General features: G+C 45.6%; 5 protein-coding genes and 4 long non-coding RNA genes across 22 annotated transcripts; 4 read left to right on the top strand and 5 right to left on the bottom strand.

Moving 5' to 3' along the window:
• Positions 1–2,536: 2,536 nt before the first annotated feature.
• On the bottom strand, positions 2,537–9,995 carry LOC140578867 (uncharacterized). Its single transcript, XR_011983152.1, has 3 exons — positions 9,635–9,995; positions 9,348–9,524; positions 2,537–3,425 (listed from the first exon to the last, which is right to left on the bottom strand). It is a non-coding gene; the product is annotated as an uncharacterized lncRNA (long non-coding RNA).
• A 27,182-nt stretch (positions 9,996–37,177) lies between these two features.
• hnrnpa3 (heterogeneous nuclear ribonucleoprotein A3) lies at positions 37,178–43,636 on the top strand. 7 transcript variants are annotated; one of them, XM_023801717.2, is made up of 11 exons: positions 37,178–37,258; positions 38,288–38,410; positions 38,840–38,986; positions 39,067–39,277; positions 39,449–39,538; positions 40,072–40,155; positions 40,233–40,295; positions 40,505–40,612; positions 40,717–40,821; positions 40,937–41,006; positions 42,483–43,636. In XM_023801717.2, the coding sequence occupies exons 1-10, from the start codon at positions 37,253–37,255 to the stop codon at positions 40,990–40,992; spliced, it is 993 nt and encodes a 330-aa protein (XP_023657485.1). In that variant the 5' UTR covers positions 37,178–37,252; the 3' UTR covers positions 40,993–41,006; positions 42,483–43,636. The 7 variants fall into 7 exon arrangements, with proteins under 7 accessions (XP_023657485.1, XP_023657484.1, XP_023657483.1 ...); XM_023801716.2 differs by having other exon boundaries at positions 41,100–43,636; XM_023801715.2 differs by having other exon boundaries at positions 40,717–40,836.
• A 1,140-nt stretch (positions 43,637–44,776) lies between these two features.
• nfe2l2a (nfe2 like bZIP transcription factor 2a) lies at positions 44,777–57,092 on the bottom strand. 7 transcript variants are annotated; one of them, XM_072700709.1, is made up of 5 exons: positions 57,069–57,092; positions 47,560–47,820; positions 47,213–47,308; positions 46,947–47,114; positions 44,777–46,483 (listed from the first exon to the last, which is right to left on the bottom strand). In XM_072700709.1, exons 2-5 carry the CDS (start codon positions 47,815–47,817, stop codon positions 45,239–45,241), a joined length of 1,767 nt encoding a protein of 588 aa, XP_072556810.1. In that variant the 5' UTR covers positions 47,818–47,820; positions 57,069–57,092; the 3' UTR covers positions 44,777–45,238. The 7 variants fall into 7 exon arrangements, with proteins under 7 accessions (XP_072556810.1, XP_023657481.1, XP_023657475.1 ...); XM_023801713.2 differs by lacking the exon at positions 57,069–57,092 and adding an exon at positions 56,412–56,701; XM_023801707.2 differs by lacking the exon at positions 57,069–57,092 and adding an exon at positions 56,428–56,701 and having other exon boundaries at positions 44,777–46,480.
• On the top strand, positions 49,821–58,284 carry LOC140578799 (uncharacterized). The gene is made up of 3 exons (XR_011983072.1): positions 49,821–49,935; positions 50,105–50,173; positions 58,201–58,284. It is a non-coding gene; the product is annotated as an uncharacterized lncRNA (long non-coding RNA).
• Positions 58,285–58,889: 605 nt separating this feature from the next.
• LOC140578632 (uncharacterized) lies at positions 58,890–63,814 on the bottom strand. The gene is made up of 3 exons (XR_011982900.1): positions 63,658–63,814; positions 60,904–60,976; positions 58,890–59,041 (listed from the first exon to the last, which is right to left on the bottom strand). It is a non-coding gene; the product is annotated as an uncharacterized lncRNA (long non-coding RNA).
• Positions 58,992–60,702, top strand: LOC111838584 (uncharacterized). Its single transcript, XR_002836905.2, has 2 exons — positions 58,992–59,277; positions 60,234–60,702. It is a non-coding gene; the product is annotated as an uncharacterized lncRNA (long non-coding RNA).
• On the top strand, positions 62,431–96,239 carry LOC111838581 (alkyldihydroxyacetonephosphate synthase, peroxisomal-like). Its single transcript, XM_072700245.1, has 20 exons — positions 62,431–62,696; positions 72,397–72,486; positions 74,062–74,152; positions 74,231–74,351; positions 74,964–75,038; positions 75,873–75,944; positions 76,945–77,024; positions 78,123–78,203; positions 78,680–78,805; positions 79,080–79,188; positions 82,261–82,388; positions 83,933–83,984; positions 85,096–85,172; positions 85,252–85,364; positions 86,689–86,758; positions 87,046–87,107; positions 88,100–88,189; positions 89,387–89,486; positions 89,861–89,918; positions 94,555–96,239. The coding sequence occupies exons 1-20, from the start codon at positions 62,539–62,541 to the stop codon at positions 94,674–94,676; spliced, it is 1,875 nt and encodes a 624-aa protein (XP_072556346.1). The 5' UTR covers positions 62,431–62,538; the 3' UTR covers positions 94,677–96,239.
• A 3,350-nt stretch (positions 96,240–99,589) lies between these two features.
• pde11a (phosphodiesterase 11a) lies at positions 99,590–137,307 on the bottom strand. 2 transcript variants are annotated; one of them, XM_023801700.2, is made up of 20 exons: positions 136,132–137,307; positions 134,697–134,855; positions 123,701–123,790; positions 122,969–123,109; positions 122,535–122,599; positions 119,584–119,716; positions 119,142–119,217; positions 117,200–117,267; positions 116,692–116,784; positions 114,717–114,767; positions 110,395–110,541; positions 109,961–110,068; positions 109,021–109,130; positions 107,822–107,912; positions 105,139–105,239; positions 104,502–104,579; positions 103,949–104,012; positions 103,688–103,762; positions 102,858–102,941; positions 99,590–100,330 (listed from the first exon to the last, which is right to left on the bottom strand). In XM_023801700.2, the coding sequence occupies exons 1-20, from the start codon at positions 136,897–136,899 to the stop codon at positions 100,139–100,141; spliced, it is 2,694 nt and encodes an 897-aa protein (XP_023657468.1). In that variant the 5' UTR covers positions 136,900–137,307; the 3' UTR covers positions 99,590–100,138. The 2 variants fall into 2 exon arrangements, with proteins under 2 accessions (XP_023657468.1, XP_072556730.1); XM_072700629.1 differs by lacking the exon at positions 99,590–100,330 and adding an exon at positions 102,324–102,628.
• A 1,938-nt stretch (positions 137,308–139,245) lies between these two features.
• On the bottom strand, positions 139,246–140,836 carry LOC111838568 (cytochrome c-like). Its single transcript, XM_023801673.2, has 3 exons — positions 140,678–140,836; positions 139,877–140,050; positions 139,246–139,792 (listed from the first exon to the last, which is right to left on the bottom strand). Exons 2-3 carry the CDS (start codon positions 140,043–140,045, stop codon positions 139,647–139,649), a joined length of 315 nt encoding a protein of 104 aa, XP_023657441.2. The 5' UTR covers positions 140,046–140,050; positions 140,678–140,836; the 3' UTR covers positions 139,246–139,646.
• Positions 140,837–142,755: the final 1,919 nt, after the last annotated feature.

The following is a 142,755-nucleotide window of genomic DNA, read 5'->3' as shown; positions in this document are numbered from 1 at the left end:
CATTCGAGATAGATTCTGTGTATGAATAAGGTTAGTTATTGCTAATTAACAAAGTGTTCCATTTATCACTAGGTGGCTGTAAACCATTAAAACTGGAGCGTATACATCAGGGATGGTATTCCTGAGAAAATGTGACAGTCTCCACCAGCGCCCAGGCTGCTGAAATGTGGGGCAAGGAATAGCATGTTTTCCGTCAGATTTTGTGGGGGTAAAAGCCAGATTAATATAGTGAAAAGTACATTACTTAAATTTTTAGAGGAAATTTAACTTCGACTCGTAAAAGTCTGCCGGGGTCTGGAGCAGCTCCAGGCTGCAGGGAAAGGCGCTTTTTCTGGATGGAGAATTACTGCAAGGTCCTAACGGGTTTCCTCTGCGTTCATATTTCCTGCAGTGTTGTCTGATCAATGCCGCAGAAAACCATTTCTTATAATTCTCCTGGCTACTTAGAGGCACGTCTGAATTACGGGAGAGCGATCCCACACACATCCATCCTGCCGCTTGACAGCTTTACGGTGTTCATTATCCGCTTTTGTGGCCGTGCCCCTGAATGGAGACTTGTGGGTTTTATGTGTGCCCCAACAGCTACTCCGTAGATGGCTTTTAATGTCCTTTCAAAATGAGGAGAGCACCAAGGCATTCAGGACCTGCAGAAAATAAATGAACTAAAAAAAAAAAAAACACACCCACTGCGTAGAAGTTATTCAGGAGTTTGAAACAGCGGTCAACAGTTTACTTTCCTCTAGTAAGGCCAGTGTCAGTAAAATAGCTGTAAAGGAGAGCAGGGTACGATTCTGGGCCTTACCCTGAGCCTCCAGCCTGGGACCCTGACTGGCAGAAACGAATACGGAGCCAGAGACGTCACACTTCCCAACCCCCCCCTCCCCCTCACTGTGCAGCTTGGAGGGCGAGACGAGGGGGAAACGCATGGGTGTTTCCCCAAGAAAAAAGCGGGCGATCGAAAATAATATCCTACTGTGACACATTCAGAATTATGCCCTTAAATTACAGACAGATGCAGATCCAAAATGGCTTACAGATTGTTGTACTTAAGTTCCATTCACCAGAATATTTTTCATCAAAGTAATTCAGCCTAAAGACAGTATTTTGTGCAAGAGAGCAACATAAGTCTCTCATTCAACTTGCATAAGTCCCAGTCTTGGTCTCTCATGCCTGAAATAATCAGTAGAGTGGGGGGCAGTTTGAAATTTCACTGTTGCTCTGCACCGGCGTGTCTCATTCTACTTTTTGTAGCCAGGTTGGAGCAAAAAAAAAGACATAGCAGATGAATTCTTCAAATGCAGCCGTAAATTAATAAAATTAGTCCTCCCAACAAACAGATTTATCAAAGTGTCAAGAACGCTGCTGAGCAGCTCATCAGATGGACCAAGTCTAGAGAAGATGAGGTGATTTTAAAGGGGATATAAAATCCTCCTGATTTTCGGGGTCTGGGCTGGAGATGCATCCACTCATGTGTGGTTAGTAGCATTTAATAAGTAAATAGCGTTTAATAGGAATATAAATTATTACCTTAAGACAGAAAAATTAGCTTTGTGGTGTCTTGACACACAGTAGGTTAACTTTTACTTTTCTCTGGATAATATATTTACTTGATTTTCTTCATTTATGCACAAACTTCAGCACATTTTTACAGGTTATATGTTTTTCTTTTAAACAATGTGTTAATTGCTATTCCGTATTAACATTCTAAGCCAAGCACCTCATTAGAGGATTTAAACTCCTGTTCAGATACTGGATACCATAGGTCCTTTAAGAAAAGGGCTTCATTCCACGGTTTCCACTGGGATGTGCTGTGATGTAGTACAATGCCAGTCCGCAGCCCCAGAGGATTCTGGGATAGCATTGGGCCAGCCCTTCCCGTGAAAGCACAGCCAGGGCCCAGCTGGTAATGAGCCCTCCTTGGCTGTGTTGACCACTGGTGCTGGTGGACGTTAGCTAAATGGCTTTATTCACCATGAAGCTTGAACTATGAACATCTCCTTGGGGCGACAATGCAGGGCTGGAACCCCAAAGGCAGCGGCCCTCCTTTCATGTTTTTATGAGGTTGGCCTTCCCCCGCTATTGAGGCAAACGAAGGCCATCAAACACCGCGATTTATGGCCACGGCTAAATTTGACCTTGGGCCAGCTGAAACGCCAGACAATCGCTTTCAGGAAAAAGAAAAACAGAGAAATCCTGGCAAACAAGAGCTTTGCATGGCAAAAGAAATTGTCTTTTTCCATTCTTCACCCTTTTTGAATGGGGCTAATTAAGAGAAAAGGTTTTTTTAGACATGGTCTCTGAAAAAAAAATGAAATTTTAAAAGAAAATTTTCAAATTATCAATCAGATAACTACTGAGCTATATTTAGCTATACGCTATACTGATACACTCCTGTCCTTAAAGAGGATTAAATAGTGTATTAAATGGTGCATTTCAAAAATAGAAGTAGAAAAAAACACTATTAAAAATACTATAAAATTGTCTTTTTATTATTATTTTTTTGTGAAATTTTGGTTGAAATTGCCAAGGCCCAGCAGAAGAACAGGAAGAACATTGTGACCATTCAATGACATGGCAGGGAGAAGTATCAGCTGTTGGTGAGAGCGCCACCTTGTGGACTGGGTGTAGCACTGCCCTTCTCGCACATACTGGGATACACTTTTAGGAAAGTCTCCACATCTGTGAACAGTTTAAAGTTCCCAAAAAAAATCTTCGAAATGCCACAACGGTGAAGGAGTTAAAATTAAATAATTTCCAATTAATTGTTAAAGAAGTTCAAAATAGTAAAGTGACAAGGAAACAGTACACCTTTTTTTTCATACGAATCTGTCCTTTTCACAAAGGCCTGCGAACTATTATTATTCTTTCCAGAAGTGTAAAAGTGCCAGTGTTAACATTGGCTAAAACAGACATAATTCTGCATCACATGGCAGCCAATTTAAATGACTTTTGCCAAGACGGGCCGGTATTATAAAGCATGAGCTGTCATGCCGACGGTGTGCTAAGTGATACGAATGGTGTCATGGCCTCAGGAATCTTAAAGGGGAGAATCTGCAGACGGGAAACGGATAGGAGCCGGACGGGACGGGGGAAATCGCTCCTCCAGCTCCAAAGTTACGCTCCTTTGGTTTCCAAGTACCTCAGAGGCTCTGCTCCGGGCGGGGAGGGTAAGATTTTACTACCATTTTCGGAGACAAAACGGCATGACCTAGGTCACGCCTGTCTCTCGAGTCTCGGGGAATGATCTGCCGACGGGCCCATGGCCTCTGCACTGCAGGCCTCTGGGTCAGGCTTGTTTTTGTTGGACCCATGCAGGGGGAAGACCACATCGTGGATTCTGTATGCTTCCTCCACGCTGGGCATTTCCCAGCATGCTTTATCAACGCCGTCTACCGCCTGCTGCCATGGACAGGAAGGCCAAAGGCCTGCAGGTGGAGAAACACACCAGACCCCAAGTCTCAGTTACGTGAAATATGGTGGGAGATGGAGACACAAGCAAAGCCTCATTGACATCGACTGCATGGGACCGAACTTACGCAGAAAAGAGTAACAATACATTGACAAAAGCTCAGATTTTGAAAAGTACATATTTGATAAAGATGCAGTATGGTTTTGATCAGGCAGTCGGCAGGTTAAGAATGTCCAACTTATGGACACTTTGCACTTACAAACGGACTGTCATAATGTGCAATGGCTTGTAATAACAAATGTAGGCACTGCTGCTTGACACTCATGAAAGCATTGTGAAGCTACAGCAGTTTGTCAGCTTGAGGTACAGCAGTGTACTGTATACTGTATGTAGTTACTTTTATTAGCACTGAATAATCATTATTGTTATTATGTCCTGTATTATTATTGTTATTATGTCCTGTATTATTATTGTTATTTTGTACTGTATTATTATTGTTATTATGTCCTGTATTATTATTGTTATTATGTCCTGTATTACTATTGTTATTATGTACTGTATTATTATTGTTATTATGTACTGTATTATTATTGTTATTATGTCCTGTATTATTATTGTTATTTTGTACTGTATTATTATTGTTATTATGTCCTGTATTACTATTGTTATTATGTACTGTATTATTATTGTTATTATGTACTGTATTATTATTGTTATTATGTCCTGTATTATTATTGTTATTTTGTACTGTATTATTATTGTTATTATGTCCTGTATTACTATTGTTATTATGTACTGTATTATTATTGTTATTATGTACTGTATTATTATTGTTATTATGTCCTGTATTATTATTGTTATTTTGTACTGTATTATTATTGTTATTATGTCCTGTATTACTATTGTTATTATGTCCTGTATTACTATTGTTATTATGTACTGTATTATTATTGTTATTATGTACTGTATTATTATTTTTCCAACTTCCGACCTACAAATTCGACTTAAGGACAGACTTAGGGAACAAATGTTGTTCATATACCTGGGGACTGCCTGTAATTAGTACTGCATAGTTAGTATGTGGTTGAATACTTGGATTGTTAAATTTGATACTTATTTTGATATTTGGTTTGATGGTGGTTTGGGACATTTCATACTTGTTATTCCCTCTTAGTTTGATACTTGGCTTGAGGCATTTAGCGTGTGATTTGATACATGATTTGATACAAATACTTCTTTTGATACTTGGTTTGATAGTGATTTAGGACATTTTATACCTGTTTTTCACTCTTTGTTTGATATTTGCCTTGAAACATTTAGGCCGTGGTTAGATACTTGGTACTTTGAGTACTTCTTCTGATGCTTGGTTTAATAGTGGTTTAGGACATCTGATACTTGTTTTTGCTCTTGGTTTGATACTTGGCTTGATGTTTAGCATATTGTTCAATACTTTGTAGATTTAATACTTCTTTTCACACTTGGATTGATAGGGGTTTAGGACATCTCATACTTTTGCTCTTGGTTCGATATTTGTTTTGGTACATTTGAATACCTGGTTCGGTGCTTACTCTGACACATCGAAGAACAAAAACAAACACCGTGCTTAGCACAGCCCCCCCCCCCCATTCCCTCCGATCTGCTATGGTAATGTGAATTTCTGATCATAGATTCTCATTCTCCTCCCTGGGAAAGAAGCGCTGTAATCTGTGTCCTTTAGTGAGTGAGCCCCGTGGAGAAGCATTAACGAGATAAATTGATATCATCCCCACCCTGACAGACTCCTCATCTGTCTCTGCTTAGGCCGATTGATCACAATTTATTCTATTGGTGTTGCCGCATTGTTAGGCAGAGGCACATTGGCCTGCATTAATAAAGCCTCTGTTATGGAGTTAAACAGCCACACTACACGTCTCCACGGGCAACCTGTGTCACCGGCAACTCGTCACTCAGGACCTGTGCCTATGCTGGAGACCCAGCGTTCGGGTCCAAAGCCACCACTTCTGCCTACTGGGACAGCGGTGGCCTAATGCTTAGAGAAGTGTGCTTGTGATTGAAAGGTTGCTGATTTGAATCCCTAACTAGCAAGGGCATTGCTCCCTAAATGCTAAATAATAGCTGCCCACTGCTATGTCACATATGGGTTAAATGCTCGGGGAATATTTCATTGTTGTGCTACTGTATGTTGTGTCAACAATTACAGTTAATCACTGTCATTTTACTTAATGATTTAAGAATATCTGTTACATGAATAACTGATACAATGTATCTGGCAGCTGATATGATGTCTCCATGTGCCAGAGTTTTGACTTAATTTGGATTCTATACAATGACTGTAGACGTCACCCAAGCAAATCTTACATTTTATGGATCAGAACTGGAAATGGACTTTGGTGTTAACACACAGCTCTGAAGCATGGCTTGGGGGTAAGATCACGCCTCTGCACTAAAGATCAGATTCCAGGAGTTACCTCTGCAGGGCAGTTTACCTTAGTAACTGTTGCCTAACTGACTAGACATCAAACTCATTATGGAAGACAGGGTACACCGTTAATGACATAGTTTTATATGTCCCACTAAAAACTTAAATGCTGTTTTACTATTTGTTACAATTTGCATTAATGAGCCATCCTAATTAAACTATTGCATATTCAGGTAAAATAAATCATATATAGTATAATATAAAATCAGGTCAGTGGTTATCTTCCAGGTAGTAACGCACCTACTGTACACTGACATCATTATTTGAGGCAAATAATAAACTATACTGGATGGTAATGAAACAGCTTGAAAGAAGCTCGTAGCCTTTAAACAGAAGCCTTTCATTGGTAACTACAGACTGTGAATCTGTGCTAATCTGTGTGAACATCATCCATCCATTCATCACCGTAACCGCTGAAACCCAACTGGGGTCGCGGGGGGGGACCGGAACCTATCCTGGGAACAATGGCCGAAGGCAGGAACCAACCCTGGGCAGTTGGCAACACACCGCAGGGTGCACACACTCACAGACACACTCCATGAACATCATGTAGACTGTAAATCTGTGTTAGTCTGTGTGAACATCGTTTGACCTGTAGACTGAGTCTGTGTTATTTTGTGTGAACATCATTTGACCTGTAGACTGTGATTCTGTGTTAATCTGTGTGAACATTGTTTGACTTGTAGACTGTGAGTCTGTGTTAGTCTGTTTGAGCATTGTTTGACCTGTAGTCTTTGATAATCTGTATGAACATCATTTGACCTGTAGACTGTGATAATCTGTGTGAACATCATTTGACCTGTAGACTGTGAGTCGGTGTTAATCTGTGTGAACATCATTTGACCTGTAGACTGTGAGTCGGTGTTAATCTGTGTGAACATTGTTTGACTTGTAGACTGTGAGTCTGTGTTAGTCTGTTTGAGCATTGTTTGACCTGTAGTCTTTGATAATCTGTATGAACATCATTTGACCTGTAGACTGTGATAATCTGTGTGAACATCATTTGACCTGTAGACTGTGAGTCGGTGTTAATCTGTGTGAACATTGTTTGATCTGTAGACTGTGAGTCTGTGTTAGTCTGTTTGAGCATTGTTTGACCTGTAGTCTTTGATAATCTGTATGAACATCATTTGACCTGTAGACTGTGATAATCTGTGTGAACATCATTTGACCTGTAGACTGTGAGTCGGTGTTAATCTGTGTGAACATCGTTTGACCTGTAGACTATGAGTCTGTATTAGTCTATGTAAGTGTATCTGAACATCATTTAACATGTTGGCTGTATGTCCTGAACGTCCTCTCAGTGCCCCTGTCTCTGAGGTCCTTACTGTCGTTACATGAGACCAGCTGCTGGTTGAGCCATACACTCGATTAGCTCCCATCCTGGGTCCTGCAGCTAAACCCCCGGGCCCCCGCTGCCTCTCCAGCAGAGTTACACTGAGGCCTGTAACCACACGAGAGTCCCGCTGATTTACTCACCCAGAGGAGCTTTTTGTCCTTGGCAGTTTTGCAAATTAACCGCAGAAGATTTACACGTCGGCCAAACTCTCCACAATATTAATTGCCGACTATTGATTAACAGTATTACATTTATTGTGGCTCCAACACGTGGAAACTCACGGCTTTGGCCGAGAATGGACAGGAAACTTTGCCGCGGCCAGGAGGAGCGGCGATTCATTTCACCGCGGATCAAAATTCAGCGTCACCGTTATGAAAACAGGCCGGCAGTAAATCCTTCAATATATCCATCATGGCTAAAATTCCCCGTGTTCTGCAGCTATGGAGCGCTGTAGTATTACAGAGTGCTATAACATTAAATATGTGCACAGAGTTCACCGGATCCTGAATTAGAAAGCCATCACACCGTGTGTCCGGCATCGCGCCTTATGTAACAGCTTATCCGTTATGGGGCCCTTAAGCGTCCGTTTATTGCTTTTTAACACCCCCCCCCCCCTCCCACCGCCTTTTCAATGGCAGCTGAAACGTGCAAGGCCAGATTTGTGTCCACTTTGCTCCCTGGCCAAAGAAAGAAAGCTGCTTACTATCAATATTTTAATTAATCAGCCATGCAACCATTCATCAATCCATCCACCCATCCATCTACCCATACCAGTTTAATGTAGACTTAAATATTTTTACACTGTATTGTAAGGTATACTAATCCTTAAACATGCAGACTGTATACCTTCTGTATTTTCTATATTTATGCACAATCTTCAGCACAACCAGGTGTACATGTTGTAGTTGTATAACTATATGTATGTGACAAACAAAGGAATCTTGAATCTTAATGGATTAAAATAAATGCAAGCAGCTATCAAGGTAAATCCAATTTAAGTCAATCTGGACTTACACAAACAATATCTAAGATACATAAAGTTTATGGAAGTGCCAATGCAAAAATATGACACATGAATCTTTTAATTTATTTAATATGTTCTCTTTAGTACATATTACTAGTATAGGGTTAATGATTTTTTTGTGCTATAATGTGTCTTGAATGATATGGGAAGGTAAATCCAATTTACATAAAATTTGACTTTTGTGTTTGTGGAATGGATTACTTGCATCAGATGACTAAAAATAAGTAATTCATACAACATTTGCAAGCGGAAATACAAGATGGTATCATGTTAGACAAGCTCGTTTGTAGCATGGACGCCACCCCACATGGTATATCATCAATGCTCAGTTCAAGCCACTTCGTATAACACCCGTCCTAAAACATTTGCCCCAAGTCACTTAACGAAGATTTAGCAACTGCGCTGCCACTCGATTTAAGCTAATTATGAAGAGCGGCGTCGACAGACATAACAGCACGACGGGATGGCTTGTGTCTGGCTGATCGTGTCTCCTGGGGATTTAATAGCTTGCGGTATGAAATATGATACTACTTCTTAAACTAAACAAAATTTTAGGTTTCCTTTGCATAATCTCTGACACTTCCCCCTTGTCGCCGGGATACGGCACATTATATTAAGCGAGTATTTGCTCGCTTTCTCCGGATGACGTCCGGGGAATATTATTCACGGACCCTGAATGTCTTTCATTTAATTCCCGATATGTATTTGATATCCGGGCCCTGGCATGCTAATATAAGGCAGCCCATCCCATTTTTCAAGCCAACGTTGAATATTCAAAAGATGCACTTCTTTTTTATAAAAAAAAAGAAGAAGAAGAGGAAAGAACGAAAGAAAAGAAAAAGAAAAGGGGGGAGTTAACATTAATTAATATTCATAGCGGCGAAAGTGAAACGCGGAGACCGAGGCTAATTTTATGGGACAATTAATCACAAGGTCCACTAATTACACAGGGGAGTTTACAAATGATTTTTCTAAGGTACATGTAGCAGAGTAGGGGAGAGAGGATAATCCCCTCCCCATCAAAATCATTGGCATCCCACCAATATCTGCGGCGAGTGCAATTACAGCGAGCAGCAGAGGGGCAGTAATTGCGTACCAGGAGAGGAGATCGGCGGAATCTTAATTGCGCCGAACAAAGAGGATTCGCCCGGGCACCTGACTGGACGGCGGGGGAACGAATACGGCCGCCTTCCAGCTGCCAGCCAGGAAGCCGTCTCCTCCCCGCCCTGGTTGCCCGGAAGTCTGCAGTGTCATCACTCGGGTGCCTGCAGTCCTGGAAAAGTGATGCAGTAAAGGGGAAAAAATGGGCAGTGTTTAATTTCTCTGGAGCTGCAAAAAAAATGAAATGATGTAGAGGTTGGGTGGCATCGTGCCGCTAATTACCGGCACATCCGGAGGCGATATAAACAACTTTGCTGACCCCGAACTTGCATCGTTTCTCTCTCTGTTTGTTTGTTTTTTCGGCAGTAAACTACGTCAAAAGTCTTCCTAATATAAACCGGAAAGAGATAGTGGTCATTTTCAGAGGCTGGATTTTTCCGTTAGTTCATGCAAAACATACGATGAATTTAGATCTTGGCTTCCACGGCACCGACGGGCCTGTGGCGGTCCCGGGCAGGGGGCGGCCTTGGCATGTGTCTATGGTACCACCGTGATGGCGTGATGTGCCGAGAGTCGCACCCCGGCTTCTGAAAATAATGCCTCTGAGGAAACGCAGATCTCGGCACCTTTGCGGGGCGGCCTGCCGACGGGGGAGTGCGAGCGACTTATTTTAGCAGCTCAGCAGCCGCTGAAAAATGTGTTTGCACGCGTGCAGACGCAGATGGCGCGCCTGTTAGTGTTTCGGGCGGCAGACTTTCTTCTGTGCATCCATTGTTCTGCCATTCTTGAGTCAATTTAACTCAAATAGATTTCAAAGTTTCAGTTATAAATAAAAATCTTCACACACTTTGTATTTATCTCCAGTGCCCCCACCGCCTCCACAAATAACTGTGCTCATGAATTATAATAAAATAAGAGAAGTTTATTTTTTTTATCATATGTATAACTGGTTTTAGGGTTAGAATACAAATGGAGCTGGAAATAGAAAATAGAGACTGAAGTAGAGGTAGACATAGTAATTGAAATAGAAATATAAGTAAGAATAGAATTGCAGTTTCCTAAGAAGTGGTATGTGATTGAAACCATGTCCAATGCATATTTCATGAATGTTGCTGAGAATGGAGTTGTTGGACTCTGCTTGATCTTCCTGGTGTTAGGTTCTCACCATGGCCCAGCAGCTCACATCTGCTTGTAGGGGGTTATTGCCCATGTACTTCCTGAAGGGCTGGCGCTAGGATGCAGGTGTTTGAGTCTGGCACCGGGGGGGGAGGGTTACACTGTGGTCCTGTCTCTCACCGCCACCCCCCCCCCCCCCACACACACACACACACACACCACACTCACTTTGGTCCCTCTGGTTTACAGAGCAGTGCTGTTGACGAGTCCCTCTGAAGGTGGGTTATTGCGAACACAGCAAGTTGGGTGATTGTGAGGGAGGTGGGGGGGTGGGGTGGCAAGACCCCCCCCCCCTTTCTAAAAGGTGATCTGCTGCGAGTCTGGATAGTTTCATGGCATCCTCTCTGTTAAACAATGTGAGCTACAAAGACTGGCTGCGGCTGTCTGCCTTTGATGTCGGCCCCGTGTGAAAGACGTTTAATGCTCCTTCTGAGGCATCCACTGCATGTTCAAACAACCCGACAGTCAAATTGCCTCTGCCACCCAGCTCAAAGGGGCGGCAGCAGAAAGCAGCGAGGGGTTTTAATCACGCCCTCGGCGGCGTTTTATTGCCTCTCTCCTTGGAGGTAATTGAAATTAACGTGCGAGCCAATCGGGCCGAGGGCCCCCTGGCTGTTCCATCAGTGTCCCCGTTCAGCTTTCTCCCCTGACGTCCTCCAATCAGGGGTCACTGTCCCCAATGCCCCCCCAACCGCCCACCCTCCCCGCCCTGTCGTCCACACAAACATACAGACGACCTTCAGTTTCGCTCCGCTCAATACGAATCCTGATAAAGCACCCCCCCCCCCACCCGGATCAATTGGCAGATCAAACTAATGTCTTCACCTCACAACCTCCATGAACGACAGAATAAAAAAAAATAAAAATACAACAGCAATGAAGTGGGGGCCCGATGTTACGGGGCCCCCAGGAGGACACACTGCCTGGCGCGTCCCTGGCCATACATCAGTGTCAGGGGAGTCTCCGGTGAGGGGGGGCAGAGGGCCGCGGATTGAATCAGGGGCCCGAGGTGGGGCTGGAAGCGTTCATATTTACCCTCTCCGATTTACCTCACCGACAGGAGAGAGCTTTGCTGCGGCCAAAAGTGTTTACCCCGTCGACCTGGGGCATGGATTTCCATCCTTGCTTTGCTGGCCTTCCAACCCTCAGCCCCCACCCCCCTGGGGGTGATGCCCCCCAAAAGCCCCATAACTGCTTTAGCCAGAATCAGATTATTATGTTTTTTCCCTTCTCCAGCATTTGATGGAGTAACATCAGGTCTCGCCCCCAGAATTGTCGGGAAGCCCCCCGATATCTGCGGCATTAGGGAGGCAAACATCCCACAGAGTCGACTCAGGGACGTCCTGGTGAGTGAATCTTTAAACCAGATCATGAGGGAAAAAACCACGACAGTACATCATGCCGGCACCCTGTGGATGTCATCTGCATAGCCCGTGTGCAAATGAAGCCATGCGTCCCGTCGCTCTTTCAAATGAAAAAGAGACTAAATTTTCCCAGGCATAGCCAATACGATAAACTCATAACTTATGATCCGAGGCTCCATTTTCCTTTTCCCAACATCGCTTTGCGTTTTCCAAAATCCCCGGTGGCCCTAGTCCCGCACTGGAAAACCCCGTTTGCTGCGTGAAGGATAAATGGTCAGCAGATTTTATTCATAACAGTATAATTGCTTAAAAGATGATAATAGCGGCAGCAGGATTTTTCACGCCACGCTATTAAATTTGTCATTTTTAATAAAGAAAATCAATACGAACGTATGGTGAAGGAGATTAAAAGCTTTGCTTATCGTGAAAGTAATACCCGGAACGTTAATATCATTGGAAGCGATGATGATAGACGGCAGTAACGCTGTTAGATTTGAATGTATCCTTTATCTGCTGGAACGCGAATACCAATGAGCGTGACTCATTTACATTTTAACGTTTCCCTGCAAACAAAAAGAAAAGACGGAAAAAAACAACAGCGCAGAAGAATCAAAATCAGCACCACGGCAGGTCACGATGACGAATTTTAAAGGTCGCGTAGAATTACCCCCCTCCAACCCCCCCTGGACAGAAGCCGGGCAAAATGAATATTTATTCGCATCTTATTTGTCCAGCACAGTGAGGAAAAACATCCAATTTCCCCGCCGGCTGTCTTGGGACGAGGCGGTATCTCGTCATGGTGTCTATGGGGGGGGGGTGTACCCTTCACCCGCCTTGTCACCCCTTAGATAAAGAAAAATCGTTGGGCGAAATACTTCTGAAACCCAGGGGAGTTATCTGCAGGGGGAGAGGAGGCCGCCTGTGTAAACGAGTATTATTATTTGGCCATTAAGCGAATTCAGCTGGGTGGTCGCCGTTTTTTTCCATGCCGAACGCGGTAGGAATCTTGACGCATCAGGCAGTCAGACCCCCTGTTTGTTTGAACGGTGCTATCGGCTTCTACTCTTATGAATTATAGTCCTTTGTCATGTGGGGGGGGGGGTAACGAGTGATCCGTCGTCTTGGAAAAAACGCACATTCCGTGTGACGGCCACAGAAAGACGGAAGGCCTCGTGTGACTCGCACTGTCTGTGTGTTTGAAGGAGGATAAACATGAAGCTTCGCTGGGCGTGCTCGGATGTTTCCTCGGAGCGCAGTAAATTATTTATTCAAGTTAATTAAGTTAAATTGCACCTCGTGCAGCCGTGTCGTTTTCCGACGCCGAGCGAATTCTCACTGGTGCTTAGACCTGCTCTCATTTTATCATCCTGCTTTGTTTACATGTGAATGTAAATACACGCGTCCGAAAATGCAATACGTTATTAAAACCTCTCTCCGGGCGTCTCTTACGCGTTTAATTAACCCACTCCCGCCATCGCGTGAAGCATCGCTCGCTCTCCTCGCTAAAGCTAATGATTCCGCAGGAGATGGGAGTATGCTGAAGTCACCCACCCTCTCTCCCCCCAGCAGTCGTCCAGAGCACCCGTGGCTGCCATGGCAACACCCTCCCCACTCTCAGTAAGGTCAGCAGTCACAGAGTGCCACCCCCCCCCCCGGGAACTGGCATAACTAATGCTATGTATTTGGAGGCTTGATGTGGACCGTCTCAGGTGAGGGCCCAGCACGCAAACACTCAATTACAGTTGGTTAAAGGAAATGATTTGTCGCCGCGCCTGGCGGTCAACCTATGTGGTACTCGGTTGCCATGGTGATGGCGGCTTATTGGATGGGCTCGGAATTAAGTATTGATCAGTGGAGAGTGCAGAGGTGGAGCTGGGGGGTTGGGGGGTTGGGGCTCTCCAATGGGAAGCATGGAGCGTTCCGCCGAGGCGGTCACCTTTGGGGATTCTTGCGGCGGCACCATATCCACGAAGCCCCCTAGAGCGCGTTTTACACGCCATCCCTGTGAAATGTCGGCCGCAGTCAATACCAGCAGTGCGAGGGCCGGCGCTGGCCTCCCGGTGACCGCTCCCGTTAGAGCTCTGAAGAAGGATGGATTTCCGATGGAGCCCGGAGTCTCTGACTTTGCTTCATTGTTGCTTCGCATGAATAGATGTCATGGAACAGCAGCGCAGAAACAACGGGGCTGACCCAAGCCGGTTAGGCAAAAAAAAAAAAAACACACAGACGCAATCCGCATCATCACACAAATATGCTAGCAGATTCCAAACGAAAATTATTAATTACTGGCAGTAAAGACGAACACACCAAACGGGTGTTTTTTATGTCTTATCTTAGGAGAGATGCATACTGTGTATAGAATAAATATATTATGCATGGTAAATGGCTTAGAGAAATGGAAATTCGTCTGTTTTGCTCCGACCATCAGCAGAGAGCTGCAGAGTCACATGGGACTTAATTACCGGCGTCGCTTGTCGTCTCCATCTGCTGGTGGGCTTCAGAACTGCATGCACCGCGCAATCGCTCACTAGCTCCACTAGTGGCATTGTCACACACACACCCCCCAGAAACACACACCCCACCATTCCTTAGCATTGGTGCTGCTAGTGTTCGTGACGGGAGATGGCAGGAGGGGAGGGGAGCACAGGAATCAGGGACTAAATGTAGTGGAAATATGCTTGGAACCCCCCCAAAAAGTTTTAATGTGCCCTGGTTCACTGTTGATATGCCAGAGTATATGTGCCCTCCAGACTATGGCTGTGGATCCCAGCAGCTCAGTCTGGAGGTGGACAGGCCACCGTGATTCTCCCGACAGGGGCGGACGAGGGAACGACGTGAGCTAATGTCACCCGGCGCAGACATTACGACTAAATTATGGCACCATCATCAGCAGCAGCATTACCAAGTATGGCAATGACAGCTTCATAAACTTTGATTTAATCAGACGGCTGAAATGGAACCGTAATGTGGGATAATCTACAACTGAGCCATGATATATTGGCGGCAGGGTGCGAGCAGGGCTCTGATGAGAATCCATCCCACTGCTTTTCATGTCTGGGTGCCAAGGTTCAAAATCACCAAAGAAGACTTGGTTCCTCATCTGATTTTCTGCTGCTATTCCATGGCAGAGATCCCGCGTTGCTGTGGGGGGGGGGGGGGGGGGGTTATACAAGCGGAGATCTGCACGTTCCCCCATCAAAGCGCGACGCCACGTGTTCCCGACTCGTAACGTGGCCGGCGTGCTCCTGTCTCCCGAAAGTCAAGTGCGATACATCTGTGGTCGCTCCGAGCCGCTCTGTCAAATCTCGGCGCCGAGCCCATATTTCTCAGAGTCACGTTACGTTACGTCTCACTTCGCTCGCTGGATATACGGGCCGTCTCCTGAAATATGCATGAGCCTCCCCTTGCCTGGACTAAAAATAAAGTCAAATTGGGAATACATTGACAAGCTGATGTTATTGAGTTCTCCTTCAGGTTCCGTCACCATGGCAGCCAGAGAACTTGGGCCGGAATGCAAGGATTGGATCGCACCCTGGAAGATCGGTGTGCTGTATGGTCAGAATTCCCATCTGTGTTTACTGTTTACTTCATCACAGAGAATCCACTTGCTCTACACACACATTTACATGCGCACTCTGATGTCTACATGGGTCAAACAAGGACATACGTGTCATTAATGTTCATTGTGATGGTGTCTTGAAAGATACATGCACACCAAAAACTACACACGCAGATACACTGTGCTATTACATTTTAATTCTGAGGGATGTGATACATAAGTACACATAATTTCATTATATAGTTTCCATTATTCATGTTGTCGTGAATTAAACGGAACCTGAAGGGCAATGACTGCAATTTTAATTAAAGAATTTAACAGTAGCTGAAGGCCACCTTTGTGCAATTTTGGCATTAGATCTCATCAGATTGTGAGCATTACTGTAACACAGTACAATTACTGATAGACCATCTCCGCAGTAGTGTATTATCGCTCCCTTCCATCTTTTAACCCAAAAAGTCCACAGCACTAGGACATCACAATCTGCCTAATTTGTTTTCCTGCTCCCCCTGGTGGGATGTTTAGGAACTGCATGTATCAGGAAGGGTCTATGCAGCCCTAGCGCCATTCTTCTGGTTAGTAATCATGTTTTTTTTTTTTTTTTGGAGCCAGTTTCTGCTGTGGTCATTATGCTGTTTGCTGCATAATCAGCAACCACAAGTTAATAGTCTCACATGTTTCTATTTGTTTGCTTGTTTATTTTTTTTTTACTGAGGCAGTTTCCAGGTCATTGTCCCTCATCCATGGTGGAGTCCTAAGAAAAATCAAACGGGCAAGTTCAGCAATGCCTGTTCATGAGAGCAAATTTCCGGGCCAGATTAAATAAGAAAAGCCATTACTATAGCCAGGCGATAAATCATTATTTTGAAAAAGCATTGTAGTTAAAATAAAAATTAATAGATAAAAATTAAAATGCCCTGAAATTGTATTGGGTCATAATCCAGTAATGAATTGTATTTACCTAAAGGTCCATTTCTGCCAAGGACACTAACATCTCCAAAGATCACTTGCCCGTGGATTCACCAGGAACAAGGAGTGAGCGTCCAGTCCATGAATCCTTTTTTTCTGCAATAATTCTGCATCCTCTCTTCCTCCAGACGTCATTAAATTCTCCACACTCAGAAAGCTGCCTAACGACATCATTTGCCATCACTCCTGGCTGTGTTGTAGATGTCATTGATAGTACAACTCTCTTGCAGTCGAGCAATTTCAAATTTCCTACAAATCTAACTTGGTTTATTGTTGTTAATAAGCTTAAGATAAATATATTCTTATCTGAGAAAATCTGCAGAATATTAAAGATTTAGATTAACTGTTTTTCTTTGACGTATAAAAGCTTTCCCCACATCTACCCTAACTACCAACAGTGAAATGGAGCAGGTCCCACATAATACTCCCAGCATGCCGTGGGGGTGTGTGTCAATGCCAATAGAAAAGCTATGTCTTTTGCCGTCAATAAAAATCTTCCATGTTTTGAAAGCCGTCTTAATGGGTGCACAATTATAACATGAAGTCAACACAGCAGGCAAACCCTGCTCACTGGGGCAGTGTGTGGCTCAGTAGGTGCCTGGCATCAGATGGTTGCTGGTTCAAATCCCAGGGCCGGCCTAGTGGTTTTGCTGCTGGCCCCTTGCTAAAGCAGCACGGCCACCAGTGTGGCTACACAGGCACACACCGAGACGCCGCCAAACCAGTAACAGCCCGGTAATTGGGCACGTTCGGGGGAAGCACTGTGAATTATGTCCCTGTGACTTTAATAAGTTCCAGAGTCCAAACCTCTGCTGCTCTTCTGGGCCACTATTCCCCTGCGTGCCTCCGCTTCAGCTAACATTTATCACATAAACATCTAACACCTCTCTGCCTAAATGAGACAAATGCCTTCCTGTTTGGAAAACTTTTCTGCGCCCATCAGATTCACGGCAACAAATCCAGCATTAAGAGTTATCTATCGAGCCGCTCGTGCACAATAAACACCCACATTCATTTCCTCGCTCCCGCCCGGGAAAGGGTAAGTGGATCAATTAGGGAAGAGTACAAGTTCAGCATCTTTACACGCAGCATCAATTGTTAAGTTAAGCTGCAAAGGGTCCCTACATTATCTCCAATCTGTTTCCTACTCGGCTGGGCTCGAGCCGGCCTCATTACAGGGCCTCCTCGAAAATATGTGACCTAGGCATGCTTCCTCACCCAAGACTAATGGCCCCGGATTGATTTTTAATTAGTCACACTTTTGGACAATAGCCAGGTGTATTTGTGCCAATGTAAATAACTAATTGCTTGGTTAGTTTATAGGGTACAAAACTTTTAGGGGGATAGGGATGGAGTGAGGAGTACACGCCGCTGGGTTGCCAATACGGGATGTTTAAACGTGGCCTTGATAGGCCGCTGGGTAGTGATAGCATGTACCATACTGGGAAACGGTTTGCTCAGCCCTTGCCTGAAACCCTGCCCATTTACACACAGTTTTATGTGGTATGTGTACCGTGTTTATGACAGTAAGCCTGCGGGACAATCCCTGGTAGAGAGATAAAATCGCGCTGCACACCTCCCGGCCAGAGGCGCCCTCATAACTCCAGGTGCTCATGCAAAAGCCCGGCTGTATAAACCGGTGAAATCGTCAGCAGCTAGCAACAAAATAATACAAATAACGCAGGTTTTCGAGTAACTGTGACATTCCATAAATGAGTAAAATGTAAATATAAAATATGTATGAGGTGCGCAGGGCTGGGGTGTGGGGGTGCGATGTACTATCGGGGAAATTTTCCACTTGTACGAAGCCGCCTGAGTACACCTGAGAAGCAGAGCTGAGGGAGAAGCACGGCAAGTCGGGGGTTTTTTTTTTCTTTTCAGCAGAACATGGGACAAATTGTCCCACTGCGAGAAAAGAAAAATTATTACATGTATTACATTACCCCCGGATGCCATTTTCACCATGGTCCCCATGGGGATAAGCCCATCAAAGGAAGGGATTGTTCACATACCCCCCCCACCCCCCAAGTTTTCCGAGTTGGCCGGGGACGGAAAAAAAAGAGCATGAAAATTCCACAGGCCGTAAATAATGATAATACCAGTTATTCAACCGTGTTGTCATATACGGCACTGGCATGAATGAGCACTAAGCAAACAGTCAGAACGGCAGACACGGGTAATTACATTTAAATAAGTAATTGGAATGGAACAGCATGACACGAATACAATTGTGGTAGTAATGGCTGAGCACGGCACTGAATTTTGCACAGAGACCTAGTAAAGGTTTGTGTTCCGCAGGGTGTTAGAATGTACTGGAATGCCGGTGAGGAACAGCAGTCAGTGGAGAGGCCTGATTTCTTCCTGAGCCTGGGTATAAGAGCCCCCAGGAGGCAACGGTACGCAGGTCTCAGAGCGGAGGGAAGCGACCGGCCGCAACTCCCTCTCTCAACAAATCTGTCATTGCGTGCCAGATAACACACGCCCCAGACCTGCTGGTCAGCTGAGAGCCAGCGGGGAATATGGGAATGTGTGAAACTGGCCCAGCCCCCCCACCCAACCCCCCCAGGTATTTCCTCAAAGCCACAAACAATGAGGCCAGTCCGGACTACGTCGTTCCTAGCGACACTCAGACATTTTGTGGGCACTGTGTGTGTGTGTGTGTCTGTGCCCTTTCTTGAGCACATATGGCTCCACGCCGCATTTGCATGTGCGTTGTGCGTGTGGAGCCAACCGAACAATCCGCTCGCCGGTAATTTACGGTGGCGATCCGTCATTACCGTGTTTTATTACGGTTACCGTCGGCAACATAATTCAAAGACCCCGGGCGGTACTCCGTTCAGGTGACAGCACGAGGAGCGGTGTCCTTTACTGCCGTCCTCTGCCAGCTGGCTTTGAGGGTACCGCACTAGCCCCGGCTCCCAGGGACAGGATGGAGAAATGGTGAGCGGGGGGAAGGGGGGGTAACTGTACGGAGCGACACTGGACCAGCAGGGTCCCTGTAGTGAGGGCGAGGAGGAGCAGCGCCCTGCTGCTCCAATCAGGCGACACCCCAGTCACATGACCACCTTTGTGCTCAGCAGCAATAAGTCACAGCCCTGCACGTCTAGACTGATCCCAGGTCCAGTTCCCCTGGTGGGGCGCCAGCGCTCAGTGGACTTTGACCCGCAGACTAATGCGGCAAGGGATCCCCCTGCCGTCGCTTGCAGCCTAAATCCCGCATCCCGAATTCTGCACCCGGGAAAGGTTGGGTCCCGTGTTTGCCCAGGTAATGAATTGCTGTAATTAATGTGGCGATTGATTCCTCCGCAGTGTCTCCTGCAAAGGCCACGACGATTTCTAATTTAGAGCGATCCTAAATGGGGGGGGCAGGGGAAAACCCAATAGATGTAAAACAGTTGCGTGGGTGGGGAGGTAAAGGCAGTAATATAATTGTTCAATGAATCACATTTGAACAGATTCATAAAGTCTCATGAGTGCAGTGATACTCTCTCTCTCTCTTTCTGTTTCTCCCTATCCCCCTCTCTCTCTCTCTCTCTCTCTCTTTCTGTCTCTCCATCCCTTTCTCTCCATCGCCGCCCCCCCGCTGCTAATAAAAATGCTAATGGCAGGAGGGCAGCCGGAGAGCCACGCGGACGTTTGGCTGTGTCACCGTAATAACCGTCGTTCCTGCTTCCCCTGACAAAACAGTCGAGTGAATTAGCATATAATCTCCGGGAATTATGGGAGCATTAACCAGCAATGCCTCGGCTTTTAATCAGCACGCGAGGGGCGCCACGCAAATGCAAGCCTCTTCACCAAAATGCCAATTAAACAATCGCATAACGAACGGAGGAATAAGCAAGGTGTTGGTTTTATTCCCGGAGAGATGCCGGGTTCGTAACAGGGAGCCAAGTCGGATTTCAACGTAGTCGGAAAACAAAGCATCTGCTATCCAGGGTCACCCCCCCGCCCAGCCCAACCGCACAGCCCATGGGGAAGTGTGAGAACACCTGGCTGTGGTTATGGGGGGGCAGGAACAATGCGCACCTCCACCCGACACATCCATTATCATTTGTTGACTCCCCCTCCATGAAACTGCTGTGCCGACCATTGGGAGTAATTAAGGCAAAATAAGCTTTTAACCCCAGATGAATATTAGAAAATCTGCACTTATTCCTGCTCATTGATTTTACTCAATTTAGGACTTGGTATCTAACTCGATTACCGAATGAATGGTCTTACTGAGTAGTTTCATCTTAATAACGCTACATGCATGTCTGGTGCCCCCCCTCCCCATCCCCGTACCCCACGGTGAAGAAGCCTCTGGCTTCAGCCTTCAAACCAGCAATTATGGGCCAGAGCGTTTCCACTTTACTTCTGTCCTTGTTAATTAATTTTTTCTAGGAATAAAAAACCAGTATAAATGGTGCTTCTGGCATACAAATGTATAAAATCAACAGTTAATCAGAGAGACGGGAAATTAAATCACTTGGGAAAGGACTGGGTGAAATGGCAACGACAGTAACAAAGCCAGATACATGTTTTAAACTTCAAAGGGATGAAAAAAGACCCTTCTTCTGCATTTATGCTAAGATCAACATAGAAAGTTCATTGTAACCTCCTACTTGCTGCATGAATTTGCTTTTTCTTATCGGGATCCGTCTGCTGCCCATCAAAGAGGCCGCTGTAAAGGCCGTCAACGAGCCGCCCGGCCGGAAAACCAGCCGTTTGCTGTGAATCCTGGGAACATTTGATTCAGGATTGCAGACTCAAGATGAACGTGGAACATGGCAGCACTTTAAAGGGACAGCGTCACATTGGTGGAGCGCAGAAAGAATAAACTATTATGTCAATTAATTAGGTGCGGTAGACTTGCTGTTGCTTGACGTTGTCAGGGAAACGGTCGCTAGGAACCATGTGCATGAGGCCAGCCCTCTGTGGAGAGTGACGCGTGTGTTTTTGCATGCAGCTCGACGTGCTTGCGTGTGCCTGCGTCAGTATGCACTCGCGTATGCACACGCATGCCCACGTGGCGGCCGCGGCCTCCTGTCGCCATGGCGATCTGCGGCCCGGGTCTCCCCTCCCAGCCCTGGTGGAGGGTGAAGCCCACAAAAAAGCTGCCGGAGGGGCTGATTAACCTGGCGGTGACTCCCCCCCCCCCCCCCGGCATGACGCCACCGGCAGGCTCTCTCTCGGCCAGATAGCCGCAAGAGAAGTCGTCAGGCTTCGCCTCGGGCAATGGGATAAATCGACAATAAAAATCTGACAGTGCGGTAATTACCTGGCCCTTCGACGCGGGCCGGGCCCCGAACACGGGCACGGCGTGGGCGGCTCCTGCCCGACTCCGCCGCTCCCCTGCCCCTCTCTGACTTTGTTTTCCTGATGCAGATTAGATCTGCCACCCCATTACAGATTCATTTTCCTAATTTTTCATGTCTGCACCGTGCCCCATCTGCACGGGTCTGATAATTGTGGGGCCCGGCCCTGGTGATTAACATCAGCAGAATTAATTACGCCTGCCATTAACGCTCCAGGTTGCGCGCGGTGATCAAGAAGAATTAACTTTCTCCAGGGCCCCTAAATCATCTCACCTTCAAGAGGAGTGATAGCAGCGGGACAGACCAGACGCGGGCCTGTGTTTGCCCACGCGCCCGTGTAAACAAACGCCACCTTTTGTTTGGGGCAGGCGTTTTTTTTTTTCTAGGGTTTGTGGGTCATTCCGCCCCACGGGCCCGGCCTAGTGAGAGATAGCCCCAGGAAACACAGTGTAAATCTATCCGGGGGGGGCGTGCATGATCAGCTGGTGTCAAACAGGCCCCCCGGATGCCAAAAAGCTATGCGAATGTAAACATCCATGCCATGGTGGGAGAGCGCTATTTTAGTCTGAAAAGCGGGAAAACATCAGCCACATTTAAAAGGAAAGCAGCAATAGCTGAGGAGGCAGGGATACAATCTGCGAGTCAGGTGCAGCCCTGAGACCCAAAGTCAGAGGCCACAGGGCCCCAAACCCCTATAGCATCAATGCACGGATGTGTCGCGGTTATGTGGAGGACAGGAGAGCTGGCTCACAGGAACAGGAGACTCCCTCCCAGGGGATTCTGGGAAAACGGCTGGCACACAGATGCCAGGGCCTGGTGTCAGGCAGCCCCCCTCCTCCCACTAGGCTTTTTTTGCAGAGATTCCCTCTTTTTCTCTGTTTTGCGTAATCAGATCCACCTGTACACAAGATAATATGCTTCTCACTTCTATGGATTCTCCCTTAAAGTATCATATGCGCCTGGATGCAAAAAACAACCGGGGTGCCGCTAAATATCTCTTTTAGCATCCCGGATGAAAAGCGACAGTAAGGAAGGCTTTCTGAGTAACGCTTCCAGGAGTGGAGGGAGAGAAGAGAACAGCTGTAATCGCATGTGGCTGCACTTAAGGGTGGGGGGACAGGCGAAGTGAGCTGTGCCGCTCTCCATTTCGCCGGGTCTCGCATTCCTGAGAATCCGCAGTCGCACACGCAGAATCGGCACGCAGTAAAGGAATGCGGGAGAAACCGCGACGGCGATCCCGGAACCGTCTGTGGCGTGGCCGCTGATATCAGCGTGGATGTGGAGGTTTGTCTTGTGTTAAGTGAATAAAACATGTTTCGTTTTGAAGGGGTGGGCCGTGGTGATGGATGACTGTGTGCATATGTTCGATCTGCACTACGAGTCGCGCATCAAAGCACCGGTGCCCTCAGTCTCACAGCAGCCTGCGGTGTGGGGTGGGGGGGGGGAAGGGCCGGCCTTTCCCTCCTTCTTCTCCGGAGGAACGGGCCGCCAACCAAAAGCCACCTCCGCAAGTCAGCTGCAGTGGCAACGTTTTAAAGGCTAAATGACCGTTTGGCGATTACCACCTCTGCAGTACAGGATGGAGGCCGAGAAAGAGCGAGACCGGGGCAGGGAAACTGGCATCTTTTGGACCCCGGGGACACGGGCATTTGTCGGGGCCGACTGCATAAAGAAGCCCCCGAAGCCACAGGCCTCATGCAGCTTAGCCTGCCTGACTCTGAGATCTTCCAGAAAGTGCCATCCGAAGAGAAGTATTGCATGTGACAGCAGGAACACAGGTGAGCAGGAGCCAGAATCTACAAAGTAATCCCCTTTAAGTCTGGCACTTCACAAATCAGTGCTCCAGGAATGAGCTGGGGGCCAAGGGTGGCTGGGATGGGGGGAAACACACCAGTTTGGGAGTCTGGGATTTGTCTGGGGGGCTTCTGAGTATGAAGCGTGCGGAGATGCTGACTTTAGGAGGAGCGGTCCTCACCGTATACAAGCAGAGCCTAACTGGTCTGCTATTTTCCATTTTTTTTAAATACATGGTTGTGTGTAAGCCTGTATGTATTCTGGGCTTGGTGGAGGGGGGGGGGCGGGCAGTGGGGCAATGCTAAATGCTGCCCACGACCTTGGCTCAGAGGAGCACATCAGAAACAGCCTTTCAGCCAAAAATTAGCCACTGCGCTTAAAGTGATTAAGTAATGCTTCCCGTACATGTTGCCGGTGCCATGACGACGGGCTGATTTACAGTGCCATGCGGGGGGGGGGGGGATGTGAACCCTGCTCATTAAGGTGCAGATGTCACCGCTCAGCACCCGTGGCGCGTCCCGCGTATCCGCAGTAAGCCGGCTTCTGTCTGCCGCCGTCCGCGGCAAGCCCTAAATCTGTCAACGCAGCCGGAGCTGGGGAATGGCACACCGTCCCTCTCCCCGCGTCAGGATGGGCCAAAGGAAATGTGGGAGGGGCCCCGCGCATCTTAATGGGGAGCGGCCCGAGCACATGGGCCGAGGTGAGGCCACCGGCCTCATTATTGGACTGACACTGTACACTGAACAGATAAAAGCCTCAGACCAAACACAAGAGATTCTTTCCGGAACGTTCTGTTCTCTCTTTTTTCCTGGATCCCAAAGCCATAAGGAAAAACCCCACAGTTGATGTGTGAACTGCTTACGTAAACTGGTGTTTCTGTATGAATGTTATAGGGATTTTTTTCTTTGGGAAGAGCAAAGAAATTACAGCACCAAAAATATAGATTTCTTTTACACCAGGCATGAAGAAGCATCAGTTAACAGATTAGGTGTTGTGTTTTAAATAATTACTGTTTGGAAAGAACATATATATCACGAGAGGAACATTAATATCATTATCTATTTCACTAATTAATACAGCTGCGGATTTTTATATGCTGGATGTATCATGCTGCTTGTCTTGTGTAGTTCTTGCGTGACACGTCTGAAGCCAGCGCAGAGCAGGCAGACTGGAGCGGGTCCATATAATTACCCATCTCCCCACATGCGGTGAATGTGTGGAGCTTCAGAATTAGGGGAAATCAATTCCAATGCTAATGAGCGGGGGCTCTAATTTATTAGGTGCTGAGGAATGCGTGTTATGTTAATTTTGACTGTAAACAATTATTTTGCTGCAATATTTATTGATGTGTTTCCTAACAGCAGTAACGTGAGCACCCCTCCCTCTCCCCCCCACACCGACTTCGGAAAGCATTTATTCCAGTCGGTGGTGTTGTTGGATATAGGTGTACATGCATTTACCAATGAGTGTGCAGAATGGAGGGGTGGGGGGCAAAAACCTATACAAAACCTGATTTCCTCTTGCATTTTTCATGTGCAGGAAAGAACTTTTTTTTCTGTGAATATAAGCTACGGGGATTGTTTTTTTTTGCAACATCGCTACTGCCAGTTCAGGTAGCATTAGCATAGCAGCACGCTAACGACTGGCAATCAAGCCGCTGTGCTAATTAGTATGCATAATGCATTCCCTGGCATTGGATGTCCCCAGGTAACTTCTAGAGAGTGGGCTGGCAATTCATTTATTTTAGTACAATGCAGTCCTGCCTTCGTTCAGCGCAGAAACGTTTGCCGCTCACCAGCAGAGCGACATACAACAGCTCTCCATGGTAACAATCTGTGACTGAGCTAAGACAGCAGTATTGTTCAACTGGAGATAAATCGTCTGCATCATCGTTAATCCCTTGTGTTATCGTCAATAAATACCTAGCCTTGGCCGATGGGCAGAAGGAGCCATAAGGATTTTTTCTCCATTCTATGTGAATTCTATTTAGATTAACATGTTGCTGAAAGTTTAATTGCAGTCATTTCACATTTGCACAATTCAGCAACCCCCCCCCCCCCTCCCCATGATCTTTGACTTGACTGGCTCTGGAAGACATTGACTACAAATGGTTCGAATCATTAAAGTTAACAGTCTCCAGCACTCATTATAGAATATCTATTTCCTCCTGAAATCTCCAATCTAAAGTCCAAGTCATTGCAGAGGTGAAAGGTTAATAGTCGTGGGTGTCCATTAGACTGTACGCGGACCAGCATGTACTGGGACACGGCGCCCATAAAGTCTGTGGGTTTTGGCCGTCGGGAATGTTTTCTCACCGTGGACATTATACTACAAGTCATCCTTTAGTTAAAAAAAAACATCCAGAGAATCCTGCGAAAACACTGAACGGCTAACAGCTCATCTTATGCTGCCGTCTCGGTCACAGATGTCCAGCAGGGGAGTCGTATTTTGAGAGAATAAAGCAGGCTATTTATTACACCACAGAGTGAAATTCTTTTTCTGCGGCGTGATCTTTCTGGTAATATCCATAATATCACAACCCTTTATAAATGGAGTTGAGAAGGTTCAGCAATAAATAATGACCTGAGTATATTTTACATCAATCTAACCCTTATTTGATAAGCATTGAATATGTAATTAACTACATATTTGCATTAAGCAGATTTTTTTTTTAATAAATGTCTTAAATATGCTTTGTTGTGAGTTTTGATTTTGTGTCACTGGCTTTCATGATGAATTAGCATCGAACCGACAGCTGAGAGACGCAGAGGACCTACGTAATTACGGGAGGCCTGGAATCTGAGTACGGAAACAGGATAAGGGTGAGGCCCCCGCTGAGGAACACGCGAAGATCTGCAGAAGAATCTCTGGATGAACATGCTGGGCGGATCCAAAGAGAAACCTTACCTTCCTCCTCTAGTGCCCCCTGCCCCTCCCACCCACGTCCCCATTAGGGAGACTGGAGTCAGATATGTCTAACTGGGGAGAGTGGCTCCTTTCCCAAAGAGTGTGGCAGGGGCAATCAGGACCTGCACACCCACTGTCTTATGGACAATGGCCTACAGTATTAAGCAGAGTGTGTGTGGGACTCCTTAATTCAACTAGTGAGGCTTAACAACCCCCCCCCCCCCCCCCCCCCCATATGACAGCTCTTTGTTAATTTTACGGCAGCAGTACATGCAAGTTTACACTGGCTGGCCTCCATTGTTTGCTGTGAGTTCTAGTCCCCAATAAGTGAAGAAGCAGGTGGCTTCCTGGGGGGGGGGATCCATTTAAGTTTCTGCTCCAGAGAGAGCAGTCTGCCAGGTTCATCAAATGCCACAGAAAACATACTGAAATTTATAAATGCAAATTCTGCCACTATTATGGCAGTTTTTGGGAAAAACTGGTGGGCATTTGACTCCCCATTTGTTTATTGTGAAAACAACAAATTATTATTTATCCAAAACAACTTACAGTAGAAATCCAGGTTAAGCGAATTTCCCTAGACGAGTCCACTAGACAACAGCGGGGACTCTCCTGAGACTCCAGAGTCATAGTAATGCCTACAAGCGCATTGTGGAAAGCACTGCATGTCACATCTGTGGTTCAGGTCAGGGCGTTCTGCGAAAACACGTCAAGTATCAGCACCACATGGCTGTCAAGTCACTGGATGAATTAAAAACATACAGCCACCTCCCTTTAATTGAGTATATTTAGAATATATTTAATACAGTATAAAGATCTCAGGGTTGTAAATCATTATAATGGTTGCTTGGCTTTACAAATACGAAGCCATCCATTGAGCAGTTTCATGGGCAGTCACGACGCATCTTTATGAGACGTTTTTGCAACGAAAATAAAATGCGAATAGAGTCCCGCAGGTCTGTGGCTTATTGTCCTGCAGCGGCGTCCCCACGCTAACTGCTCTCGCTGCTATCGTTTTCCTCGATGTTGAGGAGCAGGAAGCTTCGGCCCTTCCTGGGACAGGGCCGAAGATGGATGCTCGTTATTGTTTGGGCGATGACAGTGGGCCTCAATCAGGTCCTCCTCCGCTCTCTTCCCAGGTAGGGTCGGCTGAAGAGCTGAGTCAGTCTCCCTGCTCTGTTCATCTATCACGGCCCCCCGCCCCGCCTGCCACCAGCAGGTGTAGTCCCTCCCCCCACATACGGCCCTGCCCCCCACCACTAGCGCTCGCCGCACACCCGCTCCCCAGAGATGCAGGAAGCACCTGCCCCCCCCCTACCAGGGATTTCTCCCGGCTCCATCCCTTTGTCTGCACCGCAGTGCAGAAACTGTGGGAACAGCAGTTCTGCAGTCATTTGTTGTCCATGTGCAGCACTAGAGAAAAGAGAGCTCATCCTTGCCCTTCCTCTTCCTTTAGAGGGGGCTCAGTGGAACCCCCCCAAGGCGATCAGGAGCCGATGGGAGGGGGGCTGGCACACAGGGTGTCAATCACCACAATGCACCACCCTGCAACCGACAGTTGTGAGCATGCATTAACCCCCCCCAAGTTTTAGCACGAATGCTAAATTCGTCTTCATGGGGGGGGGGGGATGAGTGATTCGGCCAAGGCTCTGCCCACCAGTGTGTGGCCCACAGTCAGTACAGCTCCTTTTCACTGCACCAGGCCGGGCGAGAGCAGGGGTGGGTGACCCTGCCCAAAGTAGGCCGTCAATTAGTGAATAGGGCGACTGCACAGCTTCCTTTTGTTTCCTATCACAGAGGTGTTGTAAATAAGGATTTTATTGCAGCTTGCTATCTGTTCCTCCTCTCCGGATCAATACCACAATCCACTTCAATGTTTCCTAATGTAATCCTTTTTTGACCCTCGATTTTTCACCAAAGGGGAGTTAAAGGTCATTGTCGCCTCCTTTAAAAAAATACGCTACTTTGATTATGATTTAGAAATGAACTACGTGTAACTCCTTACACGTTGTTTTTCATGCCGGCTCAAGTCGCTCCCCTTCATTCCTTGAGGCGTTGATTCGTGTGTCGCCGGTGGTTCGTACACGCCCCCTTTCTGCCAGAGAGCGGGTTTGAGTATGACGACTCCAATCCGCCTGCTTGTAGAAAATAAGGACGGAAATGTGAAACAGAGATGATATTGCGTTTGGTTTTTAAAACATTTGGTGTGATCTAAACCAGATCCTACGACTCCATCGACGGATGTTTGGGAAGGTGCGCGCTGTGTACAGTACACTTATCAATCAATGTTCGTTGTAAAACACTACTGGAAACGTTACGTAAAATACGCTATTTTATGTTTGCTTTTCCCCTTCAGTCTATGAATGGACCACGTCTTTTCAGGTGTCAGTTTGTATAAGTTCATGTTTATTATAATTAATTAATAACACAGTTGCACCTTAACTTAAAAGGCCTTGAGTTGAAAATAATTAAATCCTGGGTGTCTAGATTAGACTACTTCTTCAATTGTGTATAGTTTCACTGATACTAACTTTTGCGTGCCCTTAAACCAAAAATGAACGCAAAAATGAATTCGGGAGAATGTTTCATCGCGATAGCGAGACTCTGGTGTGCTGTATTTTATTTATTAATACGAAAATCACCCCAGTAAGAGCACCGTTGCCACAAGACTGGGGCAAATGCTTCCGTTTGCTGCTGAAAAAAAAGAGAGCGGCGAGGGGGGTGCATTGCGTATTGGATTAATGATGTTTTTCACGGAGCGTAGGAGCGGTGCCCCGCGTGCAGGGAAGCTGAGCTATTAGCCAGAGGGACCTGAGCCCCGGGCTGATCACTGTATGCAGCCCAATCAACATGACGGCGATGGCGGGGAGCTGGACGGCTCCGGAATAATAACAGGAGCATGTCACACCCGGCACTGCAGTGTGCCCACGCTGAGCTGTTTACGAGACACTCGCACGAAGCCCATACAGTGATGTGACCTGATGCCTGATGCCTGTTCCCATAAACACCAATAAATGCCTTCCGCTTAGTTATTCCGGCAGATCCTGGCGCATTTATTCTGAAAGCAAATCTAAATCCACATTGGTAGACCCGATCGCCGCACGGTGTTTATAGTAGTTCTTAGGCTTGTCTCCTATAAGCGGTGGCAGCGTCTTATTTATAAGAAGCGAACTTGGTTGACTGCAGATAATGCACAAATTAAGGTAGTACGGGTGGACTAAGCGTGTGTGGAGTGTTGCGTGTGGGTTGTCATAAATTCAAGTTCTTAAAAGTAGGTAATAGCTTGTCCACACTCGCGGCGTTTATTTTATTTATACTACCAACCACCATACAAACTTTTACTGGTTTCCAACTAGGCCTACATAAACGTATAAAACCAGAAACGCGTCATGTAACGTTTATTAAGTGTCAAATGGTCTCCTTGCTGTTTCCCCTTCTTCCTCTTTGTTTCATACGTATAGGTGTGTGAACAAAGGCACATTAAATACCGAAAGCTCATGACTGCTTTGGGATTGAAGTCCCGATTCTATTTTTATTTGGTGTGATTTACAGCCAATATCCTCTATGTTATTGTGCAGGAAACAGATGCTGGGAATTGTTCTCGGCCCAAACTCCTGGAGGGAGGTTCTGGTGAGCACTGATGTGCGGGCAGCTCTTTGTACTCGCATGCAAAAGGGGTGGAAGACAGCAAGCGCCGCCGGTCGTCTGGCTTCCCGACTCCCCGATCTCCATTTCCGCCAAGTTTCCACTTGCGTATGTCCGTCCGCAAAGGGGCCGATCTTTATGACAGGCTTTCCTTTTTTTGCCGGGACAAGGTCACCGCTCACCTTCTGCTGCAGGTGATGCCGCACCGCCGCGCGGCTGATGAAGGGCCCCGCTGGACGCGTTACTTTACGGCCGCCACAAAAGGGACGTGCCGAGCGCGCAGTCAAATGACAAATGATAGCAAGTGATAAATAACGACACATATTTTGTGCTCCCGCGTTGAGATTTAGGACAACGACTCGTCGCAATAACTACATAATTGACGGCACATAACCCACTCCAGTTCCCCTCACTTTCCATTGTTTTAGAAGCCATTATAATTATATAGTTAATAATTCTATTTAGACTCAAACTAAAATACAATAAGGAAATAAATAACTTGTTTCATTGATAGTTATCTAATAAATCAGGCAGTTTGTAACAGCTACGATGACACAAAGTAAAATTATCGGCAGATCGTTGAGTAACCTTAACTTTTAAAATACACGAGCTACTGATCCCACTGGAACAACAACAGGCTATATATCACATTTATGTGAACCTTTCTTGGCAAACGCTAGCTGTGATTATTAGAGAAACGTGTTAGATATGAAATAATATGAAGGTACTGTCCAGCGGTTATATCCTGGCCGTTTGCGAAGTGTTGTAGCACTTAAAATGTTTAACAAATTGCTCAACTTTCCATGGATAATAGCCCCATCTTCTGGAGAAAGTGAAATATGGGTCTTAACTTAAAAATTGTAATGGTAATGATAATGACTTGCATTTATAGAAGGTCTCTCATCCATGGTCCCTTGACTCTTTCGACCATGCCGATATTCAACGAGCGCTTGGATGTTGTAATATAATCCACGCAGCACCAGGCAAGCCGTGACGTTAAGGGGCCGAGAATTAATTCGACAATTACAGCAAATGATGTGTAGATGGCCGGTGTTAAACTTCGGGTCAAGTGTTCATGTCTTTCAATATAGCTGCACGTGCATTCCTGGTACCATTTTAGGTGATATGCATTATGCAAAGATGAACACTATTATGGTTGTATGATGATGATGATAATAATTATTGTTGTTGTTAATAAGAATAATTATAATAATCACAGCAAGAACAATATATTGTACAGTTTTTATATGTGAAAATTGGTGTTTATGTCACATGCGATATTTTATATGGGGAAGGTTACCACATAGCCTATGTGTTCAGGGATAAATCAAAACTGTTCGTAAGATTGAAATAGAGTCTAAAGCCAGAGTCACGCACAGTGGGTCGCTGCTCAGTTTTAACCTTTATCAAAAGAGTTGTTTCTAATAAAGTAAAATCAATGAAACGACACATAGGCTTTTTAAAATAAATAAATAAATAAATAAATCATTATATATATATATATATATATATATATATATATATATATATATATATATCTCCCCACAGTATTACTGACACAAAGTTTTCATTGTTCTGTTCCCTGAAGTACAGGAAAGGCCGCTTATGTACTTCCGGACCCTGCGGCTGACTGCGGTATAGCCTGCAGCACTGTTTCAATTAGAAAAAAACCTAACAAATGCGATAGGAATTATACTAATAAATGAATTACACGGCCGTTTTCTTACAATAAAACTGTTTTAGACACATGAAGTCATGGGTTGCAATCATATGTATATTGTATTTCAAATAATTTACGGACATCGAATAATTTCCTTCAAGGTATTATCTTCACTGCCTTCAGTTATTCAACATATTGGCGGCCTAAATTGCATCCAGTGAAAAGTACGAGACTTCTTGCCCATGCGTTACACTATGTAACGAAGCGGCATTTGAGTCACATGATCAGTGATAAGTTACTGCCTCCAAAGCCACAACAGCGAGATTTATTTGCAAATGGATAAATGGCGCCATCTATTGGCGTTTGTGTGCTATAGAAACGTGAAATACGTAATCTCTCGGACATCATTTATAATAAATCAAGGTGTGATATATATCTCTAAATGCTTATACAGCGCTCCCCAGAGCCATTTAATTGTGAGATACAGAAGGAATAAATGGATAGCTAAAGATTTTGATTAATCTCAGTTCAAGAACCTGGCATCGTTAGACCTGTGCAGCTTTCAATATAATTCATGCGCTTTCCCTGTAACTAATGTAACTTACAGATTTTGCTGTAAAAATCAGCCCCGCATGAGTAAAATGGCATCAGATGATACATGATAACCATAGTTAACCACAATGAGAAGCTGTGGTTAGTTCCTGAACTAGACCTTCTGTGACCAATAGCTTCTCTTCCCCTTGTCAGCTTCTCTTTGTGCTGACAAGGGCCTGTGTCACAGATAAATGGCAAAACATAATTTGAGCTTTGATATGGGTATAAAACTCATATTAATTATTGTCTTAAGTGCTGGCTTTAAAGCCTAAAGAAGATATCACTCTCCTCTATTTCAGGAGCTGATTACCTCATGCGTTCGTCTGCCAAAAATGTGATGTATGGTGGATTCTGTCGGACAGAGCTACCTTGCGATAAATCAGGGTTAGCGAGTCATTAATGTCACCAGTAACAGTGTTTATTCAGCCAAAGCTCTTTGGAAAGTGCACTTGCAGTTCTGCTGGTTCCTAGAACAGATACACAATTGTTGCATTCAGGAAAAAAATATCTTTTTTTTATGAGGCAGTGGATAAACGCTATGGCCTCACACTTCCATACACACGCATGATGTGTCTGGATTATCCATTGTGTGTGAGAGTCTAGAAGACTCGCTTCCCCTATTGGACTCCATTTTCCTATTTATTGTTGTTGCTGTTTAATTTATTGTTGTTTCCTACCTTTAATTCTTATTCTCAATTTGTACTGCGCTGTCTCACCAGGTCAAATTCCTATGTACTATGTGCATTTGGCGAGTAAACTGATTCTGATTCTGATTCTGATTCTGGTTCTGGTTCTGGGTGCCCTCTGCCCTCATTACCCTGAGATGTGCTCCCGGCTGACCATAATCCTTCATCAGTTGTGTTAAATGAATAGCCTTCATTATTATTTAATTCATAAACCATGTGAAAATGAAGAAAAAACAATTATCCACAGGCATAAGTTTGGTTTCAACACTGGTAGGGACCAAGTCAGCTCCGACCAGCCCCTCCCCCACCCCCCCGCCCCCTTAAACATGCACAGTACTCCCACAATATGTATACGGACATGCCCCTACCAGCCATACCAAAATCTACATCATTGCAGTTATCATTCTTATATATCAGAGCACACCGCAAAAACATTATCTGTAAAACTGCTTATTCCCAAAAGTGCATTTTTATTAAATTACCTGGTACTGAATGAAAATGAGAAGGGCAAGGTCTGACCGATTTGAAGTTCGGTCAAGGCCAAGAAAGAGCTCATGCTTCCAAAATCTCACCTGTAGACCCAAACCTGCACAAGTTGGTGACTGGCAGCCTCCAGAAAAGGGAACACAGGCCATCAATCCCACTGCATCTGCAGGGGCCTGATATGGCAGTTAAGAGGCCTGAGCAATCCGTTAAAGTCCATCCAGCTTCGTTTCCTCTTTACCTTAAATCCCTTGCAACACTGAACCCTAGTAGTGAAGCTCATATACTTACGTGCTATTGAGCAAGGCAATACCTCATGAGTGTGTTAAGCTAGCAAGGTCTCAGTCGAGCACCACTGGCCAGAGGCAGCAGAGGGACGTAGCCTTCCTGGGCGCCTGCCACTGGCAGCTTACCCCTGCTGCACAGCTAATGCTTTTATATAAAGCAACTTGTAATTTGTACACTGGAGCAAATCAGGATAAGTACAGGCAGGAAGGAGCTACGGCGGAGTTCTTCCTGCCACTTGAATCAGCTGTTTTCAGGTTAATAGCCCCATCCTGAATCCTTGCACTATGTGGCGCTTTTGCGGTTTATGGGCCTCAGTCCATGTTATCACAGGTGAAAGTCAAGAGGAAAATTGCTGCTGGTTTAGTAATATTGTCCTCTGGAATCATTTCCGTAATTATAGAAATGCATGGACAAGAATATCGGCACACAACAATATCACCTTTGATATGAACACATGTTAAAGATTATTTTTAAAATCATTCATACTTTGAAAATGTTTCGCTATTATGCTTTATTTTATAATAGCTTTACACCAGCAATAAAAACATACAGTATGTTGCACTTTCGGTCAAGGAGATGAATAAATAACAGAAGCGTTGTTTCGGGTTCTCTAGACTAGGCATATTCTGGAAGCAACAAGACCATGGGTGGATTCTGGGGACATTTGCCCGAAAATGTGAAGGCGACATAAGGAGCAGATTTCATGCAAAGATTTTGCTACCTCGCTGTTCCAAAACTAGGTAAAATGAAATGATGCCACATTTGCACTTTGCACAAGTACAGGAACGTCGGAGTGCTTCTTTCTGCATGTCCCATCTGGCTCTCGAGACGTACATGTGCAAATATATATACAGTAGTAAGCTAAGCTTGGCCTGGTATACAGGGTCGACCTTTTATCTGGCAGCCCAGGGCCAATTCGGAGGGGGGGGGCAATGCTCAAGGTCCCAATGGACATGTGACTGTTCTGCTGAGGACATGATTCAAACTGGTGAACTTGGTGACTGGAGGCCGATTCCACTGAACCGCCCCATAGTTTAATCATTAATGTACTGCCTTTCAATATATTCTTCTCCATGGGCCTTTGAATGTGCAAGGAATGGCTATTGTAGGTTCCCTTCACTGACCAGCTCAATGAAAAACGAGGCCTTTTGATCAAGGTAAAGGATGCTTCCCCCCCCCCCCTCCTTCCTCTAAACATCACTGCCTGGCCCATTTAAACAGCTCTGTTTCATCACCCCATCCTACCCACTATATCGTCATACAAAGACTTACCCACCCCCCCACCCCCCGCAGTAATATAATTTAATCAGTGTTCGAGGCGGTGTGGTAGCTAGCCATGAAATGATATCGAGGCTCTGAATACGATCTGTTTAAAATCAAATGAGAAGTCATCACACTTAAGTTTGATGTCGTATTTTATTGAGAAGACAGAAAGGATTGTTTAATACAGGGAGTCAATAAAATGCTCATCGATGACTCAGGGCGCTCCGGGAGGGGTCTGTCATACGTGAACACCGACCACAGCCTGATGAGTATCTTAATTATGGGAGACTTGCGAAGCGTGAATAATATTACACAGCCTCAAGCTCATTATCAGTTTAATTTAGAAAGAAATGTAGCATAACACAGTAGGTGGGACAAGGAATATCCAGAGAAATTGGGGAAATTGTTTTTGAGTGTATATGCATGTGGATTGAGACTAATATGATTTACATTTATCACTAAATAAAAATTCAGTGATTTACACGGTAATATGAAATTGTGATTAAGTAATTTACAGGTTGCACAGAAAAAAATTACGTTTCTTTTCTAAAGTCACCTTTAAATATCTTATTAGATATTCAGTAGAAAAGTGGTCCTCATGACTCCATTTTCCATTTTCCATTTCTTTATTTTGAAACTCACAGACAGACTGCCTCAATACTCTGACTGCAAACCGGCAGTAAATAAAAGTCATCTTTAACGATAGTGAAATATAGTTATTTTTATCAAGGCGATATTTTTCCTGGCACACTGTAATGGTAATAACAGACATTATTCCACCCCATAAAACAGTCATAAATTCGCAGATACTTCTAAGTCGGTTATTATTCTCAAAGGGAGCCTTAACCTGGACTTGTAGGGGTGATGCCTGTGATGGCAGGCATGAGAAGTGTCAACATATTCATGTAAAATTGTTTCAAAGTCAGTTCCAGCACAAGTTCTTGAATTGAATATAGTCACTTCAGTGAGCCCAGTCACATTTCAAAGGTAAAATAATTTGTTCTACTAACTTTTTTTCTATACTTGGCTTACCAAATTTAAATCACATTAATATATCATCTAAGCACTTTATAAATTATCACTAAAACATATATTTCTTTGTTTTATTTAAATACATGAATACCCTGCAGAATTTCTTAAGCGTTGCAATAGATTAGCAAGACTGATGCTGAGTATAATTGCTGCGTTAGTTTTTATATGAATGGAGTTCACACATGACCAGTAGGTGGCAATCGTAGTATTTTTACTGAGAAACATTGGTTCTTAAGTGAGGTTCTTGTCGTTGGCATAGATTGTTTTCTTTGATATATAGGATGGTTCAGTGGTTAAAATTCATTAGTGTTCTGTAATGTCTTAGTTTGGGTGTGTCTGTGCAGGCCAATTGTTACAATGGGTTATGAGACTCACAGGTTGAATTTCAGTAACACCCGCGCATATTATCCATCCATCTTTCATAACGACTTATTCAATACAGGGTCACGATAAGCCTGTAGCCAATGCCACAAAACAGGTTGTATTTGGCACGGAACAGCATGGGATGCCAGTAAAAATCAAATAGAGCGTTGAAAATCTATCATAAAATCAAATAATATCAAAAAATGTCTATATTAATTGTTTTTCATCATAACATAAAACACACTTACACACTTTACACACTTGCCAAAGTTAATTAATACACAAAGTTCAAATCTAAGTTTAAATTTTTTCTTAGATTTAGTTGGCCCCAGCAGTCAAGTTAAACGGCTATTAATCACCTTCCTATCAATATAATGACAATTGCTTCTATGAATATAATTTTAACGTTATTTAAATCGTATTTGAGTGACGCCATTAGCAAACATGCTCTTTCAACGCAGATTACACCTCTGAAAATGAAGTAGAACGCACCTTACAGTTATTTACTGTAGTTTATTGTAGGTTTCATAACTGAGCTCAGTTGACTTTTGACTAACTTATCCATCATGTCAATGTTACACATACATCCAGCAGTATACTCCCTAAGATAAGCATTCTAAGTCATATTAAAACAAGCTGAGAATGAAATAAATGATGAAGTGTACACCCCTCTGCGTATTCAGTATCTCACGCAAAGCTGTATACTTCGAGGTGTGTTTCTGAGCCCCGCCCCTCGAGTGCCGCAGCCGTGGGAGCGAGCGAGTGTTCAACTTCCGCTTCCGGTTGCGCTTTGGACCGAGGACTGGCTATACGCTGCGAAATGGAGGTGATAACATTAACAATACCCATGAAAATCAGACTTGCGTACTCTTTGGTTCTGTTCGTAAATGGACGTAGAGAAAAATTTAAAATGAAGATGACATATTTTACAATAAAATATTGAGGCTGACTAACATGTCACGCTTGAATTTCTCGCAGCGCGAGGTACTAAGGGTAGTTGGGTATATTTCGCGGTATAATTCTGACAGCTCGTCGCGGCAAAACACTCAAAATACTCTGTCGACGTTGACAGTAGTCTTACCCACGAAGTGTTTCACTCTCTTAAGTCTGTGTTACCGTGTTCATGGTTTGCAAGTTCATGTGGGGGGAAATGGGTGTAAAAAGTTGCATTTTACGGGAAATACAAATTCTTACGGTGTCATGCGATTTAAAATGTTTGTGACTTATTTAGATAGGGAAACTGAAATTTAAGTGTGAAAGAAGTCATTGCAAGTGCTGTATACGTATTTGCAATATGGAGGTAAGGGTAGGAGGCGATCTAAAATGGCGTATGAAGGATTCTTCCCAGTGGAAAATTCTGGATATTGACAGGGAGTTTATTTTTTATAACCTGAAAAAAGCAAGAATTGTCCAGACTGATGGAATGGGTCAGCCAGGCTGTGTCTCTGAAACAGAAGCGACCGCCCATCTACAAGGTGATAAGACCCAGAGATTTGAGGCAGCAATGCGTCGGACTGTAATGTCCAGCACAGCCGCGGGGGAAGATTGCGCATGCGCGAACTAGCCGAGACGTTACCTAATCTATCAAAAGCGTACACACCTGCACGTGTATGCTTGACAGTTGTCAGTAGAACTTACCTGCCGTTTAATCATCATAAGGAATTTAACCGGAATTTTAGGATAGGAATTTTACTAGTCTGGAAGGCGTTACTCCTAGGAAAAAAAACTTTAAATGGGTACATTTTATGGAAAATATTTGAATTGCTTTTATGCAAAACATTTTAAATGCTTTTTCATTTTATTTGCCACTTTTAACGTTATGTTGTTAATCGGTTTTCTTTCCGTGTCTTCAAAGGATCATGAAACCAAGGAGCCAGAGCAGCTCAGAAAATTGTTCATTGGGGGTCTCAGTTTTGAAACTACAGATGAGAGCCTGAGGGCTCACTTCCAGCAATGGGGAAGGCTCACTGATTGTGTGGTTTGTATTCCAAGTAACATACTGGGTATAATTCTTAACTATTTTATCACTAGTTGATAAAATAATATCAAACAGACGCCTTTGTCCGAAGCAGCATACCAGCTAGGCTGAGCTTCCAGTGAAAGCTCAGGTACAAATGTAAGCAGTACTGGAGCAGGAGATGCACAACATATTCTAAACAAAGCAAGAACCTCCTAAGGCTATTCAGGGAATGTTAAGATGCATCAGGCTAGTAGAGGTATTCAATGAACTGATGGGTCTTGAGGCATTTCTTGAAGGTGGAGAATGAATCTGATGACCGAATGTGGTTCGGCAGCTCATTCCACCACTGGGGAACCACACAAGAGAACCGCGAGTGAGATCTTCACTTCACTTCAGCCTGAAGTTGACCTCTTTGTTTTCTCTTCGTTACTTTGCCGTGCTGTTAAGGTGATGCGAGACCCAGCAAACAAGCGTTCCCGCGGATTTGGCTTCGTGACGTACTCGTGCGTGGAGGAGGTGGATGCCGCCATGTCAGCTCGTCCCCACAAAGTGGACGGGCGCGTCGTGGAACCCAAGAGGGCCGTATCCAGAGAGGTAAGGGTTAGAAGGCCGCTCCTTCCAGATGCGATTACCGCGGTTACGGAAACTGATTGGCCTATATCCTCTGTCCCTAGGATTCGGCTAAGCCAGGTGCTCACCTGACAGTGAAGAAGATCTTTGTGGGCGGGATTAAGGAAGACACAGAGGAGAACCACCTCAGAGAGTACTTTCAGACTTACGGGAAGATCGAGAGCATCGAAGTGATGGAGGAACGCCAGACTGGCAAGAAGCGAGGGTTTTGTTTTATCACCTTTGATGACCACGACACAGTGGATAAAATTGTTGGTGGGTTCATCACACGACCTAGTGTTAGTTATTTCTCTGCCATCAAACCTGTGCCTTTACTTCCTTCATAACTGTGGATAAAAATGCAATGAATATTTCCAAGACTTTACAGGTGGTGTTACCTGCTGTCACCTGCCAGCTTGGCATTCACATGCACGTCCTGTTTTGCAGCTCAGAAATATCACACGATAAACTCCCATAACTGCGAAGTGAGGAAGGCCCTCTCAAAACAGGAAATGCAGGCCGCGTCCAGTCAGAGAAGTAAGTGAAGCGATGGGTCCTCACCTTCAGGTGTCCGCAGTGATGCCCGTTGGTCACCATGTGTTTGACAAATTCATAATAAGTATGATAAATATACCATTCCTTTCTGCTAGCAGGTAATTTTGGTCATTTAAAGAAAAAAAAACATATATAAACAGACTAATCCATCCACAAAAAGTAGTGTTTTTTATTTAGTGTTTTATTTCAGTACCACTTTACAATAAGGCTCCCTTTTGCCACTTGTAAATGGTAGTAACTCATTAATAAAAAGAAAATTGTGTTATAACTTGTTTACAATTGTATATGAATGATTTACAAAGTGTTACAACCTATTTAATAACCAGGTTATAAACCATTCATAAACCCTTTATATGGGTAGCCTTATTAGAGTGGCACCCTCATTTTGTTAAATTTGTAGTGTAGGTCAAAATATATTAGGATAGCTTACGTAAAATATGTATCTTATACATGCGGCCAAAGCTTAAGGTTACTGCCTCACACTGCATTAAGGTGAATACTGGTTTCCGTTCCAGATAGAGGTGGTGGGTCAGGAAACTACATGGGCAGAGGAGGAAATTTTGGTGGTGGCAGCTTTGGCCGAGGTGGTAATTTCTCAGGTAGGAATTGGCCTTGTGAGAAGCGGCAGCTCTTGGCTTGGGGCTCCGGAATCACTTTGCCCAAACTTGTTTTGCAGGAGGGTACAGTGGAGGCAGAGGAGGCTATGGATATGGGGGTGGATATAATGGTTTTGAAGGTGGTATGTATTGGCGCTCGTCACTCACATTTAAGGCTTTGATTTATTTCTATTGTATTCTAATCTGTCTAGATATGATTTTAATGTGAGATTCCTCATGTTATATGTCATGAAAGCAGAGAATGAAAATTACCCATAATGTGTGGTGCCTGGAAGAATGTGGGTTTCCTTGGCATTTACTCAGTTAGGATCCTCGATGTTTACCTTTTCAGGGGGAAATTATGGCGGGGGACCAGGCTATGGGGGAGGGCGCGGGGGATACGGAGGTAGTGGTCCTGGGTACGGAAACCAGGGAGGATACGATAACTACAACGACGGAGGTAACTTTGGAGTAACCTCTTCAACCATATGGAGCTCTTAAAACCGAAATGGAGTTAGTCATCGGAATTTTCCGTGGGTGTGTCTTGCTGTTATTACCTTGCAGGGAACTTCAGTAGAGGTGGAAACTACAATGACTTTGGGAATTATGGTGGGCAGCAGTCTAACTACGGCCCAATGAGGGGAAGTGGCTTTGGGGGAAGGAATTCAGGTGGGCCTTACAGCGGTAGGTATTCTTCTTGTCCTCCAAGCTTCCGTTAATGCAGTGCCATGCCCTTGAACGTCTTAATGGCAATGCTGATGTGGCCAGCACGTGTCTGTTCCAGGTGGTTATGGTTCCGGGAGCGGCAGCGGAGGCGGTTACGGTCCGCGGCGATACTGAGTCCTGCGGAGGCGGTGAGTCTACGCCCCTCATTCCTGCATTGCTTAGAGTGACCTCTTGTGATGCTAGATTAACAGTTTTTGTTTTATCCTGTATCCATTCAACAGGCTACGGTTCTTAGCAGGAGAGGAGATGAGCAGAGGAGTGGTCAGGAAAGCTGCAGGGTACTGTGAGGCAGTCGTCCAGGAGCGTTAGAGGAACACACACAAGGATCCCTAGTCAGAAACGTTACCGCAGCTTAAACAGCACTGATAAGGACTGCATCCGCTAGCTACTGTGCGCAAGAGTGTAGCTATCGATGAAAAAGAAGGTGTCTGTTAGATGTACATTCCTGGGGTCTTATTTTGATGCTTAATTTTGTTCTTGTTTTTTTCCTTTTTGTTTTGGCCTGCTATCTTATTTCCCCTTCTGCATCTCTCGGACATAGTTATGTGTATGTGGTAGTAATATCAGGAATAAAAACAAGGAAGATTTTTTTATCAATGAACATGTGTAGTCAGTTTCTGAATGTAGTCTCGTTCTTTTTAAGCTTTCTGTGTTAGAGGCTCTTTCAGATTTGTTTTTAAAAAAGTTCAGTAAAAGCACGAAACAGAGGGCCACATAGTGAGCTCTAAGTTTTTGTTTTTTATTTTAAATTATTTAGTAACTGTTTTGAGTATAGTGTAAATCTTATTTGTATTATGTGTACTCACGTTTTGATAACACTCAGTTGTCCACAGAAGCAGTCTACAATATCTCAGACTATATGTATGGGCAAACAAATCATGTACGAATATAACGCTAGATTGCTATTCTGAGATGTGAAAATTAGATGTAATAAAGGATTCTAGAAAATGGAAACTAATGGAAGCCTTCATTCAGGAGAAGTTAAGTTGTTATTTTGTCACGTTTTCTTCTGGAATCTTTTGCCAAGTTTAGCTGTGTCACTGGAATACATATTTTTATTTTTGTTTCTCTCGGCGTGACGAGAGCTCTTGTTAGGCCTAGGGAGTACATCATGAACCTGCCCGAGCTGGCATTCCACGTGTAGGACTGTTAAAACCCCACGAAACTGCAGTTTGACTTCAGTTGGCCAGTACGGATGAACGTTTTTGACCATAAGACAGGACCTCATCGTTCCCCAGCGCAGACGACCAGGCAGCTCATTGCTTTGGGACAAAATTAAACGGAGGCAGCATCTTGAGCCACACCCCAGGAGGAAGTCGCAGAGTTCGCTGGTAGTGAGCATCCAGTGGCTAATTTTTGTCCTCCAAGAGAGCAGATGCTAGCGAAGAGAGGCTAGCCGGATGTTCCCGGATTTTTGTGGTCTTGTTGGCTCAGAGATATGGCAGTTTGACAGAACCTTTTCGTGCTAGGTCCAGTTTCAGACCTGAAAGTGGAAGGGGAATGAGTACAAGGCATGGACATTTAATACTGTGTGATAAATCAAAGCAGAAGATGGAAGAGTGACTTAGAACCAGGTAAGAGTAACCACTTTGCTTGATTTACAGATTCGAAAAGACGCTGTCACCTTAACGGCTGAAAATCTAGTATGACACGTACACTTGGAAGGTTCTGGATGGGTAAGGCTAAGTATTTTTCTCCCCGGTATGTATATAACGTACTCATTGTAAGGATTAGGATTTACTGAACTTTTTGTACTGGGCTTATGACGTCTATAGGTTTCTATGCGTACTTAATGAACATGTGGGACACATCTTACGGGGGATGGGGGGTGTTGTTAAGGCATTAATCCACTGGGAATTTGTAGGATATTTTGTGTGTTGCTATGACAGCTCTTATTTGTTTCACTTATGTTACACTAGAAAGTTTTCTTAATGCCTTCAACTGACCCTGTCTGTCTCAGCTGGACTTTCTGTAGTTTGGTTTCTATTACACTTAGTCACATTCTGGAGGTTTTCCCAGCCTCCTCTCCCCCCCCCCGAACTCAGAAATCATAAGTCCCAATTACTCTCGCGACGCTCCTTCCACGAGCTGACGGAAAGGTAAGGTAAAATCGGCTGCGTGTATCTCCGCTCTCTCCTGAAGCATTTCCATTTCTTTTGCACTTTATCTTTGATATCTAGTATGTCCCTTCACACGCAGAACTGACCTCGGGCCTGGGATTTGGATAATTTTATACAGCAGGTTAAAAATGGAACTAGCACTTACGACCAAGCATCTGGATAATGATATATGAGCGGCTTGACACGTACTCAACACGTATTTTAAAATGGTCATCCTAGGTTTTATGTGGCGAGGGTCTGGGAAGTTATTATTCAGTTCAGTTTATTTTTATATAGCGCTTTTCACCACAGATTTGCCCCAAGGCACTCAACATGGGTGTTATACCCATTGATGTGAAATGTTCCATCTTCAGCCTGTCGTCAGCATCCCAGTGATGTCATAGGTTCTCTGAGATGTTTACATGTTTGGATAGTGACGAAGACAGTCTGTATCCCACATTGAAGGGCTCCAGTGGTGCTAACTTTGTCACAATGTTAGCATGTTACGCGCACTTTCTTGTTACATTGTCCTTTCAAAATGTATATGTAAATTGTTTTCAATTCTACCTAGAGATAAAATTGCACTTTGTCAGTCTTCTTAAGAATGCTTACAATGGCAGCTTCATGTTTGTCTTCAATAAAAACATTTCTCCCAGTAAGACTGTTTCTGTCCCCTTTTCTCCGTAAGACGACATTCAGGGTCATTCCTCTGTATTTTGAAACGCAGAATCCAGGTAAATGGTTAAAAGTGAAGGCGACGGCTGCTGGAGAGCTGGACACACACCAGGAATCCGTAAGAGCTCGCGATCAGGCTCCAGATTAGCTTTGTGTGGCATTATGCAGACACCAAAAGCTACAGATGAAAGCCACTCTCATTGGCATAACACTCCTCCTGTTTGGTTTATCCGGATTAGGCAGAGGTGGAAAGTTCAAGTTCAGAAAGTACAAATCCAGAGCAAGATTTTGTTTCAACCAACCAGTTGAGTATAAAGATTCACAGTTGGAGAGTACTCAGCTGATTGGTTAAAATAAAATCTTGCTTTGGATTTGTACTTTCTGAACTTGAACTTTCCACCTCGGCATCGGCAGTCACTTTAGTGTGTATACCTGTGCGCTTCTGCGCTTTTGTTTTGATGCATGGTTTCCAAGATATGAATCTTTGGAGCAGCCGAGGCAGATAAAAGCAAGCAGAGGGAGAGCATAAGGGTTGTGAAAGAAGTGAGCACGCACGGACACCTGTCGCAGAACAGGAGAGATTGTGATGCAGGGAAGAAATACAGGAAATAAACACCTGCTTCTGACTGAATTGCTGATTTACTGATTTCACGCATTTCGAAGTTGTCATAATCTTGGGTTCTGGTGGGTTTCGCACAAATGAATTTGCAGTGAATTCGGCTTCAGGAAATATCAATGATTCATTATTTTTATGCGATGTGATTGGCTCCTGCAAGGCCCATTTGCAGTATATAGCCGGATGTTTTATTGGAGCAATTTAGCCACAATGTTCAAGGCCGCAGCAGCGATTGCCCCAGGCCACCATATTCCTTGCTGCCCTAAATAAAAATAATAAAATGGGTAATTTTACATGTGAATGTCTTGGGAGCCACAGGCAGAATTAACAGCAGTGCCTTTCTGGCCTTTATAGAGGTCATATATGAAAATAGAGCTGAAAGCAGAGTAAATCTCCCATTTTAATGTAAGGGAGATTAGCAATACCCACTGCTCACCCCCCAAATGATTATTATCCTGTGTTTTTACATGTGCAAAGAATCCATTTCAGACCAAAAAATATCAGAAGATGGGGATTAAATGAATATTTTATTTTTTTTTATAAAGTACAAGAGAAAAGTCAAGAAATAAAACAATTGAACAGTGAATCAAAGCATAAATCATTTATAAAACCGACTCTGGAAATTAAGAGAGATTTGCAAAAAAAAAAAAAGATTAGAATACTAAAATATATATACAGTACATTTTCATACTTCAAAGGCAAATAAGATAAACATTTATTTACAAACCATATTGAGAAAAAAAGGTTTCCTTGGGGGAAAGAAATATACATTATAGCCGTACAAGCAAAAGTCTAAATATAAAAAATATTAAGATGTCAAACCGCTATGGTTGGATACGCAAAAACTATATAATAGTTCTGCTGCTGGACTAATGCTGAAGCGATCTTGAGACTACAAATTTTTTATTTTTTTTTGCATAGACTTTTTGTTATGGTAGTGCAGTACAAAAATACGGTAAGCAGAGAAATGCTAGTTGCCGCGGGTCTTGCCCGTCGTCTTTTTGACGCGCGGCACCAGGTACACATTGCCGTCGGACGTCTGCTGTAGGGAGTACTCACTGGGCGAGTAGGGCTTCCCTTCCTCATCCCGGAGCATGCTGAACACCTCCTTGTAGAGGCTGCTGAGCTCCTGCTTGGCCTGCCGAAGGTTGGTGTCGTTCTCGGATCGCTCTTGCAACAGCCTCTCCTTCTCCTCACGCAGCGAGTCCAGCTCGCACTCCAGGCCCGCGATGCTCTCCATCTTGCGTTTGCGGCAGTTCTGGGCAGCCACCTTGTTCTTGCCACGCCGGCGGATGTCTCGGACCAGGGCCAGCTGGGCCTCGTTCAGTTGGTGCTTGGACATCAACTCGTTGAAGTCGTCTACAGGGAGGTTGATGATGAGGTCTACGGCAAGGGGGATCTGGAGGGCTTTGGCCCTCTGCTCGTCTCGTGACAGGCGAGCCTCCATGCGTCTCCGGTGCTTGTCTTTGGTGAAGGGCGGTTTGTCATGCCCGGCGTCCTCTGCCAGTTCTGTCTTGGGATGCCCGGCGTTCTGGTCCTGTGAGGATCCAGGCTGGCTGTGGGCGCCAGAATTCCCTTGGATACTTTCTGCAACGAAGGACAGTGGGAACGTCTCGGTGTAGTCAGACTTAGTACTGCCAGGGTTGCTGTCCATCTCCTCCATATCAGAGTCACTGTATCCAAAGGAGCTGTCGTCAACTGTCGATTTCTCCGGTGACCCATTGTTGGGGCTAGCGTCCAGCGACAGGCCTGAGTCAGAGTCCGGAAATTCGACTTCGGCCTCCTTGCTGGCAAATCCTTCCCCCAACGTGAACTCAGAGATATCCATGGGCTTAACCGGTGTCTCCTCCGGCAGTTCGGCCAGCGCGGTACCCTCACTCCCACCCTCACCCAGTAAGCCGCCATGGCTTATTGTTGTATCTGTAAGGTCCGGGTAAAACATGTCGCAGAAGCTCTCTACACTAAAGGCGCCATTCAGGTCCGGGGCTTCCAGAGTCGCCTGACCGGGGCTGTCCGCTGGGACAGCGCCGGCAAAAGCCCCTTCGAAGGAGCTCTGATACCCCGAGGAGCAGACTGACTCCGCCGGGACTGTAATCACATCTGTCATCTTGGGCAGGTAGAAGGGGTAGTTTGGCTCCTGCACCACCGGGGAGGTGCTCGTGGCACTGTAGCCCTGTGGTTCAACCACGTCCCCCATTTGCATGTTCAGGCACTGCTGGAGAAGAAGCAGAACAACAGTGAATGACACAAGCCACAGTCCTGTTGCATCTTTAGCGGCTAATAGCTAGGTTATAGATTATCGTCAGAATATCAAACTAAATGGAACTAAATTGCAGTTCTTTTTCATTCTGTTGATCAACTATTATGTTTCAAGTTACAATGAAACTCAGTTCATACAGAGTGGCACATACGATCTCAGAGTTGTTTTTTTATTTTTATTCCATCCTTATCTCGGCTGATAGGTGGGTGGACACACTGTGTCCCACCCTAAACGTCTCTTCCGAGTCTAGTGGGGGGCTTCGCTGAATACGCCCGCAGCCCGTGCCAACTCTGCAAATCTGCACAACAAAGGGGCACTTGTCTTCCTCGCCCTGGGGCGGGAGTAGCCGGGCATTCTTCGGGTGTCCGTTGCGATCCCAGCCGCCTCTGTCGCAGGCGAATGAATTTGCTTATTGTACCTGCAGCTCAGGGATGGAGAGCAGCTCCATCCAGGCCTGCTCCAGGTCCGGCAGGGGCTTCTGGGGGGGTGGCGTTGCTGACAGCAGGGGCTGTGGTTGAGGACCCATCATGACTGGGCTGCCGTGGGCGGCAGGCAAAACGGAGGGGTCGAGAGTAGGAGCAGAAGTCTGGAAAACAGCAGAGAGTGAGAGGAGAGTTCAGGGACACATCTAAGAAAATGAGCGTCAGCATCGTAAGTCAGGTGAGGACAAAGACCCTCCCTCACCTCGATGGCCTCCACTAGCGGGAAGGTTTCTTCCAGGAGCTGCATGCATTCGTCAAATGACAGGGTGCCCACATCCTCTTCTGTGAACACGGCAGGCTGAAAAACGAAATGAGCTCCACTCAGCTGGACCGGCGGCTTTTCGCATTCGACTGGCTTCAGAAATATATGGCCAGGGTTTTTACACGGGGCCAGCAACACTCAGATAATGCGCTTCACCAAACGATGACAAAAAAAAATTAAGTACTACTATTGCTAAGGAACTGCACCTGTGCTCTCTCATTATAGTAGCAGGGGTGGTTACCTAGTTGCCGAGCAACGGCCCTCGTGCCCCCCACACCGCACCGTACCTGCACCTTCTCAGGAGGCGTGGTGGTCTGCTGGGAGCTGGGTGGGGCCCGCGGCACAAACTCGCCCGTCTCCTCGTCCAGCTGCAGTTGAGCCAGCAGCGCCTTCTTCTCCTCCTGCAGCCGCTGCAGCCGCTCCTCTTCCTCACGCTGGCGCTGGCGCTGCAGCTCGTGCTCCTTCTGCCGGTGGCTGTAGTCGAAGACTTCCCGGCCGGCGCCCAGGTCGATGTCCTGCCTCCACAGGATGTCAATCAGCTCCATTTCCTGGCCAGAGAGGGAGAACAGAGTAGCGGCGTGAGGGTGAGGCTAGGCCTGGGTGTGACGGAGACCCCCACTAGTGCTTCTGATCCGTCCGGCACAAACAGATGGTAGAGAGCGGGTGGGGGCTCGCGGACAACACCACTAAGCTGCCGCCCCTTGGTGCCCCCCTCCCTCCCAGAGGACGAGTGTCCCGTGACTTCACAGCAACCCCGGTGTTATTATGAGCGTAATGGAGAAGACACAGCTGCGTGAATAATACATGCCCGTCTCCTGTTTCATCCTCCCCTGTTGCTGGAATACGTGATCCCCACCCACGCAATGCCAGCACCGGTCGAGCCTGTCTGGCTCGGTGTGAATGGCGAACGCGGTGCGCCGAAGGCGTGCCATAAACCTGCCAAAGGAAAGCACGTCTCCACCCGCGGAGGTATCCGGAAAGACCGCTCTGGTGTCACGCGAAACCCACACATGTCCCTGTTAATGTGTGCTGCCGTGCCACAGCCGGGATCTAGATGGTACTTACACGGCGGGCATTTCGCAAAAAGCTTCAAGGGCTTCCTTCCTCCTCCAGCGGAGAGGCCCGGTGTGGGACGAGGGCTGCCAGCACGCTGGAGGTTGTCCTGCCTTCTGAGAGTGCCAAGCCTCCCAGAGGTAGGTGGTAATTATTCACGAGGCTTAAATTTCACTCCAATCGGAGAAGTGCATGGGACTGGCGTGAGGAAGTCGGCCCAAGAGAGAGGGCTGCTCAGGTGACAGGGCAGGCGGGGCCCTGCTCCATCGAGCCCATCATTGTGCGCTAGCAAAACCCTCACTGAAAGCCGTCTTATTAAACCCCAAGGCTGACTCAGAGGTTGTGGGACACCCGGGGCCCCCCGGGAACACCCGTGGCGGGGTTTCTGCCCATCGCTCAGCTACCCGTATCTCCACCATGGCATCGGTGACATCACAGGTGCTGGCAGCAACTCCACTAACAAGCAACCACCACGAAAGCAGAGACGAATCAAACTAGTAAAACACCAGTGGGGACGATTTAAAGACCTTTAGACCCAGTATGAAACCCCTCGATGCACAAAAATTTATACTTAAATGATGCCAATCAAATTGCTTAAAAACACACACACACACACACACACACACACACACACACACACACACACACACACATATATATATTTATGTAGATTTCTTGGAAAAAAAGTATGTTACACACCAAATTATTAAACTGAAGTGTAGAACAAAATATATTTTATTTATATGTAAAACAATAAAATAACACGTAAATTGAAATTCAGAAGAGAATAATAATTTGTAGCGATAATATTTCCAGTAACAATTCATTCACAGTTTGGAGTAGCAAAATAGGACATTAAATTTAATTTACAAAATAAATGAAGTTAGCTTAAAAAGCGTTGCAGCTGCAGAACTGAATAAGCACAAGCAAACGGTGAAGGAGCTCTTAAAGGGCACTGTGTTGTGTCAAGAGCAGGCAAAGGACACCGTGTGCAGTAATCTCGCCGCGCGCTTTGAGCGTGTGAGGAGCAGATAATGCAGTGCAGATAATGCAGTCTGCAGCAGGTTCCCATAGCACGGTTCCTGGTGTACATGCGGGCCCTTGGCAGAGGGCGGGCCCCCGCGCCTGCGCACAGCTGCCACCCGGATGCCGGCTTTATCTGCCTGCAGTGCCTTAACACCCTTGTGTGTGCCTCGGCCTTCACAGATGTATGCGTAGGCTGAGCGTTTCATAACAGTCCGGAGAGATTGCACAGGAAGAAAAAAAAAATCCAGTGACTGTGTCACAAGGAAAAGCGCTCACCGCGTGACCTTTGTTTATGAAGAGAATGCCGCATTATTACATCTAAGACATCTTACACTTCCTCTAGCTGAGGCATTAGGTAACTTGGCTGGGTGAGACAGAGGAGACTGGGTGAACTAGGGAAGCGGGGGCGGGCGGGGGGGGGGGGGGACAGCACAAAACGGAAGCGGCCACTACCAAAGAGAAGTATCTGGAAGCTAAGTGTCAGGAATGTACACGCTGCAGGCTTGTGATGTCTGCTTACAGAAGAACAACAAAGCTACTGTTCCTTTCATTTATATTAATGAGGAATCTTATATACTGAATATGTACGTAAAACGCCAAGCATGTTAGAAGCGATGCTGTTATATAGTAAAACAAGTTTTACAGGGATATCACCTGGCTCACGGTACTTCAGATGTTTGTTGTTGATAATGCCAGTTGGACTGGGCCATGGGTCACAGATTCATCCATCCTTCACCTACTTATCTGTTCCAGTACAAAGGAGGAGGAAACTGGTACAACAAGGGAAAAACATCGAAACTGCACACACCTGCCCCAGTGGAGGTAGGATTTAAACCGACAGCCCTGGAGATGTGGAGCAGCAGCACTGTGCACTGAGCCACCATGCCAGCCAGTCACACAGATCATTTTTTTAAAACTAATAAATTTGTGTAGATATAAATTTTTAGATTGAATAAGGTGTAACTGCCATCAGATAAAAGCATCTAAAAAGCCAGTTTTGTTAGTCACCAAACGATACACATGATGTCCTAAGAAAGCAGCATTTTTTGCTCCATGATCTTTCACCGTTTGGTGACAATCACCAAGAGACAAATCACATTCCATCTGAAACGGCATTCTGCAGTCAATGAAAATGATGTTTAAATGATCTTCATGCTGGTAAAATTCTATGATATTGTGTATGTCAAAATGTGTCAGCTTAGCTATTCCAAAACCTCTCCTAAAGCCACCCCAGGATTTACACCCATGTGTTTTTTTGACTAGACCAGGAGTAGGCAACCCTGATCCTGGAATGCCGGTACCCAGCAGGTTTTCCATCCTACCGGGTCTCAGATGAACCACACATGATCTCAGGCAGATAGTAATTCATCAGGTGGGATAGAAAACCTGCTGGATACTGACACTGCAGGATCAGGGCTGCCTGCCCCAGGACTAGACCACTAGCACACCTCGTACAGCTAATCAATATGTCATTGACTTTTCAAACTAATTTAAATGTATTCATTAAAGTGAGCTGGTGATGAAATTTAACAAATACATAGCTGAGGTATCCCTGAGGAGGTTTGGGAACTGAAGCGGCGTTCATCTAGCCATCCAGCTAGATATCAGTAACGTTTTGGAGGTTTATATACCTGAGTATGAAAGAAAGTTTCCAAAAAAAATTTTGTTTTATTTTTCAATATAGTCCACTGATAACTTCATACACTTCATCCACTTTTCCTGCAATGACCTTAACCCCTTTGAAAAATAATCTTCTGTTTGACCTTCAAACCACGACGTCACAGCTCCCTTGACGCTTCATTGCTTGAAAACCATTGTCCACGGAGAGATTTCTTCAAAACTAGGAATAGGAAATATTCTGAGGGAGCCAGGTTAGGACTGTAGGGTGAATTGTTCAGCTATTGGACCCACATTTTTTGATGGCAGCCTGTGATTGACGTGGCATGTGAACTGGCGCATTGTCGTGAAGAAGCAGCACGCCTGCCGTGAGTTTTCCTCGTCTTTTTGCCTTGACTCCAAAAAAGCATTCATTGTGTTGCCATAACTCTCCCCAGTTATGGTTGTCTTATGTGGCATGAACTCCAGAAGCAAAAGTCCTTCAATATCCCAGAAAACAGTTGCCATGACTTTGCCTGCAGATGTTTCTGCCTTGAACTTTTTTGTGGTGGGGATGACTTGTGCTTCCACTGCATTGACTCAATTTTGGACTCTGTGATAGACTCAAGTCTCATCTCCAGTCTCCAAACGATGAAAACAATTCACTTGGTCTTCACGGGACATCTCCAAGTTCTCCAGACAGCACTGGAGGCTTGTGGCCTTCAGACATGGCGTCAGCATTCTTGGAGCCCATCTTGCACTGACCTTTGACATGCCCAACTTTTCATGAATTATTTTCCAAACTGTACCTGCTGAGATGCCCATTTTGTCAGCTACTCAGGAAACTTGAAGTCGTCTGCCTAACAAAATTAAATCTTCAACTTTCATGCACATTTCTGTGGAAGTTGCTTCCACTGGCCGTCCAGTGTGAGGGTCATCTTCAATGAACTCTCTACCCCATTGAAACTGCTTGCTCCAAAATTTTACTTTGTAGGATGAAGGGGCAGACTCACCATAAACTGCAGTCATGCGTTCATGGATCTCCTTTGGCTTTTCCCCTTCTTTTGTGAGAAACTTTATCACTGATCATTGCTCCAAATCTAGCATTTTCTTACTTGATTTGTATGAGGACTCTCTGGACATCCGGTCTCTTGGAGTGTTACCCCTGTTTTACACTGGGTGCGTTTCCGACGCGGCAGCCGCAGGTAATAGTTTACACCAGATCCGCTGCGTTGCGTCTCCGCTACGTCTCTGTTCCGTTACACGTCCGGCAGTCCGTCGAGATGCATATCAAGTCTATTTTTGACGGATACGGATCAAGAACGTAACACAGAGCGCATGCGCCAACTCCCCTTCACAACATGGATGACGAAAAAGTTCATTTTAGAGGTGGAGAAACACAGAATTGTGTACGACCCCAGACATCCTTTTTACAAGGACAATAGTAGAATTAACTATGTAAATACTTGATTTTTAATGAAAGTAACCTGTACTGTGAAGTACTTGTAAACTCCTAATAAAGTGTTCAGTAACCTACATGGGAGTGACACATTATTTTATCCACAGAAACATAGATAAATGTTATGTTAAATGTTATTCTCCCGTGATCATGTGATCTCGCAAACCATTGGGGCGCCGGATCAGATACGGAACACAAACGCGTCCAGTGCGAATTGGCGGACAACCTCGGACAGAATGGGAATGCAGCGCAGTCGCACCGCAGCGGACACGCATCCAGTGTAAAACAGGGGTTAGACTGCCACTGAGCCACAGCTGTGCATGAGTAACCTTAAGACATATCACAACATGCCCAGACTTGTTTCAACATGCTTGATCCTTTCTTTCATACTCAGGTAGATAAATTATTGAACGCCCCTCGTATTCTTAATCGACATATGTTCCAATGCTAAATTGTGTTTTTTGTTCTGAGGAAACATATACTTAATACCCAGTAAATACCTTTAAATATTTCCTTTGCCTATGACTTTCGCAGAGTGTTATACATACTGTATGCATATACTGTATGTAATATATATACAGACAAGGAATTATGCAGTGACCAAAAAAATAAAGGATTCAGAAGGTTGGCAGTTCAAATCCCATGGGCCCTTGAGCAAGGCCCTTAACCCCAATTGCACCAGGGACTGGTTGACCCTACTGTCTCCTCTACGCCAGAATCATGACATGGTCTCCTGAAATGCTTCTCCAGCTGTCCCAAAGGAGGTTCCCCATAAATGCTAAGCACTCTTTGACTGTATTTCCCTTCAGTCTCTGGCCAAACTCCTCCAAAACTATTTCTAATGTGTTAAGATCAGGTGGCCAGGTCATATGATGTGACACTGTATCAGTCTCCTTTATAGGCAGCTTGGTGTGTCCAAACATTTGACTGGTACTGAATATGTGTGTCTCATTTGTGTATAAGGTTAAAGGGAGACTGCCCCTTCTTCCCTTTTCCAGTTTCTGATCCTCAGCTTCCCATAAATTAAATGCTCTGAAAATGTAAAGAGGAGTGTGGATGAGAACTGTAGCAACCTGCCGAGGGCTGTCAGAAACTCACAAGACCAAAGCACATCTGAAACAAACAAATTTTCACTTAAGAAAAATGGAAAAAAAACCTAAAAGAAACTAAATTCTGTTGTTGGTGGGTAAACAGATTTCTATTTAAACATTGCTTTTCATACTTTGTATTGTCAAAGTATTGTGTGAATTATTTAAACCAATATTATTAACTGACAAGATTATACAGTTAATTCCAAACTTCTACCTTGTCAGTTACTTGAAAATATCGAGATGTGGTTTTAAGTAAATTTCTACTTTTAAATAGTCTTGTTTACTGTATTCTCTAAAAAGTTATTTAGTCATGAAGTCCATTTTTTTCTACAATGGTGCATGTGGGAATATTTCTGCAATAAACGAAAACAACCAGGTTACCACACTAAACTACAAAGAGCACATTATTTTTATGTTGAGCGCTGGAAGGGAAAGTCCTGACATTACAGAGGTAGTCTCCTCACAAACACAAACATGGCAGCACACTAAGTTCTGTGAAAAAAATATATTCCTTTGCATGTACAAAAAAATGTCTTCATAGTACTATTAAACCTCTTTTTTTGCTGTTACATTTCAGATAATTATACTTATTTTAGTTTTCAGGCTACAATCGACTAAAAATAACTTAGAGACATACAATACTACAAAAAAAATAAAATCTGTAAAAGTGCCATTTAGATTGAAATATGCCTTAAGGAGCCTTGTAACATAGTCATATAAGATGCATATAATTGTTATTAAATTTAATATTTGAATAGTCTCAAATGCTTCCATTACATTTCCTCTTTCATAATCTTGAAAGTCAAATTGTGCTTTTACTGGCAGGAAATTCTCAAAATATATCAGCGTTCGTACAGCACACTGAACCCCCCCAAAGCCCCCCTATCTTGCACTATTTAAGAAATTATTACAGCAGAGATGATGTAACAGGCCATCGGCTAATATAAACTTCCTTGATTTTACATGACTTCCAGTCACTTGTAGGAAAAAAAAAACTTAAAAAAAAATCTCCTCCCATTATTTAATAAATAGCAGCATCCAAAACTAAACTATTGTTTTTTTTAACGTTAACTTTCACGTGTCTCTCAAACCTGGTTATTAATTTCATATTAAACAAATATGAATATTCACGTAGTGTTTTTGATATCTCCAAATGATATGTCAGCAGAGTGCCCAGCTTGGAAACATGTTCCTGGCGCTACATGTGTCGCCCATGTCCAGCTGCTTTGTTATAGCAGGAACAGAAACGTCACAGCGGCTAGTAATTAGCGCTCCTGATCGGCAGCAAGGAACCAGCCCCGTGAAAAATAAGACTTCTCCAGGTCAGACTCCTCACATGCAGGGTGAAGTGGAAACAGTGGACTTCTTGTTCACACAAAAGGGAACCTTTTTCTGCATGATGAAACCTAAACTTTACCTCAGCAACTGAGAGAACTGCAAGAGCATAAGAGAATGTCCAAAGTGCACGAATAATAGATAGATCATCCAGTGAGTGAAATCGCAACGCCACACCAAGCACATGCTACACCACACAGATATGCGCAAAACTGAAATCATATGGCAGAAGTCTGTCACATTACAATCACTAACACTAAAGAAATACACAAATTAACCAAAACACTAAATACGAAATGTACAAGAGCAGGCCCGTGACAAACCCATCGGGCCCCAAGGGGCCCCGAGTCCGGACTGTCTTGTAGAGACATTTCAATTCAAGCCAGCTCTTCTGGTTTGACTATTTATGTCAAGCTACGCAAACTTTCACCTTTTCACCTGCTAGAAAAAGCAAGAAAGGGTGCGCTCTCTGAAACCAGTCTACCGTGTCTAACAGGCCATATTTTTGTATTTAAAATAATTAAAATGGTCACAAAAAAGGCTCAATGACCCTGCTTGCTGGCAAACAGCGTGTACTTCACTTTTCTATTATATCCATAGTAATCATTTTAAGATTAACAGACACCTCCTTAAACATATACATATGCACATACATTTTTCGTCTATTATGCAATCATAATACATTTAGATGTGGCTCTGATTGCATAATCAGTTTCCACACTTTAACCGTTTCACAAACGCCCCTACAATTATTTACTCAGCAAGGACCAATGTCTTTACGCTGCGGATTACCACTTGCGTCAGGGTATAGAATAAGGCAAACATGAGCATTCCTGACTGAGGCGACCCGCGATTGTGCAATCAGCTGAGCAACGCAAAGGTAGCCGCTGATGCCATCTTTACAAGGGATCACATGCTATGGGGGGAACCTCGCAGTAGCAAGGAGGCTCGCGAAGGCCAACACAACTGCACGTATCCGATATATGAGGAAAGACCAATGAAGAAAAAAGTTTAGGTTCCTGTTTAAGTTTTCCCTTTCTCATTTCGATTGTCGTTATAAGTACAATTTCGCACATGTCTTTAAACGTTTTATGTACATAAAGGATTTTCACACGTGGATTTACACCCACCAAAGTTCAATGACGGTGCAAATTTTTCTATGAATGTATGAATGGCGCAGAATCGGAAATTGTGGCGTTCAGAACGCCTACCCGATTGTACAGACGATTCGCATGTTATTAGTAAGTAGTTATTCAGACTAACAAGGTCAAGAATAAACTAACACCCGATTTAACATATAATGTTTTAAATATAACAGAGTTTTAATAGTAACAATCCGCCGACAAACGGTAGTTACATCAATTTGGCTTCAATATCCCGGGTTCCACCAAACGTATAGACAGAACATTACATATAAGTATAAAATATATTCACTGTAGTTAAATAATAATGGACTGACGAAAATGATCGCAGCACCGTTGTGTATTTTAAGTTCTATATTAACCATGTAGAAAAACATGGTCAATATGAAATTGAAACGTGAGTTTACTGTAGCATAAAATGCCGTGACAATATATACCTAGCTCGCCCTTTACCTGTTGACTCTGGTGCATTTTTGGCAACTCGATCTCCATCATTGTGATGAGTTACAATCCCAGTCCGTATTCCAAGTAGGCTATCGGTTTATATTCCCAAACGACGCTCTGAAACGGAATCGCAGACCACACGCAACAGCAGCCCGGTGGAAAAGCGTGCTGCCTTGGAAATAATGCACTACTTCTGGTCTTGTGAAAATATACGGAAAATCCCAGCAGCCGAGATGTCCTGCCCACGAACTGCCGCAGCCAGTCAAGGGCGTTCAGTGTACTGCGGAGGGATCGTCCCCCTCTGCTAAATCTCCAGCCTCACGTTGGCTGACTTTACGTCGTGACATGAAAGCCTACAGCAGCCTGGGTTATAAAGCAGGTTACAGTTCAACAAGGAGAAATACACAACATGTATTACATGTAAAAATTATTCTACATTTCCTCTCTGTATAGAAGAGTAAGGTCATATATATAGTAAGTAAATAAAATAACATAGAACAGCGATCGACCGACAACTTTGCCTTAGTTCCACATGAGCATATTCTATTATATCCTACAAAAGGGGTTATCATTTTTTTAAATCATACTTTTAAGATACATTATTTTAATTTGTATGTGGTTGATTTTTCATGACGTTGGATAAGCCCTACCTGGACAAGCAGACGATGGTATGGACAGTTGCTGTGATTTGTATGATCACAAAAACGTCTAATGATTTAAACAAATTAATGCTCACTGAGAGGTAACTGATCTTCTAGTCAGCCGAGGTTCAGCCTCGGGAGTTTGTTGTCACTCTGGTGCTGCAGAGACTAGTACTTAGGTGATTCATCATGAAGGAAAGCTTGATGGAGGAAACAAGTAACCATCAGAAGAAAACAACAGCTGATGATGTCACAAGGATATCGTCTCTCTGGGAGACCAAGGCTGAAACATGGATAAAGACACTTGCTGAAATCAATATATTTGCCACACAGTGGAATACCGTATTATACTTAAATGAAATCTAGTTACTCAGCATCGTTCCCTAGAATGTGACAAAGGAGATAAAATATGAGTTGAGTGCAGCATTATTATGGCCTGACCACAATGTGAAGTCAAGAGAAACATGCTGACAAGTCTCAAAAAAGTGGGTATGTGGCATTACCGCATCCAAGGCAGGGACCTCTCTTTGTGCTGGCATCGTGAGGCAAAACAACGCATGGGACTTGGAGGTCCTCACCTACCGTGACAACGGTCACCTGAGACGTGTCACACCCAATCCCAGTTGGAGAGAGGCAGCATGGGGTAGACAATATCACTTCTGTGATAAGGTCTGCACTGCTACCCTTGCTTTTGATATGGGTATTATGTAGCTATCTTCCCAGGGTACTGGTATTTTCATCTTAGGCGTGAATTTTAAGCCCATTCCTAAAATATGTTTACACGACCGTATGCACAATTGGCTGGTAGTCGTCTTGGGAGACCAAGTTCCACATGATAGCGACCCTTAGTGGTTTGCATGGGAACAACAACAATCCTAACGCGGTACTGTACACTCACATTAGTAAGTACTGTACTATAAACAGGACATCAAAAACCTGAGTGAATTACGTTTACAACAACTTAAAAATAATATTTTAAAGTATTACAGAGTAAATTAACATTTAAAAGAATGAGGTAATTTTCATCCACTGTAGGGCTATCATTCCGTCATCGTATAGTGGTATATAGGCCTATAGTGCGTTATATTTTATATTTGTCCTTTAATTATGCATATGTGATTTCTATGTGTCTATTCACAAGGCTAAACGACGTTGAGAGGTCTCCATCCATCCCGCGGGGCTCCGGAGCCTATCCTGGAAGCTACGGACGCAAGGCAGGGCGCCCTTTTTCTATGGTTTATTAATGTGAATATCCGGGTGACGACAACAAATAATAATAAATTCTTTGAGCAGCCTTCAATGACCTTTCAATGTTTCATTGAAACACATTATGCATTTTGATAATGCCTGTCCGCACCATGACCAGAAAACAAACTGGACATACTATGATGAAGGAATATTCAATAAAAACATCGAACATCATTCTGACAGCTCTTGTGTATCGTTCCGGTTATACTAGGCCTAGACCTGGGATTTGTGACCAAAATATACATAATCGGGCGATGAAAATGGTTAATTTTTAAGCGAAGTCACCTCGGATTAAAGTCCACTAAGCAAATAAATTACAGTCTGCCCCACTTGTACTATTCCCAACACTTTTTTAAGCTAAGCATTATATGCTATATTATCCCTGCCAGACCTATGCTGATTCAAATTAATTAATTAGAAACACAGACAAAAAGCCAAAAAGAAACATTTATCAGTATCCAGAATAAGAGTCTGTCATCTGAGTTTTAGTGGACAGCTGGAACTGCGCTGCAATCAGGCATCGTTTGAAAGCGCCCCACTACTTACATCGGCTATTAATGCGCGTCCTGACACGTACCTGTTAAGCAGCTCGCTCCACCTCTGCCACCGCCTCCACCTACGGCGCAGCCCGCTGCTCGAGTTCGCGGCGAGAGCGCTTTCTCGCAGAGCGCGTCCACGAATGCGCGTCCACGGTTGGCAGCTCCACGTCGACATTCTTCCAGCTGCAGGCTGCTCTGCACGGAGGAGTAGTAATATGCGAAGGTAGGCTCCAGTGGCGGAAAAGCACCTCATGATCACTTCGCGGCGGGACACAGCAAGGCCGACGGCCGCAAAATGATGTGACAAAGTGCGCATTTCGGCAATCAGCGCTGCAGTGTTTTCAGACCATATTTTTCCATTTTATGATCGCTTTCATCTCGAGCTGGACTGCAGCTGGCTTCATAGCTAACTGCTCCCCTACTTGTACCAGGTATGTTGGCTATAGCTAGCTAATGAAGTATATGTTAAATGCTTGTAATAATAACACTTAGGAACATGTCATTTATCACATGCATACTTTGTGGTATTGTCTTTAATTGTGTGCATTGATTTACATTTATTGATTGTACATTTTATGCAAAGGGAAAATAAGTGAACTTTTATAAGTGTAACAACTGCAAGTTATAATCACAGAAAAGTGACATTTGTATATATGTTAATGCTTATTAAAGTATGGCAATGCACGTGACAATGTACAAAGTCCAATCTTGCCGTTTTTAAAATTTAAAATCTAACCTACATAAAATCGTTGAGTGCTTAGCTTTGTGTCGAAGTATCAGAAGTTAAATAACGATTGCAGGTACCTTCTTAAATGCTAGTTTGATTCAAACGGACATTATAAATGAGCGTTTTGTCATGATCATGCACGCTTGACTATAAAAATTTAGATTCGCAGATTTTCCACGTATCGACCACCAACAACTGATACACTTACAAACGCTGTAGAGAAGATTTAACAATAGCAGAGATACTGGGTTTAATTTTATGTTGTACCACTGTATGTTTTGGTTATATACATTTTTACTGTCCTTATTTTGAATATATGGATTTCACTGTAGGCCCCTTTTAAAGGTCAAGATTTTTTTGATATACGCCCCTAGCGTCATTACACTGTTAACGGTATACACTGCACATATTTTATAGTAAAAAAAAAAAAAATATATATATATATATATAAATAAAATAACAAGAAAAACACAATTTGGTAGTGGCACTGTTTGGGAATTTGCCATACCTGCTGTGTTGTTAATGTCACAGATTTCCTACAGGTAGTTTAAAACCAGGCCTGTGTTTCGCCTTTAGAGATCCGGGCCTGGTTGATGTGTGCCATTAGTGGGTGTGCTCAGAAGGTGCCGAAGGCATTCACCCTTGTGGTTTGTTTTAAAGGCTGCTCTCTGGTGTGATGGTGAAAGAGGCCTCAGTGGAGGAATTCCTGCTTGCACTGCGGCTTTCCGAGTAAAGTTCTGTAATACACTTAGACTCTTAACTGCTCGCAGTCAGTGCATTACAGAACTTTGTTTTGGGAGTTAATCCTCTGACTGGACGGACCCAAACCTTTCCCACAGCTGGACGGTGGGTGGGATGATGTCAAAATGCACCGCTGTCACGTTTCCCTCAAGCAGAACTTTGCCCAGCTCTCACACAATTCCAAGCATTCAGTGAGACTTCTTATTTGCCGTAATATTTTGTTAAATTCACCCAATATTCTCGCAGTATGGGAATCGCATGACTGTAGCCAGGTGGCATTATTCGGGAAAAGACATGTTCATTTTATACTGATCTCCTGTACGGATTTTACTTTAACTTGCATTTTGTATGAGCCATGTTTTATTCAAATAAAAAACATTCACTTGTGTTTTGGATGGTTTGTTGTACTGCATTAGAGGGTTAAACCATTGTCTAATTATCCAGGGAGCCTTCACTCACTTGAGAACTGAACATGTGGTGCAGGTTTATCTCATTGCCACATGGTACAGTACAGGTAGGACCATACCATCAGCTGGCCCTAACGGGGATGACTATTTCATTAGATATGTTTTGAATGAAATGTACCTACTTCCATTGACATTCTGTGCCTGGTGTTCCTTCCCTTGTGGTTTCCTGGGACAAACTCCAGGCCCCCTGTGACACTGTTAACAAAGGATGGGTATTTTAGGCAGAATTACTAGTCAAAGTTCACCTGTCATTATTCGAATAATGTCTGATTAACCCCATCCTGGCCCCACCGCACACGCTGACAATCTTGTATGGATCAAAATATTTATGTCTTTCCATACAAAAGTAGATATTACTTGTTGCTGCCAAACTATGACATGAAACATTATAAAGTAGCTTGAATAAATTAAGTGCAAGTTAAACTAGACTGAAGAAGCTCAATTGTGGTAGCATACAATAATGTTTAATATTCTTGGGCAGTTATGGAGAATGGCTGTTTATTTTAATATCACAATCTTAACAATACTACTCTGGCATATAGACTGCTCTGTTAACTTATGTCTATATTAAGTGAGACATCAGTTGTTGCTGCAAAAGGATGAGATTATAAGTAGCCTAGTAATGTAAAGACGGTTATTATTAGTTTTACTTGTGCAAGAATTTTCAAGACAGGACTGCATTTTTCAGCTCAAGACATTTAAAATTGACTAAACTAAACCTTTCAATTAACACTAGTAACAGCATGAAGTTGAGTTGACTTTTTTCTTCCCACAAGACTGAGTAAAAACATAATTTCAGCCATAGTGATACTGTATTATAAGTATACATGTAGTTCTGTAATATCTTAAGTTATTAATTGCTACTTCGGACAAAAATCAAAGCAATTCAATGTAATCATATTTTACTGTTGATCAAGAGCAGATTAATTTATCTGGGGGGTCTTCAGCTGACATCAGCATGGACACATGGGTGTTTGCAGTTTAGCTAACCGATCCATTTTTCCCGAGACGAGGTGGGGTGAGGCCCAGTTCTCACGTCTGCTGAGGACTAGAACATCCTAAGCACTAATCCACCCCTGGTTTTTGTATTTGGGTACAAATATACAGAGCTTTTAACTTCTGTTTAAAGGATATTATATGCTAATTGTTTTCAATAATAAACACGTTTTCTATTCCAAACACTAAACACAAACAGATTGCACAAATAAATTAACATTGCTGATTAATTTTGCTGATTAATTTTTTCCTATAACCTATAACATTTGCCTGTAGAAGCATTTACGTGCCTGTTTCCGTAAATACAAAATAATACAATCTAATTTTTTCCATAATACTAACAGGCTTTGAGTTCTTTAACAAAAAATACATGTGCATCAAAATAAGTGAAACTTCGCAACGAGTTTAAATTGCAAATGGGTTGCATGCTGGTAGGCCACTAGTTCAACATTGAAAGTTCCTAAAAACACAACATTTTGGTATCATTTATAATTTATTGGCGTATTGAACGTACGCGAGCAAACCCATGATAAGCTCAGTGAAAGTGTGAGGTATAGCTACGCGGTGTGTCCTGATTTTGAACTGTTCGGCCCCCACCGCCCCCGCATCGTACCTTCAGTGGAGAAGCGCGAGGGGGGAGGCGCTAAGGTGCGCGGCGCGCAGTGCATGCTGGGAGTAGTCTCCCTGACGCCTAGCGTCTTACCGTCGGCCGCCTGACCTCTGACAGCTCAGCCTTTCCCCCTGCGCGGCGCGGAAGCGGCATGGCGTCTAGTGGCCACGGTTCCGGGCGGCAGGAAGCTGCGGACCGAAGACTCCGGCTCATCGCCGGCCATTTGCATCCGCGGATCGCTGCTAGCGAATGCAAGGCCGAGGCGGCCGAGTCGGACCCCGTGAGGGCGAAAACGGTGCCAAAAAGGAGGTGGGTTTGCCGATGGAGAGCTTCGGCTAGCCGCTTTATGGTGCGATGCTACGGCACCTCTATGTCAAGTAGCAGCGAGGCTAGCGGATGTTGACAGTTGATCAGCATACCTCGCATTCCTGATCTGTAAATGTCACTCAGCAATAAATCTTTTTAAAATATGGTCTGACGCCTGAACGGTTTTATCGCGACGGAGAAGTCAGCCCGACAGCACGAAATCGGGCTGCTGCTAAAACAATATGTCCATTCATTTCTTGCATGGGTGCGGCAGCTCTGGCTTTCCCTAGATATGACGGGCGAAAGGTGCGGTTTGAGTGAATTTTGTCTGTCTGATGATTGATCTAGTTAAGTTGCGGTTAGTTACCTACCAAACTGCAGTTAAATAGTGTAGCTAGTCGACCGTGTAGACGTAACAGAACATGTCATTATAGGTTGTATTGCCTAGTTTTTAAAGGGGCGCACCGGCCTTGCACGGAAATATATTTTTTTTCAGGGAGTCCATAGTCATGTATAGTGGTTCGTATATTTCCTTTTAACCTTAAAATAAAACAATGACTCGTTTTAGTTATTTTTAGCCAAGTGTAAAATGTGCTGGTCTCTAAGCCCTGAATTGCCCGAAGCTGGCGCCTTTAAAGTCAAACATTGTTTTCGATAAAGTTGTGAAAAGTTAGTTGGCGTAGAAATACTATTGACCATTATGATTTTCTCGCATTTAAACAAAGTGTTTGGTTTCAGTTAGTTTGGAACACTTTTTATTGCAACCCTGTTGTCATCAGGATTAAAGCATTTACTTTGTCTCGCACACACAAGCAAATGTTTTTTTTTAATGCTTAATCTGAGATATATCTATAATATATATTTAATAGGCCTAGTATATTATGTGTACTTGGCCACGGACGATCCAGTACAACATCCGATACAGAACAAAAACTGGCGTCAAGTATATGTTAGCTTTACTTACTTTCCGTTAATTAAATGGGATTAGGAGACGTTATACACTTTTATGTTAAAAACGCCGATTTTTAAACCGTAATCTTGTTTTAATTTATGCGGGGAAAACTTTCCGTTAAAAGCGCGCCTGTGATTGGTGGGAGCGGCTGTGGTGCGACTTTCCTTCCTTGGTGGCGACAGCGCGTGCTTGTTCGGAGCCACAGCGACACATGGTGTTAGAAAAGTACACAGCGGCGCTCTCTTCAGCGTGTGGGAAGTGCAGAGCGTTTACTGCTGCCAGTAGCGTGATGAGTTGTCCTCTTATGACACTCAAGTCAGAGACTTGCTGCTTTGAAACGCACAACCCGAATCGCATTTTGTGTCATTTTCAGAATCCCAATTGTAACGTGTCATAATCAAGGTTTTTATACGTAATAGCTTTGCATAAACTTGCCCTGAGTGGTGCCATATAAAAATCAGGTAGGATGAACTTTATTAATCCCATGACTGTAAATTTCAGCCTTACAGCAGCAGTTATAAGAGGAATCCTACGGCTGATTTGAAATAAGTTTACAGTCGAATTGGAAGTTAATTAATAAAAAATTATATATATATATATATATATATATGTGTGTGTGTGTGTGTGTGTGTGTGTGTAACTGTAACATGTCACAAAAGAGCAGTTAATACTTGATGTAATATTTTATTTATATCATTTAATAAAGGAGACTGTAGAATCTTAAACTGCTGCATAGCTTGGCAGGGAACTTGACAAAAGTATGTGGTATCTATGATGCAATCAGTAGTGCAGTGTGACAGTGATGTGCAACATTTAGCACAGCACTGGAATGCCAGAAACTCTTATGGTCAGTGTCTTCTCAACCATCCACATGCAGCACCCTGGGCTGCTGCACAGAGCCAGGTGTTTAATGTGAGGTGTTTAATGCCAGCGTGGACATGCACCCTTGCATAACGGATGTGCTGCCATAAGTGTGCACTGTGAAAAATAGTTGCTGGTTATTTTAAATGTACAGCTTTGGATAAGGTCAGAGGATTATTATTTACTTGCAAAAGAGTTGCATTGAAGGTAGAACCTGGAAATAAAGTGCCAGTCTCTTAATTGGAGCAGGATGTTGTTTTACAATTATCCTTTGCCTGCGTGAGAAATTTTGTGGTCTCAGGTACTTAAGGTTTTGCACCTAAGGCTGTGTAGGGTAAATGTATATATGTCCCAGACTACCTTACGATGTGTGCTTGTAATTCTCTGTGGTCACAATGCCCAAGGATTTTACCAGACTTCACAAAGCTATTGAGAAGCACTGGAGCCACTGCAATATAAAGGCCATGTAATGTTACGTGTCCCTTGTGTGGGGGTTCTTTATCTGGCCTTATGACCTGAAAATGAGGCCAGTGGAGCATTACCCAGGGGAGCCGTTGTTTACGGTTGTTGTCAGATTGGGTTCCCCAAGATGGTCCATGTCAGCAAAAGAAACACACTTTCCTTTTCGGGGTGATGCGGGGCCATTGATGATAAACATTTTGGCAAGGCAACAGCATTTCAAGCAACATCCCATAAACTTACAAAAGGCAAATAAAAGGTCCACACGTTGTAGGTCCTGAGGCTTGCCAGAATCATTCATCCGAACTAGCAAAGCAAAATTGTTCGCCTAAAGGTGCAATTAGCGTTTAGTGGGATGTTTCACTAATTTAATAAAGCAGGCGACTTGATCTTGCACAGTTGTTCGGGTCCTTCGTGGGGGGGGGGGGGGGGAGAGACATAGAGTCATTATATGTATGTAAATATAATGTGTACCGATCTATACAATGCGGACACTTTGGAATAAAATCACCGCTTAACTGTGCGTTACACTAAATGGTTTGGCACAGTGCTAAGGGCAATGAATACTGAGATGCCCTAAGGGTAAACCGACAAACTCTTATTTTTTGTTTACTACAGCAGAAATCGACACCTAGCGTCCTGTAGCGCAACTTGCTTTGGGTGTGTCACCGCCGTATGGGAGCGAACTAAGCAAACTCGGGATCAGGTTTGGCGCCTCCTCAAAGCGTGAAATGAAATCTAGGAAAGCGGGTCCGTGCCAATATCCCGGGCCGGACTGGGCTATAGTATTACTTTAATTTCCTCCCTCGTAAACTGCGAGTATGCGGTCGTCACGCGCTTTATGAAGCAGGCCTGCGTGCGCTCGTGCCGCGGCGCGCGAGCCGAGCACACGCCCCGCCCGCTCGCGTGACCTGGGCCACAGTCTGTCGGTGAGTCGTGTTCTCCCCACAATAATACCGCTGTTATGTAGACCCCGTGCGTTAAAATCCACACGCTCTGTATAATGTTACAGAGAAGGGTGTTTTTTTCAACATCTTTTTGTTCCTTGGGTTTCTTCGGGAGAAGAAAATCAAGAATTATATTGCCTCCTGCCAAATGGCTTAAACTGCTATAGGTTTTTTTTTTCAGGTCAGTTGAAGTTTGTTTCTGACCTTTCCTCTACAACCTCACTAGTTAATGTGTTAATAGGCAAGTAAACTTTTTCCTTTGCTATTCTGGGGATTTTGCCAGCAAACGCTGATAGTCTGAACTTAGGAGGGCAAACGGGTGCTCTGGACACGGTTCACGCCCTACATTTGTCAATGTTTGTAAAAGCTGGACCTGTGAATTTTGTTTGAAAGTATGAAGCTCGATACCAAAAGAATCTGTTAGGGAACGGCTTTGATGTAATCCCCTTATCCCGCACTGACTGATCTGGGATCAGAGCTGTTCCGGTAAACTCGCGCGAGGATATGCACTGGAACGCGGATACATGGGCTGGTGTCACGCTGGGTTACTTTTTTATGGGTTTATTAAACTCCCTCAAACCGTTAGGCAAATGTCAGCAGTCTGAAATTCGCGAGCAGCGTAAATGTTAATTCCAAACCGCCTGCAGGTCATCTAGCAGCCGAACCGGTTATATGCTTCTAGTCAGTTCACTTTCGCCCATCTTTGTCAATATGGGCATGCTAGCTGTCAGGAAACACAAGGACACCACACACAAACTTGTTAAAAACAAATTTGCTTGTATGATGCATCGGTTTTGTTTCTCTTCATCTCAGTGACATTCCTTACAAAATAATGTATTGACAGTGTCTTAGCACTGATGTTTTGTTTTCCCTGAGCCACTTTGAGTTGTGCTGCTTACACTGTATTATCAGTGGTACATTAATATTGAGTGCCTGAATATTTCAGTCATTTTAGAATTGTGTCAAAATGATACTAAAGATTAAATTTTTTTAACTCAGAATTACCAAGAGTACTGTGTTTTGGAAGGAACTGTTTATCTCTGCTACTAGCCATTGATTTTGATTCGGAAGGCTCCAGAAATGTGTAACGCCTGCAGTTAAGGCTGAAAAATGAGCGTGAAGAATATATTAACATGTAAATCTAAATGTAGCCGCCAGTGTGTGTAAACCTGTCCATTTAGAAATCTTGGTGGACTGCAGGCCCCCTGTGTTCATTTAGCTGAGTGTGTATTACCATGTAGGGGCTGCCCTGACCCATACAGGGTTAATGCTAATGGAAGGACACTGCTGACTTACACATCAAATAGACTATGTATGTGTATATGTAAAACACTATATATATATATATATATATATATATATATATATATATATATATATATATATATATATATATATATATATATATATATATATATATATATATATATATATATATATATATATACACACACACACACACATACACTCACCTAAAGGATTATTAGGAACACCTGTTCAATTTCTCATTAATGCAATTATCTAATCAACCAGTCACATGGCAGTTGCTTCAATGCATTTAGGGGTGTGGTCCTGGTCAAGACAATCTCCTGAACTCCAAACTGAATGTCAGAATGGGAAAGAAAGGTGATTTAAGCAATTTTGAGCGTGGCATGGTTGTTGGTGCCAGACGGGCTGGTCTGAGTATTTCACAATCTGCTCAGTTACTGGGATTTTCACATTCAAATGGTAGAGTCAGAATTTGGCGTAAACAGAATGAGAACATGGATCCATCATGCCTTGTTACCACTGTGCAGGCTGCTGCTGGTGGTGTAATGGTGTGGGGGATGTTTTCTTGGCACACTTTAGGCCCCTTAGTGCCAATTGGGCATCGTTTAAATGCCAAGACTTTCACCTGACAAAAAATCAAAACCGAAATACAAGGAATATGGACTTTATTTTACGTTAAGCATTTTCCCCTCCATTGACGGCCATTATAAGGAAAACGCTTAATGTAAAATAAAGTCCATATTCCTTGTATTTCGGTTTAGATTTTTTTTTGTTTTAGAATGTCCCTCTCAAAGGTACTATGAAACACCAGGAAAGTATTAGCTTACCTTATATATATATATATATATATATATATAGTAATTAGAACATTATTTCCGAAATGCGTACTATACATCATGTCTTCAGCACGCAAATTTTTACACAGTATTCACGATTCTCCCAACCTTATCAAGTAGACTCGTGACTCGCCCATGCCGTTAGTTGACCAATCACAGTGTGATTGTCAGAAGAGATGTATATTCAGTGAGTTTAATGATTAATTTATTAAGAAGCGGCGAGAGTGTGACTAAAAAAAACGGATGCTGAAAAAAAGTGAAGAATTTGATTAGTAGAAACAAAAATACAAAGAAAAGTGAAGAATTGAAATCAAACTCCAGGCGGAACCCTGCTTTGCTGTTAATGAAATTAACAACAGGTGCACTAGAGGGGCAACAATCAGACGACCCCCAAAACAGGAATGGTTTAACAGGTGGGGGCCACTGACATTTTTCCGTCCTAATCTTTTCTGACTCTTTTTTCACTAGTTTTGCATTTGGCTACAGTCAGTGTCACTACTGGTAGCATGAGGCGATACCTGGACCCTACAGAGGTTGCACAGGCAGTCCGACTCCTCCAGGATGGCGCATATTATTGTGTCATTGCCAGAAGTTTTGCTGTGTCTCCCAGCATAGTCTCAAGGGCATGGAGGAGATTCCATAAGACAGGCAGTTACTCTAGGAGAGATGGACAGGGCCATAGAAGGTCCTTAACCCATCAGCAGGACCGGTATCTGTTCCTTTGTGCAAGGAGGAACAGGATGAGCACTGCCAGAGCCCTACAAAATGACCTCCAGCAGGCCACTGGTGTGAATGTCTCTGACCATACAATCAGAAACAGACTTCATGAGGGTGGCCTGAGAGCCCGACATCCTCTAGTGGGCCCTGTGCTCACTGCCCGGCACTGTGGAGCTCGACTGGCTTTTGCCATAGAATACCAGAATAGGCAGGTCCACCACTAGCACCCTGTGCTTTTCACAGATGGGAGCAGGTTCACCCTGAGCACATGTGACAGACATGAAAGGGTCTGGAGAAGCTGCGGAGAATATTATGCTGCCTGTAACATTGTTCAGCATGACCGGTTTGGTGGGGGGGTCAGTGATGGTCTGGGGAGGCATATCCATGGAGGGACGCACAGACCTCTACATGCTAGACAGCGGCACCTTGACTGCCATTAGGTATAAGGATGGAATCCTTGGACCCATTGCCAGACCCTACACTGGTGCAGTGGGTCCTGGGTTCGTCCTGGTGCACGACAATGCCCAGCTTCATGTGGCGAGAGTATGCAGGCAGTTCTTGGAGGATGAAGGAATTGATATCATTGACTGGCCCCCATGCTCGCCTGACCTAAATCCAACAGAACACCTCTGGGACATTATCATTCGGTCCATCTGATGCCGCCAGGTTGCACCTCAGATTGTCCAGGAGCTCAGTGATGCCCTGGTCTAGATCTGGATGGAGATCCCCCAGGACACCATCTGTTGTCTCATTAGGAGAATGCCCTGACAATGTCAGGTATGCATACAAGCATGTGGGGACCACACAAACTATTGAGTACGATTTTGAGTTGCCTGCTGCATCATTTTTTCACTTTGATTTTTGGGGTGTCTTTGAATTCAGTCCTCTGTAGGTTGATAATTTTCATTTCCATCAAACAATGTGGCATCCTTTCATTCCTAACACATTACCCAGTCCATATCAGCATAGATATCCAATATGATTTTTTCCTCCATTGAGATCTGATGTGTTTCCAAAGTGTTCCTTTAATTTTTTTTAGCTGTGTGTGTGTGTGTGTGTGTGTGTGTGTGTGTGTGTGTGTGTGTGTGTGTGTGTGTGTGTGTGTGTGTGTGTGGTACCTCAAAACTCGAACTTAATCTGTTCAGAACTCTGGATCGAATCCTGAGGGAGGCGTAAAAAGAATTTCCCCATGAGGGACAATAAAGGATTGATTAATAAAGGATTGATTAAAAAGTTTGAGTTCTGATCGAATTTTCCCCAAAAGAAATAATGGAAAACCAATTAATTGGTTCCCGGCCCCAAAAAATTACACCTACATATGTTTTTTTCTAGCATTTAAACACAAAATGAACCGGATAAAACAAGAAAAGCATATACTGTACTAAACACATCTAAGCACATTTATCAAAACAGTAATTTTTAAACTAAAAAAACAATGTGTCATGCCCCGATCGTCTGCTCCTTCTGTGTGCCACGCCCCCTCGTTAACCCCGTGTGGAATCCCCGTGTGATCAGCTGTTTCTGGTTGTTGTCATTAGTCCTATGTATTTAGTTCGCGTTTCAGTTTGTATCCCCAGTCCGGTCATTGTATTGTCCGTTCCCGTTTTGCCTGCCTTACCTGTAATTAAACCCCGTATTCCCCGATACTCTGACGCCTGCACCTTTGTCTCAGTTCCGTCCCCGCTGGGAATGACGATATTATTATAATTAAATGTATTAATGGTTTATTATTAATATTAAAATAATTAATAAGAAATCAATTTTAAATGTATTTTATTATATAATAATAATTACTGTTATTGTCTATCATTGTCTAAATGTATTTTTACTGTCTAAATATATGTATTCAGCTAGTGTAAACATGCAGGATGCTATCACAGCGAATGCAAGGCTGAGACTGAAGCGTTATCCTTTGTTTCCGCTGAGACACATGCTGTGTGACTCATTTCCCTGTGCGTACAAGTTATCTTAGGTCGGCGTTCACAGTTCGACTTATGAGATTCAGATCGAGTTCCAGGTCTTTTTTTTTTTCGAACTGGTTGGTTCGACTTTTAATTAATTTGAGTTCTAATGAGTTTGAGAACTGAGGTACCACTGTGTGTGTGTATATATATATATATATATATATATATATATATATATATATATATATATATATATATATATATATATATATATATATATATATATATATATATATATATATATACACACACACACACACACACACACACACACACACACACACACACACACACACACACACACACACACACAGGACTGTACAAAAGTCACACTGCCAAAGAAATTGATGTTTAAATGTGTTGTGCTTTTCTGCCTGTCAAAATGTATTAGCTTAGCCATCTCAAACCGTCCGCTAAAATCTTCCCAGTATTTGTAGCAACCATACAACGCACCCATGTATTTTTTTTTAACTCAACCACCAGCACACCTCGTATAGCTGATCAATATGTCATCAACTTTTTTAACTAATTAAATTCGTTAATTACGTGAGCTGGCGGTGAAGTTGATAAATACATGGAATGGCTGAGGTGCCCCTGAGGAGGTTTGGGAACAGAAGCGGCGTTCGTCTAGCCGTCTAACAAGATATCAGTATCTTTTTGGAGAGCAGAAGGAAATTTAATTCGGTTTTATTGTGTTGCTCTTAATCTGCATATGTTCTAATGCTAAAGTGTTTTTTTGCTATGTGCAAAAGTGCACTTATTACATAGATAGACAGCCTTAAACCTTTCTTTAGACTGCATAAGTGTGTGTGTGTGTGTGTGTGTGTGTGTGTGTACTGAATTCCATCCCTCACTGATCAGTAGGTTTAAACCTGTTTAAATAAAACCTTAATTATTCTTCCTAAATGGAGATTGGTCCAAACATGTTTTTAAGTACATTCCTGAAGGGTCATCATTTGCAATGGGGCCTGTCACTTCTGTGCTGAAATGTTCGGCCTGAGACTCCCACGTTTATCCAGACAGCACTTGAGCTTCCTACCAGAGGGGCTGCAGAGCTTCCCCTTTATGATAACTGTGTTGTCGCTAAAGTAAGGAATCAAACGGCAGGTGGGCTGTGACAGGAACATTGTATACTCTGAGGATGTCTGCTTGTGGTGGGGAAAAAACAATATTAATATGCTTTTAATGTGCTCTGTTTCTGTTTAGTTTAAATGTTTTAAATCCAAGTACTACTCCTCTTGTATGGATGCATCATTTCTTTGAATGCATTGAGATTGAGATTTTAAAAGCACTGTATTACAATATCCCTGTATTCTCCCAGTGTGACATTATGTAATGAACTGCACAGCAGGGTGTCTTTTGCAGTTTTCTGCTCGTCTTGAACCCATCACCGACCTGCATTTTGCATTTGAAGCGAATCTGCTTCACAGATGTCAGTCCTTTATTACCTTACAGTTTGGCCCCCATGGCTCTGCTCTTAATTACTGCAAAATGGCCCAAAAGCAATTATACACTAGTGTCTTCGAAGGAACTTGTAGGTACAAGAATGCAGGTGATGAACTAGTAAGTGAGGCAGGGCTCAGTAGGTTGGGGGTGAAAACCAGCTCCCCCTTACCCTGTTTAGGTGAGGCTGCCTTGGGCCTGGCATGGTTCCCTCTGCATGCTATGATCAGCTGCCTCTCTGCCCTGTTTTTCTAGGCAGGAGGTTATGAAATGGAATGGCTGGGGGTACAGCGACTCCAGATTTCTGTTCAACAAGAAAGGTCAAGCGGAATTTACCGGCAGGAGGTACGGTAGGCTGCCACGCTCCCTTCCCTTCCTGCCTTTTTATTACGCTTTTCTTGCTTCCAGCCTAAGGCAGATTCCACTGAAGTTTTCTTTTTTTTTGTTGTTCCTTTTTTAACTTGCACCAAAAATTGTGTATGATTAATACTGGATCTGATGATAAATGCTCCTTCAGGTTAAACCAGCTTTAATGTTCTTTTATAAGCTGTCGTCCCAGTGCCTATTAGGAGCAGCACACATTCCAGGCTGTTATCCTAAGTGCATATTGGCTGCGTTTCAGTAAGGGGGCTGCTTCGGGCCTCGCTAATGCGATGTTCAGATTGGGTTCATTGATACTCATGATCCGATAGGCTCTATGGAGTGGTGGAGCGCCAATTGTGCAAGGAGACTATGGCGATTGGCTGTCTGGTGTCAAAAAGCAGTTACAGCCCTGCTTAGATTTTTTTTTTTAATGATTTGTTTTTAAGATATAGAGATGGAACATTAAGATCTTATTATTATAATGATTAATAATAACAGTAATAACACCACTAATAATGATATGATTATTATTAGTGTTGTTGTTATTATTATTATCATTTATTATTATTATTATTATTATGATTAATAAAAAAATAAAACTAGTAATAATAATAGTACAATTTACAAAGTGCATTCCAGATTGTAGAGCCCAGCTATTTGTAGGTTTTAAGCTTAGTGTTGCGCTACTGCCATCTAGTGGCTGTTAGAGTGCAGCACGGTCAAAGCTGCTTAAAGACTCCTCTGTAAAAACGCAGGTTTTCCTTTGCAACGCATTCTTCTGTAGAACTTGGAATTACAAATGGTTTGTGTTCGTCAGCCAGCGATTTGTATAATATATTGAAGGACTGTAGCCTATCAAAGTGGTTTAATGAGCAATTTAATATCTTGATACCCTCAATAACATTCAGAAAGTTGGCTCCTGCCTAATCTTTTCCATGTGTTGAATGGTACTGCCTGTTCTATAAACGCAACATTGACGTTGAATGATGTTTTTTTTTTTTCCCCCTTGGACACTATCGCGTTTGTCTCTCTGTTGTTCATGGTAGCTGGCAGGTGTGATAGGGTTTTTCAGAAATGTACAGAATTCTTACCAAGAATGCAGCTAAAGGATCTGATTGTTTATCTTAAAAAAAAAAAAAAAAAAAAATGCAGGAAAATAGATTTCTTAAGAGTGTTACTGTTGTAGTTTGTAAGCAAAGTTTCTGGGGCACTCAGTTTGTAGAGCTTAAGAATAAATATCCCTGTATTCGAATTCTCAGGTCTACCACAAAAGCAGTGTGTTTTCTTTTCTTTTCTTCTTTTTTTTTTTTTAACTCCCTCTCACCCTGTTGTCCTTGAAGGAGTGATTCAGTGCTTCTCCCGGTCTTCTGACATCAGTCAGCCTGACTGACTCTGGCCATGTTATTAGACTGTGTTGCCTTGCAGGAATGGTAAAGTTATGGCAGATGTGAAGGAATGGCACTGACATGAATCGAAGCAGTATTGAAAATTACTATTAAACTGAGAAACTAAACTTTCGAACTTGCTTATCTGTATATTAAATACTTTGAATTGCAGGTACAGGTTAGGTGGGTTGATTTTTCCCAGTTTGAAGGACTGGTTCGAAAGCACCTTTGGCGCGAACCTCCAGCACAAAAGCCCGCCTACAGTAAGTCTCCCCTTCACCTACCCTCTCCTGCTGCTTGGCCCAGCTCTTTGTTGACTGAACCTTACTCTGCTCTTCCAGGCGGCGTTAAACAGCAGTGCGATCACACCACCCAACCTGAATGAGCCTTTTCTCCAGGACCTGAAATCCATGGGGATCCCCCACTCCCTGGAGGCCGAGGACCGGGTCTTCCGAGCCCACGGTGAGCCCCACGACCCAGGGCATGAGCACACGGAGTGGGTGACCGGACGCCAGTCTGATCTGGCAAAGGCCAGTGCCACGAGTTTCGAGGCCTTTTCAGAAATCAAACAAGTCTCAATTTTAAATGCCAACCAAATAAATGCAAATACAAATGAACACTTCTCAGTTTTTAAAAATTTGTTGCACTGAAAGTCATTGACAGTCTTTTTTTAACACTTTAATTATACTGTACTGTATGATTGATTAAAAATTGTAAACATATCTTTTATAATTGTGAAATCATCCAGTGTTCCTCGTCTACCCAATGGTTATTTGTAATATACAACACACTGTTTGCCTGTTCTCTCATGTTATTTAATCACATACGAGACTGAAAGATGTCACTACCTTTGAAGCTTTTCTTCTTGACTCTTCTAATTTCTTTTCTTTTTTTTTTCTGTTTACCTGTTTCAGTGACGTTTTTGTTTCCTTTGCTGCTGCGGGGGACACACATAATTTCCACAATTTCTCCTAATTGTGCATCTCTGTTGGATTCCTTCTGTAACGCCATCTTCAATTTTGCCAGTTTAAGTGTATACATTATGTATAAATTCTTTTTCTTCAATTTATACAGGTCACTGCTTGCATGAGATCTTTGCCCTTCGTGAGGGGAGGTTTGGACGTCTTCCTGATATGGTTGTTTGGCCAAGTGAGTGTCCCCTGAAGCGTGCTTGCTGGCTGCCCCATGCTGTTTGCTAATGCATTGCCCCTCTTCGCTCTGGAGCCCAGGCTTCCAAAGGGTTAACCTGTACAGAGAGGCCACCCTCCCATCGGCTCGGTGGCTCGCATTTGTATGAGCAGATGCGTCATAAAACCACCATATTCAGTATGAGATACTCTGGTTTCGGCTGGTTATGGCAGCATGAATTACTTTCCCAAGATTGGTCTGATGGCAGTTATGGCTTCCATTGCTTTAGCATGCAGATAAGTGACTGTATGGCTCCGCCTTCCAAAGCAGACTTTCTTGGTAGGCAGCCAATCACGGGGCTTACTTTACAGCACCTGAGTTACAGGCATGCTCGCCTCAGCCTATCAGACACAGCTGCTCGAGCAAACAGCATATGGTTTCTCCTCCTCCTCTGTTTCCCTGACACCTGGCTGGCTTAAAGGGCCGTTGTTCTGTTGATGAAGGATGGATGCTTCTAGGAGTGATCTCAAGGGTGTATAAGCAGTCAAATGCCTCTTGGTAATGATGCAGCATCAAAAATATTTTTTTCAGGATATATAAATTAACCATAAAGCATATTGCATTTTTTCTTGATGAAGAAAAGTAGAGTCCTCCTTTCAAAGCTGAGACTAGTGGGTATGTTCAGCGGTGTTTGCATGCGAGCCCAGTAGCACTGCTGATTTTGGCCAGCCTCACTCACCTGCATTGACCCCGTCACCCTAACTAAACCCTTGGCTCCAGTGCTCTGCCGCCCTCTAGGGGCATCCCAAGGTAGGACAGGCCACCTCTGATGAGCGATGCTGTGGCCTCTTGCAGACTGCCACGACGATGTGGTGAAAATCGTGGAGCTGGCGTGCCAACATAACGCTTGTTTGATTCCCTATGGAGGTGAGTATTTCGCACCCAAAGCAAACAAGTGATTAGTAGGACTTAGGATGGAGAGCTTAGACTTTGATTACTGGACCTTCTTACCCTCCACTGTGCATTTACTTTAAATGATCCCAGTGTTAATGAGGCAGAGAATTCAGGGAAACAAACAGTAATTCAGTCGCTTTGCAGTAGATCCTGCAAGTTAGTCTTTAACTCTGTATAAATAACCTGTATTAGTATAAATGGAAAAAAACAAATTTTTTGCTCTTTGGGGACTAGGTGATGTAAAGTTTAGTTTTCTGGGTCTAAGTTTATAGTTTTATAACTTAGCAAATTAGACTGTGTAAGTTTATTGTAAAAACTGATTAAAGTAAAATGGCAGGTTTTTGCCATAAATCAGTGTGACGCATCCACTGATCTGTGCATTGTGTTCCTACCCGCCAAAATTTAATTATCCAAAGTCAGCATCTCGGAAAACTTAATTAAGAAGTCGGCACTCACAACATGTGTGCAGGCTATTAATCTGGTATTTTTTTCACCCCTGTTTTATAAAGAAACTGAATGTTGAAAAACAAGTTCTGTGATGTGATTTATTATGATTAAAAATGATCAGTGAAGCATTTCTCAGTGGTGGGGTGGCAGCCAACCAGTCCAGCCAGCTCCTTGAAGCATGGAACTAGGGATCCTTCCCAGTTAGATTCCCAGTGCGGGGGTCTCTTTCAGCAACGCGTGGCTGCTTCTCAGGGTTGCAATGCTGGCCTGCAGGTGGCGCTGTGCTGTAACAAGGGGCTGTCAGACTTGGTCAGACGTGGAGACGCCTCATTAAGCACCTGGATGCGGTGAGGGAAACGTGTGTTGGCTTATCTTAGACACTCCTGCCAGCCACCAGCTGCGTGTCCCTGTGGCAGCAGGACCGCGTGCACCGAGTGCCGATGCCAGGGTGTTGGAGAGAGCATGTGATAGAGGGGTCACCCATAGTGACAGACGGCCGGTGACGTGCCACCCTTCCCCCGCACAGGAGGAACCAGCGTGTCCAGTGCCCTGGAATGCCCTCCAGATGAGATGCGCTCCATCGTCTCGTTGGATACCTCACAAATGGTGAGTGCTTAAACAGCAGGAAGGCCTGTAAATAAAGCACAGTGAGTTGCGGAGGCCCAGACCCCAAAACCCGGCTAGGGACGGCACTCCTTCTGGCACCTGGGCTAGGGCCTGAATTTCAGAGCATCTGTTTTTAGACATGATGTCATTCATCATGCAGTTTATCTGTTGCTGCCTTAAAAACGTGTACAATATGTGTTTAAAGTCATGATTTTAGCCTGTGTAATGTGAAGTGGTGTAGTGTGGGTGGTTATAGTAAGTATTACTAGAGCCTTGGCGTAAATTATAACTCCTGAACTTAACCACCAGCTGCATATTACCTAACTTATACATTTGCACGCACCTTCCCACCACACTCAAATTTAAATTCATTGTAGTTTGTTCCTGGCCACTTCAGACATGCATAAACAGGGTGTAGTACGGGAGGTAAATTCCCCCATTCGAAGCTCAAACTTGTGTGTAGCGGGTTGGCCCCCTTGTGGCCATGCAGCGGAATTGCATGGGTCTCAGACTGTTCGGTGTAGACAGATTATTAGCCATGCAGGATGATGGATGGGGGGCCTGTGAGGGCTCAGGCTGCAGACAGCGGCCACCCTGGTCGCTTATAAACACTGCGTAAGAAGTTCAGCTGCTGAGATCGGGTTGGAGGGGGGCAGTACCGGGCCAGTTCCACTGACACCTCCCAGAGCCTGGATAAACTCAACACAAACGGCGCCGGGCACAGTCCCCGCTTACATTTCATGTGTAAATTTGACACACCGTCTTGGTTTTCTGCACCTCTGTGATCTGCGTCGTGGTGAGTTTGTGGGCCATAATTCAGCGAGGGGGGGGTGTGTGAGGTTGGGGGAGGGTGCAGGAGTGAGGACAGCTACATGTACTCGCTGTCAGTAACACGGACACGGGGTTTAAAATCGATTTGGAAATCAGGCCAGATGTGCGCAGAACCACTTTAGGCCCAGAGATGGTCAGAGGCTGCTATTTGGTGTTCGCCGTGGCATTGAACGATTTGACGAGTCAGTGATTTTCTTTCTTTTTTTAAAATTAAAAAAAAAAATTTTTTATCTTATGTGTGCACCTGTGTCTTTGTCCCCCCCCCAGAATCATATATTGTGGATCGACGAGAAGAACTTAACAGCCCACGTTGAAGCTGGGATTGTCGGGCAGGAACTGGAGAGACTGGTAGGCACCGTGCTGGTGCTGGGAGGCAGCTGCTTTACGGTGCTTCCAGGCTGTTCTCAGATGTGTGTGTGTGTGTGTGTGTGTGTGTGTGTGTGTGTGTGTGTGTGTGTGTGTGGGTGGTGGGGGTGGGGCGGGGGATCTGGTCTGGCTAAGGAAGTAGAGTTAGGGTTGGCAGGGATGGTGTAGCATGGTTCTCATCATAAATGCAGTGTTATTTCTGTTAAGGGTTTGCCACTTTGTGGGGGGGGGGGGAGTATTCATTCAGATGCTTTTTCCTGTTTGTTTGTGATGGGGCTGATTTGGATATTGTGGGGGGAAACGAAAGTGTATTTCCTGGTATGTGCCAGCCAGCCCCCCTCCCTCTCTCCACGCACCCCCCCCACACACCTCTGTCCAGCTGGCCAGTCTAAGAGGTCACCCTCAGCTGCCGATTGCCAGTGTCGAACGTTGCTCTTATGTCTTGTGACTCCGGCCAGCTGAACGAGAGCGGCTTCTGCACAGGCCATGAGCCTGACTCCATGGAGTTTAGCACCCTGGGAGGCTGGGTGGCCACCAGAGCCTCCGGCATGAAGAAGAACATCTACGGCAACATTGAGGACCTGGTATGTGTGTCATTCTGCCATAACCCAAATCTTGTGGGTGGAAATGGATGTTCCAGAGAATGGCAGGCGCTCCTAGATGGTATTAGCGATGTGTGAGCTCGCTGATCCCTTTTCCCTGCTTGGAAGAACAGACTGGAGGCTCGACATGTAAAAAATGACAATAATTACTTGTCCATTGCAAGTCGTCCAAAGTGGCAGTTGGTGTTAGGTTAACCGCCAGTTCCTCTATTAATGTGAATGATGGGCCTCCTCTTCGCTTCACTTTCTGGAACAGGTGGTTCACATAAAAATGGTAACCCCGCGTGGAGTGGTGGAGAAGAGCTGCCAGGTCCCCCGCATGTCCACCGGGCCGGACATCCACCACTTCATCATGGGCTCTGAGGGTAGGTCTCTCTCCGCTGCTGGGTTCTTTGGAGACACCTAGTAAACGTCTCACTGAGCCTCGTCTCCACATGGGAGCTCTGTCGTCTGTCGGTCTGCCCCAGGGAAGGTGCGTTTGGTGGGGCTCTCGCATACACCTGCAGGAATGTTGACGTAAACAGCCAGTCTTTGATAAACCCTGCACCGGCGCCATTGTGTGTGGTTGTCAGTACGCTCTAGAAATGCAAACTAGGCACTGCATAATTTTAATTCACCTCCTAAAGGAGAAAGCAGTCCATATAAAAGAAAATAACATTTCTACGTAATGATATAGAAGTTCCAGGTCATTGTGCAGAGAATGTCATAATAGTGCTAATTACAATCATGTGTGTCAAGTGTGTTTTTATAGGCGCAGTTGTGTGTATGTAGTGTTTGAGGCCGTTGCCTTCATGAGCAGATGGTTGTCCTTGCAGGACCCTGACTGGTTCAGGCCAGACGTTGCGCAGCTTGTGTTTACAGAGACTCGGAGGTGCAGCTGCGGTTGTCCTTGCGCCCATGGTTGGCTCCCTCACATTTCAGGGGGGTGGAATCTTCCAAAGCACGTGTTCAGTTTGGGGGGTGGTGGGGGGGGGGGGGGCATTCATTATCACTCTGTTAGAGGCTTACTGACAGTCTGCCGCTACCCCCGTGTGGCCCAAGGGAGCAGGTTTCTTCCCTGTGCTCCCAGTCCGTTGCGGGGTTGGGGATTGGGGGTTAGCCTCTCCCCAGTTCAGTGAGCAGAGGTCCCTCACCCTACTGCAGCCTGGGTGCTGAATGTTGCACTTTTACTGTCAAGCTTCTATAGACTGACACCGTGGGCTGCCAGCTTCTGCAAGGCTGCCTCGCTGGGGGGGCAGAAGATTAATCCTGGTTCTCCATTTGCGGATAATGTCACCATCCTTCAAGGAAAAAATAAAAAATAAAATAAAACTTCGTGGAATGCCGGAATTCAGGGTTGTTTCCAAAACAAGCTAAGGACTTAGCCTGAAGGGGAGTGAGACGTTTGTGCGTGCGCGCGCGTGTCTGTCTGTCTGTCTGTCTGCCTGCCTGCCTGCCTGCCTGCCTGCCTGTCTGTCTGTCTGTCTGTCTGTGTGAGAGAGAGAGAGAGAGTCGGGGCCCCGCTGTCATGTGTTTCCCTAGCAGTCCACTAGAGTGCAGTATGCAGTGTCACGGCAGGGGGCTTCTCTGCCTGTCTCTAATGACGTTTGCTCCTTCTGCAGTTTGTCTGTAATAGGCAGTTGTTTGATTACCTAGCAAGTGCTCAAACATCTATGCTGGTCCAAAGGCAGAGAGTGATAGCAGTGTGAACTCTCAGTCAAAAGTTCCTCTTGTGTGTTAAGTGGTTCTGTTCGGTCTACAGAATTCCGCTTAAGTAACAAACTTCAGAACTACAAAGCTAGTAATGTTAGTAATGTTTAGTAATGTTTTAGTGATGTTCTATCCTTTAGAAAAGTTCGTGGGACCACTGAGAACCCCAAAAGAATATTTAAATGATCAGAAAATGTTTACATGCTATCTTTGCAACCCATTCCTGTGTGGTATAATTACAAACTGCAGATTTGTACGATTTTACTCCGGGTCTTTCGTAATTTTGATTTAATTGTGGATTTGATGTCTAATTAGGTAATTATTTTAAATGGCAGGCTTAGAAGGCGGGATGTTTGGTGGTAGGCAGCTTGTGTTTGAAGCTGTTTTTATTTCTTCTTTTTTTGACAACGTGGTTTATTTCTCATGTTGCGCTGTCCCGTAAATCTGCGAGTCTCTGGCGAGCCCGTTAGCGGAGACATCTGCAGGTTTAATGGGGTCGGTAATGGCTGCGGCGGCCCAGGTTAATGCTGCTTTCTTACTGGGACGGTTTTTTCCGGATAATTTTACGGCCCCCCGTTTGACTGAGGCCGTTATCGGAGCCTCTTGACACGGGCAGCAGTCGGCACAGAGACGGGTTATTAACACGCCGGTCACCAAAGGTGTCGTTTACATCCCCCTGGCTGGCTGGCTGCGTGTGCCGCTGTGTTACAGGGGTGTCGGCTGGTTAGATATGATGTAGGGTTAAGTAAGGCATGCTTTGGAATACGCTGCTATGGGGGTTGATGTAGTGTCCCCTTGCTTTTCGCACACAGACACAGACACGCCTCATTTGTACCGAAGGGACAGGCCAAGGTTTCCTCCGTCTCGGAGGAAACACTAAGCCATTGAGACATCGCTTAATGATGTTGATGAATATTTAGCAGACGGGCGACTTCTCCCCTCCCTGGGGCCGTAATACGGAGGCAGGAATTTGCATATATTACCTATTATATTCTGAATTCGGCTTGAATGAGCTCAGACAAAGAGCCACTATTTCGTTCCCTTTGTATGGCTCTCCTCGATCCCCGCGCCAATGCGTATCAGTGACCCGCTGTAAGGTGTTTACGGTAATTGGCTCACACTGGGGTCCCCTGCTGGGTCTCCTTGATCATGGAAATCTAAGATGGCAGCTCTCGGAGTTTATTTTATTTTTACGGGCCCGATCCCTCCGACCAGGGGACCTGGCGCAGCCCCCGAGCACACACGTGCAACTTAAAACGCCAAGCTGGGGTCCCTGGCGAGCCTTTTGGGGGTCACGCTGGGAACACCTTTGGGTTTTAATTCGTCCCTGGTGCTCGGTGTCCTTTGATATGGATGCGTTTCGCCCCCCCTGCGTACTGGGCCTGTAAATCTCGCTTGACCCCTCTTGTGCAATGCGAAGCCCAGGGGAGAGATGGGATGCCATAGATCAGCAGCCGGCCGATCCGATCGCGTTGCACCGATCCCAGAGCCCGCCTGCTGCACCGCCGCTGGTGATCCGCAGCCTGTGGGGGGTGTTTGTAAAGCTGTGCTTGTTTGTCTGTGCTTATAGTAACTTCTTAATTAAACAATAGTGCCGGTTTTGTCCTGTGGTTCCCATTAGCAAACTGTGGTTAATGGAGCTTAGGGTAGAGTCTTCCTGGTCATTGTGGAGTCAGGCTACATCCTTCTTGCGGGCTTGTTAGTGAGGCTTCCTCCTGCTGCATTTCTGACATATCCGTCTCCCTTAGGAACCCTGGGTGTTGTCACTGAGGTGACTTTGAAGATCCGGCCCCTTCCAGAGTACCAGAAATACGGCTCCGTGGTCTTTCCGAATTTTGAGCAGGGCGTGGCTTGCTTGAGAGAGGTGGCGAAGCAGGTAAGGAACTACTTTCAAGGAGGCATTGCACTTTTAAAACCAGCCAGATGGGGGAGCCATTACAACCAAATTATTATAATATACACTGTATGGACAAAAGTATTGGGACACACCTCTTAATCATTGGATTCAGGTGTTTCATTCAGACCAATTGTTACAGGTCTATAAAATCAAGCAGCTAGCTATGCAGCCAGGTTTACAAACATGAAAGAATGGATCGTTTTGAAGAGCTCAGTGAATCCAAGCATGGTACTGCCATAGGATGCCATCTTTGCAATAAGTCAGTTCGTGAAATTTCTTCCCTGCTGGATATTGCACAGTCAACTGGAAGTGGTATTATTGCAAAGTGGAAGCATTTAGGAACAACAACACTCAGCCATGAAGTGTCAGACCATGTAAAGTAACAGGGCGTGGTCGCAAAGTGCTGAGGTGCATGGTTTGCTAAAGTCGCCAACACTGAGTTAACAACTGCAGAGTTCAAAACTTCCTCTGGCAGTAACCCCAGCATGAACTCTGCACTGGGAGCTTCATGGACTGAGCTTCCATGCCTGAGAAGCTGCATGCAAGCCTCATCACCAAGTGCAATGCCAAGCGTTAGAAGGAGTGGTGTAAAGCATACCGCCACTGGACTCTGGAGCAGTGGTAACTGTGTTCTTTGGGGTGGTGAATCACACGTCTCTGTCTGGCAGTCTGATGGATGAGCCAAGGTTTGATGGATGCCAGAAGAACGTTACCTGCCTGACTGCATTGTGCCAACTGTAAAGTTTGCTGGAGGGGGGTAATAGTATGGGGTTGTTTTTCATGGGTTGGACCAGTTAGTCCCAGCGAATGGAACACCTAATGCTTTAGTATACCAAGATGCTTTGGACAATTCTATGCTTCCAGCTTTGTGAGAACAGTTTGAGGAAGGTCCTTTTCTGTTCCAGCATGACTGTGCCCCAGTGCACAAAGCAAGGTCCATAAAGAGCCCTGACCTTAATGCCATCGAACACCTTTGGGATGAACTAGAATGGAGATAGCAAGCCAGGCCTTCACCTCCAACAACAGTCCCTTCCCTCACTAATGCGTTTCTATATATTTAGTATATATATTTAGTTAGTATATACATTTTGTGAATTTGTGGATGTGCAGTCATTACTGCTGCTGTCGTAAATTCAGCTACAGCTTCCACACATCTGGGTGGCTATGGTGCTGTCACATGCTGTCCTCTTGCACCACCCGTGTGATCACATACTGGGGGGCTCCGGGGAACACCTCAGCCTTTGAATATGTGTCAAATCATTATTTGCCTGTTTTGCTTTGGCGGGGCTCCAGTTCCGTCACTGACCCGCGGGCCGGTTCCCCTTACCGGCTCCGGCTTCACTCACTGCCATAGATCACGGTATGTAAATGAGCTGATGCCTGTCAGGAGCCCTAAAGAACACAGTCAAAGACACAAGTGGCACCTGGCTGTGTTTGTATATGAGTCCTAACCTCCGAAACGCAAACCGACGTGTGAGACGTCCGTTACCTTTATAACGTGAGCTTCACTCTGATCCTTCCAGAGGTGCGCTCCTGCATCCATTCGTCTGATGGACAACGCCCAGTTCCAGTTTGGTAAGTGCATGTGTGCATGCGTGTACATGTTCGGACACGTGTGCATGATACTTTCAGGGGGGCCAATACACCAATATTACCTCTTCACCTACTGCATTGGGTGTTTTTAGACTTTGGTCTCCTTTCTGAGCCTTTCAGCCCCCTTCTCTTCCATCACATGTGATGTTCCTAAGTGACCTGCTTTGATCATGGCCTACCCTTGTCAGGTGAAGGCTGCGGGCATGGTGACCCCATCTCGGCCCCCTCCGCGTAGGAGAGACCAGCTGCCTGTAATTGGAGGACTCTTAAGGATACTTTTTTTTCCCTTCCTCCTAAATTGGACTTTTACGGTCCAGCGATCGCGCCTTTGATCCGGGGCCTGGTTTCCTGTCCCACCCCATCTCCCACCCCCGTATCCATATGTATGGTCATCACAAAGGTCCAGCCACACCAGGTGGATCGGCCTGGTTTTTTCGTGCCAGTTCCGGCTGCCATTATCCAAACCTGTGCCGTGGGGTCAAAGGGCCGATTGGTATCACCGTTTGCGAAGGAGCTGTGTTTTCGTACAGATTAATCTTCTACTCAGGGTAGGCCTGTCGAGGGGGTTGTTTTTTTTCCATTGAAAAAGAAGGCATTCTGAATCAAAATGGAAATAATTAAGAGACACAGCGACCGTGGCGTGCCTAATAGACAGAGCAGCGTAAATGGGCTGTTGAGCCTCCATGGAGTCGCTCGTTACTTTTCCACCGTGATTGATAACTTTCGCATGCGGTCCGGCTCACCGCTCACGGCCGTTCGACGGCACTTTATTGTCCGATTAGGAATAAATCAAAACACGCGGCAGAGGGAGACGGATATCGCCGCATCAACCAGACCCCCCCCCCCCCCCCCCAGAGCCAGGGTTATTTATTGGTTTTGTTCCCCGCAGTCTCTCGGCAGCGCTGAAGTTATTCAAATGCTGCCATTTATTCACACCCACCATTGTTTTACGGGCAAATAAATCTGACAGGGTGGGAGGAGAGAGCAGGAGCTCAAATGCGGGGTTAAAATCTATATCGATTAGCTCCTCAGGCTGGTAGCATGGCGCCCTCTCCACACCTGGCATCCTGACCTTTGACCTCACAATTTGCAGGACACGCCCTGAAGCCTCAGGTCTCCTCGATATTCACATCCTTCTTGGACGGACTCAAGAAGTTTTACATCACCAAGGTACAGCCTCCGCCCCTGGTGTGCCTCTCGCCCCAACCAACCCTACCTGTCTGACTGAGCTCCACATCCCCCCCCCCAGTTTAAAGGGTTTGACACCCACCGACTCTGTGTGGCCACCCTGTTGTTCGAGGGGGACCGTGAGAAGGTCCTGCAGCACGAGAAGCAGGTGTACGACATCGCGGCCAAGTTCGGGTGAGTCCACACCTCGCGCCCCTGCCTCGCATTAGCGCATTAATACGGCTTAGCCACTAGAATCCCGCCAATGATCCCCGTTGGGTTAGAGACAGCCGTTCAGGCCCCCACGAGAACGTGTGCGCGGTGACGCCATGGTGTGCCACTGACCCCCACGGCCCCTCCCCCCCTCCCGCGAGGCCATTGACCGTCTCATTGGCTCGTTTGCCGAGTGAGTGACAGCCTCCAGGGTCCGAGCGGGAGGGCCACCCCTAAACGGCGGTGTGATGGATCACCCGCGGCCGTCCCCATGTCGACGGCCGTTTGGCGCCTCGCTCCAGGAAGGGTGTGAGTAATGTGGGGCTGGCTGAGCCCTGCCCGCTTCGATTGATCGTGAGGCTGATTGATGGGGGTACCCTACTGAGAATAAGTTATCTGTCACAGGCAAGGAGAGATGCCCCCCCCCCCCCCAAAATGCACACCCAGGTCCCAACGTGCCTGAGATAGTGCTCCTGTGCTGTTGTTGGCTTGTGTGAGTTTATCTGCTATCAAACCCAATGACATTTACACAGAGTGAGAGCAGGAGCTGTGGGTGGAGAGTGTGATAACTCCTGTTTGCACATCTGCAGGTGTGTGTGTGCGCGTGTTTCACACTGTGACCTTCCCAAGGGTCCGGTTCAAACTTATTATCCTGAAAGATGGAGGAAATTTCCCCAGTCATTCCTGTCCCTTTGGAATCAAAATCTGACACATTTGAGACATAAAGATTCTTTCATGTTCTTTTGAGACTGTTGCATAGTTTATAAGGCTCAGTATGTTCTGCTTTCCTGAACATTAATGTTTTCAGGGGATGTTTTAGAGCACACAGGGTGTAAGTTATGTAACGTGTGCTTGATGAGTTCAGACTAGTTTTTCATTGCTGAAAGGCTCATGTTTGGGAGAACCCGGAAACGTGGCGGTTTATCGTGCTGCCCCAAGAACATCTGCTCACATTTATCGTCCTCCTTTCAGGGTGATTGATTCGACTGTGTTTTCTGAATGATACTTGATTCCGACCGACAAAAAGGGGCGAATCAATTAAGACTTCCTCTAATGAGTTTTTCCTGATCTGATTAGTTGGTAAATGAAAATTTGATCGCTGCCCACACCCTCCATTCCCCCCCCCCCCGGTCCTCTCCCCTTTCAAAGGGGCCTGCTATGATAGATGGACGGGCAATCGGCAAGCGGACGTGGCTGAAGGCCCCACCATGGACCTGGGCCTTGCATGAGTGGCGTCTGCGGGGTAGGGGGGCGGGGAACGAGTGAAAGGACCGTGTTAAACATTAACCCTGCTGTGTGCCTCCAGGGGTCTGGCAGCTGGAGAAGACAATGGGCAGAGAGGCTACATGCTGACCTTCGTCATCGCTTACCTCCGGGTGGGTCCCTGTGATTGACACACAAAGGCCCGCCGTGGCTTCGGCCCGATGGACCGGCTCTGTCCGCTCACATGCGTTGCCACGGAGGCTCAGGTTGAGGAATCTCTGGAATGGGATTGTTCCCTGGCTTCGGTTAAGGGACGGAACGTTAACTACGCACCATTGTGGGGGGAGACGGCATGTCCTTTTGAAAGCCCGCTTTGTGGACCACTGCATCCCATCTCCCAGATATCCTTTACTGTCTCTGCTTGTCACTCACTCCCTGGGTGTTCGTCCTTCTCCCGCAGGACTTGGGGATGGATTACTACGTGATCGGAGAGTCATTTGAGACGTCAGTGCCTTGGGACAGGTAACGTCCGTAATGTAACTGTTTCTGGGCGAGATCACTTAGCGTTTCCACTTGCCATCTATCCCTGGGTAACAAGTGGTGCTACGGGCAGCTGTCAGCATGACCTTTGACCCTTATGGGCCCAGTGGAGTCTTACGGAGCTGGGGCTCTGTGGCCAGGGGTATGATTGGCAGAGAAGGAGCGTGGGGAGCTGTGTGAAGTTGAAAATGGCCCTTACCGTTCTCACGCTTATAGGAAGCCGTGCCCCTCCAGCCCCCGCACCTTGGGGCTGAGAAAGGCACGCAGCTCTGAGGTACATCCTGGCGTGAGGGAAAAGTCTGGAAAGCAGATGTGGATGCAGAGGGGTCTGGCTGGGACACGGGCTCTGATGACATTCCCGAGATGCCAAGTTTTTTTTTTTTTGGGGGGGGGGGGTGGTGGTTGGTGGCTGTTTGTTGGGAAAGTAACAGGATTTACAAGCTGATGTAAACCACTGTCAGAAACAGAGGGGGATTGCTGATTGGCTGGAAAGCAGGCGGATTGCTTCATCCTTCGTAATTAGATTTCACCATTCACTGGCTCCATCTGTGCCTTGGCACTGGGGAGAGTCCCCCCCCCCCCCCCCCACCCACCCACCCCAGCTAGCAGGAAGGAGCAGGACGGAGATGGATCGCGGGCACCTGTTATATAAACTTAGTCTGCTGATCCAGAGCCCCACTCTCTCACATATATGCTCTGGGTCACACGTGCGCCGCCCCGCTTCCTCTGACACTAAGCCCCGTGTCAAACACGCCACCATAACACGGCTTCTCAAGCCTGCCTCTGCCAAGGTCGTGTCCTCTGAGCGTCGTGTAGCAGCCGCCCTCCCCGCCGCCACATCCGGCCAAGGAAGGAAGTGGAAATCCCCAGTCCTCATGTGTCTAGGGGGGGTCGGCTTCTGTCCCTTGGCTTGGCCCCCCTTGTTTTTACTGCATGCAGGTGGCACACTAACGGTTCCCCGTCGCTATTCCTAGGGTCCTGGATCTCTGCAGGAACGTCAAGGAGCGGATCACGAGGGAGTGCAAGGAGAGGGGGGTGCAGTTCCCCCCCATGTCCACGTGCAGGTGTGTGTGGGTCGGGCCAGTGCGGGCTGGTACTCGCTCAGGGAGGGCCCAGTGGGGGCCCAGTGGGGGCGAGCTGCCTCCATACTCCCTGGAGGGGGGGCTCCTTGGATGCCATGTGTTTATACTCCGAGTCCTGATTCTCTTCTCCAGTGGTGCAGTACCCTCACCATCCCAGTGTGCTGAGATGGTATCTTAGACGTGAGCCCCTCTGCGGTTTGCACTCCACGCCCTCTGCTACTGCGCAGAGATAAGAGTGATCATTTTTTTTTAACCATTCGCTTTCCCTCTGGCGGGGCCGTGACAAGATTGATCTGCCTGTTTGACCCCTGTGAAGGTCGCGGGGCAGAGCACCGCGGTGCGATTTATCCTGAACAGGCCCGTGTCCTGTCCTCCTGGCACCTCCGGCACAAAACCCCCTTCCTTTCCTCCAAAGAAATGTAACTATAGATCTCTTAATCACTGTGTGATTAACAGAGCTTGTGTAAATCTGGTAATACTCCTCTGATATACATTTTTTAGATGTAATAAATTTGTGAAGTTTATCATTTTTAAATGTGATCTGTCACGGGCATGACACAAAAATGGAAAGTTAAGCCATAACGCTTTATAAATTAAATGAGACGTGTCTTGAACTTTTGGGAGGATGTTAAATGGCAGGGCCCTCAGAGGGTAGCTCTGTTAATCTGGTGAGAACCTCCCCCCCCCCCAAATGGCCCTGTGATGTCACATTATTAAACGTGAAGGCAGGGCGTCTGGCCACCCCTGCGTTTGTGTCGCACTCCGGGGTCAGAGAGATCTGATGCCCCTGTTATCAACATGCAGTAACATTCATAGCATTCAGCATCGGGGGGGGCGGGTTAGAACTCTGTGCCAGTGAGGGGAAGGTTCCCAGTTCTCAGCTCCCAGGGCCAGCAGCCTGATGCCACTGAATCTATCCCCAACTGCATGAGGGTCTATGCACACTGGCTGGCCCTGCACTGCGACCCCCGGTCTTGCTCTGTCTGTGTCTCATGGACAGCAAGATAGTGGTGAAAACTGACATGAATAAAGTATCACTGTTCATCATTCTGTTCTGCTACCCTTACGTTCGCTTTGGCGCACTAATTCCAGACCATGAGACCATGTGTTCGTTAGCGAAGACCTGACGGAGCGGCTCGCTTCCGAGTCCTGATGCCCGTGTCCTTGTGCCCCCCACAGGGTGACCCAGACGTACGATGCCGGCGCTTGCGTCTATTTCTACTTTGCCTTTAACTACAGAGGCCTTGCCGACCCTGTGCATGTTTACGAGCAAGTGGAGGTAGGAACCCCACGCCCCCCCTCCCCCCCCCCACCAGGAGGCCAGCGATCAACAACATGTTTTAATGTATATCTCTGAGAGGCATATTGATATGACTGAGAGGCTCCAAATCATATAGCTTGCCCCCATGCCCCCCCCCCCCGCCCCGCCACGTTGCCACAGCTGGGGTGTGATGTGTAACACTGACAAGCTGGATCACTTTGTGTAATAGTAACATAAGGGGACATACAGTATCACTTTGAGTAACCTCGCTGCCATGGATATTGGTTGTACGTTGTCTTTGTGATGGATGTCACTTGCACCTCCTGCAGGAGGTGCCATGTTGCTTTTTTGCGGATGGCATGTTTGACCGGCAGTGTCTCCTCTGTCCTCAGCACGCAGCCAGAGAGGAGATCCTTGCCAACGGAGGGAGTCTCTCCCACCACCACGGAGGTATGGCACTGCACGACGAGGGGTCCCGGTGGGGTACCAGCGCGGGGATTTGGGCCGGAGCCCGGATCAGGTTTTGAGGCATATGATTAACAAGGGCCTATGGAGTAAGGAGCGCCTTTGTTGTCTGGACGGGCCGATTTGCCCCGATCGCTCCATGGCGCCCTTGTGGCCTGTTGGTTTGACCCCCTCATCCCCGGACGATGACGGCGGGTCCACCAGAGTTAGAGTGCTCCCGTGCCTCTTCTGTCACGCGTCCAGCCCGCTTTTCCTACGGAAGACAAATAGGCCAGCGGCTGCTCTTTGTCTCCCCGCCGCCAAATCGAGGCGCGAGGAGGAGGCGGGACGCGGCAGTCCTTGCTGCCGGGGCCAAACGAGCAGGCTGTCTTATCGGCAGCGCCATTCGGCTCACGGTTTCCACACACCGCCGCAGGCGATTAATCTCGCCTGTCAGGGGACGCCGCTCGACGCACCAGTCGGGATATTAAATCGGCGTTTTTATCGGGGAGGGCAAGAATTAAAGGAGCACTAATGAATTCGTGGCGGGGGGTGGGGATCAGGATCTGGCCGTGTTCTCTGACCCCTGGGTGCGCATGACGCCCTCCATAGCGTGCACACACATACCCCGCTAGCAGCCCCGCCGACGCCATGGCATGAGCGGGGGGGCGGGGGGTATTGACGTGGCTCCTCTCTGCGAGGTGCCGTAATTGTGATTAATCACGACGGGCCGCGCTATCTGGGTGCGGGCAGGCCTGCGTGTCGGGCCCACAGTGCCACGGTGACGGATGGGGCCGCTCTCACTGAGTTTTGTGTATCGGGGAGAACAGATGTAGTCTGGGACGGCGAGGTGGGGGGCCACCGCAGGAAATATAAATTATTTTTAACCTGTGTTTACACCAGGTCCTGCTGCCGCATGACCCCCCCCCTCCACACACACACAGAATAAACACACTCAAGATACTGGGAGCTGGTACCAAAATGCTTACAGAGTTGTGCCCGATTTTAAAATAAACTCTGCACAAGTATAACTGTCTTTGAAAAGTATCCAGAGTTTGTTTTAAGGGTGTTATAATATTTAACATGGTAGAATTTACATCAGAGGTAGTTCTCTAGCTCTTGCTTTTTTTGAGGAGAACATCTACCTTGGTTTAGAGATTTGGGTCCAGAAGTCATGAAAGTCCAAAAACAAAAGGGTGAAAAGGAGAGCCGTCCCATTGGAGAATGACCCAAAGAGTCCTTGTTTGGCTGGACAACTGAATACGGTGTCCCAGGTTTTGTTCCTTGCATTTGAATTTGTAAGGAGCCAAAGTGTTTGTCACGGTGAAAGAGTGGCTGAAGACTCCACTCTGCCGCGAAGCCAGGAGGGCCGGGCAGCCGTCTGTAAGGAGAGTTAATGGTTTATTACGGCTCTAAAGGTCCAGCGGAAAGGTTACGGGGCATTAATCACCCCAAGAGTCCATCGATCACGCCTGCCAGTGCCCCGAGTGAACCCTGCGCTCTGCCCTTTTAACTTTGATACTGCTCTTGTCCTGTTAAACTGACAAGGGGCTATGGGACCCTCCCCCCCCCACTCCCTTTTATGCTTCTGGACCACATTTGTCAAAGCGCGTCCCTGCATGCAGACCGGCTCGTCTCGGCCCCTGTTGGGGTGTATCAGGTGCCGCTACCTGTCCAGAGCCCAGAAACACGGCTGCTGCAGAACTTGTAAAAGTAGAGGTTTGTTTGTGTTTGTTTTTAAGTTTAAATCCACTTCACGCTACTCATTATCTTTATGCTTTTTAGCATCTCGTGTGTCTGTTTATCGAAGAAAACAACAGATTCAGCCCCGGAGGCATAGAGGTTGTTGTGTGCGCTGATTAATTTTCCTTTTCTTAATAGTTTTATGGTGGGGTGGGGGGGCGTGGGTAGGTAGGGGGCTGGGGGTGGTTTTGGTTCTGTTAGGAAGGTAGCGAGTGCATCGCCGTGGATGTTTCGACTGCCTGGTCAAAGCTCCACTAGATTTATTACGATAGCGGAGAGTGGAGGAAATATGACAAGATGGATGTGTAAATTATCACTGTGACAGAGGTAATGATGCAGCCCCAACACCTTCTGTTTTATCCTTCCTCGACGGCGGCAGAAGTGACGGAGGGGATGGTGGGACAGCTAACTTTGCGGTGTGCACTTCTGCCTCCCTCTTTCCCTCCCTCCTGGCCGGCTGGCCCCTTTTCCACTCGGGCTGGTCCTGATCCGGGTCCCAGAGTGTCAGAGGCCTCAATACTATTACACTGTGTTCTTCCCTTCCCCGTGTCCCAGTGTTCCCCTATACACGTCGGGACGTCCCAGTGTACCGGTTCTGGTTCTTCCAGGGACCCTCGTCCCTGCTCTGCTGTCCAAAATGAGACTTTAGGCTTATGCCGGGGGCCGTCTGGCATCACATGCACACAGCTGAGTATCTTCTGCCTCTTCTAGAGGAAGAAAAAAAAGTTTAACTCGAGGAAACTTAAAAAGTTGGAAACTATTTTCTCATGGCTTTCTTTCAGCAAACCCGGATGAATCTGGACAGCCGCGCTGTTCCTCTGAAAGCCAGTGGGACTTGTTTTCATTTTCCGTCTTGCTGCAGTAATGGTGTTCCCCCCCCCCCCAACTCCAAAAAACATTTATTCAGTCCCATTCAAGGTCAGGTCTTAACAAATGGAGTGTAGAACCTTACTCCTGAACTGCATCTTTAGCTAAAGGTTAATAAAGCTGCCCTTCCCTTCCTGATGCCGACATTTCCTGCTAGCCTTTCTGGTTCGAAGAGAAAGCCCCCCAGCCCCCCCCAGCCGGCCTTTTCCTCCTCACAGAGGAAGTCTCAGTCTCTCACTTTCTGCTTCAGCTCAAACGGTGCATTGAAATCGTCAGTGAAACATGTGAGCTAACATCTGGTTGGTCAACTGTTTTGTATTTCATTTCATTGTATTATTGCTGTTAATTATTGTCGTTAGTGTTATTTTGTCCCATTCCTCTGTAAAAGTGATACACCAGCAAAGTTTTGGTGATGCTCCTGGGGGTGTCTGAGTGCCCCTTGACTAATGTAGTCTCCCCAGAAAAAAACTTGGGGGGAGTTTTGCAGTACTTAATCAGTGCCACTGTCAGTTCAATTAGGTGCTGTATGTCATAGTCTTGTATCGCGTGTCCGCATATGGTGTCACGGCAGGGGGCTGTGACTGCCTCCCCCTCCCAACGCTGAGCCATCCAATGAGATCTTGCCGACGCTGAGTGGGAGGGGTGTTCACGTTATTCGTCAGGAAGCCCTGTGCCCACTGCGGGCCCCTCACTTGGCCATCATTGAAACAGATGTCCGGCTGCTGTGACTCGAGCTCTGAGGGGCACGCCCTCCTCGGGGGGGTGTTTTTGGTCCTTTGGGTTCCCCGGCGCCGGATTTTACGGACCCCTGCGTGCTCGTTAGCTTCCAGAGGGCAGCCACTTCCTCTCCCGCCATCTCTCAGCCCCTGTGACACCACAGAACCCCTTCCTCTCCTTCACTTTAAAGCCTGTTTTGCTGATATTTTAGGGCACCGTTCAGGTTCGCCGTTCCCAGGGCCCAGAACCGAGTCGGGAAACACACAACCTTGTCTGGATTTCTTGAATATCTCACAGACGAACGGTCTCTGTGTGCTGTTTCCATCCGCGTATTTATCGTGACGCTAACTTTGACCATATTAATCTTTAACGTCGGAAAATGCAGGGAAAATAAACAGGCCGGTGATTTCTAAAATGCTTGTCGACGGCAGGAGTGTCGGCGCATGCAGACAGGCTTCCGCTCTCTGAGGAGCGGTAGGAATGATGCCGACATCGCAGTCAAGGCGAGGTTGATGATACTGCCGTCGGCTCCTGTGAGCGTTCCAGCGTTTCACTCGAATGGCCGCCCAAGACGTCGCACATCTCGTCACCTGCGAGTGACTCGTAAGCGATGGGGCAGCGGGATGTGGCTGTTCCCGTACCGCCTTCTCGGGGCTCCTGCGGGCCGGGCAGGTTGGCCCAGGCTATTGTTGGCACAGAGCCACTCGAGGTACCGAGGCACGGCTGCCCAGAGCCAATTGGCAGGCCTCAGAGTAGGCAGGGCCAGAGCCCGGGGTCTGGGGCCGAGGCTGGCCTCCGGGCCGGGATGGGGCATCCTCTTCATTTGCCAGCATTATCATTTCTCTCTCCACATGGCGGCACCACCTGCGGGGGACAGAGAAACTGCAGTGCAGAGGGTGTACAAGGCTGGGACCCATGGGGCCGTCAGGGGCCACTGGGGGGTTAGGGACACGCTACCCTAGGCGGGGTTGAGTGGGGGCCCACCAGGTGCCATCTGCGGGAACGTCGGGTGGCTCACTGCCACCCTGCCCTCCCCAGGAGCTAGACTGGAGACTGCGCGTGGCGGCCAGCCCCTCCCTGGGGACTGTGAGGGACCTAATGAGTTTGATAGTCTGCTGGGCTCCATAAATCACGCCATGCAAAACATTTCTCCTCCCTGAATAAAAGCATTTATCACCCTACTGTTTATTCACTCACACTCGCAAGATTGATTGGCTCCCAGCCGCCCGCGGGACACTCAGCCGTTCCCTTTTTTTTTTCCTCCCTTTTTCATGGTTTTTTCTTCCTTCTCTCCCCCCCCCCCCCCCCCTCTTAGTGGGAAAGCTCAGGAAGCAGTGGATGAAAGAGTCCATCTCGGGTGTGGGCATAGGGATGCTGAAGTCTGTGAAGGACTACCTGGACCCCAACAACATCTTCGGCAACCGAAATCTCTTGTAATTTTCTCCCTCTCACCCGCCCCCATCTTCCTGTCCACCCCCCCCTCCCCCCCCCCCACCAACATTATTCCATGACGGTATAAATGACAGATGATGAAATCCCCTCAGACGTGGTGAAGGCACTGTGGCTTTCTGGGCTGTGTTTTGTACTCTTTAGCCCCCTCCCCCCCAACACCTACTCTACACCGTGTTTCACATGTTCACGCATGTTCGGTGCAGCACAGGACCACACCAGTCACGTTTACCCACCCATTTCCGGAAACCGCTCCAGTCCACATGTGACCATCGTTTTCCATGTCACTGCGTGAACATTTGACCTCACGCTCTCTCACCAGGGTCTCCCAGACTTGCAGCCCATACAGTTCATTGAGGTTGTCTAAAATGAAGTTTTTTTTTTTTTTTTTTTTTAAGTTCAATACATTGGGGTCTGATTCCCTCTCTCGTCAAGCCGCTCGCTCGCTCGCCCTCCCTGTAGTATGGGCGTCTGGAGTCTGGCTGTCCACACCCTGCCGCTGTGTAGTCACTGAGCCCGGCCTGTACATCGTTAACGTCGCCCAGGTTCCAGACTCAGGAGCTCGCAGGATCCCCTTTCGGCCGGGACCCCGCCCCCACATGCCGCTCACGGCCCCGTCCGCCCTTTTGACGAATGCCTTTCCATTCTCTAATTACCATCTTCAGCCTGTTGTATGTGTAGCTTCTTCTTTAGGGCGACCAGCCATTATACACAGGATGTCCCTGAAAACAATTATATACTTTTTTGGGTCTCATTTCAGGTTTTTTTTTTTTTTTTTTTTTACTTTTATATGCATTTCATTGCCTGTCATTTGTATAAATTCAGTTCATACTGTCGCAGATGGAAGAGGAGCCTGGATGTGGTCTTGATTACGGATAGGGTTACGTTTGCCATGGTATCTTTTTTTGCCCTATTGCCAGTCAGTGAGTTGTCTGTACCTTTGTAATTCAGCGTGAATGTGAACTCAAGCCTTCCACACCCGTCTGCTGGCACGCGCGTGTTTGTACCAAAGACTCTGAAGCTGCCAGACGTGCCGGGCCCCATGAATGTGTGCGTGATCGCGGACTCCTCAGAGGACTTCAGCGAGAAACACGGGCCATGGTTTTCTTCTTTTTTTTTCCTTTTGTGTTACTCCGCACATGCAAAAAGCCAGAAATTTTTATTTTAAATATCTCAAAATTATTAATATGTGACTGTTACTGTCTAACTGTCCTGGAAAAGATAATGTTTTTAAAGATGAACACTTTTTTTAGGAAGTTGCTGAGTTTAGTTCAATGTTAACATTTCTAACACATTCAGATGTATCCAGATGAACTTGCCTGGTTGACATTTCAATCGTGGATTTCTACCTTAACGCCAGTGTTTTCTAAACGACCTCTGTCCCCCAGTGTTAAAATGTAACATTGTCTTTATTGACCAACGAATATGCACTATGGTTTAACCTTCTGGCTGAAATCTTTGTCGTGTTTGTAGACCGTAAACCGAAGCCAATAACTCGTGAAACAAACTGTAAGGTGCTAGAAGGAAATAATAAAACCAAATGTGTTGTAATGTATTTGTTGTGTGATTACCTGTTAAGCTGGTGTGTGTGGAGTAGGGGTTATCAGCTGAGTTCCACCTGACAAACACTCCTCTCCATCCCACACTCGTGTCCTGTAAGCATGTTCTGCCCATGTGAGGGCAGTGGGTAAGATCCCCTCCAGTGGGGGAGGTGGGTAGGGTGCAGTCCACCCTCCAGATAACCCCTAAGTATCAGGTTTTACCCTTTACCACTAGAAAAGTCTATTCCTTTCAGATCATCACATACTAGCAATGAAGTACTTTTATCATCAGTGACATTGATGCAATAAATTAATCAAAGAGCTTGGCTTTGCGTTTCCCATCTGTCCTTGTTCTCTACACTGGTAAGATGGGTTCAGAGATGGCAGCGGGCAAATGCTGTGAGACGGTGTGTTACAGTTTGTTACTATGATAAAGAGTCTGTTTGGACTAGGTCAGTCAAGGGGTGACTTGTCAGTGCAGTCCAGAATACCTGTTCATCTTTTCGGGTGTCTCTGCTAAAATGGCAAATTTTGTTCTTGGTGAAACATCCCAAGGTCTGAATTTATGTTTTTCATTTACTGCTCTTTAATGGTGGTGCCCGCCCTTCCTCCAGCCTGGTGTCTCCGGCCTAACCTAAATAATGGCAGTCACTTTCAGGAAAGCTTTGTGCTTTCCCCCCCCCCCCTGCAGTTCTAAAATGGAAAATCTGGAGACAAACGGCCTGTCCTTGGCTCTCACCATTGTGCAGAGATCTGAATAGCTGAATATCGCCTCTGCCTGCCTTCCAGGACCCTGGCCGCTTCCCACCGGCGTTTTGACGCTACAGTCATCAGCCACACGAAAGGGTCGCCTTTTGTCACCCGTGTGGTTGTTCGGGTCTGAGGATTGGGCTCGTGTTTCCAGTTTGGAGATGCTACTGAGGGGTTCAGGTGACGGCTGTTGGACCTTAATGGGGCGTCCCAGAGTGCATGTCTACAGCACCAGTCCGTTGAGGGCATTGCAACCATTTACTCAATACAGCAGTCTGTGGTTTACCACAGTCTGAAAAAAATGTAAGCTGTGTAACATGTTTTTTCATTGTTCCTTAGTCCTTTGAGGGGTATAAAAAGCATGATTTTCATTTCTCTGTCATCCCTTGATACGACATTTATTCATTGCTGTCATCTCTTAAGAATGAAAAACGTCCGAATCCCTTTTATTGGAGATTACTGTACTGTATGAAGTACAATGTACTTTATTATTACTGTAATGTTGATAATACCGTACTGTGTGTAATTTATCAATTACAAGATGTAAAGTTTACGAAAATCAGGTTATAAACGGAGTCCGCCGATGGTTCACCATTATCTGTGGTTTCGGCTATCCGCTGTAGGCTGTGGAACGTACCACCTGCAGTTGCAGGGGCACCACATCATAAATAAATACAATTAAGAAAGCAAGGTCAGTGAGACCATGCAGCAATCAGGGTTAAGGGGCCCAATGGAGATATCACTCTGCTCACTACACCATTTGAACCCGTAACCATCCAATCATAGGCACTGAGCTGCAAGCTATCTCAGATCTTCTGGCTGTTCTTTTTTTACAGCTCGAACCCACAGCCTGAATCCAGGGAGACCTTTCACTGAGCCAGGCCCCCAACGAAGGGACTATATGGTCTGTCTCAGCTGCTAGTCCCAATTAACCTTCTACACACCCCGTTATTCCTCCAAAATACACTCAAATGATCATTCGTCTATAGTGCCCTGTCTTTAGCTAATTTTATTCAAACTCCAAGATTGGGGGGCGGGGGGTGTAAACTTTCCTCCAAGATGCCAGATTATTTGTACCATGCAGTGGATATAATGTCTTTCCTTGTTTACGTTGTACTGTGGTATATTGTTCCTATAAACTCAGGGTATGTTTTCGACTAAAGCTCTATAATCGATTATTATCTGCCTGCACAGATTTCCACCCACTAGCCATCAATCCTCAGTGTTCACGTCTCGAATGCGGTGTGCGTGTCACGGCTATCTGTACGGATATTGTAACGTCTGGGTCAGTATATACATGCAGGGCGAAGGCTTAACGAAACCATTTTTGCAGCAGAGATTTATTTCGACAAACTTAACAAAACGTCGCAAATTTCCGAATATCATGCGTTTAAGGTTCCCTTCGTGTCAGCTTGCTGATCGCTGATAATACTTAGATCATGGCTAGAGTACATAAATAAGAAAGCTGCCCAGAAGTTGCCTATTATAAAGCAAAGGGAGAAGTCACATACTCAAAAAAATCAAAAGTACAAATATAACCGGACCCGGCTTTCTCGATACTCACCCCAAAAGGCTTTACTACAACCCATGCAGCTCATTTAAGGATAAAACGTTTCGAATAACAAATGAAATTACATAACCACGTACAAAGACGAGTTAACAGTCGGCAAGCCAAGATTATCAGCTTACAATACGCCTGGTGTACCTGCCGCGGTTAGCTTCTATTTCATGTCATGGTCCATGCAGTTAAGACGTAGATGTCGCAAAAAGGGGGAAATTACCGCTGCCACGATATTGTCGTAATATACAATTTAACATTAACTAAAGACAACGATGTGATTTGGACTGATCTGTTATTTAAGAATTATGCGTGTGATATTTAATACCACTTCTAGTAAGATGTGTATATGTATTGTGTGTGCAGTTTAATTTACTTTTCTTGTTCTAAAGATCATCACAGCATGTGCAGCCTGCATTTGATTAACACCGCAGTAAGCAAGCTTGGTGCTGGTCCGCTTTACTGGAAATTAAATCAGCTTTATAATAAGGTGCTAACTGAGTTATCACTAGCTGTGGGGGAACAGCAATGTCACCCTTAAACATCTGCTCTGCCGCTTCTCTCTGCATGTCCGCCAGGAGGAGATGTGCAGGAAACGTGTAATTAAAGTGTAATTAATTATCGACATGTTTCGATAAATACATTCCTGTGTGTTGCCGTTTCCATTGCTGCAAGCGGTTTAGCTTATTTCATTGGTGCAAAATTAGTTTAAGGTAAATGACCGGCGCCCCCTAGAGGTGGCCTCCATATGGCACTTTTTAAATAGTTCGAACCGGTAAGTTAAACTAATGCTCAAAGACGGTGAGAGAGTTTTGATGAACGAAAATTAACGCTTAAAACTAAATGTCACATCGACACGGTTTCTGGGTCTTTCGGCGCTTTTTTTCTAAGGAAGTTTCTGATGCTGAGGATGTCATGCATTCCTCTTAATGACCAGTAAACAAGGCACAGGGAGCCGCAAGGCAGGCCACGCCCAGCGCCCGACCGTACCGCCCCCGTCATCTCAGGGCTGCACAGGTCTCGTTGACACGAAGCCAAGCAAACAATCGACAGCAGATGGCACTTGCACAGTGCATCCTTTAGAAAATACATACATACAGTATAAAAATGTTCTCGCCATATTTCTGCGACATATGGTCTAAGAAAGAGTTTAAGGGGAAGAAATAAGCTGATACATCCATCCCAGCAATTTCTCCTCTGAAGGAGAGCAGAGTAGAGGGAGGGGCTGGCCTGTCGCTGTCTCTCTCCCCCGCTCTCCAAGTCCTCATAGCTGAGTGGAAGGGCTTTACCATGCGATCCAACCAGATGATTAATGCAGGGAGGGGCTTCATCTGCCCACCCCTCACGCAGCTGTCTCTATGCATGAAGTAGCGTTTTTTTTATGCATCCCTGACTCCACCTCAAGCCCCATGTCTCGGCCCACCCACAGGAGGCGGGGAGTGGGGGTGGGGCCGAAGCTTGAAGCAGAGCGCTACAAACTCCCTGCATGCACAGCGTGGCTTGTTTCTTGAGGCTGTAGATCCAGGTAAAAAAGCGAAGAGGCAAAAATATGGTGGTAGATGGGGGGTGGGGGGCGGGGGGGCTGGAAGGCTGGGTGAGAGCTAGCTGGGGTTTCTGGGGGGGGAACCTGCACTGGGGGGGTCGCCGCTGCCTTGGGCCGAGCGCCTGTCGCTGCTCCCTGGGCTGCCCTCCTGGATGAGCTGCCGTGAGTGATGTAGCTCCTCCCACCTGGCCCTGTTCTCCCGAATCATGTCCACCATTGGCTGGACCTTGGAGTTCAGCTTGACCAGGGTCTGGAGTGGGATGGAGACAAGGGGCAATCAGAGCAGCCGGGACTGTTTGAGTGTATCTAGGAAGCCATTTGGAGGCACATCCATCCATCCATCCATCCATCCATCCATCCATCCATCCATCCATCCATTTCCTACACCCCCTATATCTGTATTTTTGTTAAAAAGTTGTCTAGTCATCACCAGTGAGTTAAATGACATAAAAGTTTAGGTTGCAATAAAGGTGTTTATGTCCGCTGGTTTATTTATAGTGTGATGCAGGCCTCACAGGGGCAACATGCAGAAAGTAAAAACACTAATCCATAGGTCCCTGCCTACAGTTTAGACCCAGTTTAAACCCCAGGGGCTCCTCGTAAGTACAGTGACAACGTGGCACTTAGCACAGGAATGCAGGCGACACTTTGGGGACGTGACCGTAGTGTTTGCTCATGCTGCCCCCTGCTGGCAAGACAGTAGTAATTACACCATGACTAAATGCTGCGTTCCCTTTTCTTTGGAGGTCGGAGCTGCGGATGATGTAACACCCAAGTTAACCGTGTTCCAGCACAAGAAGTCGGAAAACCATTTAGCAATACCATAAATGAACCTAGCCAGGTTCATTTTTAGCGATCGTTAGCAATACACCCGTTACAGTTGATAAGGCATCACGAGGATATTTTGCGCATACAAACACCTTAACAACATGTTCACAGGTAGTGTTCGGACAGAATTGTGTGTATGACCGATTTAATGAGACACAAATAAGACATATATGCTAATAAATAGTATGTAACTACAGCTTTCATCTTGAATTCTGAGATCGGGGTTGTAGAGGTTCCTCTAACTTCCGGGGGCTTTCCAGTGGAAATTTCCCATTTTGTAACTTTAAAATTCCGACTTCTGAGTTCAAATGGAACACACCAAAAGACGAGGCACTGTCCCTCTTTTAGGTACTGAGCCTCTTTTAAAAAGGAAAACTTTTTTATTTCCTTCTCTGTCCATAATAGGATTGTGAGTCATACTTGTGCATCTCAAACTTATGGTTTTAAAAACCTCTCTTGTTTATATGAGAAAAGGTTTTTTATGCCCATTAGGGTGTGAAACCAATTAGCCATCTTTAGTGTGAAAAGCCAAATTTTTATACTTGCAGAGCAGAGAAGTTTCCAGGCAGCCTCTTTTGCTATGCAGGCTTTTCACCTTTTAGAGGGGAAGAGGCACTTAAAAAATGCGTCTTTATGCTGCAAAGAAGCGTGGTGCACGTTTAAACACCAGGAGTGACACCAGTGACAGGAGCATGGACACGGCTGACTGGCTGCACCCTGCAAACAGGGTCGGGAATCTCACACCTCAGACCAGCCTTTTTGGGGGACAGTGGGGGGAGGAGCGCCAGCGGTAAATTTAGTCAAGGGAAGGGGGTCACTGAGTAAATTATAGCATTAATATTAAATTAAATTAAATTAAAATTTAATTACATTTTCCATCTCCCACCAGCAGCCCACAACCAGGGTGACTCACCAGGAATTCTCCTGATTCTCTGCTTAGCCATTCAGGCGTTGCTTGTGACACAGTCTGTCTGAATATCTGCAGACAGCATAGATAGCTCGTCTCTGTAAGTAGCTGGAGTCTCGGCTCTAATAGACCCACTTATTGCCCCCCCCCCACAGGTTGAGAAAGGGGTCTAATTGCCCGAGGGGCTTCAGAAGAGGCCTGTTGCGCAGCGTCCCATTAACATTCGGCGTGGTGGCCCCTGGGGGCCGGATCTACATCTTTTTCTCCTCCCACGCTCTGCAGGGCCCAGCCGCCTCAGAGCCTCCTGCTTTATAATTGGCAGTGCGGAGCCCTGGTAGACATCTCTGCTGTCTCACTGTCAGCGCCCATGCTGCCCCCCGGGGGCCGTATGCTGTGTGTGAGGAGAATCTGGGCTTCTCAGATTAACCCTACCAAGTCCGCCTAATAGTTACACTCCCACCTACAGTTCTTATTTGTTACCCTTGTCCTGCTATGATAAATGTTAAAAACTTGTTTAATAAATAGGGAATAATCTAATTTAGGGTAAATGAATTTAAGGGACAAGAATATTCATGACAGAATACTTTTTGTTTCTTTTACAGAGGTCATTATTAGTGAGGAATATGATGGTCATGTGACTGCTTTGTTGACCTTTAATTCTGTGAATTCATTGAATTTTCAAGCCTTGCTGGGAAACTCCTCCTTCCTCTCTGTCCAATCCCATACCTCCTTTTCTGCCACTCCCCCTCTTGCCTTTTATGTTTGCTCAATCAGCGAGGGTCTCTGCTGAGGAACCTCCTGCTCCTCCTTGATCTGGAGGGTAGGACATGTGACCTGCACCTCCCGTGGATTGCAGCTACATTCATCGCATCATTACAGTTCAGCCAAATCCGAATCGCTGCTGCGAACATCTCCAGAAAGTCTGGTTGTGCAGCTTGGATTTTATGGAAGAGGCACTCTTATTTATGTGTGAGATGCTCTTTTTTGGGGTGACTGAGAGGTAAGGAGAGAGAGTGTTTACGGGGATGTCATGCTGGGATACCTCGTACAGCGGAGCACAGATCCCGTCGATCCACTCCAGCTGCAGACTCGGAAGTTCGTCCTTCCTGTTCCGATCGAAAATCGCCTGCAACACAAATACTAATTGACACCTCAGCACCCTGCTGCCAGGGGTCTCCGGGATGGAATGTCGATGAACGGTAGTGAGAGGAAAGAATTGGGTAGTTTTGACGGCATATTGCCCGCTGTCACAGCATCCCGCCCCAAACATCTCCCTGCTCCCTAGATGATGGCTTGAAGACAAATAAATTAACACCTTATATCTCATTCTGGGCTGCTTTCCTCGTGGTGGACTCTCCCCCCCCACACCCCGCAGTAAAGCTGTATTTCTGAGATAACTATTGCTGGGCTGGGGGTTCTGGCTGTGATTCATAATTCATAACAGCCACCTTCTGCATGACAAAGTTTGATGGGGGCTAGAAAGCTGAATCTGCTGTCTCAGCTCAAAGACTAACTATGTGGCCATGAGCAATTAATCGACAGAACACTCTTCCTGGTTATTGCCGCCCGCTTTAACTGTTCAGTCAGCAATCCTATTTATTGATGGAAGCGGAAACCTTACGCATCCGGGAGGTCCGAGAAACATTAACTTTACCCTAAGCTTCTGTTATCTACAGCCAAAAGATTGTGGTACATTAAACCAGACTGGATGCCATTGGCGATTTAGCCTGTTGACTGCATGGCAGTGATAGTGGTACTTGCAGTGTGTGATGTGGCCCCCTTGTGGTAGGAGGGTAATATGACAATGATATAAGGTTCTGTGGCAATGACTGAATCAGTGGAAGTCAGAAGAAGAAGGACTGAGGAACTCACAGATGGAGTGAGCTTCAGCTCGGATCGCTCCCTATCCCCCTGCTCAAAGAACTCACTGGTGACCAACTCTGCTACCTGAAAATCAGGAGAAACGTATTAAATATGTCTGCCTGTATGAGCAAGCTATAATGAATTAACAGTTATAATGGTGAGCAAGGTTTTAACTGAGTAACACCTGTGCACATTAGAGGTGAGTGGACTGAAGCCCAGAGAGAGCTAAAGACCCCCTTACTTCTGATTTGAAGACCCTGTAAAATTTACCTTTCTCGATATTTCCCAGGGTTTGGTCACAGCCCCGAGATCACAGGCCGTCATCAGCATTGACCTGTAAAGGCAGAGAGCAACAAGCATCTCCAGTGCTGGGGTCCACACTCCGGACACTACTGCTACTGACACGCCACACAGAAGGTGGATGGGACCATAGATTGCAGATGGAATGGGTCACATCGAGCCAATGTACAAACATTTTTAGCTCATGGGACTTCCACTTATGCAAAAATGTTCTGAGGGCAGAAAGAAAAATCATTGGTTCAGAGAGATAACCAATCAGATTGTAGAAGAGGTGGGTTCAAGCAACTAGAGGGGGCAGATCTGCATCTGACCAATCAGATGTCTTGGTCCTGCCTCCTCTAGTTGCTTGGACACACCTCCTCTACAATCTAATTGGTTATCTTTCTGAACCAATCATTTTTCCTTCTGCCCTCAGAATATTTTTGTGCAAATAAAACTCCCAGGAGCACATTTTTATCAAAAGGTACTGAGAAAAGCACCTCTTTAGAAATTCTGCTGTAGTTCCAAAAAGCAGTTTCATTACCTGCACATGTCTCTGTGACCCTTCACATTCCAGTTGTACTCCCCTTTGTTAACCAGCTCAAAGAACATGGTTCTGTTCCTATTGAGGCCAAAGGGGACAAGCTTTAGATAGTGATTTTTTTTTAGGTGTAATGACATACTTTGTCCACAGGAGGCCACTACAACCTTAAACATCTGATTCCAAAGCCACCAAACTGGCCTTGGTGCTAAGTTATTAATCAATGCATGGTTGGCTTCCTGACTGAAGATGAAATATGACCGGTGATTATGCTCACAGCTAAATCATTAAAACAACACTGCACCACATTCCACCAGAACACATTCAATTAAATTCTACAGATTTGTTAATTATAATGAATGATTGTGATAATATTTACATTATTATATCATGAAATTTGTCTTTTCATTGACAGCTTTCTGTTATAAAGACATTTGTACCTACTGATTGCTATACTGACAGATTACTGCAGTGAACAAGGTAACAGTGTGTGGAGAGTATGTCAGAACTTTGCCAATTGTGCTTAATTAGTGATTAATTAGGTCCATGACAGTGCACAAACAGCACATGTGGAAGTGGAGGGTTAGGCCTCGGGGTGTATGGGTAATTCTGATAGGCTGGCGGCGGCTGAGACACCTACTCAAAGTACAAGGTGATGTCCGTGGCGAGTATTGACTGTTTCAGGTGCTGCATCAGGTCACTATACTCTTGGGAGGACAGGTTGGCAAAAATGTTGTGGCCCTGTGGGCACAAAACAGGGTGTCTGTGAGCCAGAGGACTGGCCTCCCAGACACGGCCTCACAGATCATCGGTATCGATGGCCTTTTTTTTCGAACAGAACATAAATACTTTATTCATCTCCATGGGCAAAACTCTGTTTTCTGCTACCCCATCTTGCTCTCCGTGAGACACACAGACGCACATTCAGGCAAGAGCATACATGAAGATCATGGCACAAGAGCGGCCAGGTTAAGGGCCTTGATCTGGGGTTCATCGGCCGCATCAGTCTGCTGGTTCCAACCCATTGAGATGTACACTGCCTCCCCAGGCTCAAGGTAAAGCTGGGGGAGTGCCTGAGGAGTCAAGCTAAACCCCCCCACCCACCCCCCCATGCTGACCCACACATTAGTGACTCTGCAAGCAGATCCCTCAGAAGCCTCTGTCAGACTTTCCTGCTGTGTCCTTCTTCAAACTTACAACATCTATGAGGGTGATGTTACTATAACATCTTGCCTTGATAATAAAACATTTTTTTCTCTCTCTCCCATTCTTCTTCCCCCTTGCTAATTTGCTTTTACTTAATGTCTTACTGTTGAAAAAAGGAAAACATCTTGCCATGATCAGACAGCATGTCATAACGACACGTCAGGAGTCAGCGCTTGGACACCCCCACGCTTATCGCCTTGCTCGCTCATAACAGGCTATCCTGGACCAGTTTGGGCCTCAGGTTCTGTGAAACATTGAAAACCACCCCAGCTGAGGGTACAGACCCCCTACGCAGACAGACGGAGCTGTATTTAGAGAGACAGAGAGAAGCATGGACAAGGACAGACAAAGGAATGACGCTCTGAAAAGTAAAGGTTTAATGAACTGTTCTTGCTCGTTGGTATGGTGAGCTACAAGTTCCCCCATGCCATGAATTAAAGGCATTACTCATTAGCATGCTAATGTAGCTAACCCTAGGCCACTCCCCAAAACATCAGACACCATTATGATTTTCCAGGCAAACATTTGTCATCACAGGCAGGATAAGCACCCCGGCACAAGGCTGCCTCGTTAATCCCTCTCCTGCCGCAGCCTGGATTTCCCTAATTACCCCCCCACACACAAACTCATCCTCCTGTAAGAACACCGCGCTTCTCCTAATTACGGATTCTCCTTTGAATCCTGTTTGTTTTGTACATTCCTCCCAGATACTGGAAGGTAAACTGCGAGAAAATGACTGGCACCGGGCTCCCGGTAAGGACTGTATCTGCTGCAAACACACATAAAAAACAAAACTATTAAAATATCACTGAAAATAAACATTTCAAGCAGCCTCAAAGCCCTATAATGGTTGCAACAGTTAACAATGTATGTTTAACAAATTTGAGCAGCATAGATGTTTTTGAATGCCCTGTAGGACAATGATGTTTTCATACATCTGTTGAACAATTTGGCTTAAGCCAAATTAAATCAGTCAATTCTACACTGTTTTATACCATAATTAGATACTATAAAACTGAATCAACCACTAATTTTGATTCATGTCATTTTATATTTAATTAGTTTTCTGTGATGTGATGCACCGCAAGCCATGTGATGATGACTAGGAGACCGAATCAGGCAAAATGAATCAGAGCCGTATCGTGAAAGATCGCCATGACTGCAGGAGGTCAGAACCCTCATGGTGAAGGGTTACCATGTGTGCGAGTTGCTAGAACCCTGGTACTGAAGGGTTGCCATGTCTGCGGGAGGCATGAACCCTTTTAATGAAGGGTTGCCATGTGTGTGAGTGGCTAGAACCCTGGTAGTGAAGGGTTGCCATGTCTGCGGGAGGCGTGAACCCTTTTAATGAAGGGTTACCATGTGTGTGAGTGGCTAGAACCCTGGTAGTGAAGGGTTGCCATGTCTGCGGGAGGCGTGAACCCTTTTAATGAAGGGTTGCCATGTGTGTGAGTGGCTAGAACCCTGGTAGTGAAGGGTTGCCATGTCTGCGGGAGGCGTGAACCCTTTTAATGAAGGGTTACCATGTGTGTGAGTGGCTAGAACCCTGGTAGTGAAGGGTTGCCATGTCTGCGGGAGGCGTGAACCCTTTTAATGAAGGGTTGCCATGTGTGTGAGTGGCTAGAACCCTGGTAGTGAAGGGTTGCCATGTCTGCGGGAGGCGTGAACCCTTTTAATGAAGGGTTACCATGTGTGTGAGTGGCTAGAACCCTGGTAGTGAAGGGTTGCCATGTCTGCGGGAGGCGTGAACCCTTTTAATGAAGGGTTGCCATGTGTGTGAGTGGATAGAACCCTGGTAGTGAAGGGTTGCCATGTCTGCGGGAGGCGTGAACCCTTTTAATGAAGGGTTACCATGTGTGTGAGTGGCTAGAACCCTGGTAGTGAAGGGTTGCCATGTCTGCGGGAGGAGTGAACCCTTTTAATGAAGGGTTGCCATGTGTGCCGGAGGTCGCAACCCTTGTAGTGAAGGGTTGCCATGTTTGCGGGAGATCTGAAGCCTCGTAGTGCCAGAGGCCCTGAACTACGTCACTCTGCTCAGCACTTATGAGGTCAGGGGTCAGGGTCAGCTGGGGCAAGCTAGGAGAAAGCAGGAAGGGCAGCAGGACCATAGGCTGTACCTCGCTCTGCAGGATCATGACGGCATGGTTGAAGTGGTGGTGCTCCATCGTGGCTGAGGTACCATACAGCAGGGACAAGGCGGAACCCGTCCTAAATGGGGGTGAAGGCGGTGGGGAAAAGAAGGATTGGGTAATTGGGAGAGAAATGGGGGAACAGGGGAGCGATTGGAAAGGAGGGAGAGAGATGGGAAAAAGGAGAAGAGAATAGGGAAAGAGAGGGATGGGGAAGGAGGGAGTGAGAATGGGAAGGAGGAGAGAAGAGGGATAGAAAGGGATCGGGAAAGGGAGAGAGATGGGAAAAGGAGAAGAGAGAAAGAGAGATTAGAGGGAGAGATGGGGAAAAGATATAGATATAGAAGCTTTATTTGTCATTGCATAAAATACATGGTATCAAACACAACCAAATTTAGAGTTGCCACTCTTGGTCAGTGCTTCAAAACGAATGTAGTTGGAAAATAACATATGTATAAAAATAATAATAAATAAGTAGCAGACAGGTAAAAACCCTTCCATTACACTCTCTCACACACCCACCTTCTCCTCAGCCCCAAGGCAGCCCACACTCACTCACTCATACACTCCCCCCCCCAAGCCTACTCACCACTCCTCTCACCCAAAACATTAGTCCCTACCTTCCAGCCAAAACAAGACACTCCCCTGCACAAAGGTGTAACACCGTAGCAAACATAGCAGCATCAGACTATAAAGTGCCTGGTGATAAAGTGCGAAGATGATGAGGATGAAGTGCTCAAATACAGTTTCCAGAGACACAGTTAATAGGAGAAGAGAGAGAGGGATGGGGATGGAGGGAGAGAGATGGAGAAAGGGGAAGGGTGGAGAATGATAAACAGCCGGAGAGAGACAGGGGAAAAAGGATGAGCGAGGAGCAAAGCAGTGGGTAACTGCAGTGCTGGGCTGCGAACACATCCAGGTGCATTCATTACGTTATGCGAGACCCCAGGGCGGCATGGCAGTGCAGCGGGAGGGGTCTGCATTAACTGTCCTGGCTTTAATTGTATACGGGGTGAGTGCAGCCCACAGAGCTCACCGCGCAGCAGCTGCCGAACGAGCCGTTAGCGCTCTCACAGCAGGGCCGGGGGGCTCGTTTGTCATTACATAAGGCTTACGTGGTGCCCACAGGCCGCCATATGGTAGGTCGGGGGTCAGGTGGTGAGGGTGGGGGGGAGGGGGGTACCCACTTGGCCTGGAAGGCATTGTTGGTGCCGCGATGGTCCAGGTCGTGGCAGATGCAGCCGACGATGAGAGCCAGGATCTCCACCTCCGTCAGGGTCTCCTGGAATCCTGCCGTCTGACGGTCACGCATACAGAGAGTAAAACGTGAATGAAGTACTGTTTGCACTGGGTATATAATACATAAATATATACAGGTCAGGTCCCTGCAATGGACTGGCATCCCATCTTGTGTTTTGTCCTGTCCTTCCTGAGTCAGGCTCACCATGACCCAGCGCTGCATAAGCTGTTATGTTAATGGATGCATTATTAAAATGCAACATAATACTGCACCCCCAGGTCGACTGTCACTAAAAGGGGGTCTTATGTATGCCGGAGCTCTTCCTGCGTCATGTGACTGACAGTGAGAGGTTCCATAAACAAGCTCATGTTCTTGTGGCCCGACTCGAGAATCGAGCTGCGGACCCAGTCCTGGGGGCGGGGGGGGGGGTTGGGGGACAGTGAGCTCGATTCATCACCAAGCAGGGTCAGACAATAGCAGCATGCCGCAGAAAGGCCACGTATTACCATGGGGGTATGTCTGTGGCAGCACATTTGTCCTGGAAAAACTGCAGGATAGTGCTTTCGCTCCAAATAGCTGATCTGAAGCTGAATCGGTGCCCCTGCATCGAATATGTTTTCTGGAGGTGTAAATGCTGTGTTATGGTCTTCTCTGGGATCCACTGAAGCTGTTTTACTTTGATTTTCATGGGGCCAGAAATAGACGTAGGCAGGGATCATCACTGGTACTCAAAGAGATGAAACACGGAGAGTGGGTGTGGTCACCTGATTTCCTTCCATGTCAATGCTGTGCCCGTGCGATGATGTGGCTTCGCATACAGTGCCATGCTAAGATATGCACTACAATCGGCAGTTCCAGTGTATGACCACCAGGGGGAGCATACTCACAGTCAGTATGGAGAACATGCACTGGCACACGTTGAAGGCATGCCTCCAGTTGTGGTAGAGCACCATCCGGTAGTTCTTCCTCACCGTAAGAAGCCATCTGCACAGGGTCTGCGAAGGCAGGAGGGGGGTAGCCACAAAACAGCGAGAGGGTGGATCTGCTCAAGGTGGGACCTGACTCTGTGGGGGTGTTTATACTTGTGGGGGGGGGGGGGACCAATGTGTAGGTGGATGAGCCTTGGAGGAGCTTGGTTTAGATGCTTGAACCTTCTAAGCAGTGTCACAGTCCCTAAGAGGCCCTAATTTATCTGTGTGGGTGGGTGGGACTTAACATCAGATCCTCGACGGATAGGTGGAGTGGGGTCTTATGTGTGGATGGGCACTCGGTCGGCCCAATGACCAGGCAGCCTTGTAGGCATGACCCTCGGGCTCCTCACCTCATAGTCAATTTTGAATTTCTGCACCATGCCCAGTTCCATGAACATGCGCAGCGCCGCCGTTACCATGGCGTCCACGTCCAGCGAGAAGTCGTCGAAGGACAGTTTGTCGATGCCCAGCTCGCTGACGAGGGGGATGTTCGCCGCCTGTGAACAGGGTGTGGGGACAGAGAACGTGTCAGCATTTTATCATGCCTTAATCCCCCCCAAATGAAAAGAAAAATGCCCGTTTACCTTGTATGCGAGCATGAAAACCCAACAAAATTATGTCCCCAAGTTCTATTATGGCTGAGTATGACCCATCCATAAATTATAACTCTCCCTCTGCCATCAGAATCATCTGTCATAGCGCCACATTCTTTTCAGAAGGTTATTCAAAGCATTGTATTGTTTCTAAAGAAAGAAAGAAAAACAGAAGAGGGAGAAAGAGAGATGGGGGAAATAGAGGGGATGTAGGAGCTGAATCCTTTGGAGGAAGCATGAAAATGGCGGGCCTCCAGATGATTGAAAGCTCTAGGTGTTTTCCGGATGTCTGCGTTAATTTCTACTGTGTTTTCTACATGGAGGAGTGGCCAAAATATCAATCCCATAATTAGCGTGATAAAGAAGAACATGGATGACAGAAAACATTTGGATGGAAGGTGGTTAATTAATGAGAGGGGGGCCGTCAGAGGAGCTGCACTGTTGACAGAGATCTGGGGCGCCACTGGAAGACCCCCCCCCCCCCCAACACCCCCAGCAATGCTGCCAGCTTCTATATTTTAATTTTCCCACTGGGGAAAAACATACACGTAAAATACACTTAACGAGCATGACTGCGATTCGTAATTCCTACAAATCACACAGATCAAACACTTGCACGTTTCCGCCACCTGTACAGTATCATTCCATCTCAGTTTCATATGGTGGAGAGCAGTGGCCCTGGTCAGTACCTATTTAATTAGCGGGGGTCGTTCTCAGTATGGCACATCGAGCTTACAGAGAGCCATCTGTCAGCGCTTTGGCTTGCTGCATGCCCGCTGGTGTCTGTGAGGTAAACCCAAAACGCCGAGATCTGAGCCAGGCCTGTGCCGACAGCCGGCTATGGTGTCACCCTGAATAGATTTGCTAGGGTGAAACAGACAGGCTTCCTTTTTCAAGGGGGACCACCTGGATCTGCAGTTAGATTTTATATTTAGATTTTATAGGTTTCCTCCCACTGTCCAAAGACCTGCAGTTAGGCTTACAGGTATTTCTATATTGCATGTAGTGTATGACTGTTTGTATGCTCTGGCATCCCACCCAGGGTGAACCCCAGCCTTGTGCCCTGTGCTGCCAGGGACAGACACCAGGCTCACCCCAACTCTAACCGGGATGAGGAATTAGTAGATGGATGGTTGGACATTTTAGTTTTTTGCTTAGGTGGTGGATCGTTCAGGCCGAGACAGATGGAAGATGTGACAACGGTCCCATTTGATGATCTGCTGGCCCAAAGCACCTGACTGGGCGGTAGGCAGTAATGCGGCCACTATGCTTGATGTAGTGACTGCGTGCCTATTTGCACACTCCCAGCTCATAACTCATCTGAGAATCATGCGGTCACCCCCGACCCCCGCCTGAGAGAAGCCAGTGACGTCTGCATATCGATCAGAGGCCCTCGATTCAGAACGGCACAGCCCAGACAGATGACTGAGGCTGGAAGATGCTTCTTTTGGCCACGTTTTCAGGGCTGTATCTCTGTGGATGCTGAGGCAGCCTGTTGGACGTGCAGATTAAAAGTGATGATTACACTATGCAAAAGGGAGAACGCGAGACAGATCTCACTTTCAGCCCATGGCTGTAACTTCAAATGGGTTTGGTGCAACAGTTCCATGTGACGCACAGTTCACCTTTTGTCTGCGTCTCAGGGCTGTGGGGTAGGGTCTGTTTGAGTCCCCCTTTAATTTTCCACATTTGGGCTGGATATGATAGTCTGCCTAAATCTACCTTAGATTTTTACACTCTGCCTTGACTTGGCTGTGTTTGAATCACGTTTTGGTTTTCATGCAGTTCCTGGACTTGGGGATACGTTTGAATTCTGTTTGGTTTCTATGCAGCACCTGACATGAGGATGTTTGAATCCTTTTCGTTTTTTTAACTCGGTGCCTTGACTTGCGAGTCTGTTTGAATCTCATTTGGGTTTTATGCAGCACCTGGATTTGGAGCGTCCGGTTTTTACGCAGTGCATGAAGCTTGGGAGTCTGTTTGAATCCACTTCAAATTGTACACTGTGCTTGATGATGGCAATCTGTTTCAATACCCCCCCCCCCCCCCCCCGCAATTTTTACGCAGTGCCTGAACATGGTGATCTAATCTCCATCGCGATGTAGTGATCTTGCTGTAGGTGTGATTTGTAGCAGTATGCGTCACCCGCACTAACGAATAAATACTAATTAGTGTGACCCAAAATACTAAGACTGCAACATTAAAGTCTCAGTTTCTGAAGGGATTTTATCACCATGCTTGCTTTCCGTTCAGTGTTTTGTTCAGAGTCAGAGTCTCAAATGCATGCAAAGTTCTTCTTGGGTTAATGTATTTTAATCACCCCACAGATCCTTAACAGTCTTTCTGTCTGATTAGCATGCCATATCTGGATATGAGGTCTGGGTGGGATGATATAAAAAAGCTTAAACACCACATGTGCATATTCTCACACTAGGCTGTGAAATCCCCCCCCGCCAGTGGCTTAGAAGGAGCAGCCGACACGCCGGGTAGCTCACCGCTACTAGTGGCTCCAGCAGCCGGCCAACGCGCTAAATTTAACAGGCAGTCTTTCAGTGGGGGAATGCAAGTCGCGACTCCTCTAGGGGATCCTGTGCGACCTGTGGTGTGTTAAATACCCTGCTGCCCCCAGCCTTGTACAGCAAGGCCTCATGTGTGGCAGGAACGGGAGGGAGCGGGGGAACCGCCGTAGCACTCATTTTTCCTTATGTAATTCATGGAATGGAAATTCATTGTAGCAGCAACGTTTCTGGAATAAAAGAAGCTTCCATGCAAGGCTGTCTTATCTCAGCCTAATGTAACGTACAAAATATGTACTAAAGCACTGTCCGATTCAATTATAAAACCACTGAGTTTAGACAAACGGGAGTAAGACTTCATTCTATTCATCTATAAATATTACGTCTGTACAATCCATCCATCAAGGTCTGTCGAGGTCTATCAAGACCAAAACCATGCGCCTGAAGACCAGTTCTTTCCCTATGTCAGTAGGCCTAGTCAACAGCCATTGATTTGGTCCGTTCCCCTGTCCATCTAATCACCTACTTTTACATCACTCCAAGCATATTACCCCCCCCCAGCAGCCCATCAAATTAACCTGCTGCGACATTGTATTGCACTGTACACATTATCTGCACTCATTTATATGTCGATTATCTTGATTGACCTGGCTTACCGTGCACGACACCTCCAAGTAAATTACTCGTATGTTAAAATAAACAAACAAAATAAATAAACAAATTCCTATTCTGATCCACCCAAAAATCTGCCATATTCTTATCTGGTTTACCCTTGGCCACAAAGGCAGGGAACTACAATTTGTGCTTGGATTAATTTCTTAAACTCTTCTTGTAAGAAATCACTAAGGATCTGACAAAGAGCTCAGCTTGGTCTGCAGAACGAGATCTCTGACATGAAGCCATTACTGCCCCGCTCTTTGTGTTGCCGTCCTTCAACATTATGTATGATCCCTGTGACCCCTTCATATCCCAGTTTTCTCAATTGTTTTGCAGTCTGATTGTATGACAACTTTAGATTTAAAAAATCAAACACAACTACCCTACTTTGGTGTGAGGTATCTAGTTTCCCGAAAACCAAAATAAAAAGTAAATCCCCAGGTGGCCCAGTAGCTCAGTGGGTAGGACTTCTGCGTCAAGCTTCCACTTTTGGGGGTTTGAGTCCCGCCTCCGCTGTTGTGTGTGTGTGAAGTATGCATGTTCTCATGTGGGTTTCCTCTAATTCCTCTGTCTTCCCATGACAGCCCAAAGACATTCAGTTAAATGGACTGGCACCTCTCAAGTTGCCTGTAGCATGTAATTGTGCGTGTGCGTGTGCGTGTGCGTGTGCGTGTGCGTCCCATTCAGGGTGTATTCCAGCCCTGTACTGAATGGTATCGGTTCCTATTCCCCCTGACCAGGATAAAGCAGTTGGAAGATGGATGAATGCCCCCCTCCCCCCCCCCCACTTATTCCCGTAATGACCTGTAATACTAGCCTGGTGTGTACGCTGCTGAATCATCTGAGAAGATTAACGACAGACGTGCGTTTAAAACCTGTCACTGTGTTTCAGATGACGCAACTCACCTTGAACTTGTCCACCTCCGTCTTGGAACATGTCGCGTGATAGGACAGCACCTGCAACACAATCGAACCTTTAGTCTAAAAGACTCCTTAGGTGTGAAGTCCTAAGCCCTGACTATCAAACTTTTTTTTCAGTCGGCATCACGCTCAGATCACAGTTCTGAAAGAAATTAAAGCGTCAAGCAATTACAGGACAAACGGTATGAGGAATTAGTATGACATCCTGTCCGTCCGACACCTCGCAGCCAAGAAGAACAAGCACGGTGAAAATCAGAGACGCGAATAAGAATTAGTTGGTGACCCCCACCTCAGTGTCACTGTGCCTCACAGAACGTGCAGGGTGACGAGCTGTGCTTTGTGGCCTGCGTCTGTCCGTGCAGATTTATCACCATGCGACCCCCTCCTTGATCAGCGCTGGCTCAAATAAGCCGGAACGGCCCCTAGCAAGAAAGCCAGCCCTCCCCAAACCTGCCGTTCCCCCCCCCCCTCCACGCTTCTCAGACCCTCTGAGGGGTACGACCCTGGTATCATTGTAATAAATGAGTAGCTGAGAGCTGCAACAAAGTGGCTGACTGCCCTTGTAAGGCTTCGATAGGGTGAGTCAGGGCTTCACCAGCACAGTCACTTCTCCTTGCCCCCATTAATAATTTATGCTGTCTTAATGAGGGTTTTTTTTCTGTAGGCCTGCAACACTAACAGGGGTGCAGTAAATCTCGGAGGTCCGTCCTGAGGGCTGCTGCTTCCCATCCCCAGGAATCCTTTTCCGTGGTGGCCCCGGCGATCTGGACTATTAGCACGACGCGCCACAGCAGCCCCATTTCAACATCCGGATGCTACTCAGAATGCCACACTCAGGGCTGCCGAAGATGAGGTGGCACGGTTAGAGCTCACCGAGCTAAAACACTACAAAGCCCCCCCCCCCCCCCATGTGTCCTGCAGCCAGGATGCCGCGGACGTGACGTCACGACAGAGCTTTAGTCGATGGTGAAAGATGCCGAACGTGTAATGGAGCGTGACGCCACGCGGGCAGGCGAGCCGGCTGGGCCAATAGGGGAGGCCGTAGCCTGCGGGACGCTGACATGGGTTTTCACTTCGTCACAAACAATTAGGATGCGAGTAAGAGACAGATAGCGCCAGCATATTAAAAACCGGACTTTCGTATCCTTGACAGATATGAATAAACGACCTCTAGCTGATGGACAGAAGAGGCTGTAATCTGCCTGCTGCTATGGACCAACCCAGAAGCACCCAGTATGTTAGCAGACCAGCAGGGAGTATATACTCGTGCTTCTCGACTTATGATGGGGTTATGTTCCGATGACCCCATCGCAAGTGGAAAATATCGTAAGTTGAATATGATATAAGTAAGTAAATAACTACTCTCTCCGAATAGGTACTTACTGTAACTAACTAAATACCAATAATTTGAATAAGTTTACCGATAAGTTTATTACATTAAACGCAGAAAGAACACACTGTACGATACACCGTATGAGATGTTTACGCTCACAATCGCTACAGAGACTAGGAGTGTGGTAAGGTGGACGCTGCCTTTGCTCGGCGTCAGTAGAAAGTATCATACTACTTACTCGTATCATACTACTAGCCCAGGAACGGTTCAAATTTTAAAGTTGCCTACTAAACGTGCATTGCTATCGCATATTCGTAAAGTCGAAAATATCTTAAGTCAAACCATCGTAAAGCAATCGTAAATAATCATATCTTTTCGTACACAGTTATTTCCAGTGTACCGAACTGTTACTTTTGAGGATATCTTTGCGTATCTTTGTTGTGCTCAGTCGCATCCTGCCCAAGCATGTTACAGGACGTGGGAGGAGCCAGGCCTGTGTAACATCACACCACCATGCTGCCAAGGGAGGAACGACAGCCCCAATCACGATCTCTCGCACTCTCCCCCCCCCCAGCCCCAAAGCCAATGAGTGACACATGTGAGACGACCAATCAAATCGCTGCTTACATCCAGAGCCACGGACTGCTTCGCCCACGATTTCTTCACCTGGTCGTACATGATGGTGTTGTTGATGCCAAGGCCACAGAAGATGACGAACGCCTGTGCAGGAAACGAAGGTGACAGCTGTCACGGCATTGGGATCGTGAGCGGATAACACACATACACACACACACACACACACACAGCACTGCGGCTGCACACGCGTACAAACATCGCCTGATTCATCGCCTGTGAGTGACTGCATTAAGGCTGCACTGTGTCACACGTATATAAACAGTTTATTTGTATCCAGAGCAACACCTATTTATGAAGATTTATTAGTACACTGAAGCTGACTGCCACTCACTCTACAACACAACAACAAATACAATAAAATCAGTGAGCTAGCCTTTGCTTTTGTTCTTAATGAACACTCTCACTTTCTTTCCAACAGAAGATACGGGTGTCAATGCCATTGTGTCAGCCCTGCAGGGGGCAGCATGGAGCACACTGATGAACTGGCGGGAGACAGTACCTCGAAGAGCCGCTGGTCTGCGTCGTCAAACGGCTTTCCGTCCAGTCTGTTCAGCACCTGGGCCACCCCTGCTCGGGACACGTCGGGACCCGTAAGCACCTCCCGTCCCCTCGCAGGTACCCTGCAATCCTCTGCCTCTGGTTTCTTGGCTGGTTATTAAGTCTGACTTGGCTGCTATCTCATTTACACAATCCATTTCCCCTCACTGGGCCCCAATTAGGCTGCAATCACTCCCACACGTTAATTAAAGTCATTGATAAAACAATACAGGGAACCAGCCTTTGGCTGCACTGATGCATATTTTTCTGGCATTTCTTTTCGGTCCATTTTTACACTCTGCTAGTGGGCAAATATATACAGGATATATAGTATTATATTAAATGAATATATAATACAAATAAACATACTGTAATGATATTATGCAATCAAATTAAACAAATTAAATTATACCAATATTTAATTTGATAAATATCCAGAAAATAGTCATATTTTAGACATATTAAATATAAAAATATATTTAATATATGAATATATATATTTACATATGATAAATTATGTACATGTATAAATACAGTATATATTGGTGTTTGTTGAGGTACTGATTTTTCTGGTAAATATCAGAAAAAAACTAAATATAAAAATGTATAATATTTTTCCCGCATCCCAGTGTCAAACTGACAGCTGAGTTTAATGTACCGAGCAGTAAAATACTACAGTTATTGCGCTTTTGGCATTTGGCCTGGGAAAAGCCAGGATCCCTTTGTCTGTTTGCAGTTTAATTACGCCTTCCATGATATTAAGAGTCACACACCACCCACCCCCCCAATCCCCGCCCCCTGCTAGTGCCTCTTCAGGAATTTCAGCCTTGTCACAAAGGAGCATCTCAGCCGGTCCCGCTCGGGTCATGGCCTCTGAGCGCTGACCTGACTGGGACCCTCGTCATAAACCGCTCCGAGGGGAAGGCAGGAAGACCCATGAACTGAACAGGGCTCCCTTTGTCCCGTTGGGTCTTTCCGTGTCTCGTGGAGGCGTGCTGACGGCGGCAACTGGGGGCTTTTCAATAAGCAATAATTAATGGGGCAGAAGGGGGGTCTGCCCTTCAGTGCCCCCTGCTGGCCGGTGACAAAATCGCCGCTACCACAAGCCACCTCCCTGGGGTCAGCATTCACCCCCAAGGTGCCCGTCAGTCCCAGTCCGCCAATCGTCGACGGCGCCCTTCTGTCAGCCACACAGCCCGTATAAACGTCCTTCATCGAGCGCCAGCCGCCACTGAGCGCTCATTCATATCTGTTAAGATCAGGGCGGGGGGGAGGAGGGGGCGGCGGTCTTCATCCTTTTAATGGAACACATCCTTGACGCGGTGCGCCATTGCAGCTACGGGCCCATCTCCTCCCTCCCCGAGTGGCTCTTCCTCCCACGCATGCACGCTCGCCCACGCGCGCCATTGCAGCCCGCTTCTCCCGCCCCCCCCCCCCACTGCCGCCTGACCTTCCTCTGGGGGTCCACAGCTTCTCTGTGTGACACACTGGAGTGTGTTTTACACCCTTATCCTGCAGGGCCATTCTAGAAGGTAGCGGGGCATAAAATGGGTCATAATTCATACAGAGGGGCCAACCTCACCAACAGCCAATGATATGTTTTGAATTGGTGAGTGACAGGGGAGGGGGAACTGCAGAGGCCAATCAGCTTCCAGTGTCCCTGTGGCCCCGCCTCTGTTAACGTCCCTGCTCTCTCTCTAACACACAAATGCGGCATTGGCACACGCCACACTAACCACAGCTGTTGCGTAGTACAGTCCCCACCTTGTGAAGAAAAGTTAATCTGGGCCTATCGAGAATGAGCCCTCGTCCGCGAGATTGCAAAGCCTACCAGGCCACGAGCCGTTTTTCCCCTCACGTGTGACTTTCAGCTATTGCTGAGTCCAATGGGCGGCCGGACTTACCGATTATTTGGTGGTTGCTGTTCCAGATCGGCACGCAGAGCACTGAGCGGATATGGAAGCCAGAGAACTGATCGGCCTGAAAGAGACAGGGGACAAGGGTCAGGGGCCAATCAAAGAGCATCCAATCCATGTAAACAGAACAGATAGACTATGGCCATTTGTGAAATGTGAAACTATACATGTACCCAATGAATGTGTGAATCAATCAATCTATCTATCTATCTATCTATCTATCTATCTATCTATCTATCTCTGCAATATGTAATCTAAGACAATGTATAGCCCTGATATCTTAGCCGTGTCAGGTCACTGTACTGACAGCTTCAGCTGTCCTGCACATATTAAAGCACTACAGCAGGACGTTTCTCTGCTGACAACGGCCAGTGCTTCATAATGTCTGGCCGTCTGGCTCTCTGATAGGGTAGCAGACTTCTGGATGGACCTCGGCGTCGAAGCGTGGGTCCTGGTAGGCGTCGCTGATGTTGACAGGGAGTCCCGTGGAAGCCACAAGTTCCGCGATGCTGTTGTTGATGAGCCAGTCGGAGTAGGATGATTTCTCCAGGCTGTCCTTAAAACTGCAGGAAGAACCATGCAAAGAGACCGTCAGGGGACGGGGTGCGGGGGGAGGGGATGGGGTGCGGGGGGAGGGGATGGGGTGCGGGGGGAGGAGACGGGGTTCCACAGCTGAATGCAGTAAAAAAAAAAAAACAGAGATGGACAGTGAAGAAGCAGCCCAGCAAGTGAAGCTCTTCGATGTTGGTGCTTCTGAAGTTTGCCGTGGACCACAAGTGAATTCTTAATCAAATCAAGCCTATACTTTTATTTGAAGCAGAAGTGATGAGTTTGACTCCATTTTGGCCAAATTATGTGCATTGGAGAATACTGGGCTGCTTGGAAAGGTTCAGAGTAAAAGACGAAGAGAATGACCAGCAGGAAGGTACATTTGGGTGTTATTTGCAATGTATCACTTTCGAACACAAAGACAACATCCATCCATCCATCCTCCATAGTTAACTCAACACAGCCACAGTGGGCAAGTAAGCAGCATAAGCCACATACCAGCAGTCAAACTGGATAAGATACCAATCCATTACAGAGCTCAGCCATACACATACACACACACACACACACACACACACACACACGTGCACACATGCACACACACTGATTTAGACACACCAATCCAATTCGTCTGTGTTTTCAGCCTGTCGGAGGAAACCCATGCAAGCACAGGAAGAACATGCAACCTGCACACACACAGAACTGGGGCCCAAATCAAGCCATCACCTGTCCACCAAGCCATCCCCCCACCCCCCACAAAGGAAATATTTATGTTCTCATTTAAATCAATTTTTAATGTAACTGCACGAATGCCAGAAATCACATGTTCCTAAGTATCTTTGCATTTTCCATGTATTGGAGTCACAAATATCATGTACTGTATAATGTAAGGGCATCTGACTGGTTTTGCGCCCCATCAGGCCGCATGCGGCGTGTTTCCACCCCGCCAGGAACGCCGTGTTCTCATTACGTGGGCCGCGCTGTTCTCTGACGTGCCTCCCCATCTCTTTGCTCGGGGGCCGCTGACATCCCTCACGTTTTAACCGGGGGCGATGCAGCGGTTGTCATTAATCATACGGCCTGCAGTATATTTAAAGCCATCCACTGGCCGGGCGCCATATTTCAGCGCGGCCCGGGCAGCCATGAGCCGCAGCCCCCTGCCGCAGCACCTATGCGACCGCTTCCCCCATGCGACCGCTTCCCCCATGCGGCCGCTTCCCCCATGCACACGGTTCTGGGGCCCCGTGCTGCGGGCTTTCCGCAGACGGCTCCAAAAGCATTGCTACAGGATTCCTGGTGGGAATGGAGGGATTCGAATGTGATTCGGAGAGATCCCTGGGCGTAAAGGGAATCCGATCGCAACACGACGCACAGCTGTTGCTATATGCACCTCCCCCTGGTGATTATACTTACCCTGCGATCACCAGAAAGGTTTATTCAGATTATGAAATACAAGTAAAATATAAGCTGATACACAGTCAAATGTACATAAACCCTGTACTGAATAATCGGTGTGTGTGCCAGAAATATTGACACCATAAGGCTTCTGTTTGTTTTTATTAATTTAGATGAGGGTGATAATTATTCATTTACTTTTAAGCTTTGTATAATAATATACCCACGTTAAAAGCAACGTTTTCTGCAACAAGCTTCTTCCAATCTAAAGCTGAGATGCAGGCATCACTGGGCATCCTGCTAATCGCTAAAACATTCGGCTCCGACCGTCTTCTAATTGGCCGCGCCGTTACCGCAACGCGGGCGAGCGAGCGCAGGGGCGCGCTTTGGGACTGCGCTGATCCGCTGGCGATATTTCATCCCATCGCATCTATCCCTTTCTACTAAGGTGGAAAAAAAGCCTCCACTTCTGATTTCTGTCCTCTTTTATTTTTTATTTCCTTTTTCTTTGCGCTCCTGTACGAGACCCACGGGACGTGAATGTACCCAAATACCACAAACTATTGTTACAGCATCTCTCATCAGTAGGATCAGCATATTCATTCATCACGATCTTACTTCTCTAATTCATTCTGCTTCTCCCCAGGTGCCTTGTTTAGGAGGAATGCGTGAACTGCGAGGCCTTACAGTGTCACCGATTGTGTAGAGACAGTAATGGCGTTAATTGGAGGCTGGTAATTTCTGCGACAAGTGAATGGAATGACATACAGATCCATATCACTGTGTAACAGTGGCCAAGCATACTATGGAAAAGAAGTCTGAACACTTTCTGATAACTCAAGAATGTTTATATGTAATCTCTATAAAAAAAAAACTGCAACAGGCTCACAAGACAGCCGTGTAAAATATCACCTTCAAAGCTTCTTAAACGAAACATGTTTTAAATGTTGTTATCATATAATTAACACAGACAATAGAATGAACTATCCGACTTTGAACATAAAGACAAAAATTGGCTATTTTCTAATCCTGCTATGGTAGGGTTCCCCAATTCTGGTCCTGGGGGGCCAGAATCCAGCAGATTTCCCTGATTGAACACAACTTACTAGTAGGTGTGTTTTAAACTGTGTTGGACTGTGGCCAATCAGGGAACCAGAATCGGGGAACTGTTTGCTACGGCAACAGAAATGTGACTTTTTAATATGCAGTTTATTAAATGAGATCAGTTTAGATAATATGTATAAATAGTGTGGTTTTGCATTGTCCTGACATTCTGTTTTCAAATCTGGAAACCCTTGCAAAATTACCATGTGAAACACTGCAGGTTCTCAGCAGCGGTACATTAAAATAAGATGCCATTCCGTTGGATTCATAAAGACCTATGGATGAGGCTGGTTGATGTATGGTTCAGACAAAATGACCAAATTCAGATCTCACCTGCTCTCTGCATCTGCGCTGCATTTGGGGGACAGCAACTCGAAGGATTTTGTAAATTTTACCACCTGGAGTTAAGCAGATAAAGCAAAACTTAGTTGTCATTTTTGTATTTTGTCTTTCATTTCCAGGTCCAAGTCTAGGAGGGTCAAGTTCTACATGAAGTCATTATTTTATGGAAACCCCTTCAAGGTGTACTATAATGTTGTGCTGGAGGAAAATGTATTACAGTGACGAGCTGTCATGGCAGTCAAGCTAAGGCTAAGCTAAACTGGAGAGTAGGCTAAGGCTAAGCTAAGCTAACCTGCAGTGTAAGCTAGGACTAAGCTAAGCTAAACTGGAGCATAGGCTAAGGCTAAGCTAGGCTAACCTGGAGCATAAGCTAGGGCTAAGCTAAGCTAAACTGGAGCGTAGGCCGCAGGGTGTAGGGCGCGCACCGGGGACTCGATATCCTCCAGCAGCTGCACAGAGCAACGCTCACACTTCAGCAGGGTCTGGGCTCGCTGCATGATCTTCCGCACAATCTTCTCCAGGTCTGTCTGCTCCTCAAACAGGTCATTTACCACCTCTAGGAGAGCCTGAGTATGCAGGAAATAAAGATTAATCATCGTGGCATGGAACTAGTGATGTACACATGGTCTGCTGGGTCAATGTGGTGTTAGTTTCTGGTATTTGAGGTATTTATTAAACAATCATCATAAATATAGAACTGAAAAAGTCTGAGGATACGCCAGAAGGTCAGATGGTTGACCTCCATAATTTAGTTGACGGGGTCAGCTTGACCCAAAGGCATCTGGTTAGCTCACTGAAACAGCAGGAACGGAGCGACGGTAATGAGATAAGGTGAAACGCTGCCCTCTCACCACCACATTGACCTCCCCCAGCACAGATCAATGCTGGGGGGTGTCAGGGCCGGCATCTGGGCCCTCCCGACGTGATTTATGCCCCGGATCTCCACCGCCCATTCCTCAGTTTGCACACCCAGCCACCCTGGGAGGAGAGGACCTGCTTCACAACCACCCCCCCCCACCCCCGCTGCTGTGCTTGTGAGTGGGACGATGGGGATCAATACCAATCCTGGTGGTCAGCAGTGGGGGGTGGGGTCGGCGCGTGTGTGCGTGGGCGGGGGTGGGATGTAGGGGGATTTGAAACTCTTCCATAAGCCTTACTCTGCTCCGGTCGTACTCCTTCCTGGAGGCTGCAAAGAGCTGGGCGTTGGAGATGGCGATTCCGCAGAAGGGGAGGTACATCTGCAGTACCTGGTGGAGGGGATCAGAACCAGGGTAAAGTGACATGGCTTACACCTCCCATTCCCAAGACCTCAAGTTCTCAGCTGAGATCAGCATGGAAGAAAATGCAAGCTTTCGGTGAATGTCTCCTAGACGCACAGTGTTTGCAGTTGAATCCACAAAGCAGAACACATGCTAACTTAATACATAGAATGCAATGCACTGTGCACCTAATGTAGCCAAAATGGAAGGTGTTTAGGGAGTAAGGGCAGCAGTTTCAATCGTCACATTTGAGAGCGTAACTAAGCAAAGCTACAAAACCTGCAGGGATTAGGTCCTGATAGTTTCTGACCACAGCAAAAGTATAAAAGGATAAGACACATAAAATTGATGTAGCAGGCATCATGATAACTGATTATATCCATTCACTTTAGCTAAAAGCGTTTACTATTAACTAAAAATATTATGGGATGGCATGATGGCTTAGTGACCTCCAGGCTCACCCTGACCCTGAATAAGTGAATAAGGTGGGTGCATGAATGTTTGTATTCCACTGATGTGTAAATGATTGAATGTTGCAACGAGCCCATTGCAATTAATCCAATATTGCTTACAGCAACAGCAATAATAATCATTCTAGGATTTGACCCTTAGGGGTTCTCAGCCCCCAGAAGAAATATGGGAAGTCACCCCCCATCACGATGATTAAATCTGTCAAGGTGGGAAGGGGGGGAGGGCTTCCACAATAAAGTTTGCTGGACAAATCACTAAATGGCATTTTTTTTTTAGAAAATTTATTTTCTAGCGGAGCAGAGAAAAAAATAGGAGAGCTGCCCCTAAATAGGATGTGGAACTGTCTATGGTCTTCATCATCATCATCATCATCATCATCATCATTTTAGAGGGAAAAGTCCCTCTTCGTTGGAATCACCTTCTCCCTGTGGTCTTCCTGTGGAATCTGGCCAGACTGCTTCACCAGAGCTGCCTGACGTACAGCTTCATTTATTAAGTATGATTTGTGAGGCTTCATTCTGAGCCGAGCTGCCACCACCTCTGCTGCAGCCACCCCAACCTCTCCGCCCACGGGTGTGGCTGCCGCAGCTGACCTTTAAACAAGTGCATCAGGTGACCACCTGACTGTGTTTTCCTCCCCTTGCGAGATGCTTAACCAGCTCTCCTCTACGAGCGATCAATACGATTCGCGCTGCCTTTTTTCGCTTGGGGCCGCGATCTGTTTGTCCACGTTAATGCCAGCATTGGGCTCGGCCCGGAAAGGTCCATAAAGCATCCGACCACCCCTCAGCCCTCAATCACTCCGAGGGGACTCCGAGGGGACTCCGACGGTCGACTGAAATGGCACCTGTCAGGTGAGCTCAAACAAGGCAGCCGGCCCCGGCGAGCGGATGCAAACAGGGACGCCATCCTTGGGTAAACCCCGCGTCCATCACACCCAGCAACAGATGCAGATGCGCTGATGGATGACATGGGGTTTGTGACGCAGCTAATAGAGTCGCATGGGGACAGAGACCCCTACAGGGTGGGGAGAGCAGGTGCAGACAGGCCAAGAAATCCACGGGGTCCCAGAGTACAAAAGAGGAAACATGCTCTGTGTTTCCAGGAAGTCACTCGGAAAAGCATCAGCTGTGACTGTTGTCCTAATAAAGCAAAGCCTCACCACCCACTACAGAAAACACCACAAAAAGCATCACAAGATCTTAAATTGTCCTTCCAGCTTCTTTGAGGCTTGTAGGAAGATGAAGATTTTCCCAACCCAGATGCATTTCCATCCATATGAGATAAGATAGCAGATTGAAATCTTCATTAATTTCCACAAAAACATAGGAAATCCTACAAAACACCTGGGACATCCTTGTGAAAAACCACTTTAGACTGGTTCATATGAAAACTACAATACGAAAATTCACAACAAAATAAGCATATAAACAAACCATAAAAACACACACATATAAAATCCAAGCCATCACAACTGAATCCTGAAAGTATAGTCACTATACATAAATAGATCATATTTGTGTGACTCAGTAGAAACATGATAGACTGCAGCTAACTTTCTTTATCTCTACCTAAGCTAGCTTCATTTCGGATTGACTTTTATTTTGACAAATAAAGGAGACAGAAGAATGCAAATGGATAATGGCAAACAGTGATGATTGGCCCTCTGGCAACACTGAGACTCTGGGTCCAGCAGGCTCATAGGATCTGTGGGATAGGTTTAATATACACCGCAGCCCCCAGAGACTCCGGTATGGATCCCATTTGCACCGACTGAGAGGATTTTCATAAGAAGAACAGGTTGCTCTAATTGGAGGCTTACGGCAGGGAATTGGGGGCGCCCTGTTGTGGCCTGATCAGTATACAGTTCATTCATAATGAAGCTAACTGACCCGGGCTCTGGGGAGTCCCCGCCTGCTGATGCCGGATCAGATTGCAGTCTGACCACAGCTTATCCTCACTACCTTACTGCACATAGCAGAAGGCCAGGAGAGGCCTGTTTGCTGTCTGTAATGGTACAAGCAGGCCCAGCATGATATGTGATGTTAATATCGATATCACATGTTACACACATGCAGTTCTCACATAGCAAGGACTGTGACAGCCAGCTGGGTTGAGACTATCAATAAGGTACATTTCTACTCTGTCATTAGCAAGCTTTGCAATTTTAATGATGGTTCCTTTTCAAGATTATTTGGTATATGTTTAAAAAATTTGACGTAAAGTTTTTGCACGAGCTTTGCACGTCCTCTCCAAGCCGATTATGATCATTTTTGTCCTCATGGAGCATTCGAGAAATTGAACAAAATGAGGGAGGAGGAGAAAAGCGAACGGAAACTGGTCACCAATAGACATTCATCTTCCATTGAAAGGAAATAATTCCATAAAGTCAATATTGAGCAAAATCAAGTGATTTCATTGGCACAATTCACGGTAGCTTATCTGGAAGATTCTACTGGCAAATAAGACGCAGCTCCAATTAGGTTATTTTGGGTACATTTTCAACCACTTTTTTGTTTTATAAATATCACAATGCGGGATGCCAGTCCATCACACGGGACACGCAGATGTTTACCACGGGCACTTTAGCTACCTGCACATCTTGGGGGTAGGGGGGACAGAGGGGAAACGGGGGGAAGGTAAAATATCCAGCGGAAGGTCACACAACACAGAGGCAGATCATGCAAAATCTGGGGGCGGGATTACAAGGTGTGAGGTACCAATGGCGTGGTGCCACCCTCATTCACAGGCTGCTAACAGGAAATGCCGTCTGACAGCCAGTCAGCAGGCCACTGTTACTTGAACTCTGCATAGGTGTGTAGCAGTGTGAAATCATTCATTCCTTTCATATAACTCAAAAGCACAAAAATGACTAAATATTAAAGTTTATCAATTTATTTATTCATTTTTTATTTGCAGAAGATGACAATTAATGATGAATTGAATAGTAGGAAATGCTTCTGTGAAATTCAAAAATACAAATAAAACCTCCCTTGTAGCTCCTGATTCCCCCTAAGGATTATGGGTCGCCCTTAAAGAAAGGCTGAATTTAAAGGCCCACAATGGTAGAAGGAAACCGTCAAATTATAATAGCAACCTAGTCCTTTGCACAGCTTTCACTGTGAAAATCCCCCCTCCTCGCTTAAACTATGTTGTTTTTCAATTCCACCCATGAAGGCCACACCATTGTCGACTTTGTGGCCAGTGGGTGCGACGATGATAAGGGGGGTAATCACAAAAATGGGAATGGCTGGAACATATTTTCTTTTGGGAATGGGAGTGAGGGGGGAGGTGGAATGTCCTTCATTTCACCCTGAATTGTGTGCACTCTCTCTGTCTCACTTTCTTTGTCTCACTCTCTCTGTCTCTCTCTCTGTCTCACTCTCTCTGTCTCTCTCTCTCTGTCTTTCTCTCTGAGCTGCACGATGGCAGCCAGGCCCCAAACCTGTGGCCTTCATCTCCACTTGACATCGCCAGGGTTGTCTTCATTTGCGTCAGAGCGGGACGCGGTTCCTTTCAGAGCTGCCCTTCTCTGATTGTTCATTATAGAAGCGCCATCAGATATTTATACCGGAGGAATGCGCAGTGTGAAATTTCACGGGGCTGTTCGCACGTTCTTACGTCCCTCTGAACGATTCCGTCAGATTAAAGAGAGAGGGACGACCCGCCTGTCCTCCCTGCTGAGTCCCTTCATAGGCCTCCCGATGGCAAATGTCTTCTGAAACAACACTCCCAAACAACACTCCCAAACAACACTCCCAAAAACACTTTCTGTGATATATTCCTTTAAATTAAATGTATGTTTTACATACTGCAGTTGTCCCAAGGCACTGATTAGAGTGCGTGGCCATCTATTATTACATCATTTATATAAAACGGTGCACGAAATAGGAAAAAAGGGAAGAGGGAAAGAAAGAATGCCTGAAGACAATGGAGGAAAGGAACTAAAAAAAACCTCTGGGGGTCCATGCTAACATTATATAAAACAGAGAAAATGAGTGTGCTTTAATAAAAGCAAGATGTACACTGTGGTCATAATCAGAGTCCATCAGTGAGCAAGTTCTCCAAGCAGGTCTGTGTAATCTGAGAGATTATTGGCCGCATCCATGGGAGATAAAGAATTAGATTCTCACAACAGGAATTTTACCTCCACATGAAGACACAAAAAAAAACATTTATGGCCACTCAAGTACTGGTCTATGACCGTGGATGCAAGTGTTGCTATATATTATACAACACAGCAGATTATTGACCATTGAACATACCCGTCTGGAAGCATCTCAATAAGGACAATGCCCAGATGGAGGATAAAACATTCTCAGCAGGAGTAATAACACTTCTCTCTCGCCAGCCTCTCATTAGCTGCAGTACACCTGCTCTCGGCCTGCAGAAACGACGACACTAATCTAATTATTACACATCTGAACAGAGGGAGAGGCCGCTTATGAAACGCCCTCGACAGCCACAGCGCTCGCCTTCAATCGGCCGCCCTCAGTCGGCTCCAGAGGACCCCACCCCCCCAGGCCGCAGAACGCAGTAAAACAGCAACTCGTTCACAGCTCCGGGGGGCGTTGGGCTGCGGGTGACGTGGGAAATGCAAGCCACATAGCGCAGGAGGTATGGAAGGTCCTCCAGAGGTGTCCCTGATTCGGCAGTGACCCATGGCCTACGGGACGCATCTGAACAAGGGGGGGCATAAAGTCCTGTTCACTCGTCTGTTTGTTTTTTAAAAACTCAGAACCTTCTGTTTATAAAATGTTATGTAAATCTGACTTTTATTAATAAAGTTTATTGGTTTGCATTAAATTATTTAAGTAAAATTTTCAGTCAGTGTTTTTAATGATGCACCAAAAGTTATCCATCCCCCCCCAGTTCCATGGTCCGTGCAATGACCGACTGCATTCGTTATCAGAACAAACCACACCAGATTGGAATAGAATGCCAATAGTGATTATATTTGTTTGTATTTCACTTCCCAGTCCTGAGCCAGTGTTTTCTTAGAGGGTGAGCCATTTAAATCAGAGTGAAGAACAAAAATCAAATGAAACGAATGTAGTGTTTAATCAGAGCTTAACTCCAGGGCCTTTGGAGAGGGCTCTGACTTAGCCCGACTGTGCTAATATGCTAATGTGCTCCGTAGACTCTCTTCCCGCGCATGGAAACAGTGAGGAGCTGTTCTGGCCTGATTTTGGAATCGGTTTATCAGCATGGTCCATCGAACGAGGTGTTGCCGACGGCCGAGCTGGAAATCTGGCCACTATCACGCAAAAGAGCGCTACGGGGTTGGCATTAGCCGGCGTTTGCTATCAAAAGGGAAACCCTGGTAGACAAACACTTAGTGCCTGGATAAAAGGCTCAGGGTGAAGCGTGTCATTGCAGTTTCACAGCACTTTTCCTATACAACACTGATATATTTCCGTCCAAGACAATAAAAGAGGCTTCTGGCACCATCACCACTGCGTTGGACAGTCGCTAATGAACCTGTGCTCCTCCCCGGTACCCGGAGTCTGCTAACTGCTCCTGAGAGTGATTATTACCCGAATGCGACTATCTGGAGGGCTGCTGCGAGCGACGGCATTCATGCCAAGCGGGCTGGGTGGCACTTTTATCTGAAGCTACTTGCACATTTTTGAAACATTTATGCAGCTGTATGTTTTACCAGAGCAACAGAGGTTATGTAATTTGATCTAGGGGAACCTAAAAGGGCTCCAACTGGGATCTAAGATGGGAATGTTCTGGTTATGATTTAACATATTTTTCCATCGCAGCGCCTTCCGAAGCTACCTGGTACTTTCAAAAAATAGCCAGCATACTCTCTTGAATTATTGTTATTATTATTATTATTATTAATAATAATAATAATGTAATTATTATACTTACATTATTATAATTATTATAATCCTCTTACATACAAAATTTGAATGTAAATCTGAATAGTGCTGCCTTTTTCATTGGTAATATTGGGATTTTCGGGTATTCATGGATAGAAAAGGATATTTCAAGAGCTTTCATCTTCCAGGATGGTGCCCTACGCAGGCTTCCTGTAAATTCGCCACCCACTCCTTACGAGGCCATCAGTGGCTTGGGGTAACGATTGCGTTGGTAAGCGGCAGGCACACATGCAGCCAAATGCACAGCAAGACTGTCATGTTCTCCTCGGATGGATGAACGTAATATCAGCTAAGCATATTACCACCCTCCTTCGACTCAGTTTGACAGAGAAATAAGCAGTCAGAGTGTAATCCTGTAATCACTACAGCAGAGTAGCAGTTATGGGATTCTTACTTACTCTGTTTTATTTATCTGTGTGTAGGGTTACTATGCAAATGAAGAGCAAGAAGCAAGCGGTCAAACAGCGACTGACAAATCAGGGTTAGCTAGTCTTTGGAGCAACTGGGGTTAAGGGCCTTATGGTGAAACCATTCTGCCGACCCTGGGATTTGAAGCAACAACCTTCTGATCACATGCACAGCACCCTAACCTGCTGCACCACACACTGCCCAAACTCACCGGAAGTGATAAAACAAACTTCTGAGAGAAAAACTGAACCCACTCTGATAGGTTGAACAGGCAAACAGAAATACTGAATTAGCCAAAAGATGGCAGAGTGACATCATCCTGGGAACCAAGGCCAGTGACATTCGATGGCAATGAAACACAAAAGCAGGGCCCACTAGAGAAATGTAATTTCCGCTCGGATTCAGCACAAATATTCAGCTGTGCAAAGAAATTTAAAAACTGGAGTTACAGCTCAATCAAAATTTTTCACATCCATTTATACACAAAATATATGACATAGTAATACTGCGTTTTGAGCCTCTTGCAAACCTTTCAAAAGTGACAGCGTACCCAAACTACATGACATGTCTTCCTGATTACAATTTTCACTCTTTCTTTCTCTCTCTTGTAATTATTATATGATGCATAACAGCAAAACAATAGCAAATAAACAATAAGCTGTAACCTTTAGAATACACTGTTAGTCCTCAGATTCCAGAAGTGTTATTTAAAGGCATTAGTAGCTGCTCATGTTCTGCTCTGATGTGCCAAAAGTGTGCATGTGTTTTTTTTCTCCTGAACTCGAAAAAAAAGGAAAAAAACAGGATGTTGTCCAACTGATTAAGAACATTCAGCAATTTCAATATTGACACGCTTACAGAATGTTCCAGTCTAAAATGGCAGCTTTCGAGGCTGCATTACTAATTCAGCGGTAAGCACCTCCAGCATAAGCACAATTCTGACACAACGTGGACGCGCAGTGTGAGGACGGAGAACAACTGGTGGCTTTTCATTCTGCATCTGCGGCGTGCAGGGGGGGGTATGGAGCTCGTCTGGCTAAGCCACGCCCCCCCCCTCGCCCTACCCCACCCTATAGCTCATATCTGTGTATTTACAACTCATACTCTCACAGAAGCATGCAGAGGCACTTTTTTGATCGCATGTAATGCGATGCAACCCGCAGCCCCCTGGTGCTCATAAGACAGACGGAAAAATGGTTTTTAAGAATCCAGCTAATTTAACAAGAGGTTTGTGAACAGTGCAGGGAAGGTAGTGTCCGAAGACCAAGGGTATGAGCAACCCGTCAGCTGGACAGGTGCTATGCGGGGGGCGGGGGGGGGGGATCCCGATCACCCTGACGCTGCTCAGAGGTCCAGATGAGTTATTGTGCCAAATTACATCTCATTATGCACTAGCAGATCCTGTCAGGATGATCAACAGGAGGCATGAGTTCACTGCTACATACCCAGAATTTATTATTCTCCATGCTGACTTCTCTCTCTCCTGGCCATCTCACACCTTCGCTAAGAACGCAAATTTAAAGCCTTGGACTTCACAGTCCAGCCTGAGCGCACGTGGCCTGCGTTCCACCCAGCCCTCCTGCAGTCCAGGCTACGCCCATTTGTCAGAACCATTAAAGGCTGCTGTTTCTTGGTGTGAGAGCAACTCAAAATGTTATTGGCTGCAGGGCAAACTCAGCCAATCCTGCTCTATTAATTTTTAATCACCTGTTAAGTATTAAATACTTAATTACTGTCTTGCAGAAACTCGTGTGAATAAAGAGGAGGAAACTACACAACCAGTAGCAGTTCATGTGCAACTGATTCAGTTGGCATAATATTTGGAGACTCAGCAAAGAAGTCTTACAGTTTAAAATGCTGTAAATAAGTATAAGCAAATAAGCACAAAATATCTCAAACAACAAAAGGAAAGAACTGAACAAAAATGTTTACATACAAACATTGTCCGGTTTGGCTCCAGCTGAAAGATCACTACAATTACCATTACCCTCAGGGCCTATAAAACCAGATGCATGATGGGACATCAATGAAGGTGCCACACGCGTTGATATAAACACTGCCGACAGGGGCATTTGGGAACGAAAACTATAATTGTAAGTGTCAAGTAGACTTCGCTTGATAAGTTATGTCCTTCAGGCACAGTACTCTTCAGCTGGCTGGGCTGACCATGGTACAAACTCAGGAAAGGACTCTGGAGGTCTAGCTCTGAAGCCTGCGTCGGAAAGGCGGCTCAGAGTCACTGCTCAGAGTCATTTTGACAGAACAGTGCACTCAACACTTTGCTGCCAAAAACGTCTACACGACCATTCATTAGGAAATACTGCATAAGCCGGTACTCAGACAAAAGAGAGATCAGCCATGTCGTGTGATTAAGCGCTATTGCGTCATCTGAAACGTGTCTGCGATCTGGTGCCTTTAAAATCGACGGGTGGCTTTTGCCAAGATCTTTGGAGGGAGGAACAGGAGCTGCGTATCAGAAGACATACATGATCCTACTCCATAAATTTCATGTCAGGAGACAGCCAGTGGTCCATTTTTTGTTGTTTTGATCAACAGTTGATTCAGCAATCTGTCATGTTTATGGTATCAAACGTACAGAGTGTGATGAAACATAAAAAGTGCATCAATCAGTACGAAGTTTAACACAGCCTTGTTCCCTGTAACCTGTAAAATGCTCTACAGCTCCCTATGAACCAACACAAAACCCATGGTAGAAAGGAATGGATGGATGGATAAATGGTATGCTTAAGATGTTTCTGTCACAAAGCAATTTATTGGATGCGCAACGCAACCATTTCCCAAGGTGCACAGGCATTAATATCTCTGCCTTCTGAAATTTCGTTACCGCGCCATCACTCGATAGTGGTAAATTGAAGTGAATTAAAGGAAGTTGCCACAAGTTGAAACCGAAGACGGCCCTCGATGTATCCTGCCTTGGAATGAAACGAAAGATGTTTCTCTTCTTTTTAATAAACTCTCGGCATCTCGAGTGCCTTAACTCGTGGTTTATTATCGACTGGATAAATCGTCAGGAATTATCTTTTCCCCCAGGCATGCCTGCTCAGATAATTGAGAATCACATGACCAACAAGAGATTCAGTTTAAAGGCCCAGAAACTCCGCATTGCTACCAAGCCTTCGGAGGCCTCAGCACACTCTACCAACGTGAAGGAAAAAGAGGCCTTTTATAATAAAAGAGAGTATTGTTCAATCGGCAGCTGAATCTGACGTATGCTTGGTGTCTGTAAAAGATACACACAGAAGTCATAATCATCTGTTTATACTACGACTACTTAATTTGATCAGTGTTATGGAGATAAACGATGAAGCTGGTCCATACAACACCAAACAGAAATCTTAATGTAATGCATTTTGTCCCTAAAGATGCATGTATATCTGCTCAAAACACCATCTATAGAGTGCATTTCTATAGAATAATTCTCTTGGTGCTTTTCGCTCCACAATTTTACCCCATTTATGCTGTCCCCAGCTGTCTGGGGCGAAAGATGCAGAGGTGCACGGTCTAGCTGCAAACTGCTTCACAAGTGGGCTGCTTTTTTTGCAAACTCAGTAGTCGCATGGCACATGGGGGGGGGGGGGGGGGAAGTGGCAGCTAATGCTGACTGGAGGAATCACAGGTCTGCTCCCTCCTGACAGCTGCGGGCCAACAGGAGGAGAAGCTGTTAATTCAGTTGTGCTACGGTAAGTCATTGGGTCCCTAGATAAAAAAAAACACACACAGACGCAATCAATCGGTGGACCACATCCACTGTGCGTCATTTCCGGAACATTCTACCTAAGCTCATGAAACTCTTAGAAGCTCTTCTTTCACAATTCCATTAGCCACTCGCTTTTTATCAAACTGTCGTCTGCTTTTCAAAAGAGACCCAACATGACGCCCTTTAGCTGCATGTGTGAATGGATATTGTGAGTTTCAGAAAATGGGATGGTCTAGACAAAAGAGTCTCATGGATATCATACATCTAGCATCTGTCGGGGTAATGAAGGCCCAGTGCGGGTTCAATGGGCTGCATTGTATGGGGCTGCACATGGCAAAGGGCTGTCCCCCCCCCCCCCCCACCACCACCACAGAAATGCCATAAATATCACATGAGGTCCCGGTACCTTCTCGTCATCCTCGGTGAAGGGGGCCCCTCCCGGGTTCTTGTTGATGGCCTGGGCGACTCCGATGATCTCGCCGTCGCTGTTGCGGATGGGCATACACAGCAGCGACTTCGTCTTGTACCCCGTCAGCTTGTCGATTTCATCGCTGAAGCGACGGTCCTGGAACAAGGGGACACAATGAGTGCCTTCATAGCTCAGTGATCTCAGTTCCTCCAGGAGAGTGAACAGAGCATTCCAAAATAATGCAACAGATGTTACTGGAATCGATATTAACCATTTTGGACACATCCGCTCTAATATGAGCTATATCATTTATGACCAATTGCTTTTTCTAATAACGTGGCTTTACCCAAACTAGACAGTTTTGGCTGCTGCACTGAATATTTCAGTTCCTACAGGAACTGCAAAGTTAAAATCTGTTCGTTTTAGAACTGTTTTCGGATTGGGACAAATTTCACCTGTCCAAGTTTTGATTGATATCAAGTGACATGAATGGACAATGTCTTCCTATAAGCTGTTGCTGACTAGGGCATTAGTAAAAGATCCCTGTTCTCGACATTAAAGTTTAACAATTTTATTCCACTAAATGAATCTCTAACATTTATCTGTGACTTATATATGATGATTTTTTTGGTTATAAATGGTTTCTGCAAAAGTAACAGCCTCGTTACCTTAAAAAACAGTATTTACCAGGAAAACCACTCCAAAAAATTACGTTATTGTTCTAAATCATATTCATTACAAACCATAATTGTAAATATATATCGCCTAAAGTGGCATGTAGTTATATTGGCAATGTAAATAAAGAGTGATTCAATTAAAAATGAAAGAAGCTGCAATCAACGGTATATTTGTGCGTAATGAATATATTTTAGTTGTAGAAAGCGCAGTCAATTACCTGTCGAATGTGCTAAATGAATGTGAAATATACGGCACGTGTTGAAAATTCATGAAAGCAGTTATGTAATACACGACGTACTAAGGGAAATAACGGTTTTATTCGTGATTAACTGAATACTGTAGTAGCCTACATACTTCCACGAATTCTGATTAGAAAGTAAGACTAGCAGAATGTTCCAGTACTTCAATGTGATTGAACGACGATGATGATGATGATTATTGTTGTTGTTATTATTATTATTATTATGTTAGTTTTATTGTTGTTGTTTTATTACTATATACTGGGCAAAGCCAAAATAGCTCCGAAAAGTAAAATACACGAGAAGAGTCCATGTTTTTTGTACTCTCGGGCTTTTTTCACTTGTAGGTTCCGATCCAATTTTGCCACCTCGCCGTTATAGGATTCAAACTTCATGATTATCATAGAATAACCGTTTTTGCCACGAAATCATGATATTTGAAAATAATGCATGGTTATGAGAAATTATGTCCCAGTACTGTCTGATTGCGCAAAACGTTATGTAAGCACACGCACCTGATATGCATCGGGGATGTTGACGGTCTCTCCGTGCTCAGCCACATACCCGATGATCCCCTTTCCCCAGGGCACCTGCACTTCGTCCGAGTTGCTCAGGGAGGGCAACACCGTGGTACCTGCGTGCACATCAAAGAATTTGGACACCAAGGTCTTCTTATTGGCCGTGCCTTCAACCAAAAACAAGGAACAGCGGTCCGCGTCCACCATAATACAGACGAAAACCAGGATCTTGTAGCTGAGGCTCGTTAAATCCAGATCGTTGGAGATGTCTTTCACTAGCTCCAGGAAAAACTCCCTCTCGTTGTGCTCTTTGAGATAGTATTTGAAATCCACAGCCGTGGATGGGTACTGGGGTATGTTCACTCGGGACTCCAGCAGTGCACTCAGGATGTGGGCAGTGGTCGGGGGCAGCGAGCTGGCTTTCCTCAGCAGTGCCCTTCTCCGCATGCTGGTCAGAGGTTCCTGGGCCCTGGAGTTGACGTGCTCATCATACGTCCTGTTGGCGTTGATGGCTTTAGACCTGGCAAAAGTTTTCCGCAGTTCCTTCTGCGATGCCCGCCGCTTCAATCCGTCACTCGTGCTCGCCCAGCTCTCTTTCCTGCTGTTGCTTTTATCCGGATCGGCAGATTTGTTCGCCTGGTGGTTCTTGAGCCATTTCTCCACCATGCTGTAGCTTCCTTTGCGGTTGAGATAATCTTCAAATAGTTCTGGGTGCTTGTCAAGAAAACTTTCCACATCCGAGAAGTCTATGCTGGGAACCTCCATGTCTATAGCGTCGCTGGTTCAAGATCACATAACGTATGGGCATCTATGGCGAAGAAACTCCCACTTGACATGTAAATAAATGCATTTAAGAATGTTTCACCTAAGAGTCACTGAGAGCTACCTATTTCTGAAAATGTATATCCTCCAAATCATGCCGTTAGAAGAAGCACAGGAGGGACAAGTGAACCGGTTCTGCTGGGGAAAATGATCGCCGTCCATTTATCCATTTCCCTCAAGGCAGACTCCTACTTTTTGTCCTGATGTGTTGCCTTTGATGCCGGGGCTCTTGAAAGCTCAGTGCCCTCCTTTCTGTCTGAGTTGCTCGGTGCGCCGAGGCTGCGCTGCCGCTGAGCTGGACCAGTGAGGAGAGCGAGCGGATCCTCCCCGCAGCCGGCGTGACGTGGGCGCCGGGGAAGGTTTGTATTTCGCCGGCTCGGCCCCGTCATCGTAATATATTCATTTTTTTTTTCTTTCATTTGAATACTGCTGGAAAGTCTTCTGGAATTTGTAATTTACAAACGGACATGTTTCTGTCGTACACGTTTTTTTTTAAGACGTATGATAATGATAACCATTAATTATTATATAAACGACGTTTTCTCAGTTTATTAACGAACTTTATGATCCTCCTCCCAGTAGGATTCAAATTACCCCCTTCCCCCCAACCACCCACCGGGGTGTAATTTTTATGCTAGCTGCAGGAGCACCATAAGTGGAGGGAGGTTAGGACGATTCCTAAAAAAAATGTGCATAATTGTATTGGCTTGGGTTGAGGGCCCAATATGGTGCGCTTTCATGGAATGCAAAATCTCTAGGGGTACCGCTGATTAGCTGGATGTGCTTTAGGTCTAAAATCCATGCCGTTTTAGTTTAAAAATAGACATTAACAATAACAAAAATTTGTCAGATTAAGTTGTAATAAAGAAGTGTATAAAATGAATCAAAATCAACATTAATGAACAATTTAGCTGCATGTAAATTGTTTTCTATGAACTGTTTGGCCAGTATGTTATGCATAACTCTTCATTCCCTAAAGTCCCAGTACCTGTCAGTCAGCAATAGCATCAAGTGTCCATGATGTATTATTCAAAGAAAGTAGGAAATCTGTGATATTCATCAGAAAAGCAGGAGAAAAAAAAACCCAACTCTCTGAAAGACAATGCAGTACATTCTCATGCATAGGATAGATCATCCAACAATAATGTGTGGTTTCAGTGAGATGAAGAGACAATGGACAGTTCTTGCTAGTTAATGCTGCTTAAAGGGAGCAAGCCATTGCAAAAAGCCCATTCCTGGGCCCCATTTTGCTGGGTGTCACCAAGGCAGATTGCTGGAGGCCGGTGCTGTGATGGTGTTAGGTCTGATTTCACACACTGAGTTCCTTCATATGAACAAAGCAACATCTGAATGGTACAGGGATTAAAATATACCCCTTTATGACAGTAGCACATCTGTGAATGGGATCTTTCAGCAGGATAACAATGCATGTATCAAAGCTGGGATTGTCCAGCTATAGAACCAGGACTCACATTAAATCCAGTTTGCAGCATTACATTACTGGAATACAGCTGAAAAAACTATTAGGATTAGAGATCAATACTGCTAGGTAATTTACAACACCCCTGAGGAAGCATAGTGGCTGATCCCTGTGGCACATGTGGATCCCATATCCAGATGACTTCCAGCTATTTTGAGGGGTAACAACTCGGTATTTGGTCTAAGAAAGAGTCAGTCTGGTTTGTAGTGTAATTCATTAATTATCCATCAGAGGGAGCTAAACACCAGGTTATTGGCATATCCCCATGTTACTCTGAGAAGCTCCAGCTTACAGTAAAAGCCAGCTTCTTTCTGACTGGGATTTTGTATTGATGTTGGAGAATTACTGGCTCTAAAAATACCTTAGTTAGGGGTCTTTAAGACCAGGTAAAAATAAATCGATCCTAGCCATTATGACAAATGAATGCGACCTAGAAACATTCACATACTGTCCTGTAAACCAGTGTTTCTCAATCCAGCCCTCAGAGACACCCAGACAGTCCACAATTTTGCTCCCTCCCAGCTCCAAAAACTCCTTCATTAAGTACTCAGCATTCTTGATTGTGCACCAGGAGCAAACACAAATGTGGACTGTCTGGGAGTCACCGAGGACTGCATTGAGAGACAGTGCAGTAAACCATTTGTTAAAAAAGGTAGTTTTGTATGGAGACTGCGGGTAGGTTTGCTTGCTTCTCACAACAGTGAGAATATTATAACAAAAGCCATGACATCCACCTCCATCAAGCCCATTCCATAATGAACAGAGGTGCTTACAAGCAAATTAAAACATTTGACACATGAAAACACACATCGTTTTATCCATTTAATGACACCTTTACTAAGCAGATGGCCCTTCCCCTAACCACGAGGTATAAAATGTACAGTGTCATAATGTAAAACAAGGCAATAAGAAATTGCACATCACCTGTAAACCATCACCAGGGGAATCCTTTACATTGTTAGAAACCAAAAAGCACTTCCAGTAATCTTTGACCTCACTGAAAGATCAATAGTGGTGTAAAACATAGCTGATTTTAATTTAACCATTTCATCACTTGATAGACACATGCAGAAAAACAATGATATTAAACCCAGAAATGTTGATGTTAAGGGCTTATTATAAATTTAAAACGGTGTCAATAAGAGACCAATGCCACAGTAATATTATATGAGCAGACTGTACATATAAATTAAGTGAACATTGGTACTGTTTAGGATGTTGCGGATTTTAAATATGCAATCAGATCAGCACGCTCGGTCTTCTTCTTGATGCCAGCAAAGATCATCTTTGTTCCTGGAATGTACTTCTTTGGATTTTCCAGGTACTCCATAAGTGTATCCTCACTCCAGACAATACCTACAACAGACATAACATGCAGTCAGTCAGTCAATAGCCGTTTTTACACTCGTTTAGACTTAGCTATATGTTGTATCAAAATACCTTTGCTCTTGTTTGCGTCTGTGTAAGAAAAGCCTTCTGCCTGGCCGGTCTTGCGGCCTAACAGACCCCAAAGGTTGGGCCCGACCTTGTGCTTCCCTCCCTTCTCGACCGTGTGACATTGGGCACACTTCTGCACGAATACCTTCTTTCCCTTTTCAATGTCACCCATGTTTTCTAAAACACATAATTACAAACACATGAATGAAAACAGCACCGAACAAATAAATAACATACTGCGCCCACTTTAATAGCATTATTAATTACACTGCCCAGGATTTAAGTTGAATATCTTGTTGGGGGACTGGGGCAGGGAACGTCACTAGCGTCACTAGGAAGTTGTCATTTTAAGGACACTACGGAGTATTTGACACTAGCGATGAATTACCAGAACTTCTCGTAAATTAATCATATTAACTGACATCCACACATGCACATTCAACTATGATGAGAATTCAACAGGTAAAAGAATATTAGCGCACCCACACCCACTACCCAAATGAACCCTAAAATATGTCCTATAATATATAAAACGACAACGAGATGGGATATTAACGATGTGTAGTTGGTCACAAGCATATGTATGGTACTGTGCCCGTCAATAAGCCACGTGTCTCAGTCATTTCAGACGAAAGCAGAAACACCGGCCTAATGGTGCCGCGTCCTTTCGCAAGGACACGCCGGTACTTGGGACTCCGCGCAACATATCAGTATAAATTATATTAGTCATCCTAAAAAACATATTAATTGAATATGACAGCAAAGCCAATTAACATTTTAAATAAAAAAAAACGTAGGTCTTACCTTTCAAATCAATACAGCACCGGTTTAGTACAGGAAGTAGACGATACTTGCAGTGTCTAAGGACGGACGACTTTCGATTCGAAGCTATACCCGGTTTCGGGTCATTACTACCGCCGGAAGTACGTCACACGTTCCGCCGATCACGTGACAAAAGGGGCGTGTGCGTGCGCAAGCCGGACCATGTAAGGCTCGCGACTTGCGGCGATTGTTGCGCAAGGTGGCATTATAAAATCCAGACTACGATTCACTCGTTTCATCAAGTACGAGTTCATTCGCGTGTTATCGAACTGTTTGTTTCCTGAAAACCAAGTGCTTTTGTATTGTTCCACATCGTGGGTACCTTTTTTTTAATTTCGTACTTATAACGCATCAACGTGTCTTCCACCAATAGCCCTAATTTGCATTAATCCTAACTGTCAAAATTATTTGTTTCAGTACAGTGATCGTGAATGATTTGAGTTCATAATGTAAGGGAGGCAAGATTCCACCAAAAATAAATTAAATATAGTAATCCCTTCATTAATATACCACAGTAACTGATATTGCCTAAGCACCTTAAACGTCAGCAGGTGACGCCCTTAATTGACGGACGTAGTCACAGTGTCGCTCATTGGTTTTTTATTTTTGCGCTAAGTTTGAGACGTTTATGAAGTTCAGTATTAATTAGACTGCTGCCATGAATATGATCTTTTCATTCAATGCAAGTCCTACATAGACAATTGCCAGATATACAAACTGGACTCCAGATGAGCATAGGAACAATAGAGTGATGCTATTAAAAAGGGAGGTTGTATATTTTTTGATTATACTAAAATCTTTGAATATGGTGGGCATGATAAACTATGGAATGTTAACAGAAAATGAGTGTACCAGAGCATCTCCTCATGAAGACACCAGTCAGGACAGAATATGGTGATTAGTCTGAGACTGGCACATGTTACATAAGGCTACATGCTGTCACCATACATATTCAACTTAAATAAAGGACATGGAACTAAGAATTAAGATTTGTTGAGAATGTGAATCTCTATGTATGTGAAAGCTGGACAATGAAAAAGCAGCACAGAATGAGTACCGACGCCTTTGAAATTTGTTGCTGGTGAGAACTTAAGAATGTTCTAGACTGCAAGGAAACAAGTGGATTCTGGAACAAATCAAGCCTGAATCAAATGGCTGGACTCAAGCTATCCTCTCTTTGGCATATTATGAGATGACCCAGTGCAGTAGAGAAGACCGTGTTGCTTGGCCAAGTTGAAGGTAAAAGAGGAAGAGGATCACTACCAGCACCAGCGATGATCATGCCTTAGTGACGTCTGAGGAACTCAGCAGACAGGACATTCTTGAGGAATACCATCATTATGGATTTCAGGAGTTCACATCATCTTGATAGCATCTAATAAATCTAATAATCTAATCTAATAAACATGTTCTTACAGCAGAGCAGTAGTGCTATATTATGGGATGCAGATAATTACTCAGGTTGATATATTAACTCTGTGAACCCAGACGATAGAGAAATACTGCTATGCAATGTTTTGATTGCAGTGATTAGTTTTAAAGTGCACGTAGTATATTCTTATTCCATTTTGGGTGGAGTTTTGTGCATGGTCAGTCGAGGGCTTCTTTAAGCACGCGGAGGGAGAAATGCCATCATTCGGATTTACGTTTATTCAATTGGCAGCCGCATTTTCGCACAGCCTCTTGGAAATCAATGCGTCACGGCAGATCCCGCGTGAAGAAGTGGTGAGCAGCATTAAAAAGAATTAGCATATAAAGCATTAGGAGTTAGCTGAGCTGGGCAAGTTCTAACAAGAGTTTAACAGCTAGCTGAAAAAGCAGATCTTTGGGTCTGGGGAAGGAATGCAATTAGGCAAAACCAGGCCATCGACTGGCACACTGGGTGAATTCATGTCCACAATCAGGAAATGACGTCTTAAGGCAGGTGTAATTTCCATCCATTGCATCATGCATTACAATTCTATACCAGTCCTCTCTTGACGGATACACAACTTTCATAAGTAAATAAAAGTATTAAAAATGTAAAATGTGTTTGTAAACATACCAAATATCAATAACAG

The sequence above is a fragment of the Paramormyrops kingsleyae genome, chromosome 16 (genome assembly GCF_048594095.1).
Source record: "Paramormyrops kingsleyae isolate MSU_618 chromosome 16, PKINGS_0.4, whole genome shotgun sequence".
NCBI classification, from domain to species: Eukaryota; Metazoa; Chordata; class Actinopteri; order Osteoglossiformes; family Mormyridae; genus Paramormyrops; species Paramormyrops kingsleyae.
The sequence above is the reverse complement of the archived record's forward strand: the minus strand, read 5'-3'. Positions and strand labels throughout refer to the sequence as shown.

Bases quoted from the DNA above. Each gene is read 5' to 3' on its own strand.
- pde11a (XM_023801700.2), bottom strand. From the start codon at position 136,899: ATGGAGGTTCCCAGCATAGACTTCTCGGATGTGGAAAGTTTTCTTGAC. The intron at 123,110-123,700 runs GTAAGGCTTATG...CTGCATACTCAG, and splicing joins AGGAGTACGACCGGAGCAGA to GCTCTCCTAGAGGTGGTAAA. The intron at 110,069-110,394 runs GTGAGGAGCCCG...CTGCCTTCGCAG, and splicing joins AATTCAAAATTGACTATGAG to ACCCTGTGCAGATGGCTTCT.
- nfe2l2a (XM_023801706.2), bottom strand. From the start codon at position 56,469: ATGATGGAGATCGAGTTGCCAAAAATGCACCAGAGTCAACAG. The intron at 47,309-47,559 runs GTACGGTGCGGT...TTCGTTTTTCAG, and splicing joins CGCCTCCTGAGAAGGTGCAG to CCTGCCGTGTTCACAGAAGA. The intron at 46,484-46,946 runs GTACAATAAGCA...CTTCTTCTCCAG, and splicing joins TCTCCATCCCTGAGCTGCAG to CAGTGCCTGAACATGCAAAT.
- hnrnpa3 (XM_023801715.2), top strand. The intron at 38,987-39,066 runs GTAAGGGTTAGA...CTCTGTCCCTAG, and splicing joins AGAGGGCCGTATCCAGAGAG to GATTCGGCTAAGCCAGGTGC. The intron at 40,296-40,504 runs GTATGTATTGGC...TTACCTTTTCAG, and splicing joins ATATAATGGTTTTGAAGGTG to GGGGAAATTATGGCGGGGGA.
- LOC111838581 (XM_072700245.1), top strand. From the start codon at position 62,539: ATGGCGTCTAGTGGCCACGGTTCCGGGCGGCAGGAAGCTGCGGACCGA. The intron at 74,352-74,963 runs GTGAGCCCCACG...CAATTTATACAG, and splicing joins CCGGGTCTTCCGAGCCCACG to GTCACTGCTTGCATGAGATC. The intron at 87,108-88,099 runs GTAACGTCCGTA...CGCTATTCCTAG, and splicing joins ACGTCAGTGCCTTGGGACAG to GGTCCTGGATCTCTGCAGGA.
- LOC111838568 (XM_023801673.2), bottom strand. From the start codon at position 140,045: ATGGGTGACATTGAAAAGGGAAAGAAGGTATTCGTGCAGAAGTGTGCC. The intron at 139,793-139,876 runs GTATTTTGATAC...TGTCTGTTGTAG, and splicing joins AGACGCAAACAAGAGCAAAG to GTATTGTCTGGAGTGAGGAT.